Source organism: Carcharhinus amblyrhynchos, chromosome 10, assembly GCF_965287045.1.
Source record: "Carcharhinus amblyrhynchos chromosome 10, sCarAmb.v2.hapA, whole genome shotgun sequence".
Classification (NCBI taxonomy): domain Eukaryota; kingdom Metazoa; phylum Chordata; class Chondrichthyes; order Carcharhiniformes; family Carcharhinidae; genus Carcharhinus; species Carcharhinus amblyrhynchos.
This window is the reverse complement of record NC_137333.1, coordinates 102,026,726-102,148,621: the sequence shown is the minus strand read 5'-3', so window position 1 is coordinate 102,148,621 and position 121,896 is coordinate 102,026,726. Positions and strand designations below refer to the sequence as shown.

The following is a 121,896-nucleotide window of genomic DNA, read 5'->3' as shown; positions in this document are numbered from 1 at the left end:
CTCCCTAACAGCGCTGTGGGTTCACTGATAAAGTAGAACATAGATAGACATAGAAAAACTACAGCACAAACAGGCCCTTCAGCCCACAAGTTACGCCGATCATATCGCTACCTACTCAGCTTACCTATAACCCTCAATCCTATTAAGTCCCATGTACTCATCCCAAAGTCTCTTAAAAGACCCTATCGAATTTGCCTCCACCACCACCGATGGCAGCCGATTCCACTCACCCAACACCCTCTGAGTGAAAAACTTAGCCCTGACATCTCCTCTGTACCTACTCCCCAGCACCTTAAAACTGTGTCCTCTCGTCCTCAAACCATTTCAGCCCTGGGAAATAGCCTCTGAGAATCCACCCGATCAGTACCTTTCAACATCTTATACACCTCTATCAGGTCACCTCTCGTCCTTCGTCTCTCCGAGGAGAAAAGACCAAATGTTTCTGCTTATGGGGCAAACTCGAACAGGTATAGGTTGAGAGGCAATAGATTTAAAATTGAGACAAGGAGGAAATACTGCTCACAGAGGGGGGTGAATTTGTGGAACTCACTGCCTTGTAGTGCGGTGGCGTCTGAATCATTGAATGGTTTCAAGAAGGAGATATATATTTACAATTAAAACAAAGAGATTAAAGGGATATGAGGAACAGGGAAGTGAATTTGAGACCAGGAAGAGATCAGTCATGATCTGATTGAATGGCAAAGTAGGTTTGAAGGGCTGAATAGCCTACTTTTGCTCCTATGTTCCTATGTGGCTGTACCTACACCACATGGAGTGCAGTGGTTCAAGAAGTCAACTCACCACCATCTTCTCAACTAGGGATAGGCAATAAATGCTGACCTGGCCAGCATCCAATAAAAGGTTGAAAAGAAAGGGGAGGATGAATTTGTGTTGACTCAAGCTGATCTCACCCAGGTTAGAGTTAAATCTGTGTAGAAAACCACAAATGTTGGAAGCTCTTAGTCCAAGAAGCTAATGTCTCCTTCTTTTACTCAGTGGTGGGCAATGCTGCTGTGAAATACCTTGGGGATTTTCACTGCATTAATAATAAAATAGTAAAATGAGGTCTTGTGGTACAGTGAGTGGTGCCACTGCCTCTGAACTAGAAGCCCCGGGTGTGAATCCCACTCCAGCACTTAGTGTGTTCATAATGCAGTCAAAGGAGATGTAAATCCTTCCAACAGACACCAACGTTAGCAGGGAGTGGGAAAGATGTCTTTTGATTTTGATTTGATTTATTATTGTCACATGTATTAGCATACAGTGAAAAATATTGTTTATCGTGCACTATACAGATGAAGCATACCATTCATAGAGAAGGAAAGGAGAGAGTGCAGAATGTAGTGTTACAGTCACAGCTAGGGTATAGAGAAAGATCAGCTTAATATGAGGTAGGCCCACTCAAAAGCCTGATGGCAGCAGGGAAGAAGCTGTTTTTGAATTGGTTGGTAGGTGATCTCAGACTTTTGTATCTTTTTCCCAATGGAAGAAGGTGGAAAAGAGAATGTCGGGGGCGCGTGGGGTCCCTGCTTATGTCCTAGCAACTTGGTCCTGCTGAGGACTCAGAGAGTGGTTGGGGTGTGGAATGGACTGCCTGCTATGATAGTGGAGTCGGACACTTTAGGAACTTTCAAGCGATTATTGGATAGGAACATGGAACACACCAGAATGATAGGGAGTGGGATAGCTTGATCTTGGGTTTGGACATAGCTCAGCACAACACTGAGGGCCAGAGGGCCTGTACTGTGCTGCACTGTTCTATGAAGGAATCCTAGCTTTCCTAGCATTCAACTGAATGGCTAGAAAGTCTTGCCTGAGCACCAAATTCTTCATCTTCACTTACAGCGGCAGTGGGACGTGAACAATCAAAGAATTCTGGATGATGTTTTGAGTCCATGGGCAGGATTCTCCGACCTTATTCGTGTCTGGCCCTCTGCAAATGAGAACAGAGAACTTGGCGTTCTAGACAAAACTCGAATCCTGGAAAATCCCATGAAAACGGTGGCCGGAATCTTACCACTGGCAGGATTTTCCCATCCTGCCGCAGTGAACGGAAATTTGGCCGGATGCCAAATTCCCAAAGACCTGCAGGTTAGGTGCATTGGCCGTGCCAAATTCTCCCTCAGTGTACCCGAACAGGCGCCAGAGTGTGGCAACTAGGGGATTTTCACAGTAACTTCATTGCAGTGTTAATGTAAGCCTACTTGTGACACTAATAAAAAACACTCTCCAACCTCACCCCTCTACCGCAGCTACATTCACGGCCAGGCGTCCCTGGAGAAGGAGCGTGCGGTGTCTGCGGGCGCAACTGACGCCTTCCATGCCCACTGGGCACCAGAGGGGCTGGGATGCATTATAGACCCCAACAATCACATTTTAATTTGATGTGTCTTAAGTTTCCTTTGTACTTTTGTTTTTGTTCGGGCTGTTCCCCCTCCTTTTGGGGAGCTGCCCCTTTTACTTTGTCCTGATTTAATTGGAGTTTGTTTATTTGGTTTGACCTTAAAAGGGGACAATCTCTGACCTCGCTGCAGCGGGAACGTGGCGTGAATGGCTGGTAAGATTGCACCCGGAGATTTTTGGTGCATTTATCCCCTTGGCAGAACTGCTTTGCCTGCTGCCCTGGTGAAAGTTTATTCCCGATGAACATGACAAACCAGCCTCCCATCCATTGATTCTGTCTGCACTTCCCGCTGCCTTGGCAAAGCAGCATAATTAAGGACCCCACGCACCTCAGAATTCTCTCTTCCATCTTCTTTCCATAGGGAAAAAGATACAAGAGCCTGAGGTCAGGTACCAACCATCTCAAAACAGCTTCTTCCCTGTTGCCAGCAGACTTTTGAATGGATTTATTTTCCACTAAGTTTATCTTTCTCTACACCCCAGCTATGACACTACATTCTGCACTCTCTACTTTCTCTCTCTATGAACGGTATAGTGTGCAAGAAACAATATTTTTCACTGTATACAAATACTGGTGACAATAATAAATCAAATCAAATCAGAAAGAAAGGTTTGCTGGGAGCGTTTCTACATATTGTACGCTTCAAAAGGACTTGGTGAAAATGTAAACTCAAGTCTTCAGTTCCTACCCCAATAGAGAGAGAGAAAAAAAACTACAAGTCCCAGTCTTTCGAACATGTTTTTGTGTGTGATATAAACTCTGCACACATGCGCGCTGCCGCTTCCGCACTCCTCCCACAGGCGGGAGGAAAGTATTTGTGAGGCTGAAAGGACTAGAGTGAAACTGAGCAGCTCGTCACTTGCAGCAGCACCGCACCGCGCTCCGAAACGACAGCAAATCTGCAGGGATCCCGTTCCCCAGAGAGGTAAGATCTTCCCAGCGGAGTCCCACCCAGGGAATCCCCTCCCGCAACAACTAGATACAAATCAGTGGTAGAGGAACCCACAGTGAGTGCAGTGTTCCCTGATCAGATACTTGTTTATTTTTTCAATCTGCAACAATATAGCGGGGGGGACAACTCAGCCCCATTCACACAACGGGCAGGCAGATTTGACACTGCTGTCCATTAATTGTCAGTTTCTATCTCTCTTTGCTTTGTTGGAGTGTCTAGCCAATTCAGAACTTTGAAGGAAGAGAGGAGGGGAGGGTTTGCTATCAATAATGTAAGCAAAAGGGAGACATTCTTTTGTTGTATTAGGGTGTCGTAATTTAGGGTGTATGGACAGAGCAGACTGTTGTAAATTTGCGAGGGAAGAGGTTTTGTAAGCCTGATGTCCCTCAGTCATTATGACTGATGGGCTATGTTATTTAATCCCACCCGTTTGTGTGCCACAGAAACTTTTATGTCACGTTTCAACATTTTTTCTTCCCCTGCTGCACGATAATATCTTTGTAACGCTGGCTTAATAGACTTGCCCTATTGTGAAATATCTACAGCATCTATTGCCCGTGGCTAAGGTTTAGGAAAAGTGTTGTCAGAATTTTTTTCCATTACTGTTTAAAATCTCCCCCCTTCAATTGTTTAAGTTTATTTATTAGTGTCCCGTTAACACTGAAATGAAGTTACTGTGAAAATCCACCAGTCGTCACACTCCAGTCCCTGTTCAGGTACACTTGAGGGAGAATTTAGCCTGGCTAATGCAGCACAGTGGCACTGCTGCTTCATAGCGCCAGGGACCTGGGTTCGATTCCCGGCTTGGGTCACTGCCTGTGCAGAGTCTGCACGTTCTCCCTGTGTCTGCGTGGGTTTCATCCAGGTGCTCCAGTTTCCTCCCACAGTCTGAAAGATGTGCTGGTTAGGTGAATCGATGATGTGGATGTGCCGGCATTGGACTGGGGTAGTCCCTTCGTGATGAAGGGACTAACCCGAAAGCTTGTGCGTTTACTATCAAATAAATCGGTTGGACTAAAACCTGGTGTTGTCAGACTTTTTACCAGGTGAATTGACCCAAACAGGTGCTGAAGGGTGGCAACTAGGGGAATTTCACAATAACTTCATTGCAGTGTTAATGTAAGCTTTACTAATAAATAATAAACTTTAACCAGCACGTCTTTTTGGACTGTGGGAGGAAACCAGAGCATCCAGAGGAAACCCACACAAACAACGTGCAGACTCTGCAAAGACAGTGACCCAAGCTGGGAATTGAACCGGGTTCCTGTGAGACGTCGGTACTAACCACTGTAGCACCCCAACTTTATTGGTAGGGGGATTGAATTTAGGAGTCGCAGCGTCATGTTGCAACTGTACACAACTCTGGTGCGGCCGCACTTGGAGTACTGTGTGCAGTTCTGGTCCCCACATTATAGGAAGGATGTGGAGGCTTTGGAGAGGGTGCAGAGGAGGTTTACCAGGATGTTGCCTGGTATGGAGGGGAGGTCCTATGAGGAGAGACTGAGGGATTTGGGGTTGTTTTCGCTAGAAAGAAGGCGGCTAAGAGGGGATCTTATTGAAACATATAAGATGATTAGAGGTTTAGATAGGGTGGATAGTGATAGCCTTTTTCCTCGGATGGAGAAAGCTAGCACGAGGGGGCATAGCTTTAAATTAAGGGGGGGTAGTTATCGGACGGATGTCAGGGGTAGGTTCTTTACCCAGAGGGTGGTGAGGGATTGGAATGCCCTGCCTGCTGCAGTTGTAAATGCACCTAGTTTGGGGGCGTTTAAGAGATCCGTGGATAGGTTTATGGATGAAAAGGGATTGGTTTAGGTTAGAGGGCCATTGTTTTTTAACTGGTCGGTGCAACATCGTGGGCCGAAGGGCCTGATCTGCGCTGTAATGTTCTATGTTCTATGTTCTAACTGCAATTCCCCTTCACAAGTTCAATCTATTTCCATCAGATTTTCAGGCAGCGTGTGGCAGCTTATCACAATTCTCCTCGCCTTCCGTCTGCCTCTCTCGCCAATGCTCCTCACTCTGTGTCTTCCCCATACTGAACCCTCCCGCTACTGGAAACAGCTTCTCCGCATGAATTCTCCATGTCATTTACAGCTCCGTAGGAGCAGAAAGTGTGGCACTATGGAGCAGGTCTGGCAACATCTGTGGAGAGAGAGGGAGATAAAGAAAACAGCAAACGTTTCAGGCCATTGACCTTTCACCAGAACCTGTTGTGATGTTTCCAGTACTAACTGTTTTTATTCTGGTTTTGCTTTTCAAATTTGTGGTAATGTAAAGGAGATGGACGACTCTTCCTGGGCTGCTGTTCCTCATCCTTTACCACACCCAAATACATAGAATCCCTACAGTGCAGAAGGAGGCCATTCGGCCCATTGAGTCTGTTACTGACTCGCCAAAAAAGCGTCTTACCCAGGCCCAACCCTGCCCTATCCCTATAAATTTATGGCTAACACACCCAACTTGCATATCTTTAGAGAGTGGGAAGAAACTGGAGCACCCGGAGGAATCCCACACAGGGAGAACGTGCAAACTATCCAAAGTCACCCAAGCTGGGAATTGAACCCGGTCCCTGACACTGTGAGGCAGCAGTGCTAACCACTGTGCCACTGTGACACACTTTCATGGAGTTAAGTTGAACTGATTGATTATTGTCATGTATTGGGATACAGTGTAAAGTATTGCTTCTTGTGAGCTTTTATAGACAAAACATACCATCCATAGAGTACATAGAGGAAAAGGAAATGATAAGGTGCAGAATGGAATGTTAAGTTACTGATTGGGTGAAGAGAAAGATCTGCTTAGTGTGTGATAGGACCTTTCAAATGTTTGATGGCAGCAGGAAAGAAGCTGTCCTTGAGTTGGTTGATACGTGGCTCAGACTTTTATATCTTTTTTCCAATGGAAGAAGGTGGAAGAGAATGTCCGGGATGCATGGATTTGACTATGCTGGCTGATTTCCTGAGGCAGCAGGAAGTAGAGATGGAAATAGATGGGTGGCTGGTTTGTATGATGGACTGGGCTACGTTCACAACCCTTTATAGTTTCTTGAGGTTTTGGTCAGAGCAGGAACCATACCAAGCTGTGATACAACCAGGAAGAATGCTTTCTATGGTGCATCTGTAGAAATTGGTGAGAGTTGCAGTAGACATGCTGAATTTTCTTTGCCTCTTGAGGAAGTAGAGGCGTCAGTGGGCTTTCTTAACTATAGTGTCAGCATGGAGGGATCAGGGCAGTTTGTTGGTGATCTGGACACCTAGAAACTTGAAGCTCTCAACTATTTCTACTTCATCACTTTTGACGTAGGTAGGGACATGTCCTCCACTACACTTCCTGAAATTGATAATTATCTCCTTCATTCGATAGTTGAAGGACTTTCTCCTTCGCAGATTAGCCATGATCTCATTGAGTGGCAGATGAGGCTCGATGGGATACGTGACATCTTCCTGGTATATGTTCCTACCTGCAAAGGGAATGTTGGCAGGAATCACCAATGTTGTAATCGTAGCGACAGTGGTTAGATGTCATTCGGGTGTGGAAACCCTAGCTTGTTTTCTCCTGCCTCCACTTGACTGGCGAACTGAATCCATTTCCCCTTCATAACATCAAACGTGGTTCTAATGTATCGGTACTCAGGAATCACTTAAGACCTCAGTGTGATTTGTGACAGGATTCTGCTGCAACTTTTACAGTGTGTTAGGATCTTCTGTGGAGATTTTGTTCCTACCTTGTCATTCAGAATCCTTTAATTGTGTAACTAGGAACTGGAGCAGCACAGTCAGCCCCTGGAGCCTGTTGAATGAGATCATGGTCAATTTATACCTTAAATCCAAATACATGCTTGGTTTCATAGCCTCCTACATTGGAGGCCATTCGGCCCATCAAGTCTGCACCAATCACAATCCCACCCAAGCCCTATCTCCACACATTTACCCTGCTAATCCCCTGACATTAAGGGGCAATTTAGCATGGCCAATGCACTTAACCCGCACATCTTTGGAGTGTGGGAGGAAAGCGGAGCACCAGGAGGAAACCCACGCAGACACGGAGAGAACATGCAAACTCCACACATACTGTGACCCGAGGCTGGAATTGAACCCAGGTCCCTGGCACCGTGAGGCAGCAGTGCTAACCACTGTGCCATCCACAATCCCTTTGCCTAACATATATCTATCAATCTTGGTTGTCAAGTCGCTGAACAATTGAAAATTTCTGCAGCTTTATGGAGCAAAATTCCAGACTTCCACTTGCTCGTACAAAGATGGTTCTAATTTTTTATTCATTCATTTGTGGGACATGGGCGTCACTGGCTGGGCCAGTATTTATTGCCCATCTCTAGTTGCCCTTGGCGGGCAGTTGAGAGTCAACCACATTGCTGTGGCTCTGGAGTCACATGTAGGCCAGCCAGGTAAGGATGGCAGATTCCATTGAGATTTGAACCCGGGTCCCCAGAACATTAGCTGAGTTTCTGGATTAATAGTCTAGCAATAATACCACTAGGCCATCACCTCCCCAACCCAATGGGGAGTTTGGTGAGAGCTCCTGTATTCAGCAATATTGCTCTTACGGTATAAAACTTCCCACAGCAGATTACAGATTGATCACCGAGAATCTACAGGCCCTTCAGCCCAACCTGAACAATGCTGACCAAAATGGCCATCTCCCTCTAAACCTTTCCTACCCATGTATCTGTCCAAATACCTTTTCAATGTTGTCAATGTCGCTGTCTCACGATGAATAGAATGGTGAGTTGGAGAAAAGATAAATGTTTTACTGAGGTTACATCAGGTGGAGAGAGGCATCCAGGATGTGTTGTAGGGGCAGGCAAGGTGAGGGAGGGGGTTGTGGGGGCGGGCGGGGTGAGGGAAGGGGTTGTCGGGGCGTCAGAGCCCCCTCCCCCTCCAAGTGGAAACAGTTTCTTCCAACCCTTCTATCGAACATCTTTGACTCAGTCTCCCATGGGGCTTCTCTGGTCCAAGAAGAACAATCCCAGCTTCACTTGCCCCATCGTATAACTCAAAGCCCCTGATCCTTGACACACTTTTGGAGGGTGCGCAGTTACGGAGAAGGTACCATTCCGAACCATGACTTAATGCATCTGCTGTAATTACAGACCTCTCTGGCTTTGGACACCAGGAGAGGAAATTGTCTTGGTGTTCACAGGCCCTCTCCTTGTGATTTTCTTTCTGTCTTTCAGGGTGGATATTATGGGATGACCAAAATCACATGACAAGCAGGGTAATGGCCACTTGCAGTTCCGTTTGCTATCCCAGTCTGTGGTCTGTCATTACTCATGTCTTCACCACATTACACAGTTAAATAGTGACTGTGAGTGCCTGCTGTTTGGACTGGACAAAACGGAGACGAGTGGGCAGGAGATTCTCAAACTGGCCATTAATAAGTAAGCGTGCAGGTTGGGTCATTATGGAGCAGTTACAGATGTGGCTATTCAAAGTCTTTGGTTACAGCGCAGTCATCTGAGTGAAATCTCCTGATCCCAGTTCAACTCCGATAGCTCCAGTTCCCTGAAGTATCAACTTCATAAGACATAGGAGCAGAATTAGGCCATTTGGCCCATCGAGTCTGCTCTGCCATTCAATCATGGTTGATATTTTTCTCATCCCCATTCTCCTGCCTTTTCCCCATAGCCCCTGATCCCCTTATTAGTCAAGAACCTATCTATCTCTGTCTTAAAGACACTCAATGACCTGGCCTCCACAGCCTTCTGTGGCAAAGAGCTCCACAGATTCCCCACACTCTGGCTGAAGAAATTCCTCCTTATCTCTGTTTTAAAGGATCCTCTGTTTAGCCTGAGGTTGTGCCTGCTAGTTCTAGTTTTTCCTATGAGTGGAAACATCCTCTCCGCGTCCACTCTATCCAGGCCTCGCAGTGTCTTGTAAGTTTCAATAAGATCCCCCGTCATCCTTCTGAATTCCAACAAGTACAGACCCAGAGTCCTGAACTGTTCCTCATACGATAAGCTCTTCATTCCAGGGATTATTCTTGTGAACTCCCTCTGGACCCTTTCCAAGGCCAACACATCCTTCCTTAGAAATGGGGCCCAAAACTGCTCCCAATACTCCAGAGCTTATGCAGAGACTTGAGCACAGGTTCTAGACTGGTGCGATACTGAGAGGGCTGCAGTACTGGAGGCCATTAAATTGAGGCCCTCCCTGTCCTCTTGGACACTGGTCCCTGGGGTCCTTGGGCTGGGTTTTACACTTCACTCCCACAAAGAGGTTTGAAGATAGGAGGGACGTGTAAAATTAAGCAGGTGGTGTTCCTGCCTGTCTGAGATTTTACAGAAGGCTCCAAACATTAGTCCTATTGAGACCCTTAAGTGACCAGTTAGTGGGTGAGGATGGGCCTGTGTAAGATGCTCTGTCAGAGAGTCAGTGCAGACTTGGTGGGCACTGTAGGGATTCTGTGATTCCACTGGAAATCAATCATCTTAGCTCCAGGACATCACTGCAGAAGTTTCCCAGGTAGTGTCCTAGACCCAACCATCTTCCCCAATGACCTTCCCACTATCAAAGTCAGAAGTGGGGATATTCACCAATGACTGCAATGTTCAGCACCATTCACCACTCCTCAGATACTGAAGCAGTTCAGCTCTGATGAAGAGTCATCTAGACTTGGAACGTTGGCTGTATTCTCTCCCTACAGATGCTGTAAAACCTGCTGAGATTTTCCAGCATTTTTCTGTTTTTGTTTCAGATTCCAGCACTCGCAGTATTTTGCGTTTATCTGAAACAGTTCACGTTCAAGTGCAACAAGACCTGGACAAAATCCAGGCTTGGATTGACGCAATCCATCTCCAACAAGAGAGGATCTAAACCATCTCCACTTGACATTCAATGGCATTATCATCACTGACCTCCCCACCCTGGCCCCAACATCCCCCAACTATCAACACCCTGGAGGTTACCTTTGACCAGAACTGAACTGGACTAGCCACATAAATACTGTGGCTACCAGAGTAGGTCGGAGGCTAGGAATCCTGTGGTTAATAACTCACTTCCTAATTTCTGAAACTTGTCCATCATCTACAAAGCACATGTAAAGAGTGCTGTGGAATACTCTCCACTTGCCTGGATGAGTGCAGCTCCAACAACACTCAAGAAACTGGACACTATGCAGGACAAAGCAACTACCCCATCCACAACCATTCAGTCCCTCCACCACTGATGAGTAGTGGCAGCCGTGTGTCCCATCTACAAGAAGCACTACAGGAACTCACTAAGGCTCCTTGGGCAGCACCTTCCAAATCTGCTACCATCTAGAAGGACAATGGCAGCAGATACTTGGGAACACCATCAACTGGAAGTTAACCTCCAAGCCACTCACCGTCCTGTACACTGTACACGTGCATCAGTGGTGGAGGTAGTGAGTGTTTGTAGATGGGGTAACAATCAAGCAGGTTGCTTTGTCCTGGATGGTGTGGAGCTTCTTGAGTGTTGTTGGAGCTGCACCCACCCAGGCAAGTGGAGAGCATTCCATCACACTCCTGACTTGTGCCTTGTAGATGGTGGACAGGCTTTGGTGTGGGGAGAGGGGGAAGGTCAGGAGGTAAATGAAATAATCAAAGGTGACACTGCAACTGTTGAGGATCTGGAATGCACTGACTGAGAGTATGGTGGAGACTGATACAAAAGAGGATTGCATACGTACCTGAAAAGAAGGTAAAAATTCCAGTGTCATGGGGATAAAGTACAAGGGTGGGGTAGTCAAATTGCTCTGTCAGAGAATGTATATGTCTGTGATGGGCAGAATGGCCTCAATCCCTGTTGTATGAATGGTCTGATTCCAGTCTATTGTATCTCTGGTTGTGTTGCATGAGTGGCATAGTTTTGGAAATTCTTAGCATTTTCGTATGGAAGGAAGTGGAGAAATCAGAGAGCTGATGGGAGACAGAATGCTTCCCATATTATGGTCCCTGTGCAACTGGCCCAGGAGTGGGGGTTGGTGACCTGAAGGACCACAGTTACGGTATAATAGAGGGATTTCTACATGACTGTTACAGATTATGATGGTGCAACTGGCCTCACGTGAAGTGTAAAGAGCATTAATATTGGCAAAGCTATTTTGGATCAGCAAGATCCCACAAACATCACCTGAGGTGAATGGAGAATGAACCTGTCTTGGATTGGATTTGATTTATTATTGCCACATCTTATTGTCACATTCTCTTCGGTGTTCACGCAGGGGGACATGAATATAGCTGAGGAGGACACTGGGTTGCAGGGGTGTAAAATAGACAGTATTGCAGTTGATAAGGGGGATGTGCTGAATATTCTAGAGGGTTTGAAAATAGATAAGTCCCCTGGTCCGGATGGGATTTACCCTAGGATTCTCTGGGAGGCAAGAGAGGTGATTGCAGAACCTCTGGCTCTGATCTTCAGGTCGTCGTTGGTCTCTGGTATAGTACCGGAAGATTGGAGGATAGCGAATGTTGTCCCATTGTTTAAGAAGGGGAACAGAGACTTCCCCGGGAATTATAGACCGGTGAGTCTTACTTCTGTTGTGGGCAAGGTTTTAGAAAAAATTATTAGGGATAGGATTTATAGTTATTTGGAGAGTAATGAATTGATTGGAGGTAGTCAGCATGGTTTTGTAGCGGGGAGGTCGTGCCTTACTAACCTTAGAGTTTTTTGAGAAGGGGACCAAAGAGGTGGATGGGGGTAAGGCAGTTGACGTGGTATATATGGATTTTAGTAAGGCGTTTGATAAGGTTCACCATGGTAGGCTTCTGCAGAAAATGCAGATGTATGGGATTGAGGGTAGTCTAGGAAATTGGATCAGGAATTGGCTAGCAGATAGGAGACAGAGGGTGGTGGTTGATGGTAAATATTCGTCATGGAGTTCGGTTATGAGTGGTGTGCCTCAGGGATCTGTTTTGGGGGCACTGCTGTTTGTAATTTTTATTAATGATCTGGATGAGGGTATAGTTGGGTGGATTAGTAAATTTGCTGATGACACCAAAGTCGGAGGTGTGGTAGATTGTGAGGAAGGGTGTCATAGTTTGCAGGGAGACTTAGACAGGTTGCAGAGCTGGGCCGAGAGGTGGCGGATGGAGTTTAATGCGGAGAAGTGTGAGGTAATTCACTTTGGTAGGAATAACAGATGTGTTGAGTATAAGGCTAACGGGAGGACTTTGAATAGTGTGGATGAACAGAGGGATCTAGGTGTATGTGTACATAGATCCCTGAAAGTTGGGAATCAAGTAGATAAGGTTGTTAAGAAGGCATACGGTGTCTTGGCGTTTATTGGTAGGGGGATTGAATTTAGGAGTCGCAGCGTCATGTTGCAACTGTACACAACTCTGGTGCGGCCGCACTTGGAGTACTGTGTGCAGTTCTGGTCCCCACATTACAGGAAGGATGTGGAGGCTTTGGAGAGGGTGCAGAGGAGGTTTACCAGGATGTTGCCTGGTATGGAGGGGAAGTCCTATGAGGAGAGACTGAGGGATTTGGGGTTGTTTTCGCTAGAAAGAAGGCGGCTAAGAGGGGATCTTATTGAAACATATAAGATGATTAGAGGTTTAGATAGGGTGGATAGTGATAGCCTTTTTCCTCGGATGGAGAAAGCTAGCACGAGGGGGCATGGCTTTAAATTAAGGGGGGGTAGTTATAGGACGGATGTCAGGGGTAGGTTCTTTACCCAGCGGGTGGTGAGGGATTGGAATGCCCTGCCTGCTGCAGTTGTAAATGCGCCTAGTTTGGGGGCGTTTAAGAGATCTGTGGATAGGTTTATGGACGAAAAGGGATTGGTTTAGATTAGTGGGTCATTGTTTTTTAACTGGTCGGCGCAACATCGTGGGCCGAAGGGCCTGTTCTGCACTGTTATGTTCTATGTATTACCATACAGTGAAAAGTATTGTTTCTTGCGCACTATACACACACAGCATACCGTTCATAGAGAAGGAAAGGAGAGAGTGCAGAATGTAATGTTATAGTCATAGCTATAACATTGTATGCAATCCTCTTTTTCCCTATGGAAGAAGGTGGAAGAGAGAATGTCCGGAGTGTGTGGGATCCTTAATAATGCTGGCTGCTTTTCTGAGGCAGCAGGAAGTGTAGACTGAGTCAATGGATAGGAGGCTGGTTTGTGTAATGGATTGGGCTACATTCACAATCTTTTGTAGTTTCTTGTGGCCTTGGACAGAGCAGGAGCCCATACCAAGCTGTGATATAACCAGAAAGAATGTTTTCTATGGTGCGTCTGTAAAAGTTGGTGAGAGTTGAAGCTGACCTGCCAAGTTTCCTTAGTCTTCTGAGAAAGTAGAGGTTTTGTGGCTGAGGGAGGAGAAGAGGCCAGAAAATCAATGCCAGCGATACTCTTGAATTAGTCCTTTTGTTCTCTCACTTACTAGAATTTATTTATTCGGTCTGAGCTGTGGTTCAGTGGTTTGCACTCTCCTCTCTGAGTCAGCAGCTTACGGGCTGAAGTCCCAGTCCAGAGGCTCAAGCACATCGTCAGTGCTGATGTTCCCACTACTAGCACTGAGGGCGTGCTGCACAGTTAGAGGCGCTGTCTTTCAGACAAAACGTTATATTAAAGCGTCATTGACCCTTTTTGAGTAAATATGAAATATCCTGCTGCACTATTTCCAAACAGTGCAGAATTTTTCTCTGGTTTTCTGATTTAACATTTGATTTGATTTATTATTGTCACGTGTATTAGTATGCAGTGAAAAGTATTGTTTCTTGCACGCTGTACAGACAAAACATACAGTTCATAGAGAAGGAAAGGAGAAGGTGCAGAACGTAATGTTACAGTCGTAGCTAAGGTGTAGAGAAAGATCACCTTAATGTAAGGTAAGTCCGTTCAAAAGTCTGACAGCAGCAGGGAAGAAGCTGCTCTTGAGTCAGTTGGTACGTGACCTCAGACAATTGTACCTTTTTCCCGATGGAAGAAGGTGGAATGGAGAATGTCCGAGATGTGTGGGTCCTTTAATTATGCTGGCTGCTTTTCTGAGGCAGCGGGGAGTGTAGGCAGATATTTGTCTTTTGAATGCCTTCAATAAAACTGGTTCCCTGGCTGTGATTCCATTGCTGTCTGTAGGAGTTTGTAAATTTGCTGCAAGTGTGATCACACTTTGTATTTGAAGTGCTTTGTGACACCCCGGTGTCTGTGTAAACATTTGTTGTTTCTTTATATTTATATTCACATTGTTACTACGCTGGGTGTATATAGAATGCAGTAACAGCCTGTTAAACTCCTGCCTTGATTTGATTTACTATTGTCACATGTATTAACATAGCGAGAAGCATTGCTCCTTGTGCGCTGTACAGACTTTGTTCCGCTAATCTGCTGTGTATTTGCTGTCCCACCACGGGAAGGTGTTATTTAATCATAAGTGTTAATTTTCACACCCTAAGCCACTGCTGGTGTCTGTCGCTCTGACAGCTGAGAGCAGGGAGTGATGTAACCCTTTAAATCAGACTCCCTGTTTTGTTTCTTTAAGATGTGGATGTGCCGGCGTTGGACTGGCGTAAACACAGTAAAAAGTCTGACAACACCAGGTTTTAGTCCAACCGATTTATTTGATAATACTCACAAGCTTTCGAGGTTTCCCTCTTCGTCAGGTGAATGGAGAGTTCTGGCCTCAGACAGAGCATATAAAGCACAGACAGTTTAGAGATTACTGATTAGAATGCGAATCCTTACACCTAACCTGCTGTTCAAGGCCTGAAGTGGCTGACAATGTGAGTGACACTCACATTGGTCTGTAACCTGTGATCAGTGCTCCTTCCACTGACATTGTCAGCCACTTCAGGCCTTGAACAGCAGGTTAGGTGTAAGGATTCGCATTCTAATCAGTAATCTCTAAACTGTCTGTGCTTTATATGCTCTGTCTGAGGCCAGAACTCTCCATTCACCTGACGAAGAGGGAAACCTCGAAAGCTTGTGAGTATTATCAAATAAATCGGTTGGACTAAAACCTGGTGTTGTCAGACTTTTTATTGTATCTTTAACACATATCTGGGGAATGTAGCTGACTTTAACTACTGGGTCTCGGGTTCCTTATTGAATCTCCCTGTCTCCTTTCGGAAACTAGTATCACAGAACCCCTACAGAAAGAGGCAGGTTTGAGGGGCTGAGTGGCCTACTCCTCCTATTTTGTATGTTTGTATATTGGGTTTTGGGGAGTGAGGCAGGTGAGTTACTCTCGCCAGCAATGCTCAGACCTCATGAATTTTTTGAAATGAGAAGGTGTGGGAGACAGAGGGGAGAGTATTGAAAAGAAGCATTGAGTTATCTTTTCATTCCAGAGTGATTCTGAAAAAGTGAACAGCCGGGCTGGACCTGCTACGACTTTATGCAGTCCAGCCAGGCCTGGTGGTGAAAGGCAGTTGTCTGCCATAATCCATGAATGATGCATCCCTTGGAGTTAAGGGTGTAGATGGGGAAAGCTTCCTGGGAGAAATGGCGAGAGGTTTTACAGTCTAAGTGATCAGAGACAAGTTGAGGGAAGTCCAGGAATGATAGAATATCCGAGGATTCACCAGCTATTTCCATAGGAATGAAAATGTAGGAAGTGGTGGTGGAGTTTGTGGTCATCATAAGATTTTAGATTAGATTTATTATTGTCACATGTATTAGTATACAGTGAAAAGTATTGTTTCTTGCGAGCTATACAGACAAAGCATATTATTCGTAGGGAAGGAAAGGAGAGAGTGCAGAATGCAGTGTTACAGTCATAGCTAGGGTGTAGAGAAAGATCAACTTAATGTGAGGTAGCTCCATTTCAAAAGTCTAATGGCAGCAGGGAAGAAGCTGCTCTTGAGTCAGTTGGTGCGTGACCTCAGACTTTTGTATCATTTTTCCTGACAGAGGATGGTGGAAGAGAGAATGTGGGGGGTCCTTAATGATGCTGGCTGCTTTGCTGAGGCAGCGGGAAGTGTAGACAGAATCAATGGATGGGAGGCTGTTTTGCATGATGGACTGGGCTACACAAAGATCTAAAAGGTCTGGGAATGTTGTACGTTGGCCCAGGAAGTGAATCTCGAATAACAGCAGATAAGTTGCTGGAAATGCTCAGCAGGTCTGGCAGCATCTGTGGAGAGTTAATGGGCGTGCCAGGGTGATGACCTTTGACTTTCGATCAGTGCATTATTATTGAGGTTCTCCGGCCAGACTGCAGCTGCTGCTGTGAAAAGCCTGTCGACCCAACATCGCCGTCACAAGGAGCAGCAGAACCAAGGGAAAGGGTTTGACATGAGAACATAAGAAGTAGGAGCAGGAGGAGGCCATCCAGCCCTTCGAGCCTGCCCCGCCATTCAATAAGATCATGGCTGATCTGAAGTGGATCAGTTCCACTTTCCCGCTTTATCCCCATAACCCTTAATTCCCTTGTCTGTCAGAAACCTATCTACCCATGACTTAAATATATTCAGCGAGGTAGCCTCCACCACTTCAATGGGCAGAGAATTCCAGAGATTCACCACCCTTTGAGTGAAGAAGTTCCTGCTGAACTCCGATCTAAACTGCACCCACCCCCCCTCCCCCCGACCAAAGGATTGAGAGCGGATTTCTTATCTTCTCCCTAGTTGCGGAAGATCAGCTGAGTTGCTTCGAAATGGAGTCACGGCAGCTGAGTTGTGATGCAATCGGGGTGCAGTCGCTTGATTGTCCGCAGAAGGGTTTCGTAGCCAAGTTTGACGAGAAAGATCCCACACACAGGGAAGGGAAGAAAGAGGAGGGGTTGCTGAGTGGATGGATTGTGGTGGGTGCCAACTATTAAAGCCCGAGGAACATTAAACAATGGAGGAGAGGAGGTTGAGGGAGAATGGGGCAAAGGGTGGCAGCGATAGCCAGTGTGAGGCCCAGTAAGGAGCTCCTTTGGAAGTGACTAGTCAAACACCATCTTGAATGGACAACTTGTCCAATCGACCCTCTGAGGTTCCAACTCTTTTGACTTGCCCGTGAACCTCACCGGAAAGTTAATGTTTCCTTTTAATCTTAATATTAATTGCTGAGGGTGAAACTAGGAAATAACTTCAAGCGTGTTGCTAGGAAACTGAAGTCAAACAATAGTCATATTGTTTTGATCCTTGTTTCATTTGAGGTGGGAATTATTGACATTGCTGTTAGCTCCACACTCGCACATGGAATTTGTATCTTCTTGTGCAACAGAAAGACCTGCTACTCAACAAGAAATGTTTTACATTGTCAGCCCAATTAGATGTGGAGATGCCGGCATTGGACAGGGTTGGGGACGGTAAGAAGTCTCAACACCAGGTTAAAGTCCAAAAGGTTTATTTGGAATCACGAGCTTTTGGAGCGCCACTCCTTCGTCAGGTGGGCTCACAAAGAGGACATATATAGACAAAGGCACAATTGCAAGATAATGGTTGGAATGCAAGTCTTAACAGGTAATCAATTCTCTGCAAGTACATGCTGTGCGAGTGGAGAGAGAGATAATCACAGATTAAAGAGGCGTGGATTGTCTCAAGCCAGGATCGTTAGTAAGATTTTGCAAGCCCAAGCCAGATGGTTCGGGTTACGTGGAGTGTGTCATGAACCCAAGATCCCGGTTAAGGCTGTCCTCGTGCATGCGGAACTTGGCTATCAGTCGGCTGTTCCGGTTCATTGGCTGTCTCATTGGGTTTGCTGTTGGCCTCTTGGGGTTTGTGGAAGAACTCCCACAGCCTCATTCGCCTGATGAATTCCTCTGTGTCTGCTGCGAGACTGAGGGGGTCCATTTTGGTGGTGAGGCAGAAATTGAGCCCTTGGCTGAGAACTTCGATTTCATCCGGTTGAGGTATGTAATCCGATTTGACAATGGACCTCCCTGCAGTGGTGCTGTTTTCTACTGTGGTACCGGGGGGGAGGCTTGGTTGCTGCTGGTGATGATGAGTTTCTCAGGTTTCCTGTTCTTGGTGTGCATGTAGATGACGTAGTTCCGTTGTCTCGTCTGCTTGGCAATGTGTCGCAGATGGTCTGTGCCTTGAGCGCAAGTTGAGAATATGGACTCTATCTTGGTTTCCGGGTTTTCATGCCTGCGTAGATTTGGTGTAAGAGGTGGTTGAGGAGAGTGAGAGAGTTTTGACAGCAAAGTGATAGGTCAACTTGAGTTTGTGATCTATAGTCCTTTCAGGATCTTGTCTGCTTTTTTGCATCTTTGTAGAAACTTGACGTCTGTGTCAATATGCGCAATCTTCTTGGAGATCCTCTCCACTTTCAGCCAGCGGCTTGCGGTGTTGGTGGTAACCATGATGTGGAGATGCCAGCGTTGGACAAGGGTAAACACAGTAAGAAATCTCTCAACACCGGGTTAAAATCCAACAGACTTATTTGGTAGCACAAGCTTTTCGGAATGCTGCTCCTTCGTCAGGTGAGTGGAGAGTTGGGTTTGCAAACAGGGCATATATAGACAAAGGCACAATTGCAAGATAATGGAATGTGAGTCTTAACAGGTAATCCAGTTCCTGCAGGTACAGACAATGGGAGTGGAGAGAGGGTTAAGCACAGGTTAAAGAGGTGTGAATTGTCTCGCAGTTCCATAGGCATGAAAACAGGATCTTGGGTTCATATCACACTATATGTAACCCCCACCATTTGCCCTGGGTTTGCAAAATCACACTAACTATCCTGCTTGAGGCAATTCACATCTATTTAACCTGTGCTTAACGCTCTCTCTACTCATTGTCTGTACCTGTAAAGACTTGCATTCCAACCATTATCTTGCAATTGTGCCTTTGTCTATATATGCCCTGTTTGTGAACCCAACTCTCCACTCGCCTGATGGAGTAGCGCTCCAAAAGCTTGTGATAACAAATAAACCTGTTGGATTTTAACCTGATGTTGTGAGACTTCTTATTGAGCCCAGTTAGTAATAGAGATTTACAGCATGGAAACAGGCCCTTTGGCCCAACTTGTCCATGCTGCGCAGTTTTTACTACTAAGCTAGTCCCAATTGCCCCCGTTTAGCCCATATCCCTCTATACCCATCTTACCCATGTAACTGTCTAAATGCTTTGTAAAAGGCACAATTGTACCCACTATTACTACTGCCTCTGGCAGGTCATTCCAGACACTCACTACCCTCTGTGAAAAAATTGCCCTCCAGGATCCTTTTGTATCTCTCTCGTCTCACCTTAAACCTATGCCACCTAGTATTAGACTCCCTTATCTTTGGGAAAAGATGTTGACTATCTACCTTATTATTTCACCTCTTGAATCTGAGTTCAAATCCCACCCAGGAGACTTGAGAACAAAATCTAGTCTGCCACTCCCAGTGCAGATCATGGTCGGCACGATGGCACAGTGGTTAGCACTGCTGCCTCACAGCGCCAGGGACCTGGGTTCAATTCCCAGCTTGGGTCACTGTCTGTGTAGAGTTTGCATGTTCTCCCCGTGTCTGTGTGGGGTTCTTTCAGGTACTCTGTTTTCCTCCCACGCTCCAAAGATGTGCCGGTTAGGTGGATTGGCCAAATTGTCCCAGAGTGTCAGGGGGGCTGGCAGGGTAAATGTGTGGTGTTATGGGAATAGGGATAAGGTGTTGGTGGGATTGTTGTTGGTGCAGGATTGATGGTCCGAATGGCCTCCTTCTGCACCGTAGGAATTCTGTGATTCAGTGAGTGCTGCCAGGGATGCTGAGATGTTAAACCAAGGCTGCTGTCTCGGGTGTTAAAAGATGCCGTGACACTATTTGGAAGAAGAGTACGGGATGTCCTGGTACAGGTGGCCATTTATCACATTGTTGGCTGTGGGAGCTTACTGTGCACAAACTGGCTGCTGCTGCATTTCCTACATTGAAGCAATGATTACATGGTTTCTGTTATGGAGTGGTCTTAGAGGCCCTTCTGAGCTTTGGGTGGGGCTTCAGCCTACAAGAGACCCCTGCAATTCCAGACCTGTTTTCTAGTACTTTTTGTTTCATTCAACATTTTTTTTTACAGTACAGAGAAGATCTTTTATCAATGACTACCTTCTCTGTCGACTCAACTCACTGTATTTTAATTGACTACAATGCTGTGGTTGTGAATGGTGCGATATGAAGGAAAGTCTTTCTCTAGGTGAAAGGAATCTTATGATGCAGGAGGCAGTTTAGCCCATCGATGCCTTACTAGCTCTTTGAAGGAGTTATCCCAAAACACACCTTCTTCCCCATAACCCAACATAAACGAGTCCTTCTCAAGTTCATATTCTATTGCTTTTGAAAGTTCCCGGGTTGAAGACAATCCTGCAATAAGTCCCCTCTAGGCTTTTTCAATGCAAAAGAGGAGTTTTGCATGCACGGGGCAGATGGTGGCAAAATGGATGTTGTGACCAGCTTGGATATTTTTTATTCATTGGATCTGGGTGTCATTGGCTGGGTTGCCCATCCCTCGTTACTCTTGAACTGAGTGTCTCGCTCGACCTTTTTTAAGTTTATTTTTATTAGTATCACATTAACTCTGTGATGAAGTTACTGTGAAAATCCACTAGTCACCACACTCTGGCGCCTGTTTGGGTACACTGAGGGAGAATTTAGCATGGCCAATGCACCATAACCCGCATGTCTTTTGGACTGTGGGAGAAAACCGGAGCACCCCAAGCGAATAGGTGTAGACTCTGCACCGGCAGTGACCCAAGCTTGGAATCGAACTCGGGTCCCTAGCGCTGTGAGGCAGCAGTGCTAACCACTATGCTATTGTTGCATGTATTAGTATACAGTGAAAAGTATTGTTTCTAGCACGCTATACCGACAAAGCATACCATTCATAGAGTAGGAAAGGAGAGATGCAGAATATAGTGTTACAGTCATAACTAGGGTGTAGAGAAAGATCAATTTAATATGAGGTAGGTCTATTCAAAAGTCTGACGGCAGCAGGGAAGAAACTTTTCTTGAGTCAGTTGATATGTGACCTCAGACTTTTGTACCTTTTTCCCAACGGAAGAAGGTGAAGAGAGAATGTCTGGGTGGGCATGGAATCCTTGATTATGCGAGCTATTTTTCCAAGACAGTGGGAAGTATAGACAGTGTCAATGGGTAGGAGGCTGGATTGTATGATGGATTGGTCTACATTCATGATCTTTTCTAGTTCCTTGCAGTCTTGGGCAGAGCAGGAGCCATACCAAACTCTGATACAACCAGAAAGAATGCTTTCTATGGTGCTTCTGTAAAAGTTGGTGAGTGTCATAGCTGACATGCCAAATTTTCCTAGTCTCCTGAGAAAGTAGAGGCGTTGGTGGGCTTTCTTAACTATAATGTCGGCATGGGGGTACCAGGACAGGTTGGTGATCTGGACACCCAGAAACCTAAAGCTCTTGACCATTTCTACTTGGTCCCCATTGATGTAGACGGGACATGTTCTCCAATACACTTCCTGAAGTCAATGACAATCTCTTTCATTTTGATGACATTGAGGGAGAGATAATTGTTGTCACACCAGTTCACCAGATTCTCGATCTCATTCCTGTACTTTGCCTCATCATTGTTTGAGATCCAACCCACTACGGTGGTGTCATCAGCAAACTTGAAAATCGAGTTGGAGGGGAATTTGGTCACACAATCACAGTTGTATAAGGAGTATAGTATGGGGCTAGGGATACAGCGCTGTGGGGCACTGATGTTGAGGATGATTGTGGTGGTGTTGTTGCCTATCCTTACTGACTGTGATCTTTGGGATCCAGGATTACTAGCCCAGGAGATAATACCACTGTGCCACTGTCTCCCCAGTAATCCAGAGGCCCAGACTAATGCTTTGGAGACATAGGTTCGAATCCCGCCACAGCAGCTGGTGGAATTTAAATCTGGAAGGAAATCTGCCATCCTTACCTGGTCTGGCCTACATGTGACTCCAGAACTACAGCAATGTGGTTGGTTCTCAAGTGCCCTCAGAAATGGCTGAGTGAAACACACAGTTGAAGGGCAACTCAGGATCGGCAACAAATACTGACTTTGCCAGAATACAGGGCGACACAGTGCTTGGCACTGCTGTCTCACAGCATCAGGGGCCTAGGTTCAATTCCGGCGACGGGTTGCTATCTATGTGGAGTTTGCACATTCTCCCCGTGTCTGTGTGGGTTTCCTCCGGGTGCTCCGGTTTCCTCCCACAGTCCAAAGATGTGCGGGTTAGGTTGATTGGCCATGTCAAATTGTACCTAATGTCAGGGGATTAGCAGCGTAAGTATGTGGGGTTATGGGAATAGGGCCTGGATGGGATTGTGGTTGGTGTAGACTCAATGGGCCAAATGGCCTCCTTCTGTACTGTAGGGATTCTGTGATTCTTAGAGGGAAAAAAAACCCTTTGCTTCGGAATACAATTGAGTCTTAGTAAACTGACACAGTTTGATCAACACATGTATCCTGTTGTGTAATATTGAATTGATGATTCTGTCTCTCTGGCAGAGTTTAATTGCCAATTCAATACATTTACAATGTAGCCATTGTCTTTCTAAGATAATGCAGGAACCAATTTGTGCATGGCCAAATCCCACAGACAGCAAATTTAGACTAAAGAACAGTTAATCTAATTCTTGGAAACGCTAAGATGAAAACAAAATACTGTGGATGCTGAAATCTGAAATAGAAACAAAGTGCTGAAGAATCTCATCAGGTCTGGCAGCATCTGTGGGGAGGGAATAGAACCAACGTTTCGAGGCTGGATGATCCTTTGTGAAGGAGGAGGTCACTTGGCCCCTCGAGTCTGCATGGACCGCAATCTCACCCAGGCCCTATTCCCATAACCCCACGCATTTACCCTAAATAGTCCCCCTGACACCAAGGGGCAATTTAGCATGGCCAATCTATCTAACCCGCGCATCTTTGGAGCTTGGGAGGAAACCGGAGCACCCAGAGAAGAAACGTGGGGAGAATTGTGCAAACTCCACACAGACAAGCCGGGAATCGAACCCAGGTCCTTGGCGCTGTGAGGCAGCAGTGCTAACCACTGCGCCACCGTGCCGCCCCTTTTTGCAGCTTTTATTCATCATTTATTATTCTTTCAGCATTACTACAGCATAAAACTGTAATGAGGGCATGTGTCTCATCCCCAAACAGCCGCATCATTACAGGACTGTTGCAGTCAACATCAGGCAGGTGGCAAATCCCACGTTAATTTAAAAGTACGTATGGAATATGGGCTTGTCCTGGGAGTATCTAACTTTTAATTTTAACTTTTTTAAAAAAAAAAGTACTTCCTGCATTCCTGTAATTGAAGAATCTTATTCTTTAATTTTGAAATCAATGAAGGTTTTTTTTAACTAATCACTGAGGTACTTAATTTTATAGCGGAACCATCTATTTTGAAGGAAGTCTGGTGACCAACTACAGTTGAGAGAGTAAAGGACTATTTATTTAAGCAGATATCTTTCTTAAAATGCTTAAATTTAAAGTGTGTCGTCCCTTTTTCAGAAAGCAGCCAAACTATTTTTGGAAAATGTTTCTTTTTCATCCCCCTGTCTCTAGTGTGTACATCTATCCAAGATGTGCTGGATAAACTTTAAACTTCTCCAATAAACTAGACTTTAAACTTCTCCGATAATATCACGTTGCTGATTGTTGGAGCTTGCAATGTGCTAATTGCCTGTCTGCCTTTTCTACACTACAATAGTGATCGCACTTGGAGTATTTCATTTGGTTTAAGGCATTATGAGGTGTCCTGAAATCACAAAAAGTGCTATATAAATTCAACTCTTTCCTTTTTGTCATTATTTAGATATTTAGACTGCAAAAACTACAAAGGGTCATGAACGAAGCCCAGTCCATCACTCAAACCAACCTCCCATCCTTTGACTCTGTCTACACTTCCCGCTGCCTCGGGGAAAAATAGCCAGCATAATCAAGGGTCCCGCACACCCCGGACATTCTCTTCCATTGGGAAAAAGATACAAGAGTCTGAGGTCATGTACCAACCGACTCAAGAACAGCTTCTTCCCTGTTGCTGTCAGATTTTTGAATGGAGCTACCTCGCACTAAGTTGATCTTTCTCTGCATCCTCGCTACGACTGTAACGCTACATTCTGCACTCTCTCCTTTCCTTCTCTATGAACGATATGCTTTGTCTGCATAGTGCTCAAGAAACAATACTTTTTACTGTATTCTAATACATGTGACAGTAATAAATCGAAAAGGCAGCAAGTGCAAAGTTAATGGGACTTGACACAAGATTGGGTGCAGGCAGCAGTGTTTTAGACAAGCTCAGTGTGCACTTGCCAGCACTTGATTACAATATCCTTGGTCTTGAGTGACAATGTGATCTTTGGAGGCACAAAACGATGGATTCACATCGGAATATTCCCACCATTTCCATCCCCCTGGTTCTGAGATGGCAACAGGATTCCTGTGAGGCCAAAAAGATTTTAGTAACATTTCACCAAATACGCGGTTCAAAAATTATTAGTGCTTTGGAAGTAGTTTAAATATAAGAACATAAGAAATAGGAGCAGGAGTAGGCCATCTAGCCCTTCGAGCCTGCCCCGCCATTCAATAAGATCATGGCTGATCTGTCGTGGCTCAGTTCCACTTTCCCGCCCTCTCCCCATAACCCTTAATCCCCTCTCTTATCAAGAACCCATCAACCCGCTTCTTAAAAATATTTAGCGAGGCAGCCTCCACCGCTTCAACGGGCAGAGAATTCCAGAGATTAGGAAGTGATGTACTGTACTGTAATTCTGACAACCCCTTCTTGCCTCTGTATGATCCTCTGGCTTGTAATAAATTTCAATTTGCATTTAAGAATCTGGCAGTGCAGCATTTTATATGATTGCAGTGGTGAGGAGAGGGTTGGCAGATAGCCCACATAATGTCTGGTCTAGCATGATGGCGTTGTTAGTCCTGTGATATTATTATTTATCTCGTATAGAGATTTACTAGCTTTAATTCATAGGAGATGGAAGTGTGTTTGGACTCGGGTCACTTTCAGCACAGTGCTTAGCACTGCTGCCTCATAGTGCCAGGGACTTGGGTTCAATTCCCAGCCTCGGATCACTGTCTTGTGGAGTTTTCCATGTTTTCCCCATGACTGTGTGGGTTTGCTCTGGTTTCCTCCCACAGTGGAAAGAAATGCGGGTTAGATGTGTTGGCCATTTTAAATTGCCCCTTAGTGTCAGGGGATTAGCTAGGGTAAATATGTGAGATTGTGGGGATAGGGCTTGGATAGGATTGCGGTCAGTGCAGAGTTGATGGGCCGAAGGGCCTCCTTTTGCGCTGTAGGAATTCTATTCCCTTCCCTCTTCCCCTTTGCACCCATGACTCGGTGGGATGCTGTCTTGCCTTTGAGTCAGGAGACGGTGGGTTCAGGTAATCGAGCTGCTAATCCAGGCTGAAACGTACTGAAGGAATGCCACACAGTTGGTGTTGCTGTCTTTTGGATTAAACTATTGACACTCTTAGGTGATTGTAGAAGATCCGGTGGTGCGATTGCAAAGAGGAGCAGGGGAGTGTCCCCCCCCGCCTCGTGTTTGACCAATCTGCTAACCATTAACTGATAAGTGTCTGGAAATGATCAAGTTTCTGTTTGTGGGATCTCGCTGTTTTGATTTGATTTATTATTGTCACATGTTTTCATATACATAAGAACATAAGAACATAAGAAATAGGAGCAGGAGTAGGCCATCTAGCCCTTCGAGCCTGCCCCGCCATTCAATAAGATCATGGCTGATCTGTTGTGGCTCAGTTCCACTTTCCCGCCCTCTCCCCATAACCCTTAATCCCCTCTCTTATCAAGAATCCATCAACCCGCTTCTTAAAAATATTTAGCGAGGCAGCCTCCACCACTTCAACGGGCAGAGAATTCCAGAGATTCACCACCCTTTGAGTGAAGAAGTTCCTCCTCAACTCCGTTCTAAACCGCCTCCCCTTTATCTTGAGGCTGTGCCCCCTAGTCCTACTGTCTTTTTTGAGCGGGAAGAGTCTCTCCACCTCTATCCTATCCATCCCATTCATCATCTTATACGTCTCAATGAGATCTCCCCTCATTCTTCTAAACTCTAACGAGTACAAGCCTAGTTTATTCAGCCTCTCCTCATAGCTCAATCCCCTCAACTCCGGTATCAGCCTAGTAAACCTCCTCTGCACTCCCTCCAGGGCCAAAATATCCTTGCGCAGGTGCGGCGCCCAAAACTGCACACAGTACTCCAGCTGAGTGAAAAGTACAGTGAAATACAGTGAAAAGTATTGTTTCTTGCGCGCTATACAGACAAAGCATACCGTTCATAAAGAAGGAAATGAGACAGTGCAGAGCATAGTGCTACAGTCATGGCTAGGGTGTGGAGAAAGATCAACTTAATGTGAGTTAAATCCATTCAAAAGTCTGATGGCAGCAGGGAAGAAGCTGTTCTTGAGTTGATTGGTTGGTGACTTCAGGCTTTTGCACCTTTTTCCCGACAGAAGAAGGTGGAAGAGAGAATGTCCGGGGTGCGTGGGATCCTTAATTATGTTGGCTGCTTTTCTAAGGCAGTGGGAAGTGTAGACAGAGCCACTGGATGGGAGGCTGGTTTGTGTGATGGATTGGGCTTCGTTCATGACCATTTGTAGTTTCTTGCGGTCTTGGGCAGAGCAGGAGCCCATACCAAGCTGTGATACAACCAGAGGGGATGCTTTCTATGGTGCATCTGTAAAAGTGTAATTGCCCTGTGTTACATTTTAATGATGCCTACATTCTAAAAGTCTTCAGTTGGTCTTTCTCTCTCTCTTCTCAACCAACGCAAAGATTCATAGAATCCCTACAGTGCAGAAGGAGGCCATTTGGCCCATCTAGTCTGCACCCATCACAATCGCACCCTGTAACCTGTTCCTGTAACCCCACATATTTACTCTGCTAATCCTCTGACACTAGGATCAATTTAGAACGGCCAATCAACCTAAGCCGCACATCTTTGGGCTGTGGGAGGAAACCCATGCAGACATGGGGAGAATGTGCAGACTCCACACAGGCAGTGACAGGAGGCTGGAATTGAACCCAGATCCCTGGCACTGTGCGGCAGCAGTGCTAATCACTGTGTCACCGTGCCACCGCATTCGTCTGTTGTCCCCCAATACAAGATCTCTGGCACCATCTTCTTCAGGTATCTGTTCACTCGAGTGCCCTCTGCCTGGTCACACCAGACCTATCGCATTTTCAACATAAACTGAGGCTCCCTCTCTCGTTAACTTCCGTCTGAAAGATGGTGATGCCAGCAGCGTTCTCAGTAACTGCAGTCAGACAGCCAGCCTAGGTTTTCTCCTTGAGTGGATTTGAACCCACAACCTTCTGATTCAGAGGCTGAAGAGTAACTCACTGATCCACAGCTGAGTCTTCTGGAGCTCGGGTGTTAACCCTATGATGTGTTTGCTCATCAGTCACGGAGCAAGGATGCAGAAAACCACAGCGAGCGCCTCAGACAGCAGCTGCTTACTGCTATCTGATTTCCATCTTGTAGTTTCACCAACAAAAGACACCCTTGACTTCACTCCAATCGCTGCAAAACATCTGCATGCTGAGAATGATGTTCAGTTAAAGATTTCAATTTGCATCACACCCTTTAGCAATGTCTCAATGTTTCTCACGTGCAGTACACTATCATAGAATCCTGATGGTGCAGAAAGAGGCCATTCAGCCCATTGAATCTGCACCGATTCTCTGGCCGATCATCTTACCCAGGCTCATCCCCATTGCCCCATGTATTTACCCAATTAACCGACACATCTTGGTACACTAAGGGGCAACTCAGCATTGGTCAATCCACCTAGCCAGCAAGCTTTTCAGACTGAGAAATCTGGAGCACCTGGAGGAAACTCATGCAGACATAGTGGTTTTCTTTACCCCAAGTCTTGTGAAGCAAGAAGCTGTAGTTTTAAGTGGGTTTAATTTACTGATTTTCATGTATCATTGAATACTTACCAGTGCAGAAGGAGGTCATTCAGCCCATCGAGCCTGCACTGACATCAATCCCACCCAGACCCAATCTCCATAACTGCTAATTCTCCTGACACTAAAGATAATTTTGCACGGCCAATCCACCCAATTTGCGCATCTTTGGCATGTGGGATGAAGCTGGAACATCCAGAGGAAACCCCCACAGATATGGGGAGAATGTGCAAACTCCACACAGACGGTGACCTGAGGCTGGAATTGAACCTGGGTCCCTGGCGCTGTGAGGCAGCAGTGCTAACCCACTGTGCCACCACACTGCCTAAACTGTCCTTTTACTTTGCAGGAGAAGGTCATTCAGGGTTTCAAAGTAAGGATTCGATGATACACAGAATCAGTGAATTAAACCCACTTAAAACCATAGCTTTATTTCTAATATTTACCAATGCAAATATAAATCCCTTTTAAAACTTATGTGTATGAATGCATCAATCATAAATAAACCATCCCCAGGTACGGGAGGTCAGTGCCATTAGAGAAGATGTTTGGTTTCCTGCTCATTTGTTGAAAAGCTGTCCTCAAAGAAAGCTTTGTGGTCTCTCCACACCGTAGCTTCCTGTGGGGGGAAGACCTTTCTATAACCTGTCTTGTATCGATCATGTAGAGAGTGAACAGAATGTTCCCTGGAGTTCAGAAGAATGGAAGATTATTTTATTGAACTGAGGGTACGCCATGGTCGATGCTGAGAGGCCTCTCCCCGGGGCCAAGGAATCTAGAGGCAGTCTCAGAATAACGAGGAGAATTTTCTTTACCTTCAGTGTTGTGAATTTTTGGAACATTTTCTCCCGAATCATCTGTTTTGATTTCCTCCCAGGTATTCCAGCTTCATCCCAGTCGCCAAAGACGTGCAAGTTATGGATTGGCCATGCGAAATTGACCCTTAGAGTCAGGAGGATTAGCAGGGTAAATGTGTAGGGTTATGGAGGTCGGGTCTGGGTGGGATTGATGTTAGTGCAGACTCGATGGGCTGAATGACCTTCTCCTGCATTGTAAGGATTCGATGATCCACAGAAATCCGTAAATTAAACCCACTTAAATATTAGAAATAAAGCTAAAGTTTTACCAATGCAAATATAAATCCCTTTTAAAACTACAGCCCCTGTCCTTCTAGATGGTAGTGGACTTGGAAGGTGCTGTCTTAGCCATGTTGGCGCAGAGACAATTTCTCCCGAAGTATTTGTCCAATTTCCTTGATGGAAGCTCCATTCAATCTGTTTCCACTGGCCTCGCACCCACTTCAGATTGCTACAACCCACGGCATTTTTTTAAAATGTCACTTCTGGTCGAACACAAAAGGCCTGACTAGGATTGTATAAATATTTAGCATAACTTCCTTGTTTTTTTTTCTGCTCTATGCATTTATTAATAGAGCCAAGATTCCATGGTTTTTTTTTTAAAGTTTTATCAATTTCACCTAAAAGTCAAGTGACGTATATAAGAAATAGGAGCAGGAGTCGGCCATTTAGCCCCCTGAGCCTGCCCCGTCATTCAATAAGATCATGGCTGACCTGATAGTGGGTTCAGTTCCACTTACCCGCCAGTTCCCCATAACTCTTAATTCCCTTATTGGTTAAAAATCTATCTATCTTGACATCTAACGAGGTAGCCTCCACTGCTTCATTGGGTAGAGAATTCCAGAGATTCACTACCCTCTGGGAGAAGAAGTTCCTCCTCAACTCTGTTCTAAATTGACTCCCCCGTATTTTGAGGCTGTGCCCCCTAGCTCTTGTTTCCCTTGTAAGTGGAAATAACCTCGCTGCTTCTACCCTGTCTAGCCCCTTCATTATCTTACATGTCTCTGTAAGATCTCCCCTCAACCTTCTAAACTCCAATGAGTCCAGGCCCAGTCTACTCAATCTCTCCTTTATAAGCTAACCCCCTCATCTCCGGAATCAACCTGGTGAACCTTCTCTGCACTCCCTCCAAAGCTAATATATCCTTTCTTAAATAACAGGACCAAAACTGCACACAATACTCCAAGTGCGTTCTCACCAATACTCTGTACAGTTGCAGCAAGACCTCCCTGCTTTTATATTCTATCCCCCTCACGATAAAGGCCAACATTCCATTTACCTTCTTGATCACCTGCTGCACCCACAAACTGAGATTTTGTGATTCACCTCTGTCTCTATCTCTGTGTCTCTGTCTCTCTCCCTGTCTCTCTGCATCTTGTAGATGGTACATGCTGCTGCCACTGTGTATCAGTAGTGGGGAGAGGGAATCTTGAAGGTGGAGGGTGAGGTCCTGTTCAAGCAGGTGGTTTTATCCTGGAAGATGTCGAGCCCCCGAGTGTTGTTGGAGCTGCACTCATCCAGGCAAGTGGAGAGTATTCCAGCGCACACCTGACTTGTGCCTTGTCAGTAGGGGACAGACTTTGGGGAGTCAGCGGTCGAGTTACTCGCTGTTGAACTCCCGGCTCATTTGTCACAGTATTTATTTGAGTTGAGTTTCTGGTCTGTGTTAATGCCCAGGATTCAGCAATGGGACTGTCAAGGGGGCATTGGTTAGTTTCTCTCCTGTTGGAGATGGTCATTGCCTGGCATTTGTGTGGGAATATCAGCAGATTACGTTATAAGGTCATGTTCCCATTAACTTAGGACTCTCTTATATTGGAAGACCCATGCTTAGGGCAACTCTCGATCATGTTTTTGTGGTGGGGAACTGGGCCAGTTAGTGCCCAATTTCTCATATGGAATGACCTTTCAATTGACCTCCATTCCAGAAGGAATTACGTGACCTCACCCATTCGCCGCCACCCTTCTTGAGCCACGTTTGGCTTGTTATTTCATCCTCAAACAACGTTTGGTTTTGTTGACAAAGGATAGCCTCCCTCTCACCTCAGGTCAACAATGTTAATCTTCTGGAGATAAATAGCTTCTTTCACTTGTAGACAGGTTGATGCAATGTTTGCTGAGTATTAGCACAAGATGAGTACAAATGGGGAAGGCCATTTGGTCCATTCCAGTTTGCCTGTGGTAAGGGGGAGGGATGGGTGTGGTGGGGAAGCCAACAGATCCCTTGTGACAACAACAGGTCTAACTAGAAAGTTATGCCAAACAGGTTGTATTTCTATCGCACTTTTTAACACTCCAGGTGACAAAAGGTTTCTTTATTTATTCTGTCATGGCATGTGAGCATTGCTGGCTTGGCCAGCATGGTGGCACAGTGATTAGCACTGCTGCCTCACAGCGCCAGGGTCCAAGGTTCAATTCTGGCCACTGTCTGTGTGGGGTTTGCATGTTCTCCCCGTGTCAGTGTGGGTTTCTTCCAGGTACTCTGGTTTCCTCCCACAGTCCAAAGATGTGTGGGTTAGGTTGATTGGCCGTGTTAAATTTCCCCTTAGTTTCAGGGGGATTAGCAGGGTAAATGCTTGGGGTTGCGGGAATAGGGCTCGCTTCCAGAGTAGCAGGAGCGAGATCCGAGATAACCCGTGTTAATTGAAAGAAAGGATTTATTTATATAATATCTTCTAGGGCAGGCTGAGAATGTGGTTAAAAAGGTTTGCAGAGCTCTGCGTTTCGTAGGCTTAGACTGTGTCCAATTTGAGGCTCCGCGCTTTCGGGAGAATATGAAGACTTTGGAGAGGGTACAAAATCGATGAGAATAGTCCAGGGACGATGGAGTTCAGTTGTGAGCACAGATTGGAGAAGCTAGGGTTGTTCTCCTGAGATAGAGGAGCTCAAAATCGTCAGGGTTCTGGACAGAATAGATAGAGAGAAACTGTTCTAGACTTGAGAACCCCTACATGGCAGAAGGAGGCCATTCGGCCCATCAAGGCTGCACTGACAACAATCCCACCCATGCCTTATCCCTGTGACCCTAAGTATTTGCCCTACTTATCTCCCCTAAAACTGCGGGGCAATTTAACATGGCCAGTCCACCTAACCCAATCTTTGGACTGTGGGAGGAAACCGGAGTACCTGGAGGAAACCCACACAGACACGGGGGGAGGGGGGGGTGGTGCAGACTCCACACAGACAGTGACCCAAGCTGGGAATTGAACCCGGGTCCCTGGCGCTGTGAGGCAGCAATGCTAATCACCGTGCCGCCATGCCAATGAATTGAATATGGGCAGTAAATACTGCCTTAAACCACAAGGAAATAAAACCTAGAGACTCTTTCCCAACCTCGATTGGAGTTGGCTCAGATTTGTTGACGATAGAGTTTTGCTTCCTGTGAGTCCAATTCGAAACAAATATATTATCTTTATTTTGCACAAGAAGGTCACTTTTGTTTTTAGTTCGAGTCATCCCTACGCACACACCGTTTCCTTCCTTCTATTATTTTCTAATTTTATAGTTGAGCTGGGAGAGAAGTCTTGGATCTCCTCCAACATTCAGCTCCTCCATTACTCCATTTGCCAAAGCATTGATTTTAATATTGGAATCCGCATGCTGCCCGAACCCAAGGCAATGGTATGGCCTTGCCCACATTCACATTGGGGCGTATGCTGTAATGACTTTAATCTGGCCATTGAGGTTGGCCTATTGGAGTACGAGCTCCCAGATTAAGGATCCAATTGACGGTCCAATCAGGGAGTGTCTGCCTTGTACTTAACCGGGTGTGTCAGTTCCTTTGACACCCCACCGCCCCCCCCTCTCCAGAGATAGACTGCTGACTGCGAGTGCTCTGTGTACTGTTGTTAGAGTTAATAAATAAAGGGATTTTGGTGAAAGGGCTTCTGCCTCCAAAGACTGATTTCGTTCCCCAAAGCACATTTATTATTCCTGCCTTTCGTTCCTAGTCCAAGAACCAGTTGCCAGCAGCCAGTGGGAGAGAAGTGCCCACCAAGAGGTGGACTTAAATTGCTAACACTAATGTTAGTGTTATGGTCAATGCAGACTCAATGGGCCAAATGGCCGCCTCCTGCACCGTAGGGATTCCATGATTCTAGTGCAAGAGAAACTGAGATTAAGTCTGCTTTGAGCACTCTGTACGAGATGCTGTTGGAGCCTGGCTCCTGCTCCATGGCAAATATTTCCAGTCCCATCTAAAGCTGGGATTTCGCGCTCCTGTTCGCATTGGGCGAGAGGTCCAAATCCCATTACATCCCTACAGGATGCCCAGTCACCATTGTTCCCGTCCCCTCCAGTGAGGCAACAGGATTCCCGACACTCTATTTTGGGGACCCCATTAGAATAAATTTAAATTTAATTACCAGGCCCTCTATGCCTTCCCCCATTGCATAACCTACTGCCAGACCTGGGCCCAAGGGGGCAACACTGAGCAGAAACAGAAGGACATTCCTCCCTCTCTCCTCACTGCGAGAGTGAAGAACGTCTAACTCACTCAGGAACCAGCTCCTTCAGAAATTACGTTTTTAGCACCACTGTTCCCGATCTGATTTAGCAAATGTGTCTTGATTAACAGGTTTTATGCAGGAGTTCAGTGACCCATCTGTTCATGGATTTTTATTTGAGAGAGATGCAGGCCTAGTGGTTGAGTCACTGGACTAGGGGCAGCACGGTGACAGTGGTTAGCACTGCTGCCTCACGGCGCGAGGGATCCGGATTCGATTCCGGCCTTGGGTCACTGACTGTGCGGAGTCTGCGCGTTCTCCCTGTGTCTGCATGGCTCTCCTCCGGGTGCTCCAGTTTCCTTCCACGCTCCAAACACATGCAGGTTAGGTGGATTGGCCCATCAGATTGGGAACGGTGGCACTAAAAACATAATTTCTGAAGGAGCTAGTTCCTGAGTGAGTTAGACAAAGAACAACACAGCATGGGAAACAGGCCCTTCGGCCCAACGAGCCCGCGCCGCCATTTTAACATTGTGAGTCCCCTCTTCTACCAATGACCTTTTGTCTACGCCTATTGGACTCCACAATAAAGGAACCATAACCAGATTGAGGGACGCCTAATTTAGAACATAAGAAATAGGAGCAGGAGTAGGCCATCTAGCCCTTCGAGCCTGCCCTGCCATTCAATAAGATCATGGCTGATCTGTCGTGGCTCAGTTCCACATTCCCGCCCTCTCCCCATAACCCTTAATCCCCTCTCTTATCAAAAACCCATCAACCCGCGTCTTAAAAATATTTAGCGAGGCAGCCTCCACCACTTCAACGGGCAGAGAATTCCAGAGATTCACCACCCTTTGAGTGAAGAAGTTCCTCCTCAACTCCGTTCTAAACCGCCCCCCCCTTTATCTTGAGGCTGTGCCCCCTAGTCCTACTGTCCTTCCTGAGCGGGAAGAGTCTCTCCACCTCTATCCTATCCATCCCATTCATCATCTTATACGTCTCAATGAGATCTCCCCTCATTCTTCTAAACTCTAATGAGTACAAGCCTAGTTTATTCAGCCTCTCCTCCATAGCTCAACCCCCTCAACTCCGGTATTAGCCTAGTAAACCTCCTCTGCACTCCCTCCAAGGCCAAAATATCCTTGCATAAGTACGGTGACCAAAACTGCACACAGTACTCCAGCTGCGGCCTCACCAATGCCCTATACAGCTGCAGCAAGACCTCCCTACTTTTATATTCAATCCCCCTCGCTATGAAGGCCAGCATCCCATTCGCCTTCCTGACCACCTGCTGCACCTGCAGGCTGGGTTTTTGCGACTCATGCACAAGGGCCCCGAGGTCCCTCTGCACCGTCGCCTGCTGCGGTTTTTCGCCACGTAAGTAATAGTCCTTCCTACCATTCTTCCTACCAAAGTGGACCACCTCACACTTGCCAACATTAAATTCCATTTGCCAGTTCCTGGCCCATTCGCCCAGCCTATCTAGATCCTTCTGCAGACTCTCCACACCCTCCACGCAATTTTCCGTTCCACCAATCTTGGTGTCATCAGGAAATTTCGACACCCTACACTCGGTTCCCTCCTCCAGATCATCTATATAAATGATAAATAGTTGCGGCCCCAGCACTGACCCCTGGGGCACTCCACTAGTCACCAACCGCCAATCCGAATAGCACCCATTAACCCCCACTCTCTGCCTCCTATTTGACAACCAATCCTCTATCCACGCTAACACCCTACCCCCAACTCCATGCCCCCTTACCTTCTGCAATAATCTCTTGTGAGGTACCTTGTCAAACGCCTTCTGAAAATCCAGAAAGACCACATCCACCGGCTCTCCTCTATCCACCGCCCTAGACACGTCCTCATAGAACTCCAATAAATTTGTCAGACACGACTTCCCCTTAACGAAACCGTGCTGCGTCTGCTCTATCAAGCAATTCCCCTCAAGGTGCCTCGCTATTTCCTCCTTGATGACGGATTCTAACATTTTACCCACAACAGACGTTAAACTAACCGGCCTATAATTCCTTGCCTTTTGCCTGGCACCCTTCTTAAACAACGGCATAACATTAGCCGCTTTCCAGTCTTCCGGCACTTCCCTGGAATCCAGTGACGTCTGGAAAATAACCACCAAGGCATCCACTATCACCTCTGCCATTTCTTTCAGAACCCTCGGATGCATTCCATCCGGTCCTGGGGACTTGTCCACATGATGTGGGTATGCCGGCGTTGGACTGGCAGACTTTTGACTTGTCCACAATCCGCCCCCTCCAGTCTGTCGAGCACTGCCTCTCTAGTAACAATAATGTCATTGAGACCCTCCAGTCCTACCACCTTTCCATTGCTAACACCCGGCAAATTATTCACGTCTTCCTCCGTGAAGACCGAAACAAAAAAGTTATTCAAGACCTCAGCCATTTCCCCATCCCCTACCACTAAGTCCCCCTTCTCATCCGCTAAGGGACCAACGTTCACCCTAGCCACCCTCTTCCTTTGTATATATTTATAAAAACTCTTGTTATCCTTTTTTATATTAAGCGCTAGCCCAGCTTCATAGTTTCTCCTACCCTTCTTTATCAACTTCTTTGTCAATCTTTGTTGACATTTAAACCTCTCCCAATCCTCTTCTCGCCCACTGCTCTTAGCTACCCTAAACGCCTCCGCTTTTAATTTAACACTTTCCTTCACCTCCTTCGTTATCCACGGCTTATTACCTCTCCTCCTACTGTCCTTTTTAACCATCGGAATAAATTTCTGCTGAGCACCAAGAAAGATCTCCTTAAAGATCCTCCACTGCTCCTCAGCAGACCTACCTTCCAACGCGCTCCCCCAGTCAACATTCGCCAATTCTTCTCTCATCCTACCGTACTCCCCTCTGTTCAAACAAAGGACACGTGTCCGGGAACCCACTTTCTCCTCCTCCATCTGCACCAGAAACTCCACCACACAATGATCACTCTCCCCAAGAAGATCCTTCACCGCAAGGTCCCTAATTCTACCTGCCTCATTACATAAGGGACAATTTGTTAACACCAATCAGCCTAAGAGATGTTCTTCAATCTTGTAGATTGGCCTCTTGGAGTCTCAAGATGTGTAGATTAGTGGGGTGAATATGTGGGGATAGGACCTGGGTAAGATATTCTTTTGGAGAGTCGTCCCAGACTCAATGGCACCGTAAATATTCTATGATTCTTTGACTCCAGACTTGCAGCAATGTGGTTGAGTCTTAACCGTAGTCAGTTCAAGAGCAATTGGAGATGGACAGTAAATGCTGGCCCAGTTTGTGACATGCGCATCCCATGAATAAAAGAAACTTCCTCTTTGTCTTTCATCCCTGCATTCCCCACCCCCACTACTTCAAGATAGAATCTTATTTGGTCAGTTCTTCTAATGAGCCATTAGTGCTTTTGTTTCTATTAATGCTTCAGAATCAGTCGATGCAGCTCACCACTAATGGTATCGCTAAAACTCCTTGGACAGACTTTAAATGGGAAATAATTGAACAGGAGCTCTTCAGATTGCAGTTAGTTACCTCACACTTTGCTCGCAAGAGGGGAACAGGAGGAGGCCATTACCCTCTGTTCCCTCATTCGATGAGATCATGGCTGATCCATGACTGAACACCATTTACCCACCTCTACATCATATCATTAGAATCACTACAGTGCAGAAGGAGGCCATTCGGCCCATCGAGTCTGCACTGACCACAATCCCACGCAGCCCCTATCCCCATAACCCCATGCATTTACCTCACCTAGTCTCCCTGACACTAAGGGGCAATATACCATGGTCAATCAGCCTAACCTGCACATCTTTGGACTGTGGGAGGAAACCAGAGCACTCTGGAGGAAGCCCACGCAGACACGGGGAGAATGTGCAAACTCCGCACAGACAGTGACTCAAGGCCAGCCTTAAACCCGGATCCCTGGCGCTGTGAGGCAGCACTTGCCACTGTGCCACCCATCATCAACAACAACCTGTATTTATGTAGCCCCTTTAACATAATAAAATGTCCCAATGGACATTATAAAATAAAATTTGACAGTAGGCCACATAAGGAGATATACAGTCACATGACCAAAAGCTTTGTGAAGGAGAGAGGTTTTCATGGGTATCCATAAAGGGGGAAACTGTGTGGAGAGATTTAGGAAGGAATTCCAGAGCTGGGGGCCCAGGCAGCTAAAGGCATGGCCACCAATGGTGGAGGGATTCAAATTGGGGATGCTCAAGAGGCCAGAAATAGAGGGGCAGCCAGGTGGCACAGTGGTTAGCACTGCTGCCTCACAACGCCAGGGACCCAGGTTCGATTCCAGCCTTGGGTCACTGTCTGAGTGAAGTTTGCACGTTCTCCCTGTGTCTGCGTGGGTTTCCTCCGGGTGCTCCTGTTCACTCCCACAGTCCAAAACTGTGCAGGATTGGTTGATTGGCCATGCTAACATGTCCCAAGATGTATAGATTAGGGGAATTAGTTGAGTAAATATGTGGGGTTACAGGGATAGGACCTGGGTAGGATGCTCTGTCGGAGAATTGATGCAGACTCGATGGCCTCCTTCTGCACTGGAAGGATGCAATGAGATAGGGAAGGGGTGAGGATGTGGAGGGATGTCTCTTGATGTCTTTGGATAACAAGAACCTAGTAATCTCGAATTTAAAATGTACCATGGATCGAGCATTAATTGTTATTCCAAACTCTACAACTCTTTGCTGTAAAAGTGTTTCCTAATTTCACTGCTGAAAGGTCTAACACTTACACTCGACACTACAACGAGCAGAAATAATTGTTTCTATTACCCTATCAGCCAGTATCTCTTAGAAACAACAATCAAACCACTCCTCAACCTTCTAAATTCCAGGGAGTGTGTGTGTGTGCGCGTGTGTATATATACATATATATGTGGTGTGTGTGTGTGTGTATATATATATACATACATATGTGGTGTGTGTGTGTGTACGTGTGTTTATACACATATATGTAGCGGGTGTGTGTGTGTGTGTGTGTGTGTGTGTGTGTGTGTGTGATCCCTCCCCATAACTTAACCATGGGAGTCACCAGTCTGGAAAATCTACTCCGCACTCCAGAATCATTATTATTCTTGCTAAGGTGTGGTGCCCAGACCTGCTCACAATACTCTATTCAGTGCCTAGAATAGCTGGAGCATAATTCCTGTCCCTGTATTACAGTCCTCCTAGATGTAAGGGCCAACACCAGTGTTCCATTGTTTTGCCCGATACCCCTCCTGTTCACCTGGATCACACAGTCTCTTTACGCCTCTACTGTTTCTAGCTTTCCACCATTTTTGATCCAGAGTGGATTCCGTTATTTATATTTGAAATTCCCTGACCACAATTTGTCCAGTCACTTACTGGGGGCAAAAAGTCGGGCTTGCGCCCAGTTTCGCACCCCTCGTGATGTTTACTGGCCCCGTTCTGGTGGCAAAATCAGCCTCGTGCCTGGGAAGGAGGGGGTGGGGTGCAATCGATGGAGGGAGTGATTTGTAGGAAATTAGGGGCAAGTGACAGATCTCCTAGTACATTGTGCATACTGTATACACAATGCATTGGGAGATTGGAGCACCTGCGCAATGGTGCCCCTCCAGTTCAGCAGCCAGCTTCCTGGCATCAATAGATTCCACCCACTACCCCTACTGGCGAGAATCACACTTTGTCTTTTACTTCTAAGTGCCATATGATTGCATCTGGAAGCTCTGCCCAAAAAAGGGGCGCGATTCCCATTTTCACACTCGATTGGCACTGAGAAATTCTTTGGTAAGATCACTCCCATTATGTTTAGATTCTCACTGCTGACAGATTTTTAAAACTGAATTCAAGTTTCACTATCTGCGCAGTAGGATTCCATCTGCACACAGGTCCCCAGAGCATTTTCCTGGCTGTCTGGATGATAAGTCCGGTAACGATACCAGTACCCTGACACTGGTTACAAACCCATTCGTCAACAAACTTGGCTAAGTGGCTTTTGAAGCCATTAACTGAGCAAATTTGGATCAGTGGCAGGCCTTTTCAATCCCCCAGCTCCAACATTTCAATTTGCTACACAGCAAGCTATTCCCTTTTCTTTTTTAGGGAAGGGATTGAGAGAGGTGTAGAGGCTTTGGGAAGGAATAGGGGTGACAAGGCCTTGGGAGAATTCGGAAATTGGGACGAGAATTGGGGTTGTTGCTTAACCAGGGATCAGTGAAGCTCAGTGAGAGCAGGAATGATGGGAGAGAGGGAATTGGTGTGAGTTATGTTGCACACAGCAGTGTTTTTGTAATAAATCCTCAGAGGCAGAAGTCCCTTCACCAAAATCCCTTTATTTACAAGTCTGACAACAGCATACAGAGTGCTTTCAGTTAGCCGTCTACACTAAGAGTCCCAGAGGAACTGACACGCCTGGTTAAATACAAAGCAAGAGGTTTTCTGATTGGCCCATCAATTTGGCCCTTAATCAGGGAGCTCATATTCTAACAGGCCCACCTCAATTACCTGATTGAAGTTGTTACAGTTCTGATAAGGTTTTAAAGTTTATTTATTAATGTCACAAGTAAAACTTACATTAACGCTGCAATGAAGTTACTGTGAAATACCCTAGTCACCGCACTCTGGCACCTGTTTGGGTACACTGAGGGAGAATTTAGCATGGCCAATGCACCTAATTAGCATGTCTTTCAGACTGTGGGAGGAAATCGCAAGTGCGAGGTGGTCCACTTTGGTAGGAAGAATGGTAGGAAGGATTATTACTTACGTGGAGGAAAACTGCAGCAGGCGACGGTGCAGAGGGACCTCTGCATGAGTCGCAAAAACCCAGCTTGCAGGTGCAGCAGGTGGTCAGGAAGGCGAATGGGATGCTGGCCTTCATAGCGAGGGGGATTGAATATAAAAGTAGGGAGGTCTTGCTGCGGCTGTATAGGGCATTGGTGAGGCCGCAGCTGGAGTACTGTGTGCAGTTTTGGTCACCGTACTTACGCAAGGATATTTTGGCCTTGGAGGGAGTGCAGAGGAGGTTTACTAGGCTGATACCGGAGTTGAGGGGGTTGAGCTATGAGGAGAGGCTGAATAAACTAGGCTTGTACTCGTTAGAGTTTAGAAGAATGAGGGGAGATCTCATTGAGATGTATAAGATGATGAATGGGATGGATAGGATAGAGGTGGAGAGACTCTTCCCGCTCAGGAAGGACAGTAGGACTAGGGGGCACAGCCTCAAGATAAAGGGGGGCGGTTTAGAACGGAGTTGAGGAGGAACTTCTTCACTCAAAGGGTGGTGAATATCTGGAATTCTCTGCCCGTTGAAGTGGTGGAGGCTGCCTCGCTAAATATTTTTAAGACGCGGGTTGACGGGTTTTTGATAGGAGAGGGGATTAAGGGTTATGGGGAGAGGGCGGGAAGGTGGAACTGAGCCACGACAGATCAGCCATGATCTTATTGAATGGCGGGGCAGGCTCGAAGGGCCAGATGGCCTACTCCTGCTCCTATTTCTTATGTTCTTATGTAAATCAGAGCACCTGGAGGAAACCCATGCAGACATGGGGAGAATGTGCAAGCTATAAGGTCACCATATCTCATTGATTCCACACCCTACATGTCTGCAGCTGTTAAGTATCCCCTTTCCCTCAGGACATAGAATTTGATTAATTTTGGGGAGATGATTTGAGAAAGGAACGGGTCTGGTGGACATTCGCCTATCGAACGCTTCATCTTGTATTCCCCTCCTTCGCAGGTTTGAAGGATGTTTGACTCGGTGAAGCCTTACGGAAACCAGGATTTCTATGCCCTGAAGAGGGAGTGCCAACAACGCAACCAGCTCTTCGAAGACCCCTTGTTCATTGCCAATGATGAATCACTGTTCTGTTCGACGGCGCTGTTGTCCAATGTCCGGTGGAAGCGTCCAACTGTAAGTGGTTTTTGGTTTCCGTGCCGGGTATTGTGGTTTTAAGGATCTGGAGAGAACCCAGACTCAGAGGTTTACAGCATAGCAACAGGCCCTTCGGCCCAACTTGTCCATGCCACCCCTTTTTTTTTTGTAAACACCTAAACTAATCCCAATTGCCTGTATTTAGCCCATATCCCTCAATACCCATTTTACCCATGTAACTATCTAAGACAAAATTGCATCTGCCTCTACTACTACCCCTGGCAACTTATTCCAGACACTCACCACCCTCGGTGCGAAAGAATTGCCCCCCTGGACCCTTTTTTGTATCTCTCCCCTCTCACCTTAAAACCTACGCCCTCTAGTTTTAGACTCCCCTTCCTTGGGAAAAGATATTGACTACCTCTTGCTAAGTTGGCCCTGACCAGTAAACTGTCCTTACTATACAAGGAGCACAGCAGAGGTTTACCAGGTTGATTCCTGGGATCGATGATGTAGAGATGCCAGAGTTGGGCACAATAAGAAGTCTCATGATGCCAGGTTAAAGTCCAACAGGTCTATTTTGTATCATGAGCTTTCAGAGCGCTGCTCCTTCATCAGGTGAGGACTCACATGATGAAGGAGTAGTACTTCGAAACCTCACCATACCAAGTAAACCTGTTGGTCTTTAACCTGGTGTTGCGAGACTTCCCACTGATTCCTGGGTTGGCAGGTCTGTCTTATAAGGAGAGACTACACGATTGTATGCACCGGAGTTTCGAAGAGTGCGAGGGGATCTCCTAGAAACTTACAAAATTCTAACAGGGTTAGACAGGGTCGACTCAGAAAGAGTCCATAACTAGGGATCATAGTTTGAGGATAAGGGGTAAACCTTTTAGAACTGAGGTGAGGAGAAATTTCTTCACCCAGAGGGTGGTGAATGTATGGAACTCACTCCCACAGAATGTAGTCGAGGCCAAAACATTATCTGATTTCGAGAAGAAATTAGATATAGCTCTTGGGACTAAAGGGGAGAAGGTGGAATCAGGAGATTGAATTGGATGATCAGCCATGATCGAATTGATTGGCGGAGCAGGCTCGAAGGGCTGAATGGCCTACTCCTGCTTCCAGTTTCTATGAAATCTCAAGCCTTGGGTAGTTCAGCGAGAGAAATGCTTGTTCTGAAAATGGGGTCTGTTTAAGTGTTTAGGGTAGAGGTGGACAGAGTTTCACTGTGTTCGGATATCCAGAACCGAGAAATCTAGGATATAGAATGAGCAATCGTTTGAACAGGAAGCAGGCTGAGTGGTCCCTTCCCACGTTCTGTAAGCCCTGGATGATGATTAACCTCTTTAAGCTTTTACATTTTCCTTACAGGGTGAGAATGTATATCCTGTAATGGACAAAACAAACTAGCTGTGATTTATTTAAAACTTATTCTTTCATTGGCTGGCTGGGCCAACATTTGTTGCCTATTCATAATTGCCCTCGAACTGCACAATTTGCTCACCCATTTCAGAGTCAACCTCATTGCTGTGGCTCTGGAGTAACGATTTTTGATTTGATTTATTATTGTCACATCTATACAATGGAAAATTATTGTTTCTTGCGCACTATACAGACAAAGCATGCTGTTCATAGAAAAAGAAAGGAGAGGGTGCAGAATGTAGTGTTACAGTCATAGCTAGGGTGTAGAGAACGATCAACTTAATGCGAGGTAGGTCCATTCAGAAGTCTGATGGCAGCAGGGAAGAACATAAGAACATAAGAAATAGGAGCAGGAGTAGGCCATCCAGCCCTTCGAGCCTGCCCCGCCATCCAACAACATCATGGCTGATCTGTCGCTGCTCAGCTCCACTTTCCCGCCCTCTCCCCATAACCCTTAATCCCCTCTCCTATCAAAAACCCATCAACCCGTGTCTTAAAAATATTTAGCGAGGCAGCCTCCACCACTTCAACGGGCAGAGAATTCCAGAGATTCACCACCCTTTGAGTGAAGAAGTTCCTCCTCAACTCCGTTCTAAACCGCCCCCCTTTTATCTTGAGGCTGTGCCCCCTAGTCCTACTGTCTTTTTTGAGTGAGAAGAGTCTTTCCACCTCTATCCTATCCATCCCATTCATCATCTTATACGTCTCAATGAGATCTCCCCTCATTTTTCTAAACTCTAACGAGTACAAGCCCAGTTTATTCAGCCTCTCCTCATAGCTCAACCCCCTCAACTCCGGCATCAGCCTAGTAAACCTCCTCTGCACTCCCTCCAAGGCCAAAATATCTTTGCGCAGGTGCGGCGCCCAAAACTGCACATAGTACTCCAGCTGCGGCCTCACCAATGCCCTATACAGCTGCAGCAAGACCTCCCTACTTTTATATTCAATCCCCCTCGCTATGAAGGCCAGCATCCCATTCGCCTTCCTGACCACCTGCTGCACCTGCAAGCTGGGTTTTTGCGACTCATGCACAAGGACCCCAAGGTCCCTCTGCACCGTCGCCTGCTGCAGTTTTTCGCCCCGTAAGTAATAGTCCTTCCTACCATTCTTCCTACCAAAGTGGACCACTTCACACTTGCCAACATTAAATTCCATTTGCCATTTCCTGGCCCATTCGCCCAGCCTATCTAGATCCTTCTGTAGACTCTCCACACCCTCCGCACAATTTGCCGTTCCCCCAATCTTGGTGTCATCAGCAAATTTCGACACCCTACACTCAGTTCCCTCCTCCAGATCATCTATATAAATGGTAAAAAGCTGAGGCCCCAGCACCGACCCCTGGGGCACTCCACTAGTCACCATCCGCCAATCCGAATAGCACCCGTTGACCCCCACTCTCTGCCTCCTATTTGACAACCAATCCTCTATCCACGCTAACACCCTACCCCCAACTCCATGTCCCTCGACCTTCTGCAATAACCTCTTGTGAGGCACTTTGTCAAACGCCTTCTGAAAATCTAGAAAGACCACATCCACCGGCTCTCCTCTATCCACCGCCCTAGACACATCCTCATAGGACTCCAGTAAATTTGTCAGACACGACTTCCCTTTAATGAAACCGTGCTGCGTCTGCTCTATCAAGCAATTCCCTTCAAGATGCCTCGCAATTTCCTCCTTAATGACAGATTCTAACATTTTACCTACCACAGACGTTAAACTAACCGGCCTATAATTTCCCGCCTTTTGCCTGGCACCCTTCTTAAACAACGGCGTAACATTAGCCGTTTTCCAATCATCCGGCACTTCCCCAGAATCCAGCGACGTTTGGAAAATAACCACCAAGGCATCCACTATCACCTCCGCCATTTCTTTCAGAACCCTCGGATGCATTCCATCCGGTCCTGGGGACTTGTCCACAATCAGCCCCTCCAGTCTGTCGAGCACCGCCTCTCTAGTAACAGTAATGTCATTAAGACCCTCCAGTCCTACCACCTTTCCATCACTAACACCCGGCAAATTATTCACGTCCTCCTCCGTGAAGACAGAAACAAAAAAGTTATTCAATACCTTGGCCATATCCCCATCCCCTACCACTAGGTCCCCTTTCTCATCCTCTAAAGGACCAACATTCACCCTAGCCAGCCTCTTCCTTTTTATATATTTATAAAAACTCTTGCTATCCTTTTTTATATTAAGCGCTAGCCCAGCTTCATAGTTTCTCCTACCCTTCTTTATCAACTTCTTTGTCAATCTTTGTTGATATTTAAACCTCTCCCAATCCTCTTCTCGCCCACTACTCTTAGCTACTCTAAATTCCCCCACTTTTAGTTTAACACTTTCCTTCACCTCCTTCGTTATCCACGGCTTATTACCTCTCCTCCTACTATCCTTTTTGACCATCGGAATAAATTTCCGCTGAGCACCAAGAAAGATCTCCTTAAAGATCCTCCACTGCTCCTCAACAGACCCTCCCTCCAACGCGCTCCCCCAGTCCACATTCGCCAATTCCTCTCTCATCCTACCGTACTCCCCTCTATTCAAACAGAGGACGCGTGTCCGGGAACCCACTTTTTCCTCCTCCATCTGCACCAGAAACTCCACCATATAATGATCACTCTCCCCAAGAGGATCCTTCACCACAAGGTCCCTAATTCTACCCGCCTCATTACATAGCACCAGATCCAAGATAGCTCGCTCCCTCGTCAGCTCCAACACACACTGTTCGAGGAAACTATCCCGGCAGCATTCCAAGAACTCTTCCTCGAGCCCCCCGCGTCCAACATGGGTCGACCAATCAATATGCAGATTGAAATCCCCCATAACTACGGCCGTCCCATTCCTGCACGCTGCACTTATTTGCGCATTAACAGCCCGCCCCACCTCCAGATCATTATTCGGGGGCCTATAGACGACACCCACCAGCGTCTTCCTCCCTTTGCTGTTCCTAATCTCCACCCACAACGATTCCACCCTCTGCTCCTTGGCTCCAATATCATCCCTTGCTACCACCGTGATGGTATCCTTAATCAGCAGAGCTACGCTCCCCCCTTTTCCCTCCTGCCTATCCTTCCTAAACACTTGATAGCCCTGTACATTCAGCTCCCAGTCCCTGTCACCCTGCAGCCACGTCTCTGTAATGGCCACCAGATCGTATCCATTTGTGTCGATCTGCGCCACCAGCTCATCCACTTTATTCCGAATGCTTCGTGCATTCAGATAAAGTGCTTTCATCCCAGCCTTCACCTGGACCCTATTTGCCGCAACGCCACCAACTATACTCACGCCCCCTACTCCCTCTATTATTGGGACATCCTCGGCCTCTTCGCTTACCTGTACCCTCTCCTTAACTTTAGACCTCGTAACATCACCTACCCTCGCACCCTCCCCCCCGCTAATTAGTTTAAAGCCCTGTCTACAGTCCTCTTTACTCGATTCGCCAGCACTCTGGTCCCAGCACGGTTCAGACCAACCCCATCCCGCCCGAACAGGTCCCACCTACCCCAATACTGGTGCCAATGCCCCATAAGTTCAAACCCATTCCTCCCACACCAATCCCTGAGCCACCCATTCACTTCCTTAATCCTGTCAACCATACGCCCGTCTGCACTCGGTTCAGGCAGTAGCCCAGAGATAACCACCTTGTCGGTTCTACTTTTTAATTCCATTCCCAGCTTTTCATACTCCCTCCCCAGATCCTCAGTCTGCATTTTGCCTACGTCGCCGGCACCCACATGTACCACAACGACCGGATTCTCACCCTCCCACTCCAGGTTCCTCTGCAGCCCAGCTGCGACATCCCGTACCCGAGCACCAGGCAGACAACACACCCTTCTGTGCACTTTGTCATTGTGACAAAGGACAGTGTCAATATGCTACGTGACCTCAGACTTTTGTATCTTTTTCCCGGTGGAAGAGAGAATATCCGGGGTGCGTGGGGTCCTTAATTACGCTGGCTGCTTTTCAGAGGCAGTGGGAAGCGTAGACAGAGTCAATGGATAGATCAATGTTTAGGTAAGGACAGTGGATTTCCTTCCTCACCAGTGAAAGTTTTTGGTTTTTATGACAATCGGTGATAGTTCCATGGTCGCCATTACTGAGACTAGTTTTTCAGATTTATTAATTGAATTTAAATTCCACCAGCTGCCTGGAACCCATGATCTCGGGATTGCTAGCTCAGTAACATTTACACTGCACTACCATCTCTACCTGGATTGCACAGCAGCTCAGTGTGGAGTCAATTCTCCGCAACTTCTGATACACGGTGACACACTGGTTAGCACTGCTGCGTCACAGCGCCAGGGACCCGGGTTCGATTCCCGGTTTGGGTCACTGTCTGTGCAGAGCCTACACATTCTCCCCGTGTCTGCGTAAATTTCCCCTGGGTGCTCCTGTTTCCTTCCGTAGTCCAAAGATGTGCAGGTTAGGTTGATTGGCCATGCTAAATTGCCCGTTTGGTGTTACGGAGAATAGCTAGGGTAAATGCATGGGATTATGGGGATAGGGCCTGGGTGGGATTGTGGTGGGTGCAAACTCGATGCGCCAATTGGCCTCCTCCTGCACTGTAGGATTCTACGATTTGTGCCCAAGCTGATCAGGGTAAGCTAAGAGTCCTGGGTTAGAAAGTTAACACGTGATCAAAGTCTCCGCACTATGTAAACAGACCAAGAGTAGCAATGTCGAAAAAGGAAGGGTGACCGTGACAACGACAGGTCATTGAGTTTAATGTTGACAATGGGAATTGGCTTCCGGAAACAATAATAATACGGGAAAAAGTCAACATCCATTTGGACAAAGAGTAAGGCAGGTTCAACTCCAATTTGTAAAAACAAATCATCAAAGACTAACCCATGATTCCTCTTTCTATGCTGCAATTCTATCACTCTATGGGGGCAGTGTGGATTCACCTTGTATGCATATAGACCTCCAAAAGGAGTTTGATAAAATATCACATGTACTGTTAGGCTTGTTAGCAAAATTAAAGCCCATGGAATAAAAGGGACAAGCGCAACACAAGAACATAAGAAATAGGAGCAGGAGTAGGCCATCTAGCCCTTCGAGCCTGCCCCACCATTCAATAAGATCATGGCTGATCTGAAGTGGATCAGTTCCACTTTCCCGCTTTCTCCCCATAACCCTTAATTCCCTTGTCTATCAGAAACCTATCTACCCGTGACTTAAATATATTCAACGAAGTAGCTTCCACCACTTCAACGGGCAGAGAATTCCAGAGATTCACCACCCTTTGAGTGAAGAAGTTCCTCCTCAACTCCGTTCTAAAGTGCCCCCCCCTTATTTTGAGGCTGTGCCCTCTAGTTCTGCTATCCTTTCTAAGCAGGAAGAATCTCTCTACATAGATATAAAATTGGCCAAGGACTGGTGGGAAGTATAAGTGGTGGGTGACACAGTGGTTAGCACTGCTGCCTCACAGTGCCAGGGACCTGGGTTCAATTCTGGCCTTGGGTCACTGTTTGTCTGTATGGAGTTTGTACAATCTCCTCATGTCTGCATGGGTTTCTTCTGGGTGCTCCAGTTTCCTCCCACAGTCCCAAGGTGTGTAGGTTAGGGGGATGAGCGGGGTAAATACAGGAGGTTCTGGGGATAGGGCCTGAGTAAGGTGTTCTATTTGAGAGTCAGCACAGACTGATGGGCCAATTGGCCGCCTTCTGCACTGTGGGATTCTATGATTCTGTGGCGGTATGTGGTCGGAGGTGTACAACTGTGGAAGGTGTACAGTGGTGGGAAGTATACTGTGATGCCAGATGTTTAGAACTACGATCACTACTATTTTTGGTGTGCCTGAGTGAGTTGGACTTAATGGTGAGGAGGACAATTTTGAAACTTGCTTGCAAACAAGTATTGGATAAATACCTGAAACCGAAATACACAAGAACACTGTGTACAGCTCTTGTCGTTTATTATAGAAAGGATATTATTAAACTAGAAAAAGTGCAGAAAAGATTTACTAGGACGCTCGTAGGACTTGATGGTTTGAGCTATAAGGAGAGGCTGGATAGACTGGGACTTTTTTCTCTGGAACGTAGGAGGCTGAGGGGTGATCTTATAGAGGCCTATAACATAATGAGGGACACAGATCAGCTAGATAGTCAATATCTTTTCCCAAAGGTAGGGGAGTCTAAAACTAGAGGGCATAAGTTTAAGGTGAGAAGGGGGAGATACAAAAGGGTCCAGAGGGGCAATTTTTCCATACAGAGGGTGGTGAATGTCTGGAATGAGCTGCTAGAGATGGTAGTAGAGACGGGTACAATTTTGTATTTTAAAAAGTATTTAGGTAGTTACATGGGTAAGATGGGTGTAGAGGGATATGGGCCAAATGTGGGCAATTGAGCCTAGACTAGGGGTTGAAAAAAGGGGCCACGCACCCCGGACATTCTCTCTTCCACCTTCTTCCTTCGGGAAAAAGATACAAGAGTCTGAGGTCACGTACCAACTGACTCAAGAACAGCTTCTTCCCTGCTGTTGTCAGACTTTTGAGTGGACCTACCTGGCACTAAGTTAATCTTTCTCTCCACCCTCCTAGCTATGACTGTAAGACTAATTTCTGCACTCTCTCTTGTCCTTTTCTATGAATGGTATGCTTTGTCTGTATAGTGTGCAAGAAACAATACTTTTTACTGTTAATGCATGTGACAATAAGTCAAATCAAAGATGGGCCAAAGGCCTGTTTCCATGCTTTAAACCTCTGTGACTCTTAACACAAAAACTGGAAACAGGAGTTGGCCATTTGGCTCCTCCAGCCTCACTATCAACTGAACTAATGACTTTCTGACCCCAAATGCTATCCACTGGGTCATGGTTAACACAGCTCCAGGAGTAAGGAGAGACAATAGTGTAGTGGCATTTCGCTGGACAGGTAATCCAGAGACCCAGGACTCGAATCCCACCGTAGCAGATGATGAAATTTGAATTCAATAAAAATCCAGAATTAAAAGTCTAATGAAACCATTGTTGATTTGTTGTAAGCTGATTCACTAACGTTCATTTAATAGTGTCACAATAGGCTTCCATTAACATTGCAATGAACTTACTGTGCAATTTTCCTAGTCGCCACACTCCAGCGCCTGTTTAGGTACACTGAGGGAGAATTTAGCATGGCCAATGCACCTAACCAGCACGTCTTTCAGACTGTGGGAGGAAACTGGAGCGCCTGGAGGAAACCCACGCAGACATGGGAAGAATGTGCAGACTCTGCACAGACAGTGACCCAAACTGGGAATCGAACCCAGGTCCCTGGCACTGCGAGGCAGCAATGCTAACCACCGTACCGCCCATTATGCCCTTTGGGGAAGGAAATCTGCAGTCTTTACCTGGTCTGATCGACATGTGACTCCGGACCCCCAGTGACCTGGATCTGACTGTTAAATGCCTCAACAAGCCGCTCAGGGCAATTAGGGATGGGCAATAAATTCCGGCACTGCCAACAATGCCCTTGTCCTATGAACAAAAAGAAAATAAAATCCTTCTCCTGATCTGAGAGATGTGAGTTTGTTTACTTCCCCTTTCAGCTGGAGGGATGAGTCACTTGTGGGGAATCTCTGATTCATTTTCTAGTTTTGAGCTCTCTCAGTCAGGGAATCATCGCAGATTGGGTTCGAGCTACGCTGGGCCAGGAAAGTGGACTGTTTTGTTTTCCTCCGCCCTCACTTGGCTGCCCTCTTGCGCGTGAGGATGCTGTGATGTATTCTTTCTATCCGGGGGATGGGCTAATTCGAGAAGTAGGGGCCTCCCGCAAGGAGGAACCCATGGAAGTTAGACCGTACACCGGCCTTGTGACCTCGCCGTCACAGTCACACCAAATAAGGACAGTGGCATCTCCATGGTAACGGGCAGTTTTCAGAACTATCCAAGACACAACAAAGTGAACGTCCACGGGGTTGGTTGGGGAGGGGGAGAGGGGGAGAGGGGGGTGGATTACTCCTGTGCTTTCTGGATTCTGTTGCCTGTGTGTGTTTGGCTGTGAGCGCTGGTTTGGTTGCTGCTTTTACGTGAAGGACAGGAATTTTGGCGTGGGACAGTGGTTAGCACCGCTGCCTCACAGTGACCTGGGCTCGATTCCCGGCTTGGGTCCCTGTCTGTGTGGAGGTCGAACGTTCTCCCCGTGCCTGCGTGGGTTTCCTCCCGCAGTCCGAAAGACTTGGGAGTAACGTGGTCTTTTTACGGCTGGCACGGTAGTGAGCACTGCTGCCTCACAGCATCAGGGTCCCAGGTTCAATCGTGGCCTCGGGTGACTGTCTGTGTGGAACCTGCACATTCGCCCCGTGTCTGCATGAGTTTCCTCCCACACTCCAAAGATGCGCAGGTTAGGTGGATTGTCCATGCTAATATGGGGTTACACGAACCTGGGTGGGATCGATTGTGGTCAGTGCAGACTCGATGGGCCGAATGGCCTCATTCTGCACTGTAGGGATCCTATGATGTGTTGGTGAGGTGCATTGGTCATGCTAAATTCTCCCTCGGTGTACCCAAGCCGGCATTGGAGTGTGGTGACTAGGGGATTTTCACAGTAACTTCATTGCAGTGTCAATGTAAGCCTACTTGTGACGCTGATAAATAAATGAAAATAAAGTGAAAACTCATTCCAGCAAGGAATCTCTTTGTGCGGAAGGTGGTGGGGACAGGGTGGGGGAGGCTGGGTGAATAAAAAGGTGTTTAGCCTCTTGTGAAGTTTACAAAGCAAAGCTGCTCTAAAATGCCTCGCCGTATCACTGCCAAGTAACCTGACAAAATGTTGTCTGGTTTAAATTACTCTGCAAACAATACAAAAACAGCACGGCCAAGTATCTTTTTTTTCTCTCTGGAATGGAGCTGCATTAACCCCTTCTGCTTCAAATCTTGCTCACTGCATTGTGAGTACTCCAAGTACATCGCGAGGGTTATAGGTAAGCCTAGTAGGTAGGGACACAATTGGTGCAACTTGTGGGCCGAAGGGCCTGTTTGTGCTGTAGTTTTTCTATGTTCTACTCCTGCTGCTAACGTTTTGTCGGAGAACCCATGCTTGAGTTAGTTCCCTTCCCTCATGCTGTCCGATCTCTGACCACGGGTGGCGTACCCCTGGGGGATTTTGTTCCGAGATCTCCTGCCTCAAACCATTCGCTCGCACGATTGGTCACCCAACATGTCCATCTTGGTGCAGAGGCCCCACCCCCTTCCCGCAGCCAATCAAGAAGCAAATGGCCTCTTTGGATTGGAGGCTAATTGACCGTGGGACATAGGCTGGAATTTTACCGACCCACCCAACACGGGAATCGGAGCGGGCCAGGCGAGGACCTTGGACAGGTCCATTGACTTCTGGTTGGATTTTACAGTTTTGGGTCAAGGGAGGCCGTAAATTCTCACCCATAGGGGCAGAAGTAGGCCTTTCGGCCCATCGAGTCTGCTCCACCATTCAATGAGATCATGGCTGATCTGATACAGTCCTCAACTCCACTTTCCTGCCCATTTCTCCATAATCCCTTGATCCGCTCACCAAGTAAAAATGTCTATCTCGGCCTTGAACATACTGAATGACTCAGCCTCTGCAGCCCTCTGTGATAAAGAATTCCACAGATTCACTACCCTCTGAGAGAAGAAATTCCCCCTCATTTCCATCTTAAATGGGTGACCCCCTACCCTGAGATTATGCCCTAGACTCCCCCACAAGGGGAAACAACCTCTCAACATCAACCCTGTCAAGCCCCCAAGAATTCTATACGTATCGTTAAAGTTTATTTATGAATCACGAGTAAGGCTTACATTAACACTGCAATGAACTTACTGTGAAAATCCCCTAGTCGCCACACTCTGGCGCCTGTTTGGGTACACTGAGGGAGAATTTAGCATGATCGGTGCACCTAACCAGCACATCTTTCAGACTGTGGGAGGAAACCGGAGCACTCGGAAGAACGTGCCGACTCTGCACAGACAATGACTCAAAAAAGACAGTAGGACTAGGGGGCACAGCCTCAAGATAAAGGGGAGGCGGTTTAGAACGGAGTTGAGGAGGAACTTCTTCACTCAAAGGGTGGTGAATCTCTGGAATTCTCTGCCCGTTGAAGTGGTGGAGGCTGCCTCGCTAAATATTTTTAAGAAGCGGGTTGATGGGTTTTTGATACGAGAAGGGATTAAGGGTTATGGGGAGAGGGCGGGAAAGTGGAACTGAGCCACGACAGATCAGCCATGATCTTATTGAATGGCGGGGCAGGCTCGAAGGGCTAGATGGCCTACTCCTGCTCCTATTTCTTATGTTCTTATGTTCTTATGAGCTGGGAATCGAACCCGGGTCCCTGGCGCTGTAAGGCAGTAGTGCTAACCACTGTGCCATTGTGCCGCAATAAGGTTGGCTGTCTTTCTTCTAAACTTCCAAAGAGTACAGGCCCAAACAATTCAACCTCTGCTCATAAGAAAATCCCTCCATACCCAGGATCAACCTAGTGAACCTTCTCCGGACTGTCAATCAAACAATCATGCCTCCCACCCCAAGCTTTTTTTAACAAGTAATAAGTGAAAGGAAAGTCCAAAGATGTGCAGGTTGGGTTGATTGGCCAAGCTAAATTGCCCCTTAGTGTCAGGGGGATTAGCAGGGTAAATATGTGGGGTTACGGGGATAGAGCCTGGGTTGGATTGTTGTCGGTGCAGACTCAATGGGCTGAATGGCCTCCCACGCACTGTAGAGATTCTCTGATTCTATGAAAAGGAAAAATATTTGTCCTTTCTCACCTCTTTTCCCCTTTCCTTCATTTCCTTCATTTCACTTCAGTTGTTTATTTTACACCCCCCCCTTATCCCCCAACCCTTTGCCTCACTCCAGACTGATGACATATGCAGCACGGTGTCACAGTGCTTAACACTGCTGCTTCGCAGCGTCATTGACGCGGGTTCGAATCCTGTCTTGGGTTTCTGGAGTTTGCACATTCTCCCCGTGTCTGTGTGGTTTTTTTTTAAATTTCAAAAATATACTTTATTCATAAAAATCTCAATTAAACCATTGCAAACCTACATGTCTATAAATTGCAAACAGTGCAGAATAAAAACATTTTTACAGATCTATACAAATTACAGTTGTAACATTTCAAAACTTAAAACTATATACGTGCCTCAAATTTTACTGTGTGCCGTTGTTTCTCAGATTGAACATAAGAAATAGGAGCAGGAGTGGGCCACTAGCCCCTCGAGCCTGCCCCGCCATTCAATAAGATCATGGCTGATCTGAAGTGGATCAGTTCCACTTCCCTGCTTTCTCCCCATAACCCTTAATTCCCTTGCCTACCAGAAACCTATCCATCCGTGACTTAAATATATTTAGCGAGGCAGCCTCCACCACTTCAATGGGCAGAGAATTCCAGAGATTCACCACCCTTTGAGTGAAGAAGTTCCTCCTCAACTCTGATCTAAACTGCCCCCCTCTTATCTTGAGGCTGTACTCTCTAGTCCTGCTGTCCTCTCTGAGCGGGAAGAATCTCTCTACCTCTACCCTATCCATCCCATTCATCATCTTATACATCTCTATAAGATCCCCCCTCATCCTTCTAAGCTCCAACGAGTACAGACCCAGTCTATTCAGCCTCTCTTCATAGTCCAACCCCCTCATCTCCAGTATCAGCCTAGTGAACCTCCTCTGCACTCCCTCCAAGGCCAAAATATTGTTGCGCAAGTGCGGCGACCAAAACTGCACACAGTTAGGCAGGCCATGGGTGTTCTGCAGTTCCCGGGCCCTCGGTCTGCCTCCGTTAAAAGGCCTTACGGTGTGGCCTTTCCCCACTGTGCCTTCGAGACGGCTGCCCCAAGCTTCAGCGCGTCCCTTAGCATGTAGTCCTGGACCTTGGAATGTGCCAGTCGAGGACAGTTCTTTCAACTGGAAGATCGGGTGGACCAAAGTGTGTCCTTCACTGAGTTGATGATCCTCCAGCAACAGTTGATATTTGTCTCGGTGTGCGTTTCCCCCCTCTGTGTCTGCGTGGGTTTTCTCCGGGTGCTCCAGTTTCCTCTCACAGCCCAAAAATGTGCAGGTTTGGTGGATTGGCCATGCCACATTGCCCGTTAGTGTCAGGGGGAGTAGCTAGGGTAAATGCATGGGGTTATGGAGATAGGATCATGGGATTGTGGTCAGTGCAGATTTGATGGGCCGAATGGCCTCCTTTTGTACAGTAGGATTCTATGATTGGATGGAGATAACTGCTACTCTGTTGTTGGTATATGCTAATTTCTTGTAATCGTAACTGAGACTTTAATTGCCTTTGTATCTCTGAATTTCTTCACTCTCAATGGACATTCAGGGTCCTAAAGCTACAGTAAAGGTCACCTTTAGACCGCTCTGTTACTTTGCTTGGCTACTTGCGGGGAATGATAGTTTGAAAGGCAACAAGAAACCCTTTGCAACGGCCCCGCAGCAACAGGAAAGAGCTGCAGTTCCGCAGGGAGTGGGAGAAACTGCTATTTAATTAGATTTCAGCCTTTTGTCTGCCAACATCTGGCGAAAGCTGGAGGGAGGAGTTGTGAGCTGTTGATCATTGCTGGAAAATATGAATGTTTCAAAAACATGCTTAACCCCTCAGAAACAGCAGCGCTTTCATCGTGACAACCTCGACCCAACCAAATCCAACACTGAGAAAACAAAGCCAGGATGAGGAAGCAAATTTATTTTTAGCTGGAATTAAAAGCCAGTTTTCACATCACTAGAAGTGACAAAAGTACTACTATTTTTAAGGACTGTAAGCCCATGCCTCATTGGTTCCTGCAAACCATAGCTCACGTGCCTCATTGGCTGAAACTTGTGGATTCAAGTCCCATTCTGGAGTTTTTTTTAAACACTGATTTTTATTCCATTCTTAAATTTAGAAAGCCAATTCTCAGAATGGATTGCGCAGACCCAAATCCATCTCCTTGTTCCAAAAACCAAATTCAAATCGAATCCAATTCGTGCTTCCAGCAAGAAAATGGTGGCACGGTGGCACCTTGCTTAGCATCGCTGCCTCCCAGCGCCAGGGACCTGGGTTTAAATCCAGCCTTGGGTCACTGTCTGTGTGGCGTCTACACATTCTCCCCGTGACTGACTGCATGGCTTTCCTCCGGGTACTCCGGTTTCCTTCCACACTCACTCCAAAGATGTGTGGGTTAGATGGATTCATCATAGAATCCCTACTGTGCCGAAGGAGGCCATTTGGCCCATCATGTCTGCACCGTACACAGTCCCATGTAGACCCTATCCCCATAATCCCTATATTAACTCTACTAATCTCCTAACAGTGAGCGAGAATTTAGCACGGCCAATCCACCTAACCCGCACATCTTTTAGAGTGCGGGAGGATACCAGAGCACCTGAAGGAAACCCACGCAGATACAGGGAGAATGTGCAAACTCCACACATACAGTGGCCCAAGCCAGGAATCGAATCCTGAACCCCTGGCATTGTGAGGCAGCAGTGTTAACCACTCTGCCACCATGCCATCCCCATGGATTAGCCAGGGTAAATGTGTGGGTTTACAGGGATAGAGTGGAGGAGAAGGCGTGGGTAAGATGCGCAGTCAGAGAGTCAGTGCAGATTCGAATGGCCTGTCCTGCACTGTAGGGTTTCTAAGAGAGACAAAAAAAAAGGATCCAGCTGACATGATAAAGCATTGCATCCCTTCCTGAGCTTGATCCGATGCTGGATCTTAACCAAAAGGCTGACAGGTGTCCCACTTGGCAAAGAAAACTAGACAAATTGATGGTTCCAGGGGGAGTGCAGCACTGTCAGAGGTGCTGTCGATGCAATATTAGGGTCCATGTGCTCTCTCAGGTTGGAAAGTTGCCAGGGTGCTAGTGTGAAGGGGAGCGAGGTTAGTTACCCCCTGTGCCCAGCCCACTGGCTATTGTCAAAAACACTACCAAGAAAGATGACTTGGTCATGCTCACGTTGCAGTTTGTGGGAGCTTGCTGTGCACAAATCCTCTGCCTTGTTTTCTACATTGCAGGAGTGACTACAAAAGCAACTTCTTGGGCCAAGTTGCAACATATACACCAGCATTTAGGGTAATTTTTTGAAAATCTCTTTAGCGCTGGAAGGACACAGATTCCAGCATTCTAGAGTAAGCTGTCTGTAATATAAATCCCTCGCCCCACTTCCGCGCTTTCAATGTTTTTCTGCTGTGGAATGCTCAACAAAATACCTCTTTCCCCCTTCATTTATCCATTGCTCCCTCTTCCTTTCTTCTACTCTCCCTCCCTCTTTTTCCCTCCTCCCTCCCTCTTTATTTCTCCTTCTCTCCCTCACTGCTTTTTCCCTCTGAGATCTGTATGATCGGTCTGTGCTGATTAATAAATGATCAGGGTGTGTTTGTGTTAACTGGGATAAACCACCATTAAGTTTCTGTGTGGAGGAGGGTGGAATGTGTTTGTTGATGAATTGTAACCTCAAGCGGAGAGGTTCAGTTTTATACCTTGCTCTTCTGGGCTCGTTGCACCCTCAATGCTTCCTTTCTTGCTTATACATTCTTGCTTTCCCTCTCATGTCCAAGAATGTCGTGTATACAAACACTGGTTAAGGAGCAGGAATAGGCTGCTGCTTGTCTCCTTATTTCTGCCTCGCCCAATAACCATTCAGCCCCTTTTCAATCAAGAATCCACCAACCTCTGCCTTAAGGACACCAGCTCAAACATCTGGTTTGGGATGGCACAGTGGTTAGCACTGCTGCCTCACAACGCCAGGGACCTGGGTTCGATTCCCGGTTTGGGTCACTGTCTGTGTGGAGCTTGCACCTTCTCCCCGTGTCTGCGTGGGTTTCCTCCTGGGTGCTCCGGTTTCCTCCCACACTCCAAATTAGGTGGATTACCCATGCTAAATTGCCCCTTCGTGTCAGGGGGACTATAACTTGGGTAAATGCATGGGGCTGGGTGGGATTGTGGTCAGTGCGGACTCGATGGGCCAAATCGCCTCCTTCTGTAAGGTAGGGGTTCTGTGATTCACCTTTTTGAGGACAAGTCTCACAGACCTCTTGGGAGATAAAATGTTCCTCCTCTGTTTTAAATAGGTGGCCCCCATGGGTGGAGTTCTCCAGCCCTTCCCACCAGCAAAATTTTCCAGTCCCGCTGAAGTTTTTTTTTTTATTCATTCCTGGGACATGGGTGTCACTGGCTGGCCAGCATTTATTGCCCATCCCTAGTTGCCCGAGGGCAGTTGTGAATCAACCACATTGCTGTGGCTCTGGGGTCACATGTAGGCCAGACTGGGCAAGGATGACAGATTTCCTTCCCTAAAGGACATTAGTGAACCAGGTGGGTTTTTCCAACCATTGATAATGGTTTCATGGTCATCAGTAGATTCTTAATTCCGGGTAATTTCCACCAGAGGGCAGTGCCCGTGGCACTGTGCGGTCGCAGCGTCAGGGGCCTGGGTTCGATTCCCGGCTTGGGTTGTACTTTGTGTGGACTTTGCACGTTCTCCCTGCATGGGTTTCCTCCAGGTGCTCCAGCTTCCTCCCACAGTCCGAAAGACGTGCTGGTTAGGGTGCATTGGCGGTGCTAAATTCTCCCTCAATGTACCCGAACAGGCTCCAGAGTGTGGCGAGCAGGGGATTCTCACAGTAACTTCATTGCAGTGTTAATGTAAGACCACTTGTGGCACTAATAAATAAAGTCAAACATAAGATGCTGACTTTCCTCACACCTGTTTGTTTTGTTTCCTCTTTTCACCTCCCCCGCACCCCCTCATTACAGGAAATCTGCAACAGCCCCCACCTCTTTGTTGATGGAATGAGTGCCCACGACTTGAACCAGGGCCAGCTGGGTAACTGTTGGTTCGTGGCTGCCTGTTCCTGCCTGGCCTCCAGGGATGCCTTGTGGCAGAAGGTAAGTCCTCCATTAACCCTCCCCCAGCCTCCTTGCTCCGACGGCAATAACTGTGTAACTGGGGCCAAATGGCCTCCTCCTGTTCCTACGTTGCATTCCTCAAGTAGACAGCCATCTTCCTGTAGAAAGGGCAAACGGCAGAGTTTAGAGGTGGGAAGCTGAGCTAAAATATCTATGGCATTTTCTTTTTGACGGGCACAAGGTGGGTCTTGTGGAATTCACCACCGTAGAAAGTAGTTGAGGTCAAAATGTTGTCTGATTTCAAGAAGAAATTGGATATAGCTCTTGGGTCTAAAGGGGTCAAGGGATAGGAGGGGGAAGGCGGGGAATCAGGATATTGAATTTGATGATCAGCCATGATCAAAATGAATGGCAGAGCAGGCTCGAAGGGCCAAATGGCCTCATCCTGCTTCTAGCTTCTATGAGTGAAAATGATTTTTCAGATCCAGGGAAGTTAGAATCTCAAATTCCTTCCCCTTCCTTAGATGCAAATTGTTTCAATCGTTGAGTCATAGAGATATACAGAATGGCCCAACCCACACTGCCCGGTTTACCATTTAAGCTATTCCCAATTGCCAGCATTTGGCCCATATCCCTCTACACCCATCTTACCCATGTAACTGTCGAAGTAGAGATATAGAGGTTTATAGAGCAGAAGTGAGTGATATTACGTGACACAGGTGAAGGGTATTGTTTAACTGAGTACCTAACACACTGAGAAAGAGAGTTGGCTGGGACACAGGGTAGCAGTTGGAATCAGGCATTCGTCATGCTGCATCCTGTAAATAGATATATTATCAAGGAAAGCATCAGTGTCTAATTTTGTACTCCACCAACTGGCTTAGGGTCAAATTAATGGGTGGCACAGTGGTTAGCACTGCTGCCTCAGCGCACCAGGGACCTGGGTTCGATTTTGGCCTCGGGTCACTGCCTGCGTGGAGTTTGCACGTTCTCCCCGTGTCTGCGTGGGTTTCCTCCGGGTGCTCAGGTTTCCTCCCACAGTCCAAAGATGTGCAGGTTAGGTGGATTGGCCGTGCTAAATTGCTCCTTCTTATCAAGGGATTAGCAAGGTAAATATGTGGTGTTACAGGGATAGGGCCTGGGTGGGATTGTGGTCGGTGCAGGTATTGGTGGACCAAATGGCCTCCTTCTGCACTGTAGGGATTCTAAATGATAACAGGTAAATGGAGTTGAGAGATACATCAGCTGTGGGCTTGGGGGGCTGAATGGTCTACTTCTGTTCCTGTGTATCAGGCAGTGAGTTTATCGGGGGAGGGGGGGGGGGGGGGGGGGGCAGGCTGGGGGGGGCGGGGGGGCAGGCGGTGGGGGAATGATGGGTGAGTGGTTTGGTCGGGGGGGACAGTTGGGGGTGTGGGGTCTGGGAGGGTGCAGAGTAGTTGGGGGGTGGGGGAGGGAGTTGCATGGAGGGTGTGATTTGAGGTCAATTGGGGAGGACCCCAATCAACTTGAATGCGGTAAGTTTTGGAAAAAACAAGAGAAACAGGTTTGTGGGCTGGGATGATGAAAGGAGATGGTGTGATTGGAAAATGACATCTTGGGAGCAGCAGAGATACTTATCAAGCAGTGAAACTATGGGGTGAAGGAGAGAGGATGTGGGGGGTAAAAGATATCTCTGGCAGAGAGAGAGCAGCATTCGTTAGATTTGTTTTAGGAAGATTAATTCATGATATTATTACCTCTGAAATTCCTCTCCCAGTTTCTTCTGCTGTAACTTGGACTGATAGATGGATGGATCTGATGAATTGTTAGACACCAGAGAAATGTTTTCATTTGGTCCTCATTAATTGTCAAGGGGTGGGACCGCTGTCTAGCCCTTCATAATGCAGGTAGTGTTTGTGAGTGTCTCTGGGGCCAGCGATGACCCACACTGGGACTCTCTGCTCCCTGACTCTGTCGGGAGCCCTGGAGCCTATATTTCTCCGTGAGGTGAGGAACAATCAAGACATCATTGACCTCGAATGACCTGCTCCCTGAAGGTAAGCTTCTTTCCTCTTTCTAAACTGGGTTGGTGCCCTTGCAGTAAACGGCATTGAGGGGTCTTTGGCAATGGTGATGGTTCTGGGCCAGGAGGTCACAAGGAGGGCGGGAAGAAGGGATTGAAAAGTGTGTGACCACTGGGTTTGCCCTGGAATCTGACTGAGTGGCTCTTTGGAATGACCAGCCTGCCAACTGCTTTTGTCTTCTCTTCTTGTGGGAAACAGGTGATCCCGAACTGGCAAGAGCAGGAGTGGGCGGTGGACAGACCCAACAACTATGCCGGAATTTTCCACTTCCGCTTCTGGCGCTTCGGCGAGTGGGTTGACGTTGTGGTTGACGACCGGCTGCCGACAGTCAATGGTCAGCTGATCTACTGTCATTCCAACTCCAGGAATGAGTTCTGGAGCGCACTGGTGGAGAAGGCGTATGCCAAGTGAGTGTGAACAACCCCATGGATAGGAACCGCGTTGCCTCTTGTCTCAGAGTCGTGCTAGAATCTCGCTACACAGAGGGAGGCCATTCCACCCTATTTTTTTTCATTTGTGGGACATGGATATCACTGGCTGGCCCGCATTTGTGGCCCATCCCTAGTTGCCCTTGGAGGGCAGTTGAGAGTCAACCACATTGCTGTGGCTCTGGAGTCACATGTAGGCCAGACCAGGTAAGGACGGCAGATTTCCTTCCCTAAAGGACATTAGTGAACCAAATGGGTTTTTCTGACAATCGACAATGGTTCCATGGTCATCAGTAGATTCTTAATTCCAGATATTTTTTATTGAATTCAAATTCCACCATCTGCTGTGGTGGGATTCGAACCTGGGCCCTCAGAACATTAGCTGAGTTTCTGGATTAATAGGCTAGGTATAATACCACTCGGCCATTGTTTCCCCTATATTACGCCCGTGCTAGCGCTTTGAAGGAGCCCTCCAGTTGGTCCCACTTCCCGTCTTTCTCCCCTAGACCTGAAAAGGTTTTCCTTTTTCAAATGTTTATCCGGTTCCCTCCTGAATGTTCCAATCGAATTTGGTTCTGTCTCTCTTCCAGGCAGCATGTTCTGGATCAGAACAAGTCATTGTATAAAGAAAAACGATGCCTGTCATTTAAGTCAATTTTCTGTCAATCTGTGTTCTCTGCATAATGACCCTGTTGTCAATAGAAAAAATTCCTTCTTACTCACCATAATTTTGAATGCCTCAATTTAATCTCCCCCTAACATTCTCTGTTCAGCGGGAACAATGATGTGGAGATGCCAGCGTTGGACTGGGATACACACAGCAAGAAGTCTCTCAACACCAGGTTAAAGTCCAACAGGTTTATTTGGTAGTCAAACCCACAAGCTTGTGGATATTACTATCAAGTAAACCTGTTGGACTTTAACCTGGCATTGTAAGACTCCTTACAAAGAGAACAGTCCCAGCTCGCAAGGTCTGTCCACATAACTCAATTTATTCATCCTTGCGATCATTATGATTAAATATCTGGCTCTGGAGTAATGCTGCAGAGTTCAAGTGGACATGGTACAAAATATAAGCCAGCACTACGTTGGTTAGCAGAGTGGCACAGTGGTTAGCACTGCTGCCTTACAGCACCAAGGACCCAGATTCGATTCCCGCCTCGGGTCACTGTCTGTGTGGAGTTTGCATATTCTCCCCGTGTCTGCGTGGGCTTCCTCCAGCTGCTCCAGTTTTCCTCCCACAGTCCCCATTAGGTGGATTGGCCATGCTAAGTTGCCCCTGAATGCCCAAAGATTTGGGTGGAATGGCCATGATAGATTGTCCCTTGCTGTCCAGTGATGTGCAGGTTAGGGAGATTAGTGGGAGAAATGTGTGGGGTTATGGGGATACGGTAGGGAGTGGGCTTGGGTAAGCTGCTCTGTCGGAGAGTTGGTGTCTTGACTCGATGGGCTGAGTGGCCTCTCCCTGCACTGTAGGGATTCTATGAGAGAGAGAGAGAGAGAGAGATGTGGTACGATGCTGAGGCAGACGGGTACCAGGGGAATTGGGGATTTGGGGTAAGAGTGACTTTGCTGCTTCGTATCCTGAGCATTTTCCATTTGGAGTGAATGTGCCAGATCTGAGAGCATTTTTATTTATGTCCTTTAAATTGCAGTATTGTTAATGGTGAGCATTGTTTAAATCCCGAGAGATCCTCGTCATGTTCTATTGCAAATTTGCCAGAAGAAATCAGATTGATGGAGAAAGGAAAAATGTTGACTGTAATATTGTCCAAGTTTTAATCATTTCTTTGAGACTATTTTATGGAAAATCTGGAACTGTTGTGTAATACTTGTTTTGGTATTAAAATGGAAATCTGGATGAAATAGAAAACATAAATTTTTCTGCTGTTCTGTGCCGGGTGACCAACAGGTAGTTTGGAGCACTGAAGAGTTGCATGAATGCACAAATGGCTTTTAATATTGGATTATACCTTTCACACCTGTTTAAAAAAGATGTTAGAAGTGAGCATGGTAATTGCATTGATTAAATATCCAGTTGGTATTTTTGCCGTTGTCCTGATGGGCAGCACGGCGGCACAGTGGGTTAGCCCTGCTGCCTCTCAGCGCCAGGGACCTGGGTTCGATTCCTGGCTTGGGTCACTGTCTGTGTGGAGTATGCACATTCTCCCCGTGTCTGCGTGGGTTTCCTCCGGGTGCTCCAGCTTCCTCCCACAGTCCGAAAGACGTGCTGATTAGGTGCATTGACCGTGCTAAATTCTCTCAGTGTACCCAAACAGGCGCCGGAGTGTGGTGACCAGGGGATTTTCACAGTAACTTCATTGCAATGTTAATGTAAGCCTACTTGTGACACGAGTAAATAAACGTTAAACTGATGAGTATAAGATGAGAAGCTTTGAGAAAAGGGTCAGGATTTTGCATTCCCATTTACAGCTGTGTGAATGACAGCAAGAGCACAAAATATTGTAAGAGGCAATTGTAAATGATTCCGATTGTCCCCATCCCCCTGCCAATGACGTAACAGGAATCCCAACATCCCAAATCCATGACCAGTACCATCCAGAAGGATAAGGGAAACCACTCACCATCCTGATTTGGATGTATTTTGCCGTTGTTCCACAGTTGCTGGGTCAAAATTGATGAGTGCATGGGATTTAATGGGATTGGGAGTTACAGATAGTTCTTTGGCCTGGTAGGTATGGATTTGATCGGTGCAACTTGTGGGCCGAAGGGCCTGTTTGTGCTGTAGTGTTCTGTGTACTAGGACTTCTTTCCCTAATGGCATTGTGGGTCAACCCACAGCACGTGGACTGCAGCGATTCAAGAAGGCAGCTCACCACCACCTTCTCAAGGGCATCTAGGGATGGGCAATAAATGCTGGCCAGCCAGCGACACCCATGTCCCACAAATGAATAAAAATACGTCAGGAAGCCTGTTAGAATAAATTTACATCTCATTATCAGGCCTCTGATAATCTCTCCCGTTACATAATATTGGGGGTATTCTGACATGAATTATGAGTTGCCAATGCAGGCACCTGGTGAGCAGAACCCACCAGCGAGGTTCAGGTGAGTGTATGGCATAGTGAGGAGAGGTTCATGCCCGGGTAATCCACAGAGGATCTTCTAGGATAGAGAGTTGTGGAGCGGTTGTGCTCGGAGTCTGTGGGATGGACGCCTGACCCCCAGGCCGAAAACCCCTGTTGGGGTGAACGAGGTGAAGGAACTGAGTAGTAGGCCAGGCTTCGAAGGGAATGGTGGGAGTTGGCCGTGGTATCTGATTTATAGACCAGAACAAATTAAATTCCAGCTTGTTCATGCTGTTAAAATTCCCCAGGCAACGTAAATCAGCAAAAAAAAAGCACTCTGGCATTGAAAGCAATGGTTCAATTCCTGCTTCCAGAGCTCTGGCCTTTGCTTAATGTGTTGTGTTACTATGGAGCCTGCAACTGTCGAACGGATGCAGAACGGACCAACCAGAACTATTGTGAGCTTGGATTAGAAGCAGTGATGAATAAATTGGTGTGTGTGTCACTGGAACAAGATAGTTGAGGACATTCACAGCTTATGTGTGCCACTGGCTGGGCCAGTATTTATTGCCCATCCCTAATTGCATTTTGATTTGATTTATTATTGTCAGATGTATTAACATACAGTGAAAAGTATTGTTTCTTGCACACTATACAGACAAAACATACTCTTCATAGAGAACAGTATGGCCTGGTAGGTATGGATATGGTCGGCGCAACTTGTGGGCCGAAGGGCCTGTTTGTGCTGTAGTGTTCTATGTTCTAAGAAAATGAGAGAGTGCAGAATGTAGTGTTACAGTCATAGCTAGGGTGTAGAGAAAGATCAACTTAATGTGAGGTAGTTCTGTTCAAAAATCTGACGGCAGCAGGGAAGAAGCTGTTTTTGAGTTGGTTGATACGTGACCTCAGACTTTGTATCTATTCCCGACGGAAGAAGGTGGAAAAGAGACTGTCCGGGGTGCGTAGGGGTCCTTATTTATGCTGGCTGCTTTGCCGAGATGGCGGGAAGTGTGGACAGAGTCAATGAATGGGAGGCTGGTTTGCGTGATGGATTGGGCTACATTCACAATCTTTTGTAGTTCCTTTTGGTATTGGGCAGAGCAGGAGCCCATACCAAGCTGTGATACAACCAGAAAGAAGGCCCTTGGGAAAGGTGCACCATTGCCTTGAACCAGTGCAGTCCATGTTATGTATGTAGTGCTGTTAGGGAGAGAATCCATTCCTTTTTGACTTTTATTGCAGCGATTGAATTGAGTGACTTGCTCGGGTCAGTGATGTTTATAGAATCATAGAATCCCTATAGTGCAGAAGGAGGCTGTTTGAGTCTGCACCGACAACAACCCAGCCAGGCCCTATCCCCATAATACCCTTGCATTTACCGTGCCAAACCCCCTGACACTAAGGGGCAATTTAACATGGCCAATAAACCTAACCTACGCATCTTTGGAGTGTGGGAGGAAACTGGAGCACTCGGAGGAAACCCATGCAGACACAGGGAGAATGAGCAAACTCCACACAGACAGTCACCCAAGGCTGGAATTGAACCTAGATCCCTGGCGCTGCAAGGCAGTGGTGCTAACCACTCTGCCACCATGCCGCCCATATCAGATTTATTAGTTAACTGGATTGAAATTCCATTGGCTGCTGTGGTCAGATTTGAACTTATGTTTCTGATTAACGGTCCCAGTCTCTGGATTGCTAGTCCAGTAACAAAACTACATTCCCCGTTAAGATGGCCAATTTCACCTTGTCTCTCTTTGCGGGGGAGAGCTGGCTGGTGGAGATTTATCCAGAGGGTCACCATACCTCAGGTGAGGGGAGAAGGCAGGGCCTTCATGAATAACCTCAGCTGGTATGGGAATTGAACCCACGATGTTGACATCGTTCTGCAAGTTGCTGTCCCTTGTCGATGGTATGCAGGACTTGAAGAGTCCTCCATATTGAACATCAAGGGTGACGCAGTGGTTAGCAGTGCTGCTTCACAGCTCAAGGGACCCAGGTTCAATTCCAGCCTCGGGTGACTGCCTGTGTGAATTTTACACATTCTCCCCGTGTCTGCGTGGGTTTCCTCCGGGTGCTCCGGTTTCCTCCAACATTCCAAAGGTGTGCGGGTTAGGTGGATTGGTTGAGCTAAATTGTGTCCCAAGATATGTTGGTCAGATAGATTAGCCAAGTGAAATGTGTGGGGTTACGGGGATAAGGTGGAAGAGTGGGTCTGGGTAAGACACTGTGTCAGTGAGTCGGTGCAGAATTGATGGCCTCTTTCTGCACCATAGACATTCTATGATTCTATTCTATCATCTAGGTAGGCCAGGGTCAAGAGTCACACCTTATCTGGACTCACCTTCTTGTTTCTTCACTTTACCCATTACCCTTTGGTTTTTCTACAATTAAATTTTTTGTCACTTAATCTCTCCTACCTTCCAACCTTTTTCCCCCTTTCTGCTTTCACTCTCTCCAAATCTATGACAATATCTATCTTTCCCCACCTCTCATGAGGGGTCATTGACCTGGTAGGTTATCCCTGTTTCTCTCTCTACAGGTGCTGTTTGACCTGCTGAGTATTTCTGGCATTTTCTGTTTTTATTTCAGACTTTCAATACCTGTAGGGGGCGATCTTACCGCCTTGCCCTGCAGGTCAATCAGTGTGGCGAGCCAGTAAGATTGGACGAGAGGTGGAAAATTGGGTTTGTGCCCGGATTCTCGGCTTTGGCAATGTTACTGGCACTGAATTGCTGGTGAAATCAGCTTGGCACCCATAAAATGTTTCTATCTTGGCTTCAATGTGAGGAAAGGATGCTTTGCTCCGAGAGCGATTCCACTGACAAATCAGGGATCTTTTATCCGACTGAGCCTTATAACACAGTTTAACTCTAACAAAATGAAGCAGCTTAATTCTTAATAGGTGAACAATCTTTAAACATAAAAAGAAACAACTCTAATTTCTAACCTATCACTAATTCTGTTCCAAATAAGCAACATTTTTCTTAAAGACCTAAAAATTAACAGATTGAATGGTAGATGCAGGGAGAATATTGCCAACGGTTATGGGAGTCCAGAACCAGAGCCAGGGATCACAGTCTGAGGATTCATGGTAGACCATTTAGGACAGAGATGAGGAGATGTTTCTTCACCCAAAGACTGGTGACCCTGTGGAATACATTACCAGAGGAAGTAGTTGATGCCAAAACATTGAATTTATTCAAGAGGTGGCTGCATATAGCACTTGGGGTGAATGGGATCAAAGGTTATGGGGAGAAAGCAGGATTAGGCTATTGAGTTGGATAATCAACCACAATTTTCCAGTTTTGAGGCAGGAAAATCCCACCCATGGAGCTTTCAGAAGCTACAAATTTTCCCTAACTTCAACCGGAATAATTAAACTCCAACTCCTTTTTGCAAAAACCTGTACTTTTTTTCCCTGCAAACCCAGGATCGCACATAAACCACATTGACCCTATCAATCACTGTACTGTGAAATACCAGGGGAACTTCAAATAAACACAATGCTCGACTGGACGTAACCACTTGCAAGGTTGGAATGAATAATTACCCTTCTCCCCCAGCAGCTGAGCTTTATTCCTGCCAGACATACCGACTACCTGTAGCATAAAGCTGAATTTTATACATTCTCCTGCAACATAAAAAACACACAATCTATATAAGGATATCATTTGCACACTTTCATCAAAAGTGGGAGAACAAAGCTCAGTGTCATAAAGGAGAGACTGTTCGGATTTGCTAAGGGCAAAATTGTGTTTGACTAAATTCACCCAACGTTGTCCCATCTCAGCTTGCCTGCTTACCTGCTGCTGAAACTCTATTCCACGCCTTTGCTTCCTCTCGACTTAACCATTCCATTACACACCTGACTGGTCTCCCACATTCTACCCTCTGTAATCCTGAGGTCATCCAAAACTCTGCTGGGAGTCCATAGTTACACCAAACCCTCAATTGTGCCACCAATCTGTCTTCACTGATCTACATCGACTCTTGTCCAGGTATGCCCCCGTTTTAAAAATTCCGATCCTCGTTTCAAATCCCTGTACGGATCTCCCTCAGATTAGAACCTCCTTCAGCCCTACAATCCTCCAAGATCTCAGGGCTCCTCCAATTCTGGCCTCTTGAGAACGCCCCAATTGCAATTGCTCCAGTATTGGTGGCCATGCCTTCATCTCCGTGCCTTAAGAGCTCCGAAATTCCCTCCCTAAAGCACTCTGCCTCATTCCATGCCCACCTCCTTTTCTTTAAAGGTGCTTCTTAAAATCTATTTTGTTCCCTAAAAAAGTAAAGTTTATTTATTAATCACAAGAAGGCTTACATTGACACTGCAATGAAGTTACTGTGAAAATCCCCTAGTCGTCACACTCTGGTGCCTGTTTAGGTACACTGAGGGAGAATTTAGCATGGCGCATCTTTGGACTGTGGGAGGAAATCAGAGCACCAGAGGGAAACCCACATAGACATGGGGAGAATGTGCAGACTCTCTACAGATAGTGACCCAAGCCAGGAATCGAACCTGGGTCCCTGGCGCTGTGAGGCAGCAGTGCTAACCACTGTGCTGCCCCAACCCTAATTGGCTCCTTATGTGACTGGTAATGTTCCTGTGACACGTATAGGGTGTTTTTACTTTGTTCAAGGTGCTACATAAATGCAAGTTCCTGCTGTTGAATCCATCTGGCTTGTTCCCTTTTCAGACTAGCCGGTTGTTATGAGTCTCTGGATGGAGGGAACACGGCCGATGCGTTGGTGGATTTTACGGGTGGTGTATCGGAGCCAATCGACCTGGTCCAGGGGAACTTTGCCACCCTGGAGGACCAGAGGCTCCAGCTGTTTGAGAAGCTGCTGAAGGTGTACAATCGTGAGGGCCTCATCAGCTGCTCCATCAGGGTAAGTACTGACTCTCCCTTCCACCGTTTGTTGCTACCGACCACGGGGATTGCCTTTTGCAGCTGCAGCCTACTCCAGGTTGTGTCGAGCGTGACCCAGTGGTGAACACTCTTGTCTCGCAGTCAGGACGTTGTGGGTTCGAATCCTGCACTGGGGTTTGAGCACCAGATCCAGGCTGACGTTCTGGAGCAGCGCTGTGGCAGTGCTGCACTGTCAGCAGCACCCTCCTTCAGTTATAGAGAGTCATCGAGGTTTACAGCATGGAAACAGACCCTTCGGCCCAACTTGTCTATGCCACCTTTTTTTTTGTGTAAACCACTAAGCTTGTCCCAATTTCCAGCATTTGGCCCATATCCCTCTACACCCATCTTACCCATGTAACTGTCTAAATGCTCTTTAAAAGACAAAATTGTGCCCGTCACTACTATTACCTCTGGCAGCACATTCCCGACAGTCACCACTCTCTATATGAAAAAATTGCCCCTCTGGGCCCTTTTGTATCTCTCCCCTCTCACCTTAATCCAATTTCCTCTAGTTTTAGACTCCTCTACCTTTGGGAAAAGATATTGACTATCTAGCTGATCTGTGCCCCTCATTATTTTATAGACCTCTATAAGATCACCCCTAAGCCTCCTACACTCCAGAGAAAAAAGTCCCAGTCTAACCAGCCTCTCCTTCATAACTCAAACCATCAAGTCCTGGTAGCATCCTAGTAAATGTTTTCCTAAACTGGATATTTGTAGAGTCCAAATGTGCGTTATAATCAGTGAAGTAGCTCTGAAGAGTGGTTGGTGCTTCCCCCACCTCCCCATCCACCCCTCACCTGCTCCCCATTTCCCTTTTGTCTGTTCTAATGATGGGGTCACTATCTCAAACTAAAGGCAGTACAGTGGCCAGCACTGCTGTCTCTCAGAGCCAGGGACCCCGGTTCGATTCCAGCCTCGGGTCACCGTCTGTGTGGAGTTGGCACGTAAGCCGGGCGCTTCGGTTTCCTCTCACGGTCCAAAGATGTGCAGGTTAAGTTGATTAGCCACGCTTAGTGTCGGGGGATTAGCAGGGTAATTACGTGGGGTTGTGGGGATAGAACCTGGGGGGATTGTTGTTGGTGCTTGATGGGCTGAATGGCCTCCGTCTGTGCCATAACAATTCTGTGATTCAAGTTTAATTCTGCAGCACGGGGATGGTATAAGATCCAGTCATAGATTCATTGAATCTCTACAGAGCAGAAGGAGGCCATTTGGCCCATTGAGCTTGCAGTGACACTGTCAGAGCATCTATCCCAGGCCCACATGCCCTATCATAGAACATAGAACACTACAGCACAAACAGGCCCTTCGACCCACGAGTTGCGCCGATCACATCAACACCTATCTATAACCCCCAATCCCATAAAACCCCATATACTCATCCAGAAGTCTTTTAAAAGGCCCCAGCGAGTTCGCCTCCACCACCACTGACGGCAGCCGATTCCATTCACTCACCACCCTCTGAGTGAAAAACTTACCCCTAACATCACTTCTGTACTTTCCTCCCCGCACCTTAAATCTGTGTCCTCTCATAGCGACCATTTCAACCCGGGGAAATAGCCTCTGAGAATCCACCCTATCTATTCCTCTCAACATTTTATAAACCTCTATCAGGTCGCCTCTCAACCTTCGTTTCTCCAGGGAAAAGAGACCCAGCTCCCTCAACCTAACTTCATAAGGCATGCCTCCCAGTCCAGGCAACATCCTTGTAAATCTCCTCTGTACCCTTTCAATAGCTTCTACATCTTTCCTATAGTGAGGCGACCAGAACTGCACACAGTACTCCAAATGAGGCCTGACAAGGGTCTTATAAAGTTGCAGCATTACCTCCCGACTCCTAAACTCAATCCCTCGATTAATGAAGGCCAGTACACCATACGCCTTCTTGACCACCTCCTCCACCTGCGAGGCCGATTTAAGAGTCCTGTGGACCCGGACCCCAAGATCCTTCTGCTCCTCAACACTACTAAGACTCCTGCCCTTGATAGTGTACTCGTTCATCCCGTTGGTTCTGCCAAAATGGACGACTACGCATTTATCCGCGTTGAAGTCCATCTGCCACTTCTCCGCCCAGTCCTGCATCCTATTTATGTCCTGCTGCAACTTTTGACATCCTTCCAGACCATCCACAACACCACCGACCTTAGTGTCATCAGCGAACTTACTTACCCATCCCTCCACTTCCTCATCCAGGTCATTTATGAAAATGACAAACAGCAAGGGTCCTAGAACAGATCCCTGGGGCACTCCACTGGTGACTGACCTCCATTCAGAAAAAGACCCATCCACAACCACTCTCTGCCTTCTGCAGGCAAGCCAGTTCTGGATCCACAAGGCCAAAGGCCCTTGGATCCCATGCCCTCTCACCTTCTCAAGAAGTCTTGCATGGGGGACCTTATCAAACGCCTTGCTGAAGTCCATGTACACCACGTCCACGGCACTTCCTTCGTCAATGTGTTCAGTCACATTATCGAAGAACTCAACTAGGCTCGTAAGGCACGACCTGCCCTTGACAAATCCATGCTGACTATTCCTGATCATGATCACCGTAAATATCCCATGCATTTACCTTGCTAATCCCTCTAACCATCTTTGGACACTAAGGGGCAATTTTGCATGGCCAATCCACCTGATCTGCACATCTTTGGACTGTGGGAGGAAACCGGAACACCTGGAGAAAACCCACACAGACACGGGGAGAATGTGCAAACTCCACACAGAGACAGTGACCCAAAGCCAGAATCACTAGGGATCCCTGGCGCTGTGAGGCAGCAATGCTAACCACTGTGTCACCTCCTCATTGGATGGAATTGGGAGATTGGACCTTGGTTGATCCCCATCAGTCATCGAATCCCACAGTGCAGAGGCCATTTGGCCTATCGAGCCTGCACCGACTGCAATCCCACACAAGCCCTTTTCCCATAACCCCATGCATTTACCCTAGCTAGTCCTCCTGAGACTAAGGGGCGATTTATCATGGCCAATCCATCTAACCCGCACATCTTTGGACTGTGGGAGGAAACCAGAACACCTGGAGAAGACCCTAGCAGACACTGGCAGAACATGCAGACTCCACACAGACAGTGACCCGAGGCTGGAATTGTACCCGGTTCCTTGGTGCTATGAGGCAGCAGTACTAATCACTGTACCACTGGGCTGCCCAGTCTGGTCTCTATGGCTCAGGGGTGTTGAACCTTCTCCATTTCTGTAACTTGAGCAGATACAACTGACCACAACTGGGGCCTCCTGGGATACTGAACTTGGGACTACACACAGTGATTAGCACTACTACCTCACAGTGCCAGGAAACTGGGTTCAATTCCTGGCTTGGGTCACTGTCTGTATGGAACTTGCACATTCTCCCCATGTCTGCGTGGGTTTCCTCCACGTGCTCTGGTTTCCTTCCACAGTCAAAGATGTGCTTGTTAGGTGGACCTGCCACGTTAAGTTGCTCCTTATTGTGGTGGAACTAGCTCAGGTAAATACATGGGGTTATGGGGATAGGGCCTGGGTGGGACTGTGATCGGTGCAGACTCGATGGGCTGAATGGCCTCCTTCTGCACTGTAAGATTCTAATGATATCAAGTGAATCCATTGTCATTGCCTTGTTGGTTTCTGCAGGTCACGTCAGCGGCCGAGATGGAAACCCGCCTGAGCACCGGCCTGGTCAAAGGTCACGCGTACGCCGTGACGGACGTCCGTAAAGTACGGCTGGGGCACGGCCTCTTTGCCTTCTTCAAAGCGGAAAAGCTGTTCATGATCAGGATGAGGAACCCCTGGGGCCAAAAGGAATGGAACGGCCCGTGGAGTGATAGGTGAGGTCACTTTTCTATCGCTGGCAAAAAGGTATCTTCCATATGTAAAGGCCTGCTCTACATCACTCCGCGTTAACCCTTGGCGTGAGAGCATTGACCAAGATGGTTTTGGTGTGAATTTGTGACGTGGAGTGAGATCCTTCAACGTGACTGGTCTAGATCGATCATTTATACCCTGGAGACGCCTCCTCCCATCATATTCCATCTTGCCCAGCCAGCATATCTATCTATAGGAAACCTGACACAGGTTTACATGTGTAACTGACTGGATTCAGAGCTTTAAGATGTCTGCTCCACGCTTCAGCTCCTTCCTCCAGCCCTTTTTACAGCTCTGTTACCGGAGTCCACGCCCAGACTTAACGAATCAAGCAAGGTGAACATCCATTGTAAACAGACTCACATAATCAAAAATGGAACAATCGAACACCATAGTTAGCTGTAGAGAAGATACTTCCACTTGTGGTGTGGGGGAGATGTAAACTAGGCTAAAATAAATCCAGTTGAGGAGAAACTTCTGCAGAGGGTGGTCAGAATGTGGAATGTGCTACCTTAAATGTTGTTGAGCAAAGCATAGATCTGTTTGAGGGAAAACGAGAGAGAGAGAGAGAGAGAGAGAGAGGGGAATAGAAGGGTATGCTGATAGGGTCAAAGTCTTGAGGTTTCAACACTACAGAGAGCAGTTAGGCCAGCTATCCTGTTTCTATACCATGAATTCAATGCAACGCTCCTCAATGCTGTCATCCGACAGATCAATTTGTGATTTATTAATCACATTCACTTTCCTTTCTCCTCACTTTATAACTCCTCAACTTCTGTTCTACCCTGAAAGTGTGAAACCCGTCCAGAATGAATGAATTTGGCCAGCAGCTTTCACCCTCCGTGAGATCTTCCTCGCTCTTTGCCCTGTTTCAATGTCACCTACCCCAGGTGGGTCCGAGTAAGACGGGAATAACCCTTTTGTCTTCACAGCTCGACGGAGTGGCAGAAGGTCAGCAAAGGGGAACGCGAGGCTATGGGTGTCACCGTGCGGGATGACGGCGAGTTCTGGTGAGTCTTCAAGAGGGCCTTTTTTTTTTATTGGATCCAGCGATGGATCAAATATAGATACTAGAAACAGGAGGAGGCCATTTGGCCCTTCAAGCCCAGTCTGCGATTCATTTTGATCATGGCCGATCATCAAACTCAATATCCTGATTTTCCCCCCCATCCCTTTAGTCCCAAGAGCTATATCTAATTTCTTCTTGAATTCATTCAATGATTTGGCCTTTTAAAGTTCCATTATCAGGAACCTGGATAATTCCAGGGTTAACCATTGGTCTTCCGGGTTCCTGCTATTGGAACTCGTGAGTTGAGAAAACATCTGATTTAACCTTGAGTTACATAGAAGATAGGAGCAGGAGGAGACCATTTGGCCCTTTCAGCCATTCATTACAATCATGGCTGATTGTCCAACTCAATAGTCTAATCCCACTTTCTCCCCATAACCTTTGATCCCATTCGCCACCTCTTGAATACATTCAATGTTTTGATATCAACTACTTCCTGTGGTAATGAATTCCAAAGGCTCACCACTCTTTGGGTGAAGAAATGTCTCCTCATCCTCGTCCTAAATGGTCTACCCCGAATCCTCAGACTGTGACCCCCGGTTCTAGACACCCCCATCATCAGGAACATGCTTCCTGTATGTACCCTGTCTAGCCCTGTTAGAATTTTATAAGTCTCTATGTGACCCCCCCCCTCATTTGTCTGAACTCCAGTGAAAACAATCCTCCTCATACATCAGTCGCACCACCCCCGGAATCGGCCTGGTAAACCTTTGCTGCACTCCCTGGAGAGCAAGAACATCCTTCCTCTGAAAAGGAGACCAAAACTGCACATAATACCCTAGAAGTGGCCTCACTAAGGCCCTGTATATTTGGGCCTCTTGTGAGATTTAACGGCCATTATTGGACTTGCCTTTTTGTAGTGCCTTTCACAATGTGAAGACAATCTAAAGCCAGTGAAGTATAGGAACTGCTATGATGCAGGAAAGGCAACAATTTGTACACAGCAAGCTTCCAAAAACAGCAGTGTGACTGTGGCCGGCCTGCTTTTATCGATGTTGATTGAAATATTGGCCAGGACACTGGGGGAGGTGGTGTCGCAGTGGTACTGTCACTGGATTAATAACCCAGCGAGTAATCCGAGATCCAGGGTAGTACTTGGGGGATTGGGTTCGAATACCAACCACGGCAGATGGTGACATTTGAATTCATCAAAAATCTGGAATTCAAAGTCTAATGATGGCCACGAAAATATTGTACATTGTCAGAAAAACCCATCTGGTTCTCTAATGTCCTTTAGGGAAGGAAATCGGCCATCCTCACCCGGTCTGGCCTACGTCTGACTAGAGCAACAGCAATGTGGTTGACTCTTAATTCCCCTCTGAAATGACTGAACAAGTTCAAAGGCAATTGGGGATGGGCAATAAATGGTGTCTTAGCAAACTGGGGTGAGCGGTATGTTGAGTAATAGAAACATAGAAAATAGGAGCAGGAGGAGGCCATTTGGCCCTTTGAGCCTGCTCCACCATTCATCACGATCATGTCTGATTGTCCAACCCAATAGCCTAATCCTGCTTTCCCCCCCATAATCTCTGATCCCAGGATGCTTGTTTGGGTTTCAGGATGTCATTTGACGATTTCTGCACGAACTTCACGGACCTCGTCGTGTGCCGTATCATCAACACCTCCTTCTTCAGCTTCCACAAGACCTGGGAGGAGGCCATGGTGAAGGGCGCGTGGACCAGGCACGAGGACCCGCTGCAAAACCGCGCAGGAGGATGCATCAATAACCGCGACACCTTCCTGCAGAACCCACAAGTAAGGACAAGCACCCCGCCAAAGCCTTGAGGCGTGGGATGCTGTGAGGGTTGGGACGGTGGGGAGGATGAGACGGTAAGGCAGGAAGCAAGGCGTAGTTGGCAGCAAGCTTGGCTTTAAACATGGAGAGTCAAAGAACCCCACAGTGCAGAAGGAGGCCATTCAGCCCATCAAGTCTGCACCATCAACAATCCCATCCTAGCCCCTTAACCCCGTGTATTTACACTGCTACTCCCCCAGACACCAAATGACAATTAGTGTCTAGCCTACACGTGACTACAGGGCCACAACAATGTGGTTCAGTCTTAACTGCCCTCTGAAATGGTTTAACAAGCTGCTCAGTTGCACTAAGCTGCTACAAGCATTGCTGGGGGCACCTTCACCACACCATCTGTGGTGGCGCAAGAAGATGGCTCACCACCACCTCCTCCTGGGCATCTAGGGATGCAGCGTGGCCTGACCAGGGGTGCCCACGAGCTGCCAATGAATAGGAAAGGTTTCTCACCTGTAATGGAAGTTTCTCCAGCTCGAGTGTGGAGCTGTCGCTTACCCTCCCTTTGTGTTTTTAAAGTGCCTTCTGTTTGGTCTAACTCCCACCAGTACGTGTTCGATGTCAAGAAGGAAGTGGACGAAGTGTTAATCTGCCTGCAGCAGAAAGACGTGCGTTACAACCGGCAGCAGGGCAAGGGCGAGAAGCTCTCCATGGGTTTCGAGGTGTACAGGGTAAGGACTCTCGAACAATCTCTCCCCATGGTGAGGGCTGAAGTGTCTTCATGTGGCATTATTCCTAATGCCGCCCATTAACATGCCAAATGTGCTCAGTGGAGAGGCGGGTTGTTTGGTAGCACTGTAGTTCTGTTATATACATTATTTTATGTTGTGTTATTATAGATCCAGGCAGGAAGGATATTTGATGAGCAGATCTCTGTTCTTGAATAACTTTGACAGAAGTGAATAGCGTCATGAGTACTGAGAGTTATCCCTTGCCTCAGCATTACTACTGGAATTGTTCAAGAGAGCCAATGGCCTGGTGGTATTACTAATCCAGAAACTCAGCTAATGTTCTGGGGAGCTGGGTTCGAATCCCACCATTGCAGATGGTGGAATTTGATTTAAAAAAAAAATCTGGAATTAAGCGTCTACAGGTGACCATGAAACCATTGTCGATTATTGGGAAACCCCCATCTGGCTCACTAATGCCCTTTAGGAAAGGAAATCTGCTGTCCTTACTTGGTCTGGCCTACATGTGGCGGCAATGTGGTTGACTCTCAACTGCTGTCTGAAGTGGCTCAGTAAGCCACTCAGTTCCAGGACAAGTAGGGTTGGGTAATAAACTCTGACCAGCCAGCGATGCCCATGTCCCACAAATGAGTTAAAAAATTAAAACAAGGCTACATGCCAGGCAAACCAGCTCGTAGAACCAATGAATCCCTACAGTGCAGAAGGAGGCCAGTCGGCCCACATTTGCCATTCTCTAGAAGAGAAAGGAGTTTGAGGGTAGGTATTCAGGATGGGACAATTTTAACGTATTAGAATTATTTTTAATGTATTTTAACATAGAACACAGCAGCACAAACAGGCCCTTTGGCCCACAAGTTGCGCTGATCACATCTATACCTACCATGCCATAGAACTATCTGTAACTCCCAATGCCGTTAGATCCCATGTACTCATCCAGAAGTCTTTTAAAAGACCCCAGCGAGTTCGCCTCTACCACCACCGATGGCAGCCGATTCCACTCACTCGCCACCCTCTGAGTGAAAAACTTTCCCCTGACATCTCCTCTGTACCTACTCCCCAGCACCTTAAATCTGTGTCCTCTCGTAGCGACCATTTCAGCCCTGGGAAATAGCCTCCAAGAATCCACCCTATCTATTCCTCTCAACGTTTTGTAAACCTCTATCAGGTCGCCTCTCAACCTTCGTCTCTCCAGGGAGAAGAGTCCCGGCTCCCTCAACCTATCCTCATAAGGCATGCCTCCCAATCCAGGCAACATCCTTGTAAATCTCCTCTGCACCCACTCAATAGCTTCCACATCCTTCCTGTGGTGAGGTGACCACAACTGCGCACAGTACTCCAAGTGGGGTCTGACAAGGGTCTTATAAAGTTGCAGTTTAAAGTTGGATCATTCTGATGAGCTAATTTTCTTTATTCAGTTGTATATTATTCTATCAAATGTGCATTGGACCCCAAACAATTTTCCATCTGGATAATAATAATAATGTGAATATTTCATCACTCGATTAGTCATCCAGAGACTTGGACTAATGATCTCGTAACACGAGTTCAAATCCTGTCGTGACAGCTGAGGGAATTTAACTTGGTCATTAAAATAAATTTAGGGAAACAAGGCTAGATGGTTAACCTGGGCGACATGGTGGTACAGTAGCTGCTTCACAGTGCTGGGGCCTGGGTTCAATTCCACCTCCAGTCACTATGTGAGTGGAGTTTGCACATTCTCCCCATGTCTGCATGGGTTTCTCTGGGTGTCCTCCCACAGTTCAATCAGCGTGCAGTTTAGGTGCATTGGCCGTGCTAACCACACTGTTTCCCCCTGGCTGATACTCTCCTGATATCGCCTTCCCTTTGCTTCGTTGGTTTTGAAGTGAGTTGTCTTTGACAGGTCGAGCTCAACCGGAACTACCGGATGCACACCATTCAACAGAAGGTGGCCAGCTCCGTCTACATCAACTCCAAGACCATCTTCCTGCGGGAACAGCTCCCTCAGGGTCGCTACGTCATCATCCCAACCACCTTCGAGCCAGGCATCCAGGGCGAGTTCTTGCTGAGGATCTTCACCGATGTGCCATCCAACTTCAGGTAAGACCTCGACGCGTAAGTGAACTCCTGTGATGAGAATGCCTTGAGGTGGTGGTAGAGGCGAGACTCCCATCTCTTCTCTGGCTTCCTGTGTGTGCCTGCATGCTTCACTCTCCCAAACCTCCCCCATCACATTCCCTCCATTTGCGCTTAAAGGAATCAGCTGCCTTTTGCCTGTATTTCACAATGCTCTCCCTACACTCCATCACCTTGCTACCTCAATTTCATTGCAAGCTGTGTCTGATTAGAGAGTTTACAACGTGAAAACAAACAGAATCTAGGCTGTTGCTTAGCAACCAGGGGACACTTTCGGTTAGAAATAATTTTTGAGCTTAGTTTTAAGCTGGATCCAGCCAACGGTTGGAACTCGATAGCCAGAGGGGAAGCAGCTCTCTCAGAAACTGCCAGAAGAAATCAGGCAGGACAGAGGAGTAAAGGCAAGAAAGCAAATCCCAGAAGCTAAAGATCAGATAGTACTAGAAACCAGGGAATGATTCCCTGGGAGACTGAAGTCAAAGGGACAAGAAGAACTGGAAATTTAACAAGGTGCTGTTCCCTGGAGTTGAAGAAAGAGGCAGAGAGAGGATCCCAGTTAAAGATGGTGCTGAAATATGCAGACATGGTGAAGTTGACCAGCGAGAAGCCAGACATCTGAAGTACTCTTAAGGTTGGTGATACCTTAATACAGACTGTGAAGCAGTGGTATTCTATTGACATGGCTGGGTGCCTGAGAGATTGTGTGGAAGCTTGAATGCGCATGGCATGCCAAGGCAGATGAATACAGAACAGAGAGATTGAAATCCTGGAAGTGGATCCTTGGTGAAGGCTCCTGAGAGAAAGCATTGTTTTGGGGGAAGCTTCAAAGGTGTATCTTTTCAAGTGTGGAGCTTGGACCACTTGTGTAGAAGTCAGAGTTCCAGTGAGACTAGTTAGCTCACAGTGTGACAAACATCTAGGGGAATTTGATGGGGAATGCACAGAAGTTATATTGGTGGCGCCTACCACTTGGCTTCACTTGATGTGTCTTAACACAGTTGCCTATTAGTTTACATGGACTGTGTACTTACTGAGAACATAATAGGATATGATGTATTCCTTTATTTGCGCATTCCTTGAAAATCTGTGTACATTTGTGAAGATACAGGTGGGAGTGAAGGAGTATTGTATTATAGTTCCTTGTTAAAATTTAATTGGCAGTTCTGTGACTTTGTTCATCCAGATCTTTAAACAAGAAAATAGAAATTACCATCTACTGAGCCAGGGTTCAAATCTGGGACCTTTCTGCTCAGTTGGAACATCAATTCGGGATCATATTGAATTTCAGGTTGGGAATGGAGAGATTTTTGATCTCTTGGGGAATTACGGGATATGGAGAGTGAGCGGAAAAATGGAGTTGAAGCCCGTGACGATGTGGCAGAGCAGGCTTGATGGGCTGAATGGCCCACTCCTGTTCTTGATCTCGGGTGGGTGAAGAGAACGTGCTTCCGTGTGTGGAAGAGTCCAGAGCAAAGGGAGTCAGTGATTAAAAAAAATCGTCAGTGTCGGCTCTGAGGAGAGTTTGAATAAACTAGGATTGTTTTCACCGGAAAGATGGAGGCTGAAGGAGAGCTGGTAGAGGTCTACAAAACAGACAGGGTGGATAGTCAGAGGCCTTTTCCCAGGGTGGAAGTGTCAAACACGAGTTGGCACCAGTTCAAGGTGAGAGGGGGAAAGTTTAAGGGAGATGTGCAGGGGAGGTTTTTCATGCAGAGAGTGGTGGGTGCCAGAGGAGGTGGTGGAAGCAGACACATTAGCAACATTTACAAGGTGTCTGGATGGGTACATGAATAGGGAGGGAATAGAGATATATGGACTGTGTCAGGGCATAAGGTTTCCTTCGTTTAGTCAGGGCATCATGATCAACACAAACTTGGAGGGCTGAAGGGCCTGTTCCTGTGTCTATGCTGTTATTTGTTCTCTATCACCAATAGATGGAAGAAAGTGTTTAAAGGAGATGTTTGTTTTCCAACAGAATGTGGAATTTGCTTTGAGTTGGAGGCAGTACTGATGTAATGTTGAAGGAGAGGATTGAAGCTTATTTGAAGGAAATGGGAATAGAGAAAGCGATTGGTGTGGATGAGGCTAGCATGGAGAATAAAGACTAGCACAGACTGGAGATGGGCTGAACGGCTTGTGTGTTGCACATTCTACAAAATCCTTCTGGCGCTGCTGAACACTGCTTCTGTTTTGCTGCCTTGGTGGTTAGTCTAACGTGCATGCAGGGCCGGGTGGAGGTGTTGGCACTGGAATCGCTGGTGTGATTGGCAGCATGGCGGGACATTGGTGTTGCTGTGGTGATGGTGATGGTGACGGTGACGTGGTGGTATTGTCTCCAACGAGTGATCAGGGGCCATTCGGGGAAAGGATCTGCACATTGCCTTTTCCTCTTGTGTTTCCACACAGGCCTGTTAGCTCTTCCTTAAGCAACGTAGCAAGTGGCCACTCTGCGAATGACACAGTTGCTTTCTGGTGTTGGGGAGGAGAAACTGTCACAGCCTGAGGCCTGGCTGCGATCCCTGTCCGGTAGTGGTGGTACGCTGATTTGGGAACGGCAGTAACACTGACTCCCCGCTCCCCTCTCTCGGGAGGTGCGAGGGTCAACAGGAGCTTGAGGGACCATTGGGAGGACCCTTCCCAGTGATCCTCCCCCAGCCACGGTGGCCAAGTGCTGGAGATGTGAACTGTCACTCTCCAACTTCCGTCAGTCTCTGGAAACCAACCACAAAATGTCCAGTGTATTTCTTCCACCAAATGTTCCCCGCAGTCGCTGGATCACTTCACAGAGAGCCAGAATGGACTCGATGGGCTGAATGTTCTCCCTGTACCACAATGACCCATAGGCTGGAGGTTCATAACTCATCTCTGACATCATTCACTTCTCTTGCTTATTGAGCTTTCTGAGGTCAGAGAGTTTCTCCCAGTCTGTTTCGTTTTCTCTCCTATATATTTTTCATTGCTAATTCTTTTTCTGTCATTAATCTCATGCACCCCCTTTTCTCGTGTGTGTGTGTGTGTGTGTGTGTGTGTGTGTGTGTGTGTTTCATGTCCCCCTCTCCTCCCTTCCCCGCGCCCCCCTCCGTCCTCTCTTCCTCCCCACTCCTGCAGTTCTCTCTTCCCCGCCCCCACCCGCAGTCCTGCCTTCCTCCCCCCGTCCTCTCTTCCTCCCCTTCCCCTTGTCCTCTCTTTCTTTCTTTCTTCCTCCCCTCCCCCTCGTCCTCTCTTTCTTTCTTCACCCCGTCCCGTCCCCTCTCCCTGCCTCCGTCCCTCCATCTCCCTGTCCCCTCTCCCTGGCTCTGTCCCTCGTCTCTCTCCCTGACCCTGCCCCCCGTCCCCTTGTCCCTCCCCCCGTCCCCTCTCCCTCCCTCTCCCCCTCTCCCTATTTCTGTGACACTGCCTTTTATCTGTTGCTCTCATATATCTATCTGCATCTTTCTAGTAGTCCATCTTTCTCTGTTTACAGTCTCATTATTCCGGTTGGGTTCACTGCCACTCCCAGCACTAATCTTGCTCAGTAATCTATCAGTGTGCCCTGGTACTGTACCCTGGCCCTCCCACATACCTTACTGTGGACACGTAACACCCAGATCCAAATGATACATCAGCACTGATAAACCAGCCAGGTGCAGCTGCACCCTCTAACATACATCCTGTTCTGGTTCCTGAGAGCCGCGATGACAGAATATTTCAATTGCTTTATAAAAAGATTCTCTGATCTGTAAAAGTTGGCAGGGATTTCCCCCTGTGTGGCCCGGTGCAGTTGGAAACATCATCACCCGCTTTCGAATGGCACTGAGATTTTACAGGGTCTCTCATTAAGGTGGAGGCCCTCGGTTTTACAACGTGACTTCAGTTTCCAACCTGTGCTCCTTGTTGTGTGTGCTTTCTGTTTGTGGTGGTCTCCGCAGGGAGCTGACCCTCAACGAACCGCCTCGCACCTGCTGGTCTGGGCTGTGTGGACACCCCAAGGTGGTGACTCAAGTTCACGTGGTCTCTGCGAGCGGATTGGCCCAGCAGGACGGCAGCACAGGTATGGCGCGCAATGCCCTCTCTTAAGGCTTAGCTGCGACCGAGATCTCCCATCAGGGCACGCCCACCAACCTTCACCCCCTTGGTACTCAATGGCATTACCATCGCTGAATCCCCCACTGTGGACAGTGAGAGCCTTTTTCCTCGGATGGTGATGGCTGACACGAGGGGACATAGCTTTAAATTAAGGGGTGGTAATTATAGGACGGATGTCAGAGGTAGGTTCTTTACTCAGAGGGTAGTAAGGGCGTGGAATGCCCTGCCTGCAGCAGCTGTGGACTCGCCAACTTTAAGGGCGTTCAAATGGTCAGTGGATAGGCATATGGATAATATTGGAATAGTTTAGGTTAGAGGGTCATTAGATTGGTTCCACTGGTTGGCGCAACATCGAGGGCCGAAGGGCCTGTACTGCGCTGTAATGTTCTATGTTCTCTGTCAATATCCTGGCAATTTATCCCTCAGTTTAGCTGGGTTGATGTGCCAAAAAGATTGACAAGTACTAACAAGAAACTGAACTCCGTTACCCTGCTACACTTGGGTGGCACAATGGCACAGTGGTTAGCACTGCTGCCTCACAGTGCCGTGGACCCAGGTTCAAATCCCAGCCTGGGTGACTGTTTAAGTACAGTTTGCATGTTTTCTCCAGTTTCCTCCCACAATCAAAGATATACAGATTAGGTGGGCTGACCGTGCTAAGTTGCCCCTTAGTGTCCAAAGATGCATAGGTTAGGAGGATTTGCAGGGTAAATGAATGGGATTACAGGGATAGGACGGGTGATAGGTCTGGGTGGGATTCTCTGTTGGAGAGTCATTGCAGACTCAATGGGCTGAATGGCCTCCTTCTGCACGGTAAAGATTCTATGATTCGAAATAAAAACTGTGGGTAATAGGTTAGAGATTCCCCAAAGCCTGTCTGCTATATGCAAGGCACAAGTCAGGAGTGTGATGGAATAATCCCCACTTAGCTGGATGGATGCAGCTCCAGCAACACTCAAGAAGCTCAACACCATCCAGGACAAAGCAGGACAAATCCCCTTGATTGGTAAAAACATCATTAAACGTCTTTCCATCCATCACTAACACACGATGGCAGCCATCTACAAGGTGCACTGCCGCAACTCACCAAGGCGCCTTCATTAGCACCTCTCAAATCCACAACCTCTACCAACTAGAAGGACGAGGGTGGCAGACACCTGGGGTCACCACCACCTGGAGGTTCCCCTCCAAGCCACTCACCATCCTGGCTTGGAAATGTATCGGCTGAACCTTCACTGTTGCTGGGTCAAAATCTGGGAACTCCCTCCCTAACAGCACTGTGGGTGTACCTGCACCATATGGACTGCAGCGTTTCAAGAAAGCACCTCCAACTCGAGGGAAGTTAGGGATGGGCAATAAATGCTGGCCTAGCTGGTGAGGCCCACATCCTGTGAATGAATTTTAAAAGGTCTTATAAAAGCAAACTCCAATTAGATGGGTCTATTCCCTGAGGATTCACATGGCAAATCATCCTCTTTGAACCTCATTTCCAATATTTTTATAATTGACAAATGAACAAAGAAAATTCCAGCACGGCACCAGGCCCTTTGGCCTTCCAAGCCTGAACCAACTGAACTAAAAATCCCCGACCCTTCTGGGGACCATATCCTTCCATTCCCATCCTATTCATGTATTTGTCAAGATGCCCCTTAAAAGTTACTATTATATTTGTTTCCACTATCTCCCCCAGCAGCGAGTTCCAGGCCCCCACCACCCTCTAGACAATGTCGACTGCACTGCCCTCATCTACCTTCTTGGTTACCTCTTCAAAAAAACTGCACCATGGGCGTCAATGCCCATCACGCTATTGTCATTTAGCCAACTGAACTAACGGGCACCCACTCAATAAATATCTAAAAATATTGAGTGGATGGTAGATGGTAATTAATCAATAGTCCATGAGGAACAATGGGAATCTCTCTCTGTTTGAGAGAGAGACAATTGGTTGTCTGTAGTTTGAGAAACATGACTGTACAGGCATGCTGCAGGGCAAGGAGACAGGCCTCCACGAACTAGCACAGCTGGTTCATAGAGTCATAGAGGTTTACAGTATGGAAACAGGCCCTTCTGCCCAACTTGTCCATGCTGTCCAGTTTTTACCACTAAGCTAGTCTCAATTGCCCACGTTTGCCCCATATCTCTCTATACCCATCTTACCCATGTAACTGTCTAAGTGCTTTTTAAAAGACAAAATTGTACCCGCCTCTACTACTATCTCTGGCAAACTCATTCCAGACACTCATCACCCTCTGTGTGAAAAAATTGCCCCTTTGATTTGAGGTGTTGAAATTCCAGAGACCAGAATCATAGCATCCTACAGTGCAGAAGGAGGCCATTCAGCCCATCAAATCTGCACCAACCACAATCCCACCCAGGCCCTATCCCCATAACCACAGACATTTACCTTAGCTGGCCCCCCTGACACTAAAGGGTATTTTAGCATGGCCAATCCACCTAACCTAAGACCGAGGCTTCAGCAACTGTAGGCACGGCCACCAATGGTGGAGGGACACAAATTGGGGATGCCCAAGGATCCAAAACTGAAGGGGTGAAGATCTCGGAGGGTTGGAGGAGAGTACAGAGATAGGGAGGGGGTGAGGCCAGGGAGGGATTTGAACACAGCACAGATACTGCCTCACTGATCGGCAGCAAGTACAGAAGGGTGAATGGGATGTCCTACAATCTTAATAATAATAAATCTGGAACATGGCAGGAACCACCCCATTCCCCTCCCCCTCCCACCCTCTCCCCCATGTCCTTATAATGCAGAGTGCTGAGGTTTTCTTGTCGCTCTGTCATGGGGGGGGGTGGGGTGGCTGGTTGGTGAATGATTTAATGATCTCTGTCTCTGTGCAGGTGCTGATCCGTACGTCATCATCCGGTGTGGCAGAGAGAAGGTCCGATCACCCATCCACAAGGACACGGTGAATCCCGAGTTCAACGTCAAGGGAATCTTCTACAGGAAGGATCTCAAGGAGCCGATCCGCATTGAGGTGAGAATGGGTGACCATGCACCACGCAAAGTCCGCACCCACTCCTTCCCCAGGACGTAGCTCTGAGAATGCCCTGGGCATCTTGTGTATGTGCCAGGGTGAGGGATTGGTGGAAAAGGCCAGAATGTATAGAATCTGGGCAGCGGGGAAGGAGTCCATTTGGCCCGCCATGCCCCTGTGCTAGCTCTCTGAATGAGCTAGCCAGTTGGCCCTACTCCCCATCCCACCAGCCAGCCCAGTTGACCCCCACCTCAACCTACCACCAGCTGTAACACCTTGGTTGCTGACTCCCTGAAGTTGGCCTTAGGAACCATCTAGATCATTCAAAACCACCCCCACTCCCCCGTACGCTCTGCAGAAGTGTCACCCCCACCCTGACCAAGCTTCATTCATGCACTGTACAGCACACACAAGTCACGGCGTCGCCTTTTACTCTGGTTGGTTTATCTGATACCATCTGTGGTTCATGTGTCTGAGCGGGGAGGTTAACCATCAGGAGAATCCATACCCACTTAGCCAGGGTTCTGTGCCCATTGCCAGTCTGTTAACCTCCAGGGAGGTGGGTGGGGTTTAGCCTCTGGGTCAGATGCTTGTAAGCTCAAGTCCTACTCTGGAGAATTCAGCACAAAGATGAAGGTTGACACTGAGGCAGTGCCATTCTGTCAGAGGTGCTATCTCCCAGTTCGGGCCAAGGTTTCTCTGGTAGTTTTAAAAGATGCCATGGCATTATTTTGAAGAGAGGGAGAGTTCTTGCTGCAGTTATGAATACAAGTGTGGTGAGGATTTAAAGAACTCCTCAAAGGTTTCGAAATATTCTTAACTCTATACTTTAGGACCTGTTCCCTGCAAACAAAAGGAATATGTTCAAGTCTTGTGCCTTTTGAATTACCTGGGAATTTCGAGACCCTATAGTACCTCAGTGCTGTCTCCATGGCAACACCTTGGCCCAGTAAGAAATCTGACAACACCAGGTTAAGTCCAACAGATTTATTTGATAGTCAAATAAATTGGTTGGACTTTAACCTGGTGTTGTCAGATTTCTTACTGTGTTTACCCCAGTCCAACACCGGCATCTCCACATCATTACACCTTGGCCAGTCAGAGTCAGTTTGTCAACCAATCAGCACCTTGTTTTCCTCTCAAATAAATCATTGTAATTGTTTGAAATTTGACATTTTTGGGTTTATCCTGATGAGTGCAAGATGAAAAACTTTAACAGCATGTCTCTTTTCAGCGAGATTTGAATCAATTATCATTTATTTTTTCCTCTTTTTGCTCCTTCTAGATCTGGAACAACAACGTCATTAGTGACCAGTTCCTCGGTCAAGTGACTGTGACGGCTGACCCTAGTGACCTCCAGCCACATCACACCCTTCACCTGAGGGACAAGGGCAACCGACAGGGCAACGACCTCCCTGGGACCATCAGCCTGAAGATCAGCAGCAGCCACGAACTGGTCGGCATCTAAACTCTGGAACACTTGTCACTGCCGGAAAGATGGAAGATTTGGAGTCAGGGTTCGAGAAGATCCATCAGGATCTGTGGATAAGACATTTTAGGGACAAGGAAATGGCTCTTGGGGTGCAGGCTGACTACCATCGCGCCGTACCCCCGAAACTCTTCCCCTGTTGGGGAGTCTTGTTCCTTTTTTATACCGCAGACTTTATTCTGCAAACTTCTTTCTCGCTTAATGCTTCCCCAGCCATGGAGATTATCGTAGCATCCCGACAGTGCAGAAGCAGGCCATTCGGCCTATCGAGTCAATTCTACCCAAGGCCCTATCCCCATGTATTTACCCTAGATAGTCCCCCCGACACTAAGGGACAATTTAGCATGGCCAATCCAGCTAACCCGGACATCTTCAGACTAACAGCACCCTCCCCAGTGATACTCTGCTCGATTGACATTAATTCTTCAAGGCGCCCTGCTCACTCGATGGCCTGGCTGCATTGACACTTGAGATGCGGAGGCCAGGTTCAAGATCATAGATTAGAATCCCTACAGTGCAGACGGAGGCCATTCGGCCCATCAATCTGGACCGATTGACAGAGCATCTTACCCAAGCCCTATCCCCATAACTCCACATGTTTACTCCACTAATCCACCTAGTTTACACACCTTGGAACACTAAGGGGCAATTTAGCACAACCAATCCACCTAACTGGCACATCTTTGCACTGTGGGAGGAAACCCATGCAGTAACGGGGAGAAGGTGCAGACTCCAAGAGAGAGAATGATAGTTAGCTGTCATTCTCTCTCTCTCTCAGCACGGATAGACGAGAATCGAACCTGGGTCCCTGGCGCTGTGAGGCAGCAGTGCTAACCGCTGTGCCACCGGGCCGCCCCTGGCTAGTGCCAAATTATCTCATCTCAGCCCAAAAAAACAAGCAGGGATCCCGTACTTAGACTCAACCCCAGTTCGCTCAGCGCTAGCTATTCCCCCCACCCCAAACCTTCCCCTCAGGGAAGTTGGTGAGAATAAAGGGAATAGCTCTGTTTCAAGCATTATCCGATTATCTCTCTCCTGATGACAGTGTATTTCTTGGCCCTTTCCTTAGAGCTAGTATAAGGCTTCGTCCCTACTTGTCTTTCTCTCTCTCTCACGCATTCCCTCTTTCTCGCTCTCACCCTCATTTGCACACTCTCTCTCTCGCGTTCTCACTTCTGCTCTTGCTGTCTCTTGTTCTTGCTGTCTCGCTCTCTCCCTTGCACACTCTTTCACTCTCACTTGCTCTCTCGCACTCGCACGCTCTTTCTCAGTTGCACACTCCCTCTTGCCCTCACTCGCACGGTCTCTCTCTCTCTCTCACTCAACTCGCACACTCCCTCTCTCTTGCTTTCGCTGTCGCCCTCACTTGCACGTTCTCTCTCATTCTCTCTATCTATCTCACTCTCGCCCCATTCTCTTTTTCTCGCGCTCTCTCCTTCTCTCTCCACTAGCCATCATTGTCCAGAAGCTTACAGTAAAGAGGAGGCCATCAAAAAGAAGAACATTTTCACCAGTTGCATTCGTCAGTTGGAATTTTGAATTCTCTAAGAGCCAGTGATTTTCATTCTTTATCTGTGTTCTCTTATAATTCCTCCTTAGCGTTTTAATACATGACGGTATATGCTTCCCTACATCGGTTCCTATCACCCCTCCTTCCTCCTCCTCCTGCCCCCTACCCCCCCGATGCCTCCGGTCATTCATAATGCCAAACCTGCCCCCTGTTAACCACCCCATCCGTCACGGGTCAGTCCCGTTTTCCCCCTCTCGTTCTTCTGAACCTTGACAATATCCTGTGTTTGGGGCTTGGCTCTCATTCTCCTGTGTGGCCCCAAATCAGTAACAAGGGGTATTACAGAGTGGCGGGGAGGGGGGTGGGGGAAGGGAGAAGCCACTTAGCACCCCAAGGGCCTTTTCTGAGGATGTGCATTTTGGGGCACATTTGCACAGTCACATTTTAAACCAGTTTTATGAAGGAAGGTATTTAATCGAGTCCTAACATTGGTTTATCTTTTTATTGCATTTTTTTTAAAGACGGTTTTGCAAATGGGAAGGTTTTTCTTTGTGCCAATTAAGGTGGTTTGTCCTTTATTGACGTACTCATTGCGTCTGTAGCAACCTTCTATCCGATGTGTTGGAATGATTTTTGTGCAATGCATGTGTGTATAGGGGGGGAATATTCCTAAATAACTCTTCAGAATTTGCAAGGCATGAATGTGCAAGTCTGTGCACAGATTCCTCTTCCCCAACTCCCCACAGAAAAATCATGGATGAAGGAGATAGGATAACAATAATGTGATCAAGTTTAAATTCCATTAATTTGACTGCACAAGGGCAGCAGACACGTGGGAACAGCACCACCACCACCCGCAAGTGCCCCTCTGTCCGTTCACCAAGCTGCCTTGGAGATAGATCACTGTTCCTTCATGGTTGCTGGGTCAAAATCCCTCCCTAACAGCACTGTGGGTGTACCTACATCACACAGGACTGCAGCGGTTCAAGAAGGCGGCTCACCACCACCTTCTCGGGGCAATTAGGGATGGGCAATAAATGCTGCCCTGGCCAGCGACACTTGCCTCTTGTGGGGCGGGGGAAAAAATTCCACTACTGAAAGCTAGTGCCATGACACTGTTATTGAAACCCATCTGGTTCACCAACGTGCCTTTAGGGAAGGAAATCTGCCATCCTTACCCCGGTCTGGCCTACACGTGACTCTAGACACACAGCAATGTGGTTGACTCTTAAATCCTCCTCCGAAATCTACCGCTCAATTGTACTAAATGGCCACAGAACGGTTGCATCAGATGGACTGCAATGGTCCAAGTTGGCTCCCCACCATCACCAACTTCTGATGGGCAACAAACATTGACTTTGCCAATGATGCCCACACCCCACGCTTTCATATCTGATTGTTTGTGAGGATTGATGGTGGTGGGGAAATGGATCTTTGTATCCCTGTGGTAGAAGGAGCTCTTGCAGGAAGCCAATGAAGCCACAATCTAGAGCAGACGTTGAAATACTTGATGCCGAGTTATCATAGAATCCCTACAGTGCCGAAGGAGGCCATTCAGCCCATCAAGTCTGCACTGACCACAACCCTACCCAGGGCTTATCCCCACCATCCCACATATTTACCGTGCTAATCCCCCTGACATTAGGGACAATTTAGCGTGGCCAATCCACCTAACCTGCGCATCTTTGGACTGTGGGAGGAAACTGGAACACCCGGGGGAAACATGGGGAGAACATGCAAACTCCACACAGAGAGTGACCCCAGGCTGGAATCGAACCCGGGTCCCCGGCACTGAGAGGCAGCAGTGCTAACCACTGTGCCACCATGAGTTGACAACACGAGGTGAGAACAATTGCCCAATAAGGTGCCAAAAAAACCCTGCAAATATTTAGCTTAGCGAGCTGAAACCTTCTCCAGTGTGCATTTACATGTCCTGTATTATACTGTTTACATTCTGTACAATGAATGTGTATATTTGCGCTTATACCACTATTACACCAACTTCTTAGTAAGTGGTATGTGGCAGTCCGGATTGGGTAGAATTGGTTTCACAGTGATATGGTTCCGATCTAACACTGACTAACCAATCAACACCCACTAGGGACCAATCTTCTTTTTATGTTGTACAACTGAAGAAGCGTTTTCTCAAAAAATGCTAAACAATTGCCCATGTTTCTGCTCGTGTACAGCGTAGGACTGTCTCGCTTTTCTGCCCTCCCTTTTATATTATCGTATGAGGAGGGAGAATTAGATTTTTAAAACAAGACAGGCTTGTTGTATTTTTTTTTAATCTATCTCGTGTGCTGAAGTGGTTAGATAATGTTCAGATCCACCAGGAACCTGTGCACATGGCCACCGAGTTAGCCAAGAACCCCCTGATGCAGGGAGTAACCGAGGGCCGAAGGGCCTGTACTGCGTTGTGATGTTCTACCTGTTCATGGTAAGCGTTGCCAGCTCTGAATAGACAGATTCCTGGTGGTATCATCACATGACTTCCTGCTGCCCAGTGCCATGCCCCCTCAACCCCTCCCATCATTGATTGGCCAACATGTCCATCCTGAAGGCTTCCCATCATGCCACAGACTATTGGCAAACTTCATCAACATATTGGGTAATTCTTGACAGTCAATCAAATAGTCTCCTTCCCGCCCCCGCCCCCCACATCTGATGATTTTATAACAAAGATTTTTTTGCCTCCCCATCCCTCTTCCCGCAACAGTTTTACTCCTGGAACTTGCTTGAGCTCTGGAGATCTGTTTTTTAAACCCTGCGTGGTTCACTCGTGTTCCTTTAGGGAAAGAAATCTGCCGTCCTTACCCGGTCTGGCCTACATGTGACTCCAGAGCCACAGCAATGTGGTTGACTCTCAACTTCCCTCTGAAATGGCCCAGCAAGCCACACAGTTGCATTAGTCACTCAAGAAGGTCACCACCACCTTCTCAAGGGCAACTAATTATGGGCAATAGGTACTGGCCAGTCAGCGACGCCCATGAATGAAATAAGGCCTGTCCAAGTTCCCTGTGGTCATCCTTTGAGTGATCATGTTTTTGTATTATTTAGGCCAAGCAGAGGCAGGAACACCTCCCACCAGAAGGGGGAGCCTTGCCCGGAATGGTGTCTAACGCCACCTGGTGGCTTCAGTAGGAGGCAGAGTTGTTGGTTGATGGTCGTCACACACATTGAGATGAGGTCAAGCAATCTGAACTCCATTGGGCAGAGGATAAGAGTGAATCTGGAATACTTGAACTATTGGATAAAAAAATAATGCTAGCGTCTTCGGTTGTAGACCAGTATTGACATGAATAAAACACAAGCCTAAAAGAAAATTATTCTTTATCCTATTTCTGCGTATTTAATGTTGGGAAGACGGATATTTTGGTTGCTTTGCTGATATTTGGCCCTCTGCTCAGCTTTTGAACTTTTGATTAAGTTTGAAAGACCTGAGGTCATCTATGCCACTTGCCACGGTCCTTAGACAACGATAAGACGATGTTTTTGGGTAGACTGTTAAAGGATGATGCCACCTCCACCCCCACCACCCCACCTTCCCTACTCCTCCATCACCTGAGGCTTCCTGAGTGTGGTTAAACGTATTCCTGGAGAGTCTATCCCATAGTTTGCCCCTCCCCCAACACTCCAGCCGTTCCTCCAAACCGATCCTTGTGTCTCCCAACACCAGTGGGAAAGCAAAAAGACTCATTAGTCAATTGGATGATGCCTGAACAGCCTCCCACCCTCCCCCTCATCCCCCACCATTTTTATGTTCACTAAAGAGCAACGTCTAAACAAAATGACAAAACTAAACCAATAATTTTAATGCCTTGATGATGTACTTCCAGGATTGAACAGAGCTGTGTCCTGATCTCCAATTCCTGTACGCACCAGGTCGGTCCTCGAGGGTTGACAACCCGGCCGTCCATCCAAACTGGAAAAAAAACGGGAATATCCCCAGAGTTGCTCCCGATTTCTTACATCGATGCAGTGGGAGAATTCCCCGGGGAGATTCCCACCCAAATAGCTCTGGAAACAATAAGGGTTGGGTGTCGCTGACACCTGGTGGCTGTGTATTGGCACTGCAGTCACCACGTACTAGAAGCAGGAGTAGGCCATTCGGCCCTTCGGGCCTGCTTTCCCATTCATTTTGATCATGGCTGATCGTCAAATTCAATATCCTGATTTCACCCCCCCCGCCTCATTCTCCCCATATCTCTTGATGCCTTTAGCCCCAAGACCTATATCTAATTTCTTGAAATCAGACAACATTTTGGCCTCAACTACTTTCATTAGTTCATAAGATATAGGAACGGAATTAGGCTATTTGGCCCGTAGAGTCTGCTTGGCCATTTGATCATGGCTGATATGCTCTTCATCCCCATTTTCCTGCCTTCTTTCCATAACCCTTCAATCTATTGTCAATTTAAAATCTATGGAATTCACTACTGATCAAATTGAGGTATACAAGTTGATAAAAGGTGATGGATAAAGTAGACATGGAGTGGATGTTTCCTCTTGTGGGACATTCTAGGATGATAGGTAGAAAATTTAAAACAGAGTTGAGGAGAAACTTCTCCCAAAACAATTTACTCATTGTCCCACTTTGGGGAAGCGAATTCCACAACCCTTTGGGGGAGTAGTTTCTCCTCAACTCTGTTTTAAATTTGCTGTCCCTTATCCTAAGCCTACGACCTCTTGTCCTAGAATGTCCCATAAAGGAAGCACCCACTCCATATCTACTTTATCCATAGCCTTTTATCAAATTGTATATCTCAATTTGATTGGTAGTGAATTCTACAGATTCACCACTCTCTGGGTGAAGAAATTTCTCCTTTTTAAAAAATCAGTCATACTCTTTGGAACTGGAATATGGAATCTCCTGTTCATCTCTCCTGCGGTTGAGAATTTATGTCTTCTCAAGAAATTTCCCCGTCTCTCTAGTGGAAGCCATTTTGATTTTGTTTTGAGTTACCACGCTCAATTTGTTAAATCTGGATGGGGCTGGAATTATCGTGGGCGGAGAGTGGGGAAAGAAACCGATCCCTAACAGTATTGGCTTCAGACCACTTGGTGCCACACCCAATCCTTCCACCAGTGGCCATTGATCCAATGTGGCAACTGAGCCAATCCTGTCACCCAATAATGGTGAGGAGGTGCGACATTGAATTGCTTCCCCCTTTTCCTGAGAGCAAAGCAATGTCCCAGCTTCTATAAAGGGGAGAAAAGCCTTCACTAGAACGGTAGGATCTTTATAGTTCTAATGGAACTTGGCTTTTCAATGGGGAAGTACCCACCGTGATGGCTGGGCAGGGTAAATGTTTCTGATGTTGGATCTCAATCTGAATGTGGCCTTTGACCAGAGATGATTAGGGGAAGAGTGTAGTGTCCAGGGGGGAGGGCCTGTCTTTGAGACAAAGCCTAATGTACCTCTCTCGGTGAGATGTCTGCACCTTGTCACTTCCGCTTTGCTCTGAGCTACCAGACCGTGTATAGATGCTTCCTCACAACCATTCCCCTTTGCATGAAACTAGCCAAATACATCCCAATGACTTTCTACAGAATTACAGCTGATTTAAGATGTTTTAATAACTATAATGTGTATTTTATATGATTATTGCAGTCCAGATAGAAATAAAATATGAATAGAGTTTTGACTCACGCTCATCATTTTGTGTCTACACCGGGGGTGTGTGGAGGTGTTGGGGGGAGGGAGGGGGGTGGTGTGTGTGTATGTGGAGGGGGGTATACATCATCTGTTCTTTTCACCAATTTATTCTACTTAAAGATGCAGAATCTTGCTAATGGAACTGTTCTTTCAACCAGCTGTATACAGACTGAATGGTCTTTTGGAAAAGTATTTTACTGAGAGAGACAGGGGGGGAGAGAGAGAGAGGGAGATGGGAAGGGGGACAGAGAGAGGGGAGGGACAGAAAGTGAGAGAGAGAGGTGGGGGACAGAGAGAGAGAGAGAGATGGGAAGGGGGAGAGAGAGAGAGATGGGAAGGGGGAGAGAGAGAGAGAGAGATGGGAAAGGGGGGGGAGAGAGAGAGGGCGACAGAGAGAGAGAGACAAGGAGGGAGATAGAGATAGGGAAAGAGACGCCAGCAGGGAGAGAGAGAGATGGGGGGTGGCAGAGAGGCAGGGAGAGACAGAACTGCAAAGATAAATGCAAGCAGAGCGGGAGAGAGAGAGAAAGAGAGAATGTGAGAGAGACACAGAGAGAGAGGGTGAAAGACAGATGCAGAGAGAGAGAGAGGAAGGAGAGTACACTCTGGTTTCTCTTGATCCTATAAATATTTTAGTGTCACAAGTAGGCTTGCACTGAGAGACAGAGACTGGCAGAGAGTGAGATGTTGAGGGACAGGCAGGGAAACAGGCAGAAAAAGAGAGGGGACCTAGCAGAGAGAGAGAGACACAGAACCAGGCAGACAGTCAAAGGAAAGGCCAGATACTGGGAGAGAGAAACACAGGGTGCTCATTGGCTATCGATCAGTGTGGAATCCTGGCCGACACTGTGAGAGTGTCGAGGCCAAAAGCAACAACTGATAGGAATGAACCGGGGAGTGGGGGAGTGGGGAGGGGGCAGGGCTTCTGTTACTTTTTCAAGGCAGTTTGTTAATAATCTCATCCAACTATCCTTGAGATCCTAGTGTCTTCCTAGGTGCTGGTGGGAAGCTACCTCCAGGGAGACAGCTCACCACCACCTTCTCACGGGCAACCAGGGATGGGCAATAAATGCTGGCCAGCCAGCAACACCCACTTGCCATAAAATGAATTTTAAAAAACTTGTTACTGCCAAGCAGGCCGAGAGACCTCAAAGTGAAGGTGGTGTCAGGCTGTAGTCGCCTGGGTGGGGGGTGGGGGTGGTGCAGTGGTGGTATTTCAATTCTCCATCTGAGTCATTCATTCCGGCACCAATGGGTCCTCAGGCTGTTTCCCCGGGTTTGATTTGATTTAATTTATTATTGTCACATGTTTTAACATACAGTGAAAAGTATTGTTTCTTGTGTGCTATATAGACAAAACATACCGTTCATAGAGAAGAAAATCAGAGAGTGCAGAATGTAGTGTTACACTCATAGCTAGGGTGTGGAGAAAGATCAACTTAACGTGAGGTAGCTCCATTCAAATGTCTGACAGCAGCAGGGAAGAAGCTGTTCTTGAGTTGGTTGGTACGTGACCTCAGACTTTTGTATCTTTTTCCCAAAGAAAGAAGGTAGAAGAGAGAATGTCCGGAGTGTGTGGGGTCCTTAATTATGCCGGCTGCTTTGCCGAGGCAGCAGGAAGTGTAGACAGAGTCAATGGATGGGAGGCTGGTTTGCGTGATGGATTGGGCTACATTCACGACCTTCTGTAGTTCCTTGCGGTCTTGGGCAGAGCAGGAGCCCATACCAAGCTGTGACACAACCAGAAAGAATGCTTTCTATGGGGCATCTGTAAAAGTTGGCGAGAGTCATAGCTGACATGCCAAATTTCCTTAGTCTTCTGAGAAAGTAGAGGTGTTGGTGAGCTTTCTTAACTATAGTGTTGGCGTGGGGGGGACCAGGACAGGTTGTTGGTGATCTGGACACCTAAAATCTTGAAGCCTGGGCCCTTTCTACTTCGTCCCCATTGATGTAGACAGGGGTATGTTCTCTACGCTTCCTGAAGTCAATGACAATCTCCTTCATTTTGTTGACATTGAGGGAGAGACTATTGTTCGCACCAGTTCACCAGATTCTCTATCTCATTCCTCTACTCTGTCTTGTCATTGTTTGAGATCTGACCCATTACGCTGGTGTCATCAGCAAACTTGAAAATCAAATTGAAGGGGAGTTTGGCCGCACAGTCATAGGTGTACAAGGAGCTTAGTAGGGGGCTGAGGACACAGCCTTGAAGGGCACCAGTGTTGAGGATGATCGTGGAGGAGGTACTAGAACCATAGAAAATTATAGCTCAGAAAGAGGCCTTTTGGCCCTTGTCTGTGCTGAACCATTTTTTGCCTAGTCCCACTGACCTGCACTTGGACCATATCCCTCCACACCCCTTTCATTCATGAACCCGTCCAAGTTTTTCTTAAATGTTGAAAGTGACCCCGCATTTATCCGGCAGCTCATTCCACACTCCCACCACTCTCTGCGTGAAGAAGCCCCCCCTACTAATATTCTCTTTTAAACTTTTCTCCTTTCACCCTTAACCCATGCCCTCTGGTGTTTTTTCTCCCTTAGCCTCAGTGTTGTTGCCAATCCTTACTGATTGTGGTCTGTGGGTTAGGAAGTTTAGGATCCAGTTGCAGAGGGAGGTCCTGAGGCCCAGGCCACGGAGTTTGGAGATGAGTTTTGTGGGAATAATAGTGTTGAAGGCTGAGCTGTAGTCAATAAATAGGATTCTGACATCGGTGTCCTTGTAATCTTGGTGTTCCAGGATCGAGTGCAGGGCCAGGGAAATGGTGTCTGCTGTGGACCTGTTGTGGTGGTAGGCAAACTGTAATGGATCCAGGTAGTCCGGGAGGCTGGAACTGATTTGTGCCATGACTAACCTTTTGAAGAACTTCATAAGGATGAAGGTCAGAGCCACTGGCCAATAGTCATTGAGGCACGTTGCTTGGTTTTTCTTAGATACTGGAATGATGGTTGTCTTCTTGAAGCAAACAGGGACCTCAGATTGTTGTAAAGAGAGGTTGAAGATGTCTGCACATACCCCCGCCAGCTGATCCACGCAGGATCTGAGTGCTTATCCGGGTAGCCCATCCAGGCCAGTCATTTTCCTTCTAGAAAGCTGCTCTGACATCTGCAATGGTGACCCCCAGATACAGGTTCATCCAGGGCTTCCAGGGTGGAGGGCACGCTCTCACTGACCTCTTGCTCAAAACAGGCGTAGAATGCATTGAGCCTTTATAGCAAGGGGGATAGAATATAAAAGCAGGGAGGTCTTGCTGCAACTGTACAGGGTACTGGTGAGGCCGCAGCTGGAGTACTATATGCAGTTTTGGTCGCCGCACTTGCGCAAGGATATTTTGGCCTTGGAGGGAGTGCAGAGGAGGTTCACTAGGCTGATACCGGAGATGAGGGGGTTGGACTATGAAGAGAGATTGAATAGACTGGGTCTGTACTCGTTGGAGTTTAGAAGGATGAGGGGGGAATCTTATAGAGACGTATAAGATAATGAAAGGGATGGTTAGGGTAGAGGTAGAGAGATTCTTCCTGCTTAGAAAGGATAGCAGGACTAGAGAGCACAGCCTCAAGATAAGGGGGGTCAGTTTAGATCAGAGTTGAGGAGGAACTTCTTCACTCAAAGGGTGGTGAATCTCTGGAATTCTCTGCCCGTTGAAGTGGTGGAGGCTGCCTCGCTAAATATATTTAAGTCACGGGTAGATAGGTTTCTGACAGACAGGGGAATTAAGGGTTATGGGGAGAAAGTGGGAAAGTGGAACTGATCCACTTCAGATCAGCCATGATCTTATTGAATGGCGGGGCAGGCTCGAAGGGCTAGATGGCCGACTCCTGCTCCTATTTTTTATGTTCTTATCAGGGTGGGGTGCGTTGGAGCTGGCGATTTTACACGCCTTCATCTTGTAGCCTGTTATGTCTTGCAGACCTGCTAGCCTGGGACGCTGGCTTGTTCTGGTAACTGTCTTTTGGCATCTTTGATGGATCTCCTTCGATCATACCTGGCTTTCTTGTGTAGCTCAGTGTCGCCTGACCCGAACACCTCAGAGCTGGACTTCAGCAGGCAGTGGATATCCCTGTTCATCCACAAACACGTGGATTTGCTTCTTTGGTTCACAGTCTTCTACACACTGATGAAGTCAGTTCCTGTAGTGGCGTACTCGTTCAGGCTGGTCACAGAGTTTAAATATTGCCCCGTCCACTGACTCCAAGCAGCTCCGCAGGAGATCATTCAATTCCTCAGACCAACATTGCATGACTTTCTTTGCTGGATTCTCACCTTTCAGTTTTTGCTTGTAAGCCAGGAGCAGGAGAACAGCCTTGTAGTCTGATGTAGCAAAGTGTGGGCAGGCGATTGAGTGGTAGGCATGTTTAATATTTGTGTAGCAGTGAGTCAATGCCCCCTTTTTCCCCTTAGTCATTTTAACAAAGACACAGCAGGAGCTGTCAGTCTGGAAGATGTAGACAAGCGATAATCTGTTGAATATGAACCTGCTTTAATCAAGTTGCTGTTTCTTCATTGGAGAATAATCTGATATATGCACAAGACAGCCACTGGAGGGCAGTATCCATCACTGTATCACCACAATGGCAGGAGTTTTACCAGCCATGGGAATTGGGTGGGGGTGGGGGGAGGGGGTGGGGGCGGCGGTGTGGGGGGAGGGGTGCATGGAAAGATTTTACAGTTTTGAGATGGGTGAGGCCCAACATCTATCTTGGGTATTGGTTAAGGGAGACATAGCAGCTCAGACACTGGATCCGACTGCCCTGCTCTCCCTTACACCCAGCTGGCGGTGCAGGCAGTACCTTGAATAAACACTGCACCTGAAAGGTGGCACCTCAAACAGTGCAACACTCCCTCAGCACTCCCTCGGTGCGTCACTCCCTCGGTGCAGCACTCTTCCAGTGCAGCACTCCCTCGGTGCAGCGCTCCCTCTGTGCAGCGCTCCCTCAGTGCGATACTCCCTCAGTGCGGCACTCCCTCAGTGCAGCGCTCCCTCAGTGCGGCACTCCCTCGGTGCGGCACTCCCTCAGTGCGGCACTCCCTCAGTGCGGCACTCCCTCAGTGCAGCGCTCCCTCGGTGCGGCACTCCCTCTGTGCAGCGCTCCCTCAGTGCGATACTCCCTCGGTGCGGCACTCCCTCGGTGCGGCGCTCCCTCAGTGCGATACTCCCTCAGTGCGGCACTCCCTCGGTGCAGCGCTCCCTCAGTGCGATACTCCCTCAGTGCGGCACTCCCTCAGTGCGGCACTCCCTCAGTGCAGCGCTCCCTCGGTGCGGCACTCCCTCGGTGCGGCACTCCCTCGGTGCGGCACTCCCTCGGTGCGGCACTCCCTTGGTGCGGCACTCCCTCGGTGCGGCGCTCTCTCAGTGCGGCACTCCCTCGGTGCGGTACTCCCTCAGTGCGGCACTCCCTCGGTGCAGTGCTCCCTTGGTGCAGGACTTCCTTCATTATTCTAAACAGTCTCTGATTTTCCATCCTCAATATTCTTGAGGTTGCATTATGCTCAGCTGCCCGCACCCAAACTCATACCAAGTCCTGCTCACCCATCACCCCAGCTCCCAGTCAAACAATGTCTTCAATGTACAATTCTCACCCCTGTTGTCAAATCCCCCCAGGGCTTTGTCCCTCTGTAATCTCCTCCAGTCTCATAACCCACAAAATATCTTCTCCTGCAATCCAGCTTCCTGATCACCTTTGATTTTAAATCCTCCATCATTGATGGTTGTACCTTCGGCTGCCCAGGCTCTGAGCTCTCAGATATGCTCCTTAAACCTCTCCATCCGATTGTCTTCACATCATTAAAAATGTTCCTTAAAGCCTACACCTTTGGCCAAGAAAATGCTAACCACGGTGGACAGTGATTAGCACTGCTGCCTCACAGCGCCAGGAACCTGGGTTCAATTCTGGCCTCCGGTCACTGTCTGTGCAGAGTCTGCACATTCTCCCCATGTCTGCATGGGTTTCCTCCGGGTGCTCTGGTTTCCTCCCACAGTCCAAAGATGTGCAGGTTAGGTTGATTGGCCATGCTAAGTTGACCCTAGTGTCAGGGGGATTAGCAGGGTATGTGTGGTTACAGGAATAGGCCTGGGTGGGGTTGTGGTCAGTGCAGACTCAATGGGCCGAATGGTCTCCTTCTGCACTGTCGGGATTCTATGAACTTTGCTAATGTCCCTAATATCTCCTCAATTGGCTCTGTGTCCAAATTTTAGATAATCTAAAAACAAATCCTTCAAATCTGGTTTAGTTCATACTCTTTTCTGGGAGATCTGACCAGCTCTTCCTGCCGTGTCCTGGGATATCTAAACAACTGCTCCCCTCACGTAAGTTCCAGCATCCCCTTAAATACGTTCTTTCCCTTTGATCTCTCTATTTTGTCACCCAGTCTCTCTCAAAACGCTCTCTCCCAGAACTGATTAGAATTGTTTATTTGCTTTAGCTCTTAGGATATGAAAGAAAAGTAAGCTCACCCTATTGTTACTTTGCTTCCTCGCACCTTTTTCACAATCTGTATATATTCTCCTTTGAGACAAAACAACCCATTCAAATCTACCCCTGCTATTGTCGCAGATAAACACCAGTTTGAAGTACTTCATGGCTCATTACCATATCAACACCACTTCTCATTGTTAGCTTAGATTCCCACAGTCACTCAGTTACATCCTCAAAACCACCGGACAGCTCATCTTCTAGTACGTAAGAAATATAACAATGATATTACCAACAGAAAGATATGACAATTTCTTTGTTTTCTTGTCCAAAGGTGCTATATAAATGTATTGTTGTTGTTGGATTTTTGTTGTTCCATTTCAATGCGCTCTGTGTTATTTTAACAAAGAAATCTGTCACCTGAAGCTGGGAGTCACAGCTTCAAATCCTGAAAATTCCTCACGCTGTGACTTCCCACTTTGTCCCTTACCTGCGCTCGGATCTCCCATCAATTTGGAAGGCTGAGAGTTTATGGTGTTGAATAGAGGCTTGAACTATGTTCCTTTTAGCTCACAGCTGAGAAGGAAAATTAAACCGATGACTTACCCTAGACACTAGGGTTTAGGGTGGAACAGTGGCACTGCTGCCTCACAGCTCCGGGGACCTGGGTTCGATTCCCTGTCTGTGTGGAGTTTGCACTTTCTCCCTGTGTCTGCGTGGGTTTCCTCCGGGTGCTCCAGTTTCCTCCCACAATCTAAAGATAGAATCATAGAAACCCTACAGTGCAGAAAGAGGCCCTTCGGCCCATCGAGTCTGCACCGAACACAATCCCACCCAGGCCCTACCCCCATATCCCTACACATTATACCCACTAATCCCTCTAACCTACGCATCCCTGGACATTAAGGGGCAATTTCTTAGCATGGCCAATTAACCTAACCCGCACATCTTTGGACTGTGGGAGGAAACTGGAGCACCCGGAGGAAACCCACGCAGACACGAGGAGAATGTGCAAACTCCACACAGACAGTGACCTGGGCCGAGAATCGAACCCAAGACTCATGGAGCTGTGAAGCAGCAGTGCTAACCACTGTGCTACCGTGCTGCCCATAGATGTGTGGGTTAGGTTGATTGGCCGTGCTAAATTGTACCTTAGTGTCAGGGGGATTAACAGGGTGAATGTGTGAGGTTGCGGGAATAGGGTCTGGGTGGGATTGTGGTCAGTACAGACTCGATGGGCTGAATGACCTCCTTCTGCACTGTAGGGATGCTATGATTCTACCACTGTAACTGGATGTGGAAAATGTGACTAGACTGGGGGGGAGGTAATAATAAATACATGTGTGGAAGGACAGGGGGCAAAACACAGTCATGCAGTGGGGAAATTAATTGGTACCTCCACTTGTATGTCATGGAAGGAAGATGCGAGGAATGGCATAGCCAGCCTCCATCACCTCTTTATTAAATATCTATTCTAGGGATAGGACCACCTGTGGCAAGACTCAGATTGATCCCTCCAATCAGTGGCCTCAATATTACTGAGTGGCTTTCCAGGCCAGTTGAAAGGTCAGTTGAGAGTCAGCCGCGTTTGGTGTTGACCTGGAGTCACAGATAGGCCCGGGCCCAGGAGGGTTGGCAGTTTCTGCAGAGATGGTGGTCCAGTGGTAGTATCACTGGATGGTCATTCTGGAGACCCAGGCTACGACGTGGGTTCAAATCCCACAGTGAAATTCAAATTCAATGAATTAACAAACTCAATCCACAAACTGAAAAAGAATGCGATATAAAGTTTGTCTCTGTAATGGCCACCGTAACAACTATTGCACTAACCCATCCAGTTCACCAATGCCCTTTAGGGAAGGAAATCTGTTGTCCTTACTTGGCCTGGCCTACATGTGACCGCCCCCCCCAAGATCCAGTTGACTCCAAAATGTCACAGCAAGCTACTCAGTTCAAGAGCAATTAGGGATGGAGCAATAATCTTTTTCTAAAGGATTGCGGTGAAGGAATTGGAATTTCCTGATGGATCCACGGTAACTTCCGGTAGTAAATCCCTGATTTTCAAATTGATGTCAAATTGGCAAACAGCCAGAGTGGAATTTGAAATGATGTGCTGCTGGATTATTAATCCAAAAACCATAATAAAATACGAGCCCATGTTATCATGGGCGGCACAGCGGGCTTGAACTATGTTCCACTTCTCTCACAGCGAAGAAGGAAAATTAAATTGCTGATTTACCCTAGATCCTAAGATTTAGAGCAGCACAGTGGGTTAGCACTGCTGCCTCACAGCTCCAGGGACCCGGGTTCGATTCCCGGCTTGGGTCACTGTCTGTGCAGAGTCTGCACATTCTCCCCGTGTCTGCGTGGGTTTCCTCCGGGTGCTCCGGTTTCCTCCCACAATCCAAAGATGTGGGGGGTTTGGTGCATTGGCAATGCTCAATTGCCCCTCACTGTCCCGGGATGAGTAGGTTAGAAGGATTAGCGGGGCAAGTATGTGGGTTTACGGGGATAGGGCCTGGGTGGGATTGTTGTCGGTGCAGACTCAATGGGCTGAATGGCCTCCTTCTGCACCATTGGGGTTTCTATGATCATGGTGAACGTAGGATTAAGGAGCCAGGAGGAGATCATTCGGCCCTTCAAACCTGCTGCACCATTCAACAAGATCCTGACTGAGTTGAGAGTGGTCTTAACTTTTCTGGTCTGTCCCCCATACTCGATCCTTGTCAATGAAGAATCTAACTCAGCATTGACGAAGTTCAATGACCCAGCCTTCACTGCTCTGAGGGAAAGAGGATTCCCTTGACTAGCGACTCCCTGAGGCAAAAAAGATGTTTCCTTATCTCCTTATGAAAAGAGAAATCCCCTGGTTTTAGATCCCATCCCACCACACGGGGAAACGTCCTTCTGTAATCCCCCTGCCAAGCTCTCTCAGCATCTTACACGTGAAGTGTTCGCAAGGCAGATCCAAGACCCAAGGTGCAGGAAATAGTTAAAACCTGGAGGGGAATTCAGAGCCGAGTGCTTTAGTGATTGACCTAGATTGGAACCGAAACCCATAAACATTGGAATGAAGGGTAAAGTGAGGGCGGTAAGGGTTACACTCATTGGACAGATGCCATATTGATTAGACACTGGTGATCAATGAGAGCAGAGAAAGATTAATGTGTCAATTCAGCTCAGGTCAATGAAAATTCAATTTGTATTTCTAACGGGACAGGGAGAAAGCTGTAAAAAGGGCATGACCTTTATGTAGAAATGGGTTTTGGCTAATTTTCCCACTCTGATCTCCCAGGGTTGCCAACAGTGCAGCACTTCCTCAGTACGGTGGCACTGTGGTTAGCACTGTTGCATCACAGTGCCAGTGACCCAGGTCCAATTCTAGTCCTGGGTCACTGTCTGTGTGGAGTTTGCACATCCTCCCCATGTCTGGGTGGGTTTCCTCCGGACGCTCCGGTTTTCTCCCACAGTCCAACAATGTGCAGGTTAGGGCACAACTCAGGCTAAAAGGGCGATCCTTTAAAACAGAGATGAGGAGGAATTTCTTGAGCCGGAGAGTGGGGAATCTGTGAAACTCTTTGCCGCAGAAGGCTGTGGAGGCCAGGTCATTGAGTGTCTTTAAGACAGAGATAGATAGGTTCTTGATTAATAAAGGGATCAGGGGTTAAGGGGAAAAGGCAGGAGAACGGGATTGAGAAAAAAAAACATCCATGATTGAATGGCGGAGCAGACTCGATGGGCCGAGTGGCCTAATTCTGCTCCTATGTCTTATGGTCTTATGGTTGTAGGTGCATTGGTCAATCTAAATTGTCCCTTAATATGAGGGGAACTAGCCAGGGTAAATACATGGAGTTATGGGGATAAGGCTTGTTGACAGTGCAGGCTCAAAGGAGTCAAATGGCCTCCTTCTACACTGTAGGGATTCTACGAACAGCTTGTATTTATATCGTGCTTTTAATATAATGAAACATCCAGATGGCCTTGGAAAGAGTCCAGAGGAGGTTCACAAGAATGATCCTTGGAATGAAGATCTTGTCTAAGATGGAACAATTGAGGACTCTGGATCTGTATTCGTTGGAGTTTAGAAGAATGAGGGGGGATCTTATTGAAACTTACAGGATACTGTGAGGCCTGGATAGAGTGGACATGGAGAGGATGTTTCCACTAGTAGGAAAAACCAGAACCAGAGGGCACAACCTCAGGATGGAGGGACGATCCTTTAAAACAGAGATGAGGAGGAATTTCTTCAACCAGAGAGTGGTGAATCTGTGGAACTCTTTGTTGCAGAAGGGTGTGGAGGCCGGGTCACTGAGTGTCTTTAAGACAGAGATAGATAGGTTCTTGATTAATGAGAGGATCGGGGTCATGGGGAAAAGGCAGGAGAACGGGGATGAGAAAAGTATCAGCCATGATTGAATGGCGGAGCAGACTTGATGGGTCGAGTGGCCTAATTCTGCTCCTATGTCTTATGGACTTAGGTCAACTGGTCATGCTAACATGTCCTTTAGTGTAAGGGGAACTATCCAGGGTAAATACCTGGGGTTACAGGGATGAGGCTTGTTGACAGTTCGGGCTCAAAGAGGCCAAATGGCCTCCTTCTACACTGTAGGGATTCTATGATTCGATAAACAGCAGCTTGTATTTATATCGTGCCTTTAATACAATGGAACATCCAGATGGGCTTCACGGGGAGGTTATGATGCAAAATTTGATGCACAGCAACATATTAGGACAGGTGGCCACAGACCTGGTCAAACTGGTGTGGTTTATGGATGTGTGGGGGAGAAGAGAGATAGAGAGGGCTAGAGAGGCATTTCCAGAACTTAGGGCCTTGGATTCCTGGACTTGAGCACAACAAACCAGTCTGATATTCCTGTGCAATGGAATCATTAAATCCCGACAGTGCAGAAGGAGCCTTTCAGCCATCAGTTGTTTTAATAAACATTCATGAGATGCAAATGAGCAAAATGGCACATTATTGTCTTCATTTTGTCTATACAATAGTTCTATAAATTTGTACATCTGCATGTCTATTCCAAACCTGCGGAACAATAAATAATATCAAAGAAAGTAATTGAACTGTGTGCAGTTCTGGTCACCACACTGCCAGAAGGACGTGGAAGCTTTGGAGAGAGTGCAAAAGGAGGTTCACCAGGGTGTTTCCTGGTCTGGAGGGTGTTGGTTATGAGGAGAGGTTCAATAAACTAGGATTGTTTTCACTGGAAAGACAGAGGCTGAGGGGAGACCTGATAGAGGTCGACAAAATTGTGAGAGGAAAAGAGAGGATGGATAGTCAGAGGCGTTTTCCCAGGGTGGAAAAAGGGGGAAAGGGGGCACAGATTCAAGGTGAGAGGGGGAAAGTTTAAGGGAGATGTTGAGGGGGGGGTTTTCATGCAGAGAGTGGTGGGTGCCTGGAACGCGCTGCCAGAGGAGATGGTGGAAGCAGGCGCATTAGTAGCATTGAAGAGGCATCTAGAGGGGTGAATGAATAGGGAGGAAATAAGAACATAAGAAATAGGAGCAGGAGTAGGCCATCTAGCCCCTCGAGCCTGCCCTGCCATTCAATAAGATCATGGCTGATCTGATAGTGGGTTCAGTTCCACATTCCCGCCCGCTCCCCATAACCCTTAATCCCCTTATCCATCAGAAATCTATCTACCTGTGACTTAAACCCATTTAACGAGGTAGCCTCCACTGCTTCAATGGGCAGAGGATTCCAAAGATTCACTACCCTCTGGGAGAAGAAGTTAGAGGGATATGGACCGAGGAAGGGCAGAAGGTATTTTTTTGGGTTAGTTAGGGCATCAAGAACAGCACAGGCTTGGAGGGCCGAAGGGCCTGTTCCTGTGGTGTACTTTTCTTTGTTCTTTTTGTTCACTTGATTGTAATGATTTTTAATTATGTAAATTACAATAAATTATCTGGTAAGTGTTGCAGGTACACAGAGTAAACATTGTGTGTGCAATATTACACATTTTAATGTACATTCTTTGAGTACATATCCTGTGTAAAGTGTACAATCAGCATCATTATGTTCTCCTTTTTCACATACAATGAATTTGGGGAGGTGATGACGTAGTGATATTGTCACTGAGCTAGTAATACAGAGACCCGAGGTAAGGTTCTGGAGATTGGGGTTCGAATCCCATGGTTGATGGTGCAATGTGAATCCAACAAACTCCAGGGACAAAACATTTAGGCCGTTCATACCAGCGGCATCTTCCAGTCCCACCAACGATGCACCCCCGCCGAGGGTTTCCCGACGGCAAGGGTTACAGTCAACAGGAAGCCCCATTGACGTCAGCAGGACCAGAAGATCCCACCACTGGCCAAAGGGGAGACACCTCTGCCAATGCAAAACACACAGCGAGTCGTGTGGAACAAGATCTCCCTGGAATGAAAAATCTAATGATGACCATGAAACCATTGTCAATTACGGTAAGAACCCATCTCGTTCACTAATGTCCTTTAGGGAAGGAAATCCGCCACTCTTACCTGGTCTGGCCTGCATGTGACTCCAGAGCCACAGCAATGTGGTTGACTCTGAACTTGCCCAGCAAATAAGTGCACAAAGCGAGTGGTTAGGATCTGGAATGTACTGTCTGAGAGTATGGTGGAGACAGATTTACACAGTGAGTGGTTAGGGTCTGGAGTGTACTGTCCGAGAGTGTGGTGGAGACAGATTTACACAGCCAGTGGTTAGGATCTGGAATGTACTGTCTGAGAGAGTGGTGGAGACAGGTTCACACAGTGAGTGGTTGGGTCTGGAATCTACTGTCTGAGAGTGTGGTGGAGACAGATTCACACAGCGAGTGGTTAGGATCTGGAATGTACTGTCTGAGAGTGTGGTGGAGATAGGTTCACACAGCAAGTGGTTAGGATCTGGAATGTACCGTCTGAGAGTGTGGTGGGGGTCAGTTCAATCGTGGCTTTCAAAACAAATTGGTGAATAATATGAGAAGTATTTGCAGGGGAAAAGGCTGGGGGAGTGGGACTTGCTGAGCTGCTGTTACAAAGGGCTGGCAGGGACACAAATGGCTATCCTTCTGTGTCCCTCTGATTCTATTCAATTTTCTTCAGTGGTTTGGAGTTGAAGAAGGGAAGCGATGTTTCGGTATGGGAAAATCCAATCAATCCCTGTCAATCGGGAGAACATGCTGACATCACAAACACTCGACCCAAACGAGGGTCACTTACCCTTTGCCCTTTGAAACTAATTATCTCTACGCTCCATTACTCGTGTGTTTCTGTGGCAGTCCTATTCATCTTTCCTTAGAAAGAGACAGGTTCTATATTTTTCTCTCTCTCTCTGTCTCTCTCTCTCGAAGGTTAGCTGGAGTGTGATTTAAAACAACATTCTTAATGAAGCCAAGGAAATACTTACGTTGGGGCCACACCAACAGTGTAAATATCAAACTAGAAACCAACAAACATTGAATGGACTGCTCCTCAGGGATTAGTGTGTCTTACAAGGGCTCGCCAATGTCAAATTGAGCGAAATATTGGACTAGATCACATTTTCCTTCTTTACCCAATAATAGTTTATTTATTACCCACGAATAGGCTTACATTAACACTGAAGTTACTGTGAAAATCTGCTAGTCACCACACTCGGGCACCCGTTCGGGTACACTGAGGGAGAATTTAGCATGGCCAATGCACCCAACCAGCTGTAATACTTGTAAAGCTGTAATGATCTTTACTCATTCCTCAATGGAATATCGGAGGATTTTTAAAAAGAAATGTTTTTTTTACTCCGTTCGTTAAGTTACAAAGCCAATACTGAGAGTGGACTGGGCAAATTCAAATCCATTCCTCACTTGCTCCAGAATCCAAATTCAAAATCCAATTGAATCCAATTCATGGTCCCTATAAGGGAGACAAACAAGATCCAAGCTGACAAGCTAAGGCATTGCACCCCAGCTTGGGCTTGATCTTAGCCAAAAGGCCATGAAGTGATAACCTCAGCCAGAGCGGGAATTGAACCCACGCAGTTGGCATTGCCCTTGCATCATGGCATGGTGGCCTTCATTGGTCAGACGTTGAGTATAGGAATTGGAAAATCATGTTGTAGCTGTATAAGATTTTGGTTAGGCCGCATTTGGAGAATTGTGTACAATCCTGATCGCCACACTACCGGAAGGATGTTGATGCGTTGGAAAGGGTGCGGAAGAGATTTACCAGGATGTTGACTGGTTTGGAGGATATGGACTATGAAGAAAGATTGAACAAACTTGGATTGTTTTCATTGGAGCATCAGAGATTGAGGGGGGACCTAATAGAGGTTTACAAGATTATCACACACTTGGATAGAGTGGATTTTTCCCAGGGTCGAAGGTTGAAAGCGAGAGGGGGAAAGTTTAAAAGAAATGTAAGGGGTAAGTTTTTCACACAGAGGGTGGTGAGTGCCTGGAACGCGCTACCAGAAGAGGTGGCGGAAGCAGATTCTATAACAACATCCAAGAGTATCTGGATAGATACATGAATAGACAAGGAACAGAGGGATATGGACCACATAGAGGCAAGAAAATATTAGGTTAGAGAGGCATCTGTGTTGGCACAAACTTGGTGGGCTGAAGGACCTGTTCCTGCGCTGGACAGTTCTTTGTTCTTTGTTCGTATCACAAAACAGCCTCCCAGCCAACTGAGCTAACCAACTCCCTCAATGCTTCATGAATTTGCATGTTATCCTTCAGCAGGAGCCATGCTGATCTTAGAATCATAGAATCCTACTGTGCAAAAGGAGGCCATTCGGCCCATCGAGTCTACACTGACCACAATCCCACCCAGGCCCTACTCCCATAACCCCATGCATTTACCCTAGCTAGTCCTGCTGACACTAAGGGTTAATTTAGCACGGCCAATTAACCTGACTTGTGGGAGGAAACCACAACACTCAGAGGAAACCCACGCAGACACGGGGAGAACGTGCAAACTCCACATAGTCACCTGAGCTGGGAATCACACCCGAGTCCCTGGCACTGTGAGGCAGCAGATGGACTGCCAATCAACTCTGGGCACCATGGTGGCACAGTGGTTAACACTACTATCTCACAGCTCCAGGGACCCAGGTTCGCTGCCTGGCTTGGGTCAATGTCTGTGTGGAGTTTGCACATTCTCCCCGTGTCTGCGTGGATGTATTGAATATTGATCTTTAAATGCTTTAATTAGGAATGTCTCTGCCCCTCCCACCCGCCCCCTCCAGAGCTTAACAGGTCTGGGCTGTCGAGTCAACAACCTTGTCCAACTCTCCTGAAACTTATTGCTAATTACTTTCCATTTATGCACTCCCCCCCCATCACTCTGCTAAGAAAAAAAAGGTCCTTCCGATTCACACACTCATAATTTTATACACCTCAATTAAATCTCTCTTCAAGGTTTGGAAGGATATGGGCCAAACACACAGGTAAATGAGACCAGTTCCATTTAGGAAGCCTCTAGCCAAAAGGCCTGTCTCTGTGCTTGTATATCTCTGTGACATGGTAATAATTCTTGCTTTGGCAGCACATATACTCAAATTGGAATGATACAGAGAAGGTTATAGAATCCCTTTGTTCACCAACCTCCCCCCCAACCAAGAAAAACTTCACCTCTGCATTGTTAACCAGTCTCCCACTTGTTAAGATCTATCCTCTTATCCCTTTGTTTCAGGATGTGGCCTCGGTGTGTGTGATTAGGTTCTTTGAACAAGGGTGGCAGTGTTGGGAGTGGAAGTGGTCGGTCTCTAAGATACAGAGACGCTGTCAGTGAGAGCCATCCCCACACACAGACACACTCAGCGAGTGAGGAGGAATCCCCAGGAACGCTGCAAGGAATAAGCTGAACCCCCCCTCAGTTACTGCCCACTTTCACTCTATTAGAGGGTTTAAAACATGCCGCCGGAGCCTGCTTGTATCTGGTTAACAGGCAACACCGGGAGGGAGCAATCTTCCTAAGGACTGATCACAATTCTGAGGATTTGCTTTAATTTATTTAAATCTGATTTAATACAGAGTTAAGTCCTCCCTTGCCTTTTTCATATATATATATAGCCCTGGCTGGCGGAGCAAGCGGCGAGATTCGGGGGGCTTTGGTTTTATAAATGTTTCTTCCCATTGGAATTGATATTTTAACAGGATTTGAGACGCTTGTTGCGGCGATTGGGTGAGTTTTTTTTAATTGAGAGAGGAAATAGCCTACCTTTCGAATATCATTTGTGTTTTGAATCGATGCAGCTGGTTTTTCTGTGCTGGTTTTAGTTGTTCTGGTAGCTCTTTATTTCTGCAAATTCAGGCCAGAAACTGGCTATTTTATTTTTAAAATAATGATTGTTATCCGCCTGTTGTGGGATGTTGGTTAGTGCTGGAAGAATAGGATATTTTCTCAGTATTTAACACCGGGTGGTACACCTCCTTCTCCAATGTATTTTATTAAGTCAGCACTGGATCAGGCTTAATTCACTTCTTCTTTTGAGGGTTTATCACATTTTCATTTTCTTTTTTGGTCTTTCGGCTGAGGTTTATTGTCCTGGCGCCAGTCCTATTTGAGTGGTGTGAGTCAGAAGGTTGCCGGTTCGAGTCCCACTCCGGTATGTTGAGTCCACCATCGAGGTTGTCACTCGGCTTTGCAATACCGATCGAGTGCTGCACTGTCTGTGGAGCTGACTTTCAGAGGAGACATTGAGCTGAGGTCCCGGTCTGTCTACAGGGTGTCTGTGTGGAGTCTGCACGTTCTCCCCGTGTCTGTGTGGGTTTCCTTCCACAGTCTGGAAGACGTACAAGTTGAGTGAATTGGATATGCTAAATTCCCCCCTCAGGTGCTGGGGTGTGAAATCATAGAAACCCTACAGTACAGAAAGAGGCCATTCAGCCCATCGTGTCTGCATGGACCACAATCCCACCCAAGCCCCACCATATCCGTACAAATTTTACCCACTAATCCTCTAACTTACACATCCACGCCAATTTAGTATGGCCAATCAACCTAACCCGTACATCTTTGGACTGTGGGAGGAAACCCATGCAGACACGAGGAGAATGTGCAAACTCCACATACACACACACACACACACACACACACTGACCCAAGCTGGGAACCGAACCCAGGTCCCTGGAGCTGTGAAGCAGCAGCGCTAACCACTACGCTACTGTGCCACCCATATAGTGTGGGCCCCTAGTGTGGCGACCAGGGGATTTTCACAGTAACTTCATTGCAGTGTTAATGTAAAGCCTGCTTGTGACACTAATAAACTTTATCTGAAAAGCTTCCAAGGTATTACTGTGAAGGAGAACAGTGGCTGCTTTGGTTTATTTAGAAAATTAACATCTGTGTTCTTTTGCCTTTTTGTGAATGAAACAGCAACGTAATCAATGACCAACTAATCCTGTTCTCGTGATGTTGATTGAGGGATAAATACTGGGTCGGTCACTAGCAGAAAGTTCCTCTGAAGTAACACCATGGGATATTTTACACCTGGTGGGGTTGGGGAGATCTTTAAACATCGCAACAGTGCAGCACACTCTCCATGCTGCACTGTCATCTCACTTTTTTTTGTGGTCAAGCTCTGGAGTGGGACTTGAACCTTGAGAGTCAGAGGTCCGTGTGCTATGCACTAAGCCACAGCTGACAGTATTGTACACTCTGGTGTCCAAGCTAACATTTATCATTGTATTAAAATGTCTAAAATATTAGCTGGTGCGTGACTGTGAGAGCTTGCTGTGTAAATCGGCTCCCACATTTCCTACAGTGATTTTAGGCTTCAAAAATGGTTGTGTTTTGGGACATCCTGTGGTTATGTTAAATAGATGTATGTCTAGCTTGCCTTGATCTATACCTTGTCTGTGTTCAGTTCAGTTGAATTCAATTTTATTGTCATTGTATAATGCACAAATACAAAGAAAAGTGAGCTTGCAGGCTCCCAAAAAAATGAATGAGTAGTCATTAAGTGTATACACAATGCCCAACACCTGGGAATATGCTCCAGGATGGAATTCAGCTGGGTAACAGCTCTGGGGAAGGACCTGTCCCTGAGCCTGGTCATACGGGCTCAAATGCATCTATAGCCTCCCACGTGGCAGGGGGAGCAAACAACGTGTGGCTGAGATGGGTGGGAACTCTCATAATGCTGAGATTTCCGTAGACAGCGTTTGTGATAAATGTCTGGTAGCTGGGTGCCAATGATGTAATGGGCAGCTTTGACTGCCCGCTGTAGAGCTTTCTGGTCAGAAATTGAGCCTTACCACACCGTGATGCAGCTCGACAAGAGGTTCTCAATTATGCCCCAGTAGAGGTTTGAGAGAAGACGGGGGGACAAATTAGCTCCCTTCAGCCTACTCAGGAAATATAGGCACTACTGGGCCTTCCTCACCTAAGGAGGAGGAGTTGAGGGACCATGAGAGGTCCTCCTTGAAAGATTGTCATCGTTAAGAATTGCGCTCATCTGAGGTTTAATACTAGAGTTTGGTTATATTTCTGTGCTCCATTCCAAGCTGGATGGTGCATTCATTTACTATAGTTAATCTATAGGTGAACTATACACGGGTAAATGTGTAGTGGTCCATTTTGGCAGGTCCAATGGGATAAAGGAGTATAATATCAAGGGTAAGACTCTTAGCAGTGTAGAGGATCAGAAGGACCTTGGGATCCGGGTCCATAGGACTCTTAAATCGGCCTCGCAGGTGGAGGATGTGGTCAAGAAAGTGTATGGTGTACTAGCCTTCATTAATCGAGGGATTGAGTTTAAGAGTCGGGAGATAATGCTTTATAAGACCCTAGTCAGACCCCACTCGAAGTGCTGTGTGCGGTTCTGGTCGCCTCATTACAAGAAAGATATGGAAGCTATTGAAAGGGTGCAGAGGAGATTTACAAGGATGTGGCATGCCTTATGAGGATGGGTTGAGGGAGCTCGGTCTTTTCTCCCTGGAGAGATGAAGGATGAGAGGTGACCTGATAGAGGTTTATAAGATGTTGAGAGGTATATATCGGGTGGATTCTGAGACCATTTCCCAGGGTTGAAATGGTCGCTACGAGAGGACACAGGTTTAAGGTGCTGGGGAGCTGGTACAGAGGAGATGTCAGGGGTAAGCTTTTCACTCAGAGGGTGGTGAGTGAGTGGAATCGGCTGCCAGTGGTGGTGGAGGTGAACTCACTGGGGTCTTTTAAGAGACTTCTGGATGAGTACATGGGATTGAGGGCTATAGGTAGGCCTGGTAGGTAGGGATATACCATGCAACTTGTGGGCTGAAGGGCCTGTTTGTGCTGTAGTTTTCTATAATACAGAGGATTGAACCAGGACATTCACAGCTATGGGTGACTTGTTAGCTGCAAGGATCATTTGTTTTCCTTCATCGATAAGATGTGTGTGAGGGAATTTCCAGTGGGAATGGCAAACAGGTCAGTCATGACAAGACTGACTGAGGATCATGGATAATTTGGAGGTGTACAGGCCTAGAAAGGCAGGAGATCTTGCTGAGAGTAAGATTAACTACAGCACTCAAACAAACGGAGCAATAAAATGAGGTTCTACTGAAGAGCTTAATTTTTTATTCATTTGTGGGACATGGGCATCGTTGGCTGGCCAGCATTTGCCCATCCCCAGTTGCCCTTGGAGGGCAGTTGAGAGTCAACCACATTGCTGTGGCTCTGGAGTTACATGTGGGCCAGACCAGGTAAGGATGGCAGATTTCCTTCCCTAAAGGACATTATTGAACTAGATGGGTTTTTCTGATGATGGTTTCATGCTCATCAGTAGATTCTTAATTCTAGATTTTATTTTAAACATTGAATTCAAATTCCATTATCTGCCATGGCATGATTTGAACCTGGGTCCCCAGAGTATTACTAAGTTTCTCGATTTAATAGTTTATCAATAATATACTAGGCTATCAACTTCCCATAACAAAATTGTTTTACAGGTGTTAGAAACATAGACCAGAAACAGGAATAGGCCATTCAGTCCTTCGAGTGCTCCAGCATTCGTTTTGATCATGGCTGATCATCAAATTCAAGATCCCTTGATCCCTTTAGCCCCAAGAACTAAATCCAGCAGAATTAAGGAAAATCCCAATATAAAGAGCAAAAAGGTAGGCAGGGAGAAGGTTGGCCCACTCGAGGACAAGGTAGGAATCTATGCATGGAGCCAGAGGAAATGGGGGAGGTTTTAAATGAATACTTTGCATCAGTATTCACCAAAGAAAAGGACTTATTGGATGATGAGTCTGAGAAAGGATGTGTAAATAGTTTGAGCCATGTTGAGATCAAAAAGGAAGAGCTGTTGGGGTTCTTGAGAAACATTAAGGTGGACAAGTCCCCAGGGCCTCATGGGATAGACTCAGAGTACTTAGGCAAGGGAGGAAATTGCTGGGCCCTTGAGAGAAATCTTTGTATCCTCACTGGCTACAGGGTAGGTCCCAGAGGATTGGAAAATAGCCAATGTTCTTCCTTTGCTTAAGAAAGATAGCAAGGATAATCTAGGTAATTACAAGCCGGTGAGCCTTACATTAGTGGTAGGGAAATTATAGGAGCGGATTCTTAGACAGGATTTATTCACTGTTGGGAATAAGTGGACGTATTAGTGAGAAGCAACATGGTTTTGTGAAGGGGAGGTCATGTCTCACGAACCTGATTGAGTTTTTTGAGAAAATGACGAAGGTGATTGAGGGTAGGGCAGTGGATGTTGTCTACGTGGACTTCGGTAAGGCCTTTGACAAGGTCCCTCATGGCAGACTGGTGCAGAGAATGAAGCCGCATGGGATCAGAGGTGAACTGGCAAGGTGGATACAAAACTGGCTCGGTCAAAGGAGGTAGAGGGTAGCAGTGGAAGGGTGCATTTCTGAATGGAGGTCTGTGACAAGTGGTGTTCCTCAGGGATCAATGCTGGGACCTTTGTGTTTACAATATACATAAACGACTTGGAGGAAAATGTAACTGGTTTGATTAGTAAGTTTGCGGATGACACAAAGGTTGCGGATAGTGATGAGGACCAGCAGGATATAGATCAGTTGGAGGCTTGGGTGAAGAGATGGCAGATGGAGTTTAACCCAGACAAATGTGAGGTAATGCATTTTGGAAGGTCTAATACTGATAGGAAATATACAGTAAATGGTAGGACCCTTAAAAGTATTGATAGACAAAGGGATCTGTGTGTACAAGTACACAGGTCACTGAAAGTGGCAATGCAGGTGGAGAAGGCAGACAGCGTGCTTGCCTTCAATGGCTGGGGCATTGAGTGTAAAAATTGGCAAATCATGTTGCAGCTTTATAGAACCTTAGTTAAACCGCACTTAGAATATTGTGTTTAATTCTGGTTGCCACACTACCAGAGGGATGTGGAGGCTTTGGAGAGGGTACAGAAAAGATTTACCAGGATGTTGCCTGGTGTGGAGGGCATTAGCCATGAGGAGAAGTTGGAGACACTTGGTTTGTTCTCACTAGAATGATGGAGGTTGAGGGGCGACCTATTAGAAGTCTACAAGATTGAGGGGTATGGATAGTCAGAAGGTTTTTCCCAGGCTGGAAGTGTCAGTTATTAGGGGGCATAGGTTTAAGGTGCGAGGGGCAAAGTTTGAAGGAGATGTACTAGACAGATTTTTTTTTTACAGAGTAGTGGGTGCCTGGAACTCATTGCCAGGGGAGGTAGTGGAAGTGGATATGGTAGCAACTTTTAAGGGGCTCCTTGACAAGTACACGAATAGGATGGGAATAGAGGGATATGGTCCCCTCACAGTAGGGGGTTTTAGTTCAGTTGGGCAGCATTGTTGGTGCAGGCTTGGAGGGCTGAACGGCCTGTTCCCGTGCTTTAATTTTCTTTGTTCTAATTTCTTCTTGAAATCTCACAATATTACTGGCAAGGCTAGCATTTGTTGCCCATCTCTAATAGAGTAAGACTCTGTATTAAAGAGCTTTGTTTTATAAGATTGTTTTATGGGATGTGGGTGTTGTTAGCAAGGTCAGTATTTACTGCCTATCCCTAATTATCCTTGGCTTGGGATTGAGCCAACCTCCAGATGTGGGTCTGGAGTCACATGTCAGCCAGACCAGGTAAGGATGGCAGATTTCCTCCCTTTGTTTTTACAATCGATGATAGTTGCCACGGTCACTATCACTAAGACTCGCTTGATATTCAGTCAGTATTGAAAATGGGGATATTTCTGATTTATTAAAACGGAACCAAATGCCACCAGTTGCAATGGTGGGATTTGAACCAGTGACCCCAGTAGTAGTCTGGGCCTCTGGGTTAATAGTCCATTCATAATAACAGGATGCCCTCATCTCCTCCGGGTCAGTGATTGTAATAGAATAACACATTACAATCTCTCTCAATCCAGCAGCTGCTGACAGAGAGTGAGGAAGTACCTTTTGTCACCTGAGTTGGGCTCTTTTTCCTTTTTGCAATGCAAGGGCGAGAAGTTATTTATTTGTTTCCCACCGGGAATTGTCACACACACACAATCCCATAATTGCCAAACTGAAACAGAACCTATAATCAGTGACTTTCTCTGCTATTCAGCTGTCTGAGGGGCTGGATTAAGTCACTTGCTATGGTGATGATTTCAGTGTAATGTGTGCTTGTAGCCAAGTGATTGTTAAATTGGGCTGATTTGTCTCTTCATTGCTACGCAATTGATCCTTCATTCAACCAAATTTAGAATATTTTTAAAGAATTGGTAATTCCTACGCAGTTTCCAGAACCCAGTTTTGTTCCAACTTCTTACAAATGGCTGATAGCAGGATGAAAGTATACTTTTCTGTCTACTTTTATGACTAGTCCTCCTTCGTACTGCACCTTTTTTTTATATTGCTTCTGAGTTCCAACTCTGCAACAATGTGGTTACGTTACCTTTTTCTCTTCCTCAATGTGTCTCCAAACAAGTTATTTCTTGTGACCTAATTGAGACATACAAGATGATCAGAGGGTTAGATAGGGTGGACAGTGAGAGCCTTTTTCCTCGGATGGTGATGGCTAACACGAGGGGATGTAGCGTTAAATTGAGGGGTGATAATTATAGGACGGATGTCAGAGGTAGGTTCTTTACTCAGAGGGTAGTAAGGGTGTGGAATGCCCTGCCTGCAGCAGTTGTGGACTCGCCAACTTTTAAGGGCGTTCAAATGGTCAGTGGATAGGCATATGGATAATATTGGAATAGTTTAGGTTAGAGGGTCATTAGATTGGTTCCACAGGTCGGCGCAACATCGAGGGCCGAAGGGCCTGTACTACGCTGTAATGTTCTATTTCCCAAGATCTCAATTATCAAGCTCCTGGTGCTGCGAGGCAGGGTACTGATTTCAGTTGTCAGCCAAGATCAAAATGAATGGTGGAGCAGGCATGAATGGTCTACTTCTCCTATTTTTGATGTATCTTTCTATATTTTAAGAAGTACGTAATTGACTGTAAAGCACTTTGGAATATCCTGAGGAACTCCATCAGGAAATAGGCAAAGAGGTGTCAGTCAATGAAGTGTGGAGCCCTCCAAAAGGAAGAGGTGGGAGTTGGATGGACATCCCAAGAGATTAGAAGAGCCTGTCTCTTCTGATGGCTCTTTTCAAAATTGGAATGTGGTTATCACTGACATTGCTGAGTGGTTTAGGAGATGAGTGGAAGTGGATTTTGCAGAGAGGGAAAAGCTAGAAATTCCAGTTAGGACAAGAAATAGAACCCAAAGCTGTGATATGGCAAACAGCTATTGACTCCTTGTCGCAAACACTCTTGTTCCTATGTGCAACAGTGTTATAAGTGTAGAAGATTTTGACAAACAAGGTGCAGACGACAATGTGGGAAAATAGCTGGAGTTTTGAAAATTCAAGAGAAGCACTTCCTGCATTGGATTGCTGCACAGCTCTGCATTAACACCGATTGCTCATGTTAAAGGTTCAAATGGGTTTCCCTGTGATAATGCGATTGACGTACAGCGACCATCGGGCCTAGCTGTTGACGACTGGAAGAGATGGCTGGGGTGTTGTGATTGTCGCTTCCTCAGTGAATGAGGATCACTGCCTGACCTCTTACGTCGCTTCATGTTGCTGAGGTGGTAATCAGCTTGTATCTTAGAAGTAAACTGCTAAGGGATAGCTGTTGCTGTAAGTGATGCCTCCTCTTTGTGTCCTGTTTCCATCTAGTTCCCCGTATACTAGAATCTCGCAGGTATATAGAATCTTGTAATGTAGAAGGAGGCCATTTGGTCCATCATACCTGTCCTGGCTCTTTGAGAGAGCCATCCAAACAGTCCCACACCCCTTCCCTTTCTCAGTAACCCTGCTGGGTTTTCTCCCCTGGTAAATGTATACTTCACTTTGGCATGGCACAGTGGTTGGCACTGCTGCCTCTGTGCCAGGAACATGGGTTCGATTCCCAGTTCGGGTCACAGTCTGTATGGAGTTTGCACGTTCTCCCCATTTGTTTGATATTTAATTAATTATTGTCATATGTATTGTATACAGTGAGAAGTATTGTTTCTTGCATACTATACAGGCAAAGCATACCGTTCGTTGAGAAGCAAAGGAGAGGGTGCAGAATGTACTGTTATAGTCATAGGGTGTAGAGAAAGATCAACAAGGTAGATCCATTCAAAAGTCTGACGGCAGCAGGGAAGAAGCTGTTCTTGAGTTGGTTGGTTTGTAACCTCAGACTTTTGTTTCTCCCAGTGTCTGCTTGGGTTTCCTCCGGGTGCTCCAGTCTGGAAGATGTGCTGGCTAGGTGCATTGGCTGTGTTAAATTCCCTCAGTACACCTGAGGGAGAATTTAGCATGGCTAAATGCACTTAGTCACCTGAGTGTGACGATTTGGGGATTTTCACACAGTATCTTCATTGCAGTGTTAATGTGAGCCTACTTTTGACACTAAGGAAATAAAATTAAATCTGCCTTTGCCACCTTTTTTGTTAATTCCTGATAGTCAGAATCCGTCATGAGAAAATGATATTCTCATCACCTTTCTTGGCAATTAACTTAAATCTGTTCTGGCGTTAGCTTATCTGCCAGCCACTTGGCTATATGGGAATTCGGACGTGGATATTTGGCTTTCGGATTCAGTAAATACAAGAATGAGTGAGTAATAGACACTATTGTTTTTTTTATGATGCCCGATACTGGCACAGCGCACGAATATGGACTTTAACCTTTCTGTGTCTTCACTGGTAAAATGGGAAGATGAGAAGGCGTGTGCTAATTGCCTCACCCAGTAATCAAGGAGGTTCAGTGTTAAAAATACAAGCACGTGAAGTACAATAACCAGCACTGTGTAAGGCCTATTCTACTAAAATTAATGCATGTGTCTTTAGTTGTGCTGCAGTCGCCTTGTACTCATGCTACATTTTGTAGCTTCTCGCAGTCTTGGGCAGAGCAGGAGCCCATACCAAGCTGTGAAACAACCAGAAAGAATGCTTTCTATGGTGCATCTGTAAAAGTTGGTGAGTGTCATAGCTGACATGCCAAATTTTCCTTAGTCTTTTGAGAAAGTAGAGGTGTTGGTGAGCTCTTAACTATAGCGCCGGCACCAGGACGTGGGGCGGCACAGTAGCACAGTGGTTAGCACTGCTGCTTCACAGCTCCAGGGTCCTGCGTTCGATTCCCGGCTCAGGTCACTGTCTGTGTGGAGTTTGCACATTCTCCTCGTGTGTGTGTGGGTTTCCTCCCGCAGTCCAAAGATGTGTGGTTTAGGTTGATTGGCTGTGCTACGAAATTGTCCCTAGTGTCCAGGGATGTGTAGGTTAGAGGGATTAGTGGGTATAATATGTGGGGATATGGGGGTAGGGCCTGGGTGGGATTGTGTTTGGTGCAGACTCGAAGGGCCTCTTTCTGCACTGTAGGGTTCTATGATCTACAAACTGAGGAAGCTTCACGTTGACTCTAAAGTACAGTAAAGAGATGTAAATAATGGGAGATGTTGAGAAATTCCAGTTCCATATGGGATGAAAACTACTTATTCACATTGAAAGCTTTTGAGTTGCAAGTTGCAAACTGCTGATTTAATGAAGTGTGCTGTGAGATAACAAGGTTAGGAATGTGATGGAATTGGTACAAGGACAGAATTCTTTGTAACAGGTTGGAAGATGCCAGAGCAGTGTGGCTAAACAGGAGCCGAGAACCCGACTCCTTAACAGTTGTTCTGTGGAAACGTTGTGGGTTGTGTGGAATGATGCAGGTGAGTGCACTTGTTGGGCAGGGGTCACCATCTCCTGGAAGCTGTGCTCAGACTCTTTAGGAGGAACTCGCTCAAAGGGTGGTGAATCTCTGGAATTCTCTGCCCGTTGAAGTGGTGGAGGCTGCCTCGCTGAATATATTTAAGTCACGGGTAGATAGGTTTCTGATAGACAAGGGTATTAAGGGTTATGGGGAGAAAGCGGGAAAGTGGAACTGATCCACTTCAGATCAGCCATGATCTTATTGAATGGCGGGGCAGGCTCGAAGGGCTAGATGGCCCACTCCTGCTCCTATTTCTTATGTTCTTATGTTTTGTAATATCATGCTCTAAACTCCTTCATTCCAGAAGGAACTGATGTGTGCTGTAGGTGGTTTCTTAAGTAACAAAAACACGTCACAGCGCCAGGGACCTGGGTCTCTGTTTGTGTGGAGTCTGCACATTCTCCCCATGACTACGTAGGTTTCCTCCCACAGTCCAAAGATGTACTGGTTAAGTGCATCGACAGTGCTAAATTCTCCCTCAGTGTACCTGAATAGGCGCCAGAGTGTGGTGACTAGGGAATTTTCACAGCAATTTCATTGCAGTGTTAATGTAAGCCTACTTGTGACACTAATACATAAATTTTAAACTTTTGTTTTATTAACGAGCACATCTTTTAGACTGTGGGAGGAAACCCAAGCAGACACAGGGAGAATGTGTGGAGTTTGCACAGAAAGTGACCTAAGCTGAGAATCGAACCAGGATCCCTGGCGCTGTGAGGCAGCAGCACTAACCATTGTGCCACCCTGATCAGATCGGACAGCATCTTTAGAGAGAATAGAGCCAACATTTTTGAGTCAGGATGTTTGTTCATCAGACTTTTTTCTTAAGTGTTGGTCTTATGGTCTCTCGTTAATAACGCAGGAGGCATCGACCTCTGGCAGTCACCATTGACTAGAATCCAGTTTTGGTGGAATTTGGGTTAGGCTATCAAACCTATGTCCGGGGAATGTAGCCTAGTGGTAATGTTCCTGCGCTAGTAATTGGAGACCCTGGACTAATGATCTGCTGTCTCAAGTTCAAATCCTAGCTTGGCAATTGGAAATGGAATTTAAATTCAATTAATAAATCTAGAATGAAATGCTTCTCTCATTAGTGAATAGCAATCCAGTACAGTCATAGAGTCTTACAACAGGAAAAGGGTCCCTTC

The 121,896-nt window shown here is 47.0% G+C and overlaps 1 protein-coding gene across 1 annotated transcript; it reads left to right on the top strand.

Moving 5' to 3' along the window:
* The first annotated feature begins 3,210 nt into the window (after positions 1-3,210).
* Positions 3,211-88,877, top strand: capn5a (calpain 5a). The gene is made up of 13 exons (XM_080197680.1): positions 3,211-3,329; positions 41,158-41,331; positions 58,405-58,536; positions 60,759-60,967; positions 68,714-68,906; positions 72,554-72,747; positions 73,717-73,794; positions 75,413-75,608; positions 76,209-76,331; positions 78,232-78,428; positions 82,373-82,494; positions 85,386-85,522; positions 86,808-88,877. The coding sequence occupies exons 2-13, from the start codon at positions 41,167-41,169 to the stop codon at positions 86,988-86,990; spliced, it is 1,929 nt and encodes a 642-aa protein (XP_080053806.1). The 5' UTR covers positions 3,211-3,329; positions 41,158-41,166; the 3' UTR covers positions 86,991-88,877.
* The last annotated feature ends 33,019 nt before the right edge of the window (positions 88,878-121,896 follow it).

Excerpts from the sequence above, each read along its gene's own strand:
- capn5a (XM_080197680.1), top strand. The coding sequence starts at position 41,167 with ATGTTTGACTCGGTGAAGCCTTACGGAAACCAGGATTTCTATGCCCTG. Across the intron at positions 73,795-75,412 it reads CGGGATGACGGCGAGTTCTG|GATGTCATTTGACGATTTCT; the intron begins GTGAGTCTTCAA and ends TTTGGGTTTCAG. Across the intron at positions 75,609-76,208 it reads CCTTCCTGCAGAACCCACAA|TACGTGTTCGATGTCAAGAA; the intron begins GTAAGGACAAGC and ends AACTCCCACCAG.